Raw genomic sequence first — 114,786 nt, forward strand, 5'->3', positions numbered from 1 at the left:
TTAGACTTCTTGGAAAGTACAGCCTCTGCTAGGACTTCTTGATGATCTGACGTGTGTTGTGAGACCAGGTGAGATCCTCACTGATGTGAATGCCAAGGAATTTGAACATTTTCACCCTGTATAGCTGTGTGTGAAGCTCCCCCCTCTAGCTTGGGTCACCAGAGGTGATGTAAGTCTTTGATCTTGGCATGGAAGGGGCTCAGGAAACCAGGGTTCGGAAAAAATATGATTTATTGGAAGAGCACTCTGTCCATTTCTGTCACCAACACCCAATCTAAACAGATGTTCAGACGCAACACACAGATCTTATACCTTGTCATTGACCCCCCCCCCCCACCACCACCACCAGGGCCCTGGGTACCATCGTAAAAGACCAAAGTCAAGGTTCTCAGCGACAGCGACTTAGATCCTATCATGTAAGAGCAGAGCTGAGGGACTCTCAGGGATTTTGTTGTTAATACCTTAGTATTGTAAATTAAGTGTTCTATCCCAGGAAGGCTAAATTGTTATTGTTCAAACCACAATAACAGAGCATAGATGCCATCCCAATAACTTCAGCATTAACTCTGCTTAATAATGAATTAAAACTATACCAAAGGACAAAGCAAAGAAAACTAGAAAATACAACAATTCCCAACATTGGTCTTGTCAGTATTCAGGGATAGATTGTTGTTATGACACCAGGCCCCCAGATCTGTCACCTTCCTCTTGTAGGCTGCCTTGTCCCCACCAGTGATTGGTCCAATGACTATAGAATCATCAGCAAACTTGATAATGAGGTTCAAGCTCTAAATGAGTTAATATTTTTCATGAAAGGGTAAAATGTCCCACTTTCAATATGTTCTATGTGTTCTATTGTAAATTCGAGATCTGCAAATCATTGCCCTTTGTTTTTATTTACATTTATTCACATTTTACACAGCTTCCCAATTGGGGAGATTTGCAATCCATGCAAGACCAGAGAAGCATAAGCTGATCGAGTAGATGCAGCAGGGCTTACTGACAAAATTATACATATTTTAGAAAGTCATGGTCTTGAATACAGAGACAATCTAGTAGGCCAAACATTTAATGGTGCTTCCATCATGAGCAGGCATGCATTAAAGAGCAAGCAAAGCATGCGTTTTATGTCCACTGCAGTGCACACTGTCTTACTTTAGTTTTAGTAGACACTGTCAAAACTGTTCCTGAGGCAGACCAGTTCTTCTCCTTCCTAGAAAGATTATATGTCTTCACATCTGGACAGTGTATGTGTATCATAAATGGCCTAGTGTACAAAACGAGATGTATGAAGTTGCACCCAGAGAGCTCCAAACATTAAGTGATACTCGCTGGGCTTGTCAGAATAAGTCTCTACGTAACATTATTGATCGATTGCCTGCCATTAAGCGAGTCCTTCAGGAGATAGCCCATGAACACAGTGGTGACAGATCTGTTGAGGCACGAGGTCTGCTTGCGCAAATAGCCTATGGAATGAAGTGTTGACTACTGCTGAGCAGTGTGGTACTGCAGTACAGCCCACGGGAAAATGATTTTAAAAAAAGCTAAGCTCTCAACTTGGCGTACACTGTGTGCTCTCTTCTGTAGGTCAGAAAACGTCAGATTCAGAACTACATAAAGAGAGTTTTCGTACAGGATTTTTCTACCCTGTTTTAGATCAGATACTCGCTGAAAGTAGCAGGTGGTTCTCCAACAGAAACTGTGACATCATGAATGCCATTCAATCTCTGAACCCTAAAAGTGGTGGAATTCTCAAAGAGAATGCTCTGTTTTCATTTGCTAAAATGTATGAGTCAAACATTGAGGACTTGGGACATGAACTACATCAATTCAGGAGAATTTTGGAAAAGAAAATACAAACTGGTGTGCCAAGACCGTCTAGTGTTGTAGAACTGGCATCATTTATTGAGCCTTATAACAAAGTTTTTTGAACTCTTCAAACTGTGCAAAGTAGCTGTTTCAATCCCTGTTACTACTGATTCTTGTCAGCAAAGTTTTCTGCACTAAAGCTGGTGAAAACCTATCTAAGGTCCACTATGACAGATGACAGATTGAATAATTTGGGTGTACTGAGTATTGAGTCAAGGAGGATAAAGGACTTGAATCTGGAGGAATTTGTAGATCTGTGTTGTAAGAAAGCATAACAACTGTACAATACAGTTGATGTAATGGAACTTGAATATGAAAATTCTAATGAGCTGTTTCACTCCCAGGTAATATGTTTCAAGAAGACTTTGAAGCTTTGAGGGGTGATTTTTGTTAATCTGTTTGTATGAGATGTGAGAAAACAACCTGTAAGAGTTCTGTTGGCAAGAAAACATACAAACTATAGAAGACAGCTGATGTAAAAGAAATTTAATAAGAAACTGTACAAAATTAATAACATTTTAAATCATAGAAAAGACATTGAAAGGTGATCATTTGTTAATGTGTTTGTATGAAACATAAATATAGAATTCAGATGATGCAAAATTGTAGATTGTGAAATTGTAACTGAAAACTGCATTAATAAAATGTTGAATGATATTGAATGTATACATTTGTTTTTTAATGCCTGCAAAGCACCATAAGCTATAAAGCATTTGGCCCCTCTAACATAACCACTGGCCCTAGACTGACCCCCAAGTTGAAACTGTCTAGAACCGCCACTGGCAGTATGATGTGTATTAAAGCTGGAAAGTGAGCTATGCACGCAGCAAATAAATGTTATATCATTGCCACACAAGGAAAAAAATATCATTCCATTATCATTCATATCATTCATTATTTACTAACAGAATAATATGCATAGACTGGGATTTTCAGCCTAAAAAATTACAGTTTTATTAAAAAAATTACACTTTATTCATAAAAACTAAATTAACCAGCAGAATAATAAATGAATATGCTGTATTTTTTCTTGCAACACCACATAAACAAGTCCTCAGTGACTCTGGAAAAGAAAGAACTCTTGCATATGATAACATTTGCATAAGAAGTTAAGTTTTTTGAGAAACCATGTTGGATTACTTCAGTCTTTAACCTACTGAACACCGAAATGTTATTATCATAGCTAGATTTCAAAAAGTATGTAGATTTGTATTTCATCCTTGTGTGGTTTGGACTTCAGTGACAGAGGTTACGTAGTAAGTAGTCACACAGCTACGACACAGTAACTTCCTGTATTGTTGTCTTACCTGGAAAAAAAACAGCAGTGTCAGAATTCAAGTACAGTCGGTACAAAATTAGATCAAATAAGCAGTGGTCTTCCTGCAGGATTGTCCATGCTTAACTACAAGAGATCCTGAACTACACAAAAGACACACCTGTGCAGAAGCCGTGAGGATAATGTGTCCAAAAGTGCTATAATAATATCAGACATGCATGTTTTGAATTTAGTCACAGATGTCATGATAGACGTGATCGTTTTCTCTGGTTTCAGTAGTGGTGATTAGTGTGGTGATGGCTAACCTCTTTACTGAGGACACAGTGGACGATAAAGATGAAGGTGCCCTGCTGAGAGTTGAGGATCAAGAAGATAATCTCTAGCGCCTCAGTGTTGGCGGTGAAGACACCAAGTATCCAGGGGCAACCGAAGATGACAAACTGGGCCATGGTTTTAAAGAAAATAGTCCTACAAAGAAAAAGAGAGGATGGACATTCTGCTGATGTTTGTGTCTGTTTGGACTAGAAGTTTAGGGTTTTCTTTTTTTCCCCTTTGTATTTATTTTGGAATATAGTCCAAATGTTTGAATGTCTGTAAGTATCTAAAGATTGCAAAACTTTAAGGTAACATCTCAGTTTAGGTTTGCATTGTAATGCCTTCATAATGATATTAAGACATATCAAGCCAGTTGTTGGTAACTAAACGGAAATTCATTACTAACTGGAATTAATTAAATAATAATAATTAAGTTGCATTTCTTCACAAGATCTTGAGAGAATGATTTCTTTATCCGTGGGGAAACAATGTTTGCTATGTTGTGGTAATGACATGAATAACTCAAGATCTCGAGAAAACAATTATTAAGTCGGTACCATGAGAAAATGCAGTAAGTGAAATTTCCATATTTATGTTTTTAAACTTATTTTCTTATTGTTTAAATGTAATCTTGCAGTCAGAGTTATCAAATATCATATAGCACAACATTCTTTTTTATATAGTCAAAGGTATTTTAGATAAGTCTCAAAGTTATACGCTATAGTATGTTAATAATGCTTTATAGAAATTTTAATTATACCATCAGAAATGGATCAATTTGACCAGTTTCATAATTCTGACTGACACCTGCCTGTAACATCAGACTTTGTAATAATAATAATCTCATACTATTTATGTAAAAAAAATTAACAGACCAAAAAAGACCCTAACATAATTTAAGAAGTATAATAATAATAAATAATAATAATAATAATAATAATAATAATAACAATATTTTTCTTTCGGCTGCTCCCTTTAGGGGTCGTCCCAGCGGATCATCTGCCTCCATCTTGCCCTTTCCATTGCCTCCTCTACTTTCACACCAACCATCTCCATGTCCACCTTCACTACATCCATAAACCTTCTCTGAGGTCTACCTCTTCTCCTTCTACCCGGCAGCTCCATCTCCAAAATTGTTTGCCCAATATATCCACTATTCCTCCTCAACACATTTCCAAACCATCTTAACCTGGCCTCTCTGGCTTTATCTCCAAACTGCTCCACCTTCAATGTCCCTCTGATCTGCTCATTTCTAATCTTGTCCATCCTTGTCACTCCCAACGAAAATCTCAGCATCTTTATCTCCACCACCTCCAGCTCAGCCTCCTGTCTTTTAGACAGAGCCACAGTCTCCAAACCATACATCATAGCAGGACGCACTGCTGTCTTGTAGACCTTCCCTTTCACTCCTGCTGCTATCCTTCTGTCACACATCAGCCCTGACACCCGTCTCCACCCACTCCATCCTGCCTGCACCCTCTTCTTCACCTTTTTTTTGCACTGTCCATTGCTCTGGATGGTTGACCCAAGATATTTGAAGTCATCCACCTTTACGACCTCTACTCCTTGCCTCTTCACCTTTCCACCTGCCTCCCTCTCATTCACACACATGTATTCCGTCTTGTCTCTACTGACCTTCATTCCTCTCCTCTCCAGTGCAAACCTCCACCTCTCCAGATTCTCTTCCACTTGCTCTCTACTCTCACCACAGACTACAATGTCATCTGCAAACATCATGGTCCATGGAGCCTCCTGCCTGACCTCATCTGTCAACCTGTCCATCACCATTGCAAACAAGAAGGGGCTCAAAGCTGATCCCTGATGTAACCCTACCTTCACCTTGAAACCATTTGTCACTCCAACTGCACACCTCACCACTGTCTCACTATCCTCATACATGTCCTGCACCACCCTAACATACTTTTCAGCTACACCTGACTTCATCATACAGTACCACAGTTCCTGTCTTGGCACCCTATCATATGCCTTCTCTAGATCCACAAAGACACAATGTAGCTCCTTCTGACCTTCTCTGTACTTCTCTACCAAAACTCTCAATGCAAAAATTGCATCTGTGGTTCTCTTTCTGGCCATGAAACCAAACTGCTGCTCACTGATCTGAACCTCTCGCCTTAGCCTTGCTTCAACAACTCTTTCCCATACCTTCATGGTGTGGCTCATCAACTTCAACTTTATAGCTCTGTATAATAATAATAATAATAATAATAATTTATATAGCACCTTTCACAAACCCAAGGATGCTTTACATCATCATCATCAAAAAAAAATTATAAATACTACAGAGAGGAAAAAAGGAAGGTTTTTAAAAGGGATTTGAAAGAAGACAGAGAAGAGCAATTACGAAGAGTGAAAGGTAGAGAATTCCAGAGTTTAGGGGCAGCAGCACTGAAAGATCTGCCACCCATAGTAGAAAGTCTAATTGAGGGAAATGTGAGGAGTCCAGAATTGGGAGATTGGAGAGCACGAGAGGGACAGTATAAAGATGTATGGCGTGTGTTACCTGTTTTTATTTATCTGTGAAACTTGATTGTTCAGGCGAGCCAGAGAAGATCGCAGACTGATACTAATGAAACTGAAAAGGATCATGTTGGACTGTAAATGTAAAAAAACTAGGTTATGCTTAGGTTTAACTGTTTCAACAGCTAATTTGTTAGTAATTTCAGCATTTGTAGTGCATCTCCTTGTATATACAAAGAAAATTGGACCAAAAAAATACAATGTTCTACTATTTGACCCTTGTTTAATAAAACAAGGATTTATTGAACACTTTTATAAACTAAGAATAGACCAATCAGTTTGCATTGAAGTCACTTTAGTTACTGAAAAATAAGCATTAGTATGCAATAAGCCTGGCATTTTAAGGGGTTAACTGTGACTGAAATGGGTGGTTCCATGTATACTTACTGCAAGGATGAAAAAAACAGGACCCAAAAAACTCCAGTTGAAACCTTTGCTTGTCACAAGCCAGCACCTAAAGAGAGGAAAGGTTGAACAATGCTTGACTAGTTGCAATGGGAAAATGTTTACTTTGCTTAAATATTATAGAAGTTAATTGCTTGTACTTTTTGCTCAGTTATATTTCCAAAAAGATGATTTTAATGTATTGCTTTGGTAAAACATTCAAGCAAATTCATATTCAGTGTAAAACAAAACATCTATGAAAATTGTCTTCGTGTGAAGGCCAATACCAACAATGTATCACCACTACACCACATCTATAATGCCCAGGCAACCTGCTGGGCCACCTCCAGTTACTAGGAGTTACTCACCGGCCCGGTGAGCCTGGAGTGAGTAATCAGGCCTGAGTGGTAGCAGCTGTGGGCACCCTTTTAAGACTTGATCACACGCTGCTCACCGCTCAGTCTTGAGTTCACATCGCCTGTACTCTGACTCAGCTGGTAATCTTGGTACCTATTTCAAGGCTTTGCTTTCTCTAGTTGTTCTCCAGTGTAATTATATAAAAAGATCTCTTAAACATTTCTTGCTCTCCATGCTTAAGGAGAAATGAAGGTAAGAAGGGAGTTAACATCACACACCACCAAAAAGAAAACTTTGAATCCATTTGTTAAAACATTTGCTATGTGCTTTTACATAGCCGAGTATGTTTAAATGCAGATACCTTTTGACTTTCACTGTACAAGTGTATTCTTGGCTCCACACTTCCACTTTTAACTGAGCAAGACTTTGATAAAGTACTTTGATAAAGTGATAAATTACTCATACTCAAGTACTTAAAAGTAGAATTTCAACTATAATTTCTCTGTACTTTTTATAGCACTGCTGATTATTGAAGTACAACAACCAAACTTCATCTCACAATACCTAATGAAAATAAATGTGAAGATAATAAATTTGTATTATTCTCCACACTCACTCTTCACTGCTGTATCCATTAGGTTCCACTCCAGCAGACACACCCACCACAATCAAAGCCACCATATACCCCACCAAAGTTAAAAGCTTCCAGTTAAGCACCTCCTTGTGCTTTGATTTAGGACGTGATAAGTTCTTTATAGCAAGGAAGAGCATCAGTGCCTCAATGAACATCCACACAAAAGCAGAGAGGAAGAGGAAGTGCATAATGCCTGCCAGCACTGCACACGCCAACTGCAGAAAGAGTGAATTAAGTACAGAAATATTAGTAGTGCTGCAGTTTCCTGCAACTTTACACTATATTATTACAAAATACAACTTATTACTGTTTCCTTAATTCTGATGGTGAACTAGGGATTATTTGTTGGTACTGTGTTGTCCTTATTGTACTACTGTATATACACTATATGGACATTGGTATTGGGACATTACTCCTACAGTTGAGGTCAGGGCTCTGTGAGGGCCAGTCAAGTTCTTCCACATCAAACTCACCCATAACTATGGACCTTGCTTTGTGCACTGAGGCCCAGTCATGCTGGAACAGAAAAGGCTCTTCCCCAAACTGTTCCCAAAAAGTAGGAAACATACAATAGTCCAAAATATCTTGGTTCTGCTGAAGCATTACGATTTTCCTTTCACTGGAACTAAGGGTTCTAGACCAACCCCTGAAAAACATTCCTATATCATTGTCCCTCCTCCACCAAACTTTTCAGCTGGCACAATGTGGTCAGGCAGGTAAGGTTCTCTTTGCATTTACCAAACCCAGACTCATTTATCAGACTGACAGATAGAGAAGCATGATTTGTCAATCCACAGAATATGTTTCCTCTGCTTCAGTGGCAGTGTGCTTTACACCACTCCCCACCAACCCTTGGCATTGTGCAGTTCTTTTGCTGATGTTCCTTCCAGAGGCAATTTGGAACTCCGTAGTGAGTGATTCAACAGAGGATGGGCACTGAGTGCTTCAATTCTCAGCAGCCACACTCTGAGTTTGTGTGGTCTACCACTTCGTGGCTGAGCTGTTGTTTATCCTAAATGCTTTTATTTCACATTAATAGCACTTACAGTTGACAGGAGCAAATCTAAAAGGAAAAAATTTCACAAACTGACTTGTGGCAGAGGCAGCATCGTGTGAAGAGCCATATGTAACGTCACTGAGCTCATCAGTACGACCCTCTACTGCCAGTGTTTGTCTATTGAGACTGCACATTTTGAGATTGTTTGTTTAATTTATTAAAATATTTTGTTGTCCGTGAACAACAACAGACACTAGAGCTCTGGAGGAGCTCAGGTCGATAAAGCCTTCTTCAATGTTTTGGAACAGCAATGCATTTTATTTCACTGTGTAATGTATGGAATGTCCATTCTCTTTCATCTTTTTATCCACCATTGCAACTGAAACTGTGTTTTGCATAATAATACATTTCTTTCAAAGTCAAATGTTTTTGTAGACATGCCTCTGGACCCGCCACCTGCCTCCGTGGACGTCGTTGCAGGCTCCCCTGCCTCTGCGGACGTCGCAGCCCCTTTGTCCCCGCCCATCCCGCCCTCGCCTGTTTCTGCTGTTCCCCGTGGGTCTCCTGTGTCTCCTGTTTCTGTTACTTCGTTTTTGCCTTGCTCTGTTCCTGGTTTTGTCTTGTTCCCTTCTGTGTCTGTGCCCGTTCCTGTTGTGGTTCCCGTTCCTGTCTCTCCTTTTGTTTCTGTCCTGGTTTCTGTCTGTGTGTCTGTTTCTGTGCCTGTGTCTGTCATGGTTCCTGTTCCCCTCTCGTGGTCTGTGCGTGGTCTGTCTTGCGTTCCTTTTTTCCTTGTCCTGTTGTGCCTCCGTTCGTCTCCCGTTCAGTGTCATTTTGTGTTGTGCCTCCTCATCCTCCCTGTTTTTTGTCCTCATTCTGTTCGTGTTTCATCTGTTCCTGTGTCTGGTGTTGTGTCTTCTGTTTCTGTGCCTGTTCCTGCTCCGGCTTCTGTTCCATGTTCTCCGTCTGTGTCTGCTCTTGTTCCATGTTCTTGTGTTTCTGTGCCTGTTTCCGTTCCTGCGCCTCCTTCTGTTCCCATTTTGGTTTCTGCTCCTGTTTCGGTGTCTGTGTCTTTGGCTTCTGCTCCCGTTCCTGCTCCTAGTTCTGTTCCTGGTGCACCTAGGAGTGTGCACCTTTGGGGGGTGGGGGGAGTAGGGTACTGTCACGATTGGCCACTCCCCGGTCCTGTCCATGTGTTCGTGTCTTGTTTTGGTCTAGTCCACGTGTTTTCTTTGTTTTGGTTTCCTAGTCCGGCCCCTTGTTTTGTGACTCTGCCCCTGATTATTCCCACTTGTGTTTCCACCTGATTCCTGTTATCTCTTGTTAGCCCTCTTGTATTTAAGCCCTGTGTTTGCCCCTTGTGTTTCCTGGTCTTTGTTTGATGTTTGATCGTGCTGTTGTTTGATATGTTTGATTTGTTTGTAAGCCTGTTTTGATGTGCTGTTTGTATTTTGTCATGTCTGTCCCTCCTGCTCTTCATATTGGTCACGTGGACCTGGACTGTCTCGACCATGACCCTGGATTTGCCCTTAATAAAAGTCGCTTATCTCCACATATGCGTCCGCCCCCTCGCTCACTGGCGTTACACATGTAAACAATGTAGACATGACCAGATTATTTTTCACATTTGTGAAAAAAGTTATCATAAGTGAAAAACATGGTTATGTAATAAAAAATGTGACCACATTATTCACATAATGTGACGTGTTTGTGTGATCGTGTATTTTTCAGACACTTCACATGTGAAATATGTGACTTTATTGTAAAGACATTCGCAAATAAGTTTGTCTGTAAGGTTAGTATTAAGTTTATGGTACTATATTTCATTTATTCACTAAGTTTAGCTTAAACACAGACTATCCAAACTTGTGAGAATTTTCATATTCATATTCTTTATTCCTGTGTTGCGTTAATTACATTATATCCATCATATTGTTGTTTTTTTTTTCATGTTAAAACCTAAAGCCTAACTCTCATGGAGAAGCTTATTAGCCAATGGTTTTCTGCTGAGCTGGTCATCCCAGGCCTTTGCAAGCCATTTTTAATTCTTCATTTTAAAATACACACTACTGTCACTTTCTGCTGTGAATCTTTATTCATTTATATGGGTGCATTACGTCTGCATGTCTACCATCAGTAGTAGTCTTTGGGCTGTGTGCAAAGGTGTAAACTTTCACAGGAAGCAAGAGGCATTGGTGAGATGATTGGAGGCGAACTTCTGCAGGCTTTAGGCATTAGTTCTTTGACATTGGACTGGCGCATCTGGTCCTTAACCCTTCTTTTGACCTTAACCTATACCCAAAAACTAAACTTATCCTAACACTCATTCTAAACATAGCACTTACTGAAACCCTAGCCTTAAACTAAAATCTTACCTTAACACACACTTTGACTCAAAGCCCAAACCTACTCTTAACAATCAGTGTAAACTCTACATAATATATACTGGCAAAATAAAATGGAACCTAACCTAATATTAGGAAAGAATCACTTCTAAACCGATTTTATCACTAGATGTGAGTATCTCTAAAAAATAAAAACCCTTACATTGACTATACTTCATAGATATTCACCCAATGAAGCTACAAATACACAATAATTTCCTGTGGAGGGTGTGTGTAGGTAAGGACACTCACCTGGTATTTTTTCTTTACCAATGTGTGTGTGAGCAGGAAGAGGAGGTGGCCCAATAACAGGCTTATACACAGGTTGATTCGAGCCGTGTTGATCACTCTGGGGTTCTTCCAACAGAAGGCAAAAGTCAGCAGAGCCAAGCCCAGGAACACCAGCCCAAATGACACGACCACCATGTTGATCACTTTAAAGCGATCTTCACTCTAAAATTAATATTCAGTAGGAAATCTATAGTCAAATTAAGCAACAAGTTACAAAAGATAGCTTTACATGGACTTATAGAGTATCAGACATACATGCCTCACTTCTAGAACAATTATACAGTAAGACTCATTGTCCATCAGCTCTATTTACTGTATAGCTGCACTTTCCAGGTCTTCACTTACAGACTGTAGTCCATCTGTTTCTCTGATACTCTGTTAGCCTCCTTTTACCCTGTTCTTCAGTGGTCAGCACCTCCATGGACCCTCACAGAGCAGGTACTATTTGGGTGCTGGGTCATTCTCAGCACTGTAGTAACACTGATGTGGTGGTGGTGGTGTGTTAGTGTGTCCACTCAATATCCATTATTAGACAATCCTACCTTGTCAGTCCACCTTGTAGATGTAATGTCAGAGATAATAGCTCATCTGCTGCTGAACAGTTTGGTCATCCTGTAGTCCTTCTACAGTGGTTACTTCCCACAGAACACTGTTGACTTGATATTTTTGGTTGGTGGACTATTCTCAGTCCAGCAGCGACATTGAGGCACTGCTGTGTCTGATCCACACAGACCAGCACAACACACTGTACTGTAGTGCTGGGAGTGATCCACCACCCAAAAAGTACCTGCTCTGTGTGGGTCCATGGGGGTCCTGACCACTGAAGAACAGGGTAACAGAGTATCAGAGAAACAGATGGACTACAGTCTGTAACTGCAGAACTACAGAGTGCAGCTCTACAGTAAGTGGAGCTGATAAGATGGACAATGAGCATAAAAACAATGAGGTGGTCAGAACGTTTTGCCTGATCGGCGTAGATTTCCATACCTGAGTTCTACACATACTTGCACATACTACCAACACAGGTTCAAAGTAATGTACCTTGTATTTAACTGGCTATGTGTATTACATATATACACATTATGATTTGTTATTAGACCTGTAGGCTTCTCGCTGTGGTAGCAGTGTTTGAGTAGGTGGGGAACTGGGAAATTTTTTGCTCTCTGTGTTGTCACATGAGGCTAGCTTGTCGTAAACTTGAGAAGTTTTGGTAAGATTTATGGTCCATATCCAGAGTAAATGTCCTCTGATTACCTGACGTGGGTTGATCTGCATAATAAGAGCGAAAGTTGATAGGTGACTACTGGAGCACACAGTATAGCTGTGATTGGTCTTTATACGTGTACAGCCATCTGTGACCCAATCAGTTTCATTCCAGTACACACAGGAATGGACATAATTGGGTCTCAACTCCTGAACAAGACACAAAGGGAAAGAATGATAAAAAATAACATCAACCTTTTTATAAATTAATATGCTAAAAATGCAAAATAATTATATGAAATCAGTTTAAATGTAAAGTTATCAAGCAAGCAGAAAACAACCGATTGTTTAAACCACTGTGACTTCTTTGATGATTAACCCATCATTTTACGTCATTTGTTTTTGAATTTTATCATATTTCTTAGCATAATTTAGATTTCTAGTCTAAAATGCAACACACAAACCAATAAGCTACCATTTGGGTGAGATTAAATGCAGCCCCAAACTTGGATTTTAGATTTTATAAAACCATCTATAATAATAATAATAAAAAAACAAACATTTGTCATCACTTTTTATACTATTTATGTCTTTTGCTTAGTGTAGGCCAACAGGTTTGGAGCTTTGCTGTGCTAAACATCGGACCAGATATACTGAGCCTTTTGCACCAGTTTCAGCCTCAAAAAAAGACACTTAAATGTGACATTTTTCAGCAAATTTGACCGAATTTCAACTTATTTGCTGAGTTTAACATATTGAAAATTTTTTAAAAAATTAACAAAAACATTAATTAATTATAATTGTTTTATAATATTACATCTTAAGTTCAGCAAATAAACTGCGTGTTCTCTGTAGAGAGTGTGTTTTTCTTAAATACATTTGGAGGCGCTCAAATTTTTGAATATGACTATAATAAAAAAAAAATTCATAGATGTTATTTGATATCCTGTAAACATTTGCATGAAAATAGAACAAAATGTAATTTTTTTTACTCTCTAAACTAAATATTCAGTCTGTAGTTACTCAGATGGAGTAAAAAAAGAAAACCATTTTGTATGTTTTTACTATTTCAGAAGAGAATGAGAAGCAGATAGGTCCAAATAAATGTGTTAGGAACTATAAGTAGATGCTGTCAGTTCATCTAAATAGAAAGGAATCACTCACTGCAAGATGCATCAGGGTGAAATTCACTGGTTTGCCAAGGCTTCTGTTTTGGGTTTTTGGGAGCGTCGCTGAAACCACAGCGGACATGAGTTTTGTTGTGTTGGTCATTGTAGTGGCACTGAACAAGCTGGAATTAGACATGTTGGTGTAACTCATGAAGGCTACAGCAGCGTGCCCTGAAACAGATTAAATACCATGCAGTCACTATACAATATCATTTTTTCGTTCTTTGCATTTTTTTTAGGCATTTCTAAAACTGCAGTTGCAATATATGGAAAAAGTGTGGGTACTAACAACCATGCAAGACCTTTATGTATAAAGACTCATGATGCTGCATATTATTAATTTTATTATTAGATTTTTTTAAAATATTGGATTTTTATTTTCTACTGTGATCAGATTTTCATTTGTCACAACAGATAAAGAGTACCAAATAACACAAACCATTATATAGTTATATCTGTTGGCAAAAGTATGTGATCCTCTGTTTTCAGTAACAGTAGTGACCACCTTGGGTAGCAATTAATTGTCTTCTGCTTTGGCCATTATTTCTTGATTAACTGGAGTTTGTAAGGTCTTTTAGGGACTCAGTTCATGGACGGATGCCCAAACAATGTCTTGATACGAATCAAATGATGGCAAGCTGTCACAGTCCAATAGCAGCAGAAAAGCCCCAATCCATGATACTGCCACCACTATGTTTCACAGCTGGGGAGGAGGTGTTTATGCTGGAATGCCCTGTTCAGTTTTTCCAGAACTCTCATGTCAGCCATAAACATAATCTCAATTATCTTATGGCACCAGGTGGGCTAAGTAATTAAATACTGACTTTATCCATGGCATGTCTTACACACACACACACACACACACACACACACTAAGCCACTTCTCCCTCAGGGTCACGGCCATTTCTTATCAATTTTTTATTATTATTGTTATTATTATTATTGTTATTATTATTTCATTTTTTTAGATGACCACTGCTGGGATGAGTAACAGTGGTGATGAAATTTCTCCTATCTGCCTCTCAGTGGACGACTGAAGTTGTTTGGCAATTGTTTTCTGGGGTCCTCAGAAATCTCCTTAACTGATAATAGCATGCATTAACAAATGTGTGTGGTAAAAAACAGACTTTCATAGTGAAGACTCAAGTTGATGTATTTTAAATTGGGTAGGGTCAGCCACACTCACACTTAAATGTCAACCAGTTGACCGAACCTCCTGGTCCTAAGTATCCCCTTTAGCAAAGTGATACTTCTTGCGATTTACATACTTTTGCCAACCAACCAAAATAATATAGCATCACTTTGTTCAGTAAATGAATGGAAAATCTTAAACTTGCTTATTGCTGCTGTCAGAACAAAACCTTGCATCTCCATTTTTCAGTTTTGACACAATCTGGAATTTCTAATGTCCTTTACAGTGTGTGTAAATTTCATGGTGAATGGACCCAAAGACTTGAAAAAATGTCTTTTACATTAAAAGTAAAGTTTTTTTCCTTCTCCTGTAAAGGGGAGCCAGTAGGGGCAGTCGTGGGCTGGAGGTCAGGGAACCGGCCCTGTGAGCCCAACTTGAGTCTGACCAGAAGGTCGCCGGTTCAATCCCCAGGGCCGACAGTCCATGACTGAGGTGTCCTTGAGCAAGACACCTAACCCCCAACTGCTCCCTGGGCGCCATGGATAGGGCTGCCCACCACTCCGGGCAAGTGTGCTCACTGCCCCCTAGTGTGTGTGTGTGTTCACTAGAGTGTATGTGGTGTTTCACTTCACGGATGGGTTAAATGCAGAGGTGGAATTTCCCTGGTTGTGGGATCAAAAAAGTATCTCTTAAAGTTACTATTGTGGAGATGTGAGGTTTTGTTCCAACAGCAACGTTATTTATTTCATTGGGTTCTCTTTTTCTACTCTTATGAGTAAACTGAAGATTTTTTATCCCAAAATTCACATAATTATAAAGGATTCACAAACTTTCAAGCAGCCCTGTACCTGTTTTAAAAGAGGAAGACAATAATACAGGTTGGTACCAATGTCAGTAACACTGATCATACCTTGATTCATGTTATTTGCAGCAATCCCATTCAGATCAATCTCGATGTCAGCATATGGTGTGTGAAGCTGAAGCATTTCCTTCAAGGAATAATTTTGTCCAACTACAAAAACCCGGACCTCTAACAGAAAAAACATAATGCAGGTAAATGGGTTCATATACAAATATGTGCCTTGATGAGAAGCACAGGACAATGCATGTCGATGTGGTTACCTATATTTTCAAGGGAGATGCTAACAGAAGAGTTGGTCTTTACTTTGTTCACCAAAGTAGACACCAGTTTCTCAGTGGCATTCAGCATTCTATTGAAAGAGGAAACTAGTCCATCTTGGTTAGTTTTTCCAGTAATGTGACTGTTCTGTTGAGTGATAAGGAACTTCAGGGTGTCCTCTACATCCTGTTCAACAATAAGAAAGAACCTGAAGTGTATATACAAAAAAAACAAACAAACAAAAAAAAAACAATGCTACTGGCTGAGGCATATAGATCATAAAAGTATTAAAACAGCATTTAGAGAAGCCAGTCAGAAGCATCAGAATAATAGTTTACTTCTAAATCACCTATCAGGTCCAAATTACTACTTACTTTCTTTGGTAACTCTTGATCTGTGATGCTGTCAATCTGACTCAATAGGTTGTTTGTACAGTCTAGGGTGGCAGTAGCCTGGAAAAAAAGCAAGTAATATTACAATTTGAACTTTGTACAGTTTGCTAGGGCTATTGAGAGATTGGCAGAAGTCAATGTGCTTCATAGTAACATGTCTCCAGACCTTGCAAGCTTCAAGAGTCTTGATAATCAGACCTGAAATGAGAGAGGTTGTTATAATGAATGACACTTAAAATATTATCCTGGTATAACCAAGAAAACCATAATTTCATTTAACTGGAGAGCTCTGAGTAAGTGGATTTCTGAATAGGATGTGAAATTATCTGACACCATGGCTTTTGTTATTATTGATGAAACGCATTTACTTAGTCTTGACAACAGTCCATTTCAAATGACCTCCGAACATCTTAAGGGTAGACAATAAATCAAACATGGCCCTAATTTATTAAGCACTCTGACGGAACTGATGGAAAGATTTAAGAAAACATTTCCTGATCAATAATCAATGGACTAAATATTGGCCAACTTGAGCATTTGGAGATCTCCTAAAAAAAGATAACATTGGGAAACAGGCAATAGATTGTATGCATTTGGAATATCACCTCTAAAAGAGGATGAACTCCCAGAAAAGCAACTGTAGCTACAAGTTATGGTTGAAGGGAAGGGATTGTTGGATGAAGTGAAAACTAATAAAAGGGAATTGTGTTAGATCGCTAAGATGACATGGAATTTTGTGAAAGGGGTGGGATGATTACTTCATCACCCCAAAGGCCAATGCAAAAGGGATGCCTTGAGATGATCTTTGCATTGTCGTTGTCCGAGAACAGTAGTGCCACTCAAAGCTCAATAAAGAAAAGGCCTTTTTCTTCCTTCCACAAGAATTGGAAGTCTTTTTATTCTTTATATTTCTTTTTTATTCCTTTCCGCCCTTTTTACTTTGTTGATATTTTAAAATTCTTTTAAATATTTTAAAGAAGCAAGACTATAGACAGTTATTAGGGCTATAGCATACAGTATATTAGAGATGCCATAAATGTCCCTGGGCAGAAGTAGTTAATAAAAAAGTAACTCTTAATGGAGTACCAGTCAACTTTAATAAATGTTCATCAAGCAATACGTCACTAAGTAGAGCATCATTATAACTTGTGTAGTCAGCAGTCACCATGCCAGTATTCACCCTCTGCATTAACCACCCTAATGTATTTTAAACCCTGGTAAAAAAAAAGGCATTCAAAGTACCAGGAGTAGAAGAAGGTGGAGGAGCTGTTGTCCCAGCAGAGGTTTTTTCAGGGATCCCTACAGGAGTTAGGAAAAGTAGTCTGTTAAGTCTTCTCTCTTGTATTAGCAGCCTAAACCAACTATTTCAATGAAAGCTTGTGAAATAACCTGAAATACATTACATTGCCAAAAGTATTCGCTCCCAACCTTCAACCAATTTGTCAACAATTATTTAGTTTGATTAGTGCTTTTAGAACAGATAATCACGGTTCACTGTCATTTATGTTCACTGTGATGTTGAAATTGAATAAGAATTATTTAAATGGGACAATATGTTATCATGTAAATGTTCTGGTTTCTGTGTAACAATTTTACAACTAAAACTATGTAAAGTGCTAAACTAAATTGTGTAAGTACTTGAAGTGCTGTTCAAATAATATATAATATTATTATTATTAGTAGCATTACTAGCAGTAGCAGTAGTAGTAGTAATATTAGTATTAGTGGTAGTAGTACTATTAGTAATATTAGTGGTAGTAGTGATAGTAGTACTTTTGGTAGTAGCGGTATAAGTAATAGTAGTGGTAGTAGTAATACAATGTCACACCTCCCTCCGGCCCCACGGACAAAAGTCCAACTCCCTGAATTCCAAGGGAGATGATGTGACTCATGTGACTGTGGAATTATTGAGGTTCATTCATTGTGTTTAATCTCTATATGCAGAGTCATTAATTAAACATATAATTTAGTGTTTAATTCACCACAGTTTTACTCGCTGATTAAAAAGAAGCCATTTACAGCAACTTATCTATGGTGTGGATGTTTCATCTCTATGGCCTTGAGACCTCTGACCCCAGGTCAAGCTGTCTCCTTTGCAGAGGAAGGTTCTCTCTTGGAATTAAATTATATAGCAAGTAATGCTACATCATACTGGATAAAATGTATTTACTGAGTACTCTGTGGTAAGTACACTGAAATATTTACACCATTGAGACTTGTACATGTGATCTATCCTTCTTCACCACAAAGGCATGTATTCCCTGAAGCAGTTTGGTAATGCTTGCCACTACCATGTAAATGATTGGTACCAGAAGCTGTAATACACCTGCCATTTTTCACATTGTACCTGACAATTACTTGTAAGTAGTACATATTTAGTCATTTTTCTCTTGGTTTTGTCTCTTTTGCATTAAAGCCTTAAAGCTTGTTTTTAAGATTAAGTGACCCTTATTATCCCACAACGGGGAAATTTCACCTCCTCATTTAACCCATATGGGCAGTGAAACACCACATACACACTAGTGAGCACACACACACTAAGGGGCAGTGAGCACACTTGCCCGGAGCGGTGGGCAGCCCAATCCGCAGTGCCCGGGGAGCAGTTGGGGGTTAGGTGTCTTGCTCAAGGACACCTCAGTCATGGACTGTCGGCCCTGGGGATCAAACCGCCGACCTTCCGGTCACGAGGCTGGATCCCTAACCTCATCTGTAGTCTTAGGTAAAAAATTTGGGCATTCCTTGTCAAATGTTTTATTGATTCTCTAGTTAAAAAACACATTTCTCCACATTTTAATGCATAAGCACTGGATTACTTGGGGAATTTAATGTTATGTGTAATGTGTTAGCTCATTTTCATGGAACAAAAAGGTAGGATGTTCAGACTTTTGCACGTGACTGTACAAGACCGAGTTGTAATAGTTTTGCATTACTGTTTTTTTTTAAGTACACTTAATATTATTTAAGCGCCTTAATATTTAGTCATTTGAATGTTATCATATTCTGTGTGAAGATTTTTTGAGATTTTCCAACTAAATTGTCCAGTTTATACATCGTTGTCCAAATCATACAGTCTGACTGCCACTGTACAGTTACTGTTCTCTTCAGTCTTACAGAGAGAAGCTTCTGGAAACAGATTGGGTGCTGAGTCAGTTATGCTGGTGCAGTGCGGTCAGTACTGAAACTGTATAATGATTTGATTGGCTGACCTTTGACCTGTAGCATGATATTTGGCACGTCCTTCTCATCAGCTGCGCAGGTGTAGAGTCCAGAGTCCACTTCAGTCAGATCTGAGATGAGGAGAGAAAAATTTCTGGAATGGTTCTGGTTGAACATCCAGACTCTGCCTCTGTAGGATTCTGTATCATTAGACACTGCGGTCTGATCTTTAGTCCATGTGACTCTGTCAGGGTTGATCCTGTGTTGGTCTGGGGGACAGGAACAGGGCAGCAGAACAGACTCTCCTGGAGACTTGATGAAAGTTCTTTCACTGTCAGACAGCAGGGTGCAGCCTGCAGACCCACAAATACAGATAGAGACATCAAGTTTCACCAATTAACAACACAGTAAACAGTTCTGTCAGTGACCTTGACTGCACTGTTAAGTCCTCTGTTAATATCAGCTGTACATGAACCTATTACATCAGTGATCGAGTGTAATCACAATTTATTCTATATCACATATTATTATTATTATTAATAATATTATTATCACATGAAAAAAAAGTTTGAAAGCAATTAGAAAACTAGCAACATAGTGTTTATTGATGCTTGACTATGTAAAAAAAATTACTTAAAAAGTATTTTTACAAAACTTTCTGTCCTGAAACTTAACCTTAACCCAAAAACCTAGTCTTAACCCTCAGTCTGGCCTTAATCCTACTAACCACCAACCTTAACCCAAAACCTAGTCTTAACCCTCAGTCTGGCCTTAATCCTACTAACCCCAACCTCAATCCAAAACCTAGTCTTAACCCTCAGTCTGGCCTTAATCCTACTAACCCCCAACCTTAACCCAAAACCTAGTCTTAACCCTCAGTCTGGCCTTAATCCTACTAACCCCAACCTCAATCCAAAACCTAGTCTTAACCCTCAGTCTGGCCTTAATCCTACTAACCCCCAACCTTAACCCAAAACCTAGTCTTAACCCTCAGTCTGGCCTTAAACCTACTAACCCCAACCTCAATCCAAAACCTCACATCCTGGCCCTTATCCTAACCATGACCTTAACTTCAAACCCCTCATCCTGGTCCTAATCCTAACCCTAGTCTTAACCAAAACGTAATCCAGCAAAGCTCCAGTTACAAAATGGTGTCAGTGTGTCTATAACAGCTTCTTGAGGATGTTCAGATGGTCTGTTTTAAACCTGTAACACAGTCAGTTCCTCTCAGGTTAAACATCTATAGATATGAACTTGGACACCAAATAAAAGGCAAAAACTAATTAAGCAGATTATAAACACATTTTATTCATGCAATCAATATAGTGAATTTATTTGCTATGCCCACATTATTGATATGTTATTAGTATGTTCCTGAAATTATATTCCTGGATGTTTACTTAATCTAAAAAGTGTCACCAAAATCACTACAGTGGAAAACTGTGAAATGCAAAACACACATAGACATTCCTTTTCCATAGTAATGTGCAGAATTCATGCCAAAATGAAAAGCCAAACTTCTATTACATTTTCAGGATTTGAATTTGCATTTCTTTCTTTATAGGTAAACTCATATGTGCACTGCATTGCACTTTTTATCCTGTTATGGTTCAATTCAAAACAATTTCACCATTTTGTTTTAATTTCGCCATTATTTTGAAGAGTCTACTGGTTTAAGATGTGGAAACACAGACATTGATACTGTGATACATAAGACGAATGTGCTGTTTCTCAGTATATTTATGAATATGTAGGTTACAAAACACAGAACAACACAGGATTGGTTCCTCACTGCAGTCCAGCCAGTATCTACAAAACTGGCTCAACATTGTTTCCAGTGTTGAGCTTCTGATGAAGCGTCTCTGTGACTTGAGAGTGGTTTGAGTCTATAAGAGAGGCCAGAACTGGAGCCTGTATAAATATAAAGCAGCACTGAACGGAACATTTAAAGAACCAGCTTTGATCAGTTTCAGACAAGAACAGTCAATCCAAGAACAGTCAAAAGTAGGCCAGACAGAGAGGAGAGAGAACCAATAAAGACATGATGACAGCATATCTAGAACCTGAACATTTCTTCAGTTCACCATACTTAAGGAGTGAGAAAGTTAAGTAACACAAGGCCATGTGTTAGTGCGATGTTATCTTGGGGAAGCACGTTCTTAGGCAGAGTAAAACCCCTTCTCCATGTTAAAGTTGCAGTAATGAAACTCCAGTGGTTTATTGCTTTTATAAAATGATGAACAACAGAAAAACGGATAAAATACACAATTTTTCAGTAAATAATCTACGTTTTTATTAATAATAATCGATATAAATAAGTATTCGGCTATGAAATATAGTTACTTTAGAGTCCGGTATTGTTGTCAAGCACCCACCTACTGCTGAATGGGGAGAAGAACACTTTGTCACCTATCACTGTACATCGCTGTCATTTCAAGCACTTTTTATTTATTGTCCTATAACAATAAACAAATAATGCAACTTTTTATCCTTCTCTCTGTAAGTACTTTTTTGTCTCAAAAGTCTTATTTAGCACCAAGCTAAGATCAGCCCTCTTCCCAAACTGGAGCTGAGTCTCAAATAGCTCGCTGCTCCCTACATAGTGCACAATGGGATTTAAATACTGGCTCCTGGACCCCACCTGTACAAAATATAGCTAAGAACAGTCATTTAGGATTCAGCTGCATCCCCAACAAACAGTGCGCTGTATTGCTATGGGAGCTATAATTTACTTACATGGCACACTATTTAGGGAGTAACATTTTAAGCGTTTAAGCAATTGAAGCGACATTGTTTAGACTTTTGGTGTCTTACAGGGAATCCTATAGCCTGTGCTTTAATTCATATATACTGTATTTTATAATGGCTTTGAACACAGCTCAGCCGATTTTTATAAATGAAGAAGAACTCACACAGTCGTGTGGACTCACCTGAAGATTCCTGCAGCACAGAGTAGAGCAGAAACACACAGAGCCACATCTTTACTGAGAGAACACTGCTGTTCTTCTCTCTCTGGTTCAACTCTCTGAGAGTGTGAAAGATGACGCAGATGCTTTTACTCTTCAGCTCACTCACCACATCCTGAGAAAACTTCTGCTTCTCTTTCTGCTGAGAGGCTCCAAAAAATTCGATTTTGAAAAAAGTGAAAAGTTTGTGAAAAGTTTGACAATTTCTTACTATTTGGTTCAGTACGTCCCTCTTTTTGCATTGATAACACTTAATCTGCCATTAAGGCCACACGTTTATGTAGAGCCTCTGATCAGGTTAGATCCAATCAGAAGCTGTGTAAGTTGTCTAAAAATGATCGATTTCTTGTCGTCACTCTGATTTAACAGCCTTTAACAGCAGCCATCGGCTATCATTGGTCAATCGAAATGCTTCTGTCCAGTGACAGGCTGTTTTTTTATTCTTTTTTAGTAGTTGGTGCTGTATATTAATTGTAAAATCTCATCCTCTGTTTACATACATGGTAGTGTTTTGCTCTCGGGTGTAGACCAAAGGAGTATGGGTTTACCTTTTGAGTCTTCCTCTCATGTGTTCTTCCTCTTGCTCATAGGTATTTTTGCTTTCCACGGTCACCGTGGACAATGCTCACTGGGTCTTGGGTCCAGATTTTCTGTAAACCTGCTCTACGACAACACCTGTTGTAAACACCTAAATACATAAATTTTGACTTGATTTTTTGATCTATTATTTTTGGCCCGTTTTTCTTTTCCTCCTGTAGTTAACTGCTCATGAACTAACAGACACTTATATATCAAATATCAAAATTATTCTGAATGGACAGGTTCAAGGTTCAGTTTTTTGTCATATCAAAATTTATATCTGAAGCACTTTCCCATTCCGTAGTCAACACAAACAGCATATACCACCAATTCCAGACAAGCAGCAGTGCATCCAGACTACACACAAAATCACAGAAGTATGGACTTAAGTCATATGCCTTGGACTCGAGTCCGACCTGAGTCGCGAATTTGATGACTTTAGACTCATCGCGAGAGAGTCGAGAAAGATTTGGGACTCAACTTTGACATCAACATCAGTGACTCTGACTCAGACTTGAGTGTCATGACTCAGAAAGACTCAAGATCCAAAGTGTAAGAAAAATGGAGACTCTGTCTGCAAACCGGACTCTACATAGTTGATTACTTTTCATATGAATAAATTTGCTTCCTGCAGTAAATTGAATGCACAGCAATGTCATCAGGTGTCTCTTACTTTGCTTAGGCATATTTTATTTCCGAAGACAAGCCAAGCATTAGAGCTCAAGATGCCTCCATAAGCTGGAAACAAGTGAAGCACCAACAGCATCAATGCGCCCTCATCCGGCTGACGGTTATTTTTTATTTGCCAACTTCTTGTTAGTATTTGTGATTCCACCTTAAGCATTGCAGCGGTTCGGTGCTGGAACATAACTCCTGGACCATTTAAGGTGGAATGGAAAATTGAAATAAGAAGCTTCAGCTTCATATATTCACGATCATGTTGCTGTCTTTTCTATAAACTTTGTTCAACTCGGTCATTTTGGTTTCTGTTGTCACCAAAATTCAATTCAAACTAGCGGTTGTGTTTAGTTGGCTGACCTAGTTTTTATTTCAATTCTGTGTGCCCGATGTTCCCAAAAATCATCATTGTTGTAACATATATATTTTTTACAATTAAGTTCTGTAGTATTTTTCATATGTAGTGCAATATTCTTTGTGCATACCGGTATGCCTGTAATGTATCTGCGCACCATGGAATTTGTATTTTAGTTGAAAGAATAATAATCATAAAAAACCGTAGGGGAAATAAAAAAAATTATATACAGTCATACACTGCTAATGTGCTGGGAGTAAAATTCTATAGTATTGTTACCATTATTTAGTGTTATGGCCTTAAATTAACTGAAGAATGCAGGCTGACCTGTTTAAGACTCAAAGGGTCTTGGGACTTGACTCAGGACTTCAGTGTGAAGACTTACTTGTTACCTGCAACTTAGCGACATGTTTCCATCTCAAAATTACAGAGAAAAAGGGTAAAGTCACTAAACGTATGCAGTGGTAAGACAGCAGGGTGTTGCAAGATGTGAACCAGTGTTGCAGGAAGTTAAGTGATATGTTTCTCAATGTTAGGTTGGCAGAGACCGAATTTATTGTAACTACATATACCTCTTTGAAACTCTTCTCTAGACATTAGTGTCTTGGCATGCACTGAATTCGGGTGCACTACCAGTGTTGTTTATTTAATATTGTGCAGCTTATTTAGTCTTTTAGCAGTGCACAATAAGTTCTCTGGACTAAAAATAAGTTGCACTCAGCATTTCTTCCCTAACACTTGTTAAGGAAATTAATTGCCTTAATGGTAGCAGAGTTCTTGTCAAGTATTACACAAGTCTCTAGGGACAGAGTTCCTGTCAATTTCAGCCCACTCCTAAATGAACTTTGAACATGCCTCAATGTTGCAATAACATGGGGCAGTCGCGAAGCTTACGTTATTAATCACAGCTATAAACTGATAAGGTTCTTATATCAGACTGACCTTTGAGATTGCCTGGAGTTTCGGCGACGTTCTCAGCACAACCCATTCTGAACAGGATGTATTATGGGATTATGGAGGAACATAAACTACATTTGGAGAGAAAATAGTGAGTATGTTATTGCACTGTGTAACAAATGTATATTATGCATATATCACTGAATATTATGTGCACTGAATGTCCCTTAGGTGGAGCGATAGCATCCGGGGGCAAGAGCAAGACATCTTTACTGCTAAGAGTAAAGATAAGAATGTAGTGTTTACTGTATTTTTATGTATTAGAGTAAATGTTGTAAAATGAGGACCTGTATAATTGGGAAGGGGGACTTATGTAACAGACATTTATGCACTCTATATGGGTTATGGAAAGGTTATGTGCAGTGAATGTCCCTTTAGTGGTGCCACAGCACTGACAAGAGGTGGCAAAAAGTAAAAAAACATTTTCATCTATCGTTTTGTCCAATTTCTGTTTCTTGGTTTACTAAGAATTATGGTTCAGGTAAGCAAGTCCTCCATGAAGCTGGTTCCACACTGTCTGTAATGGAAACTAGATGTATGTACTGTAAGTGCTGGTTTGTTGTATGGAACAACAATCAATTCTGAAATAGTTAGCTAATAAGTTGAAATAAGAAAGCACATCATTGGTCTTGATGGATAACTGCAAAAGACTTTTCAGGTCTGAGTCTGAGGCAAGACTGAGACTGGGACACTTTGAGTCTGAGTCAAAACCAAGACTTTTAGTACTCAAGTCTGAGTCAAGACCGAGACCAGGAGTGGCCAAGACTGAGATGCCTGGTAGCCACTGAATAAACAGAGAAAGGACTTGTTAAAACTGTTTATTCTGTTTTTTTTATATATTTTATTAAGATTGTATTGATATTCAATAGTAATTTAGCTTCTAGTTACCTTAGACGGAGACATACACATTAGCCAGAGACAAGACTGAGTCCCAGTGAGGTCAAGACCAAGACGAGGCCGAAACTGCTCGATTATGGTCCCAAGACCACAGTATCACAACACTTTTGTAATTCAATCTCACTATATGTTTGTCCGTAGCCAATCCCGAAAAGGACTGAAAATGACTTAATTTAGAGCAGTGTTACTACTGTGATCATTTACTTGAGTACAAGTATTAATAAAGGAAGTTACTGAAGTAAGAGTAAATAAAGAGTATATTTATTGAAAAATTACTGGAAGATTTTTGAGTTACTTGGTTGGTTCTTAACCACAATTTGAAAAATAATGACTTGGCTATACCACTGGAAATGATAATTGGAGTTGGCTTGGCTAGATCACCGAAAATGACCTCATTGAAATGCATTATATTCCATGAGAAAAACAGTTTTGTGTCCTAAGACTGATCACAGTATGCTGTACTAGTGGACAGTATTTAAGGCACGATGTTTGCATTCAATTGCACGCAATTCATGACTAAATACTGTTATAACATTTTCTAATTGATCTGTTTCAAAAAAAGTCATCTGGATTCCCTGAAAACCTATGCTATAATTTATTACTATTTAACTTTTTTGGCCTTTTGGATACTTGATAATTGGCTAAATTATGTAATTAATAATATAACATTTAGCCACAGGCCTAGAGTTCATTAGCTATACTTGCTAACTAACAAGCACTTTCAATAAGACTTATATGCAACATCATTCAGGTTTAATAAATAGCTGTTATACTTTCGTACTATCACTTTACAACAGCAAAGTAAAAGAGGAACATAGATAACCTCTTATAAGGGTAGGTGTTGATTTGTGAAATGTGAAGATCCCAGTTTTCTTTAGTTTATTTGAATATAATTGAAGATGACTAGTTGTATTCCTGATGAAAGTGTGGTAACACTTATGAAGCACTACTTGAACTTGTTTATGAAGCAATACTTGAACATTTATTAAGTGCTTATGTCGGTTCTCGCAACCTGACATAAGATGTTTTATGAAATAAATGACATTGTACTGACATAATATGAATAAACCTTGAACATATGTACAGCACTAAACATATTTAAACCCTATACATAACTATATATGTCAGCATTCTTAAGACGACATTGTATTAATATCAGGTTAAATATGCCTGGAAACCACCCCCTCTTCCTTCCATGGCATAGATAAGATGATTGATGCAATTATGTATAGGGTTAGATTCAACAGGTCTAGCAGTAATCATGCCTGGGTGTGGCCAGAGAAACTGAACCCAATGGTCAATTAAATTTGGTCAACTGGTTGATTTAGTAGCTAAATGGGCAATTACTTTTTCATATAGGGCTAGGTAGGGCTGAACAAAATGTGCCTCCTGTTGTACATTTCCAAGATTAATATACATTGCAAATGCATATTTATACATACATACTGTTGCCAGGTTTAAGTACTGATGAATCCTTCATCTTTGGACTGTCTTCTTCAGTCAAAAGCTTGGAAATATTTAGTGTTTGGGTGTGGATACTGCAGGCATTGTCTCTGTTTGGAGCTCTGTAGTGCTGCTGCGATGTGGCATATAGGTTTAAATTGAGTTTATTCTCAGTTTAAACTAGTTTAAGCTGCTTTATTAAAAACACAGTTCAGGGGAAATTCAAAACAGATTTTACCTTCCATATTAGTGCAGATTTTATTAATCTTTCAGCACAATGAGCAAAGTCCAGCTTTAAAAGATAAGGTTGCTACATTAAGTGATCCACGGCACCCGGGGAGCAGTTGGGGGTTAGGTGTCTTGCTCAAAGACACCTCAGTCATGGACTGTCGGCCCTGGGGATCGAACCGGCAACCTTCTAGTCACAGGGCCAGATCCCTAACCTCCAGCCCACGACTGCCCCGATAAGGCAGACCTTTAAGTTTTAATTATTAATGACCTAAAGTTTCTATAATGTCCTCAGTATAAACAATATGAGTACCTCTGTCTGGAAAAGCTCCATTTTATGCTACATGTGTACTTCAACATGTATAAGTGCAATATAAACACAGCAAGAAACTGAATCTGACCAGTGAGCTGAATCTGTTTAAGAAATAATTAAATGCAAACTTTTTCTTGAGCAATAATATTCTTATTATTATGTTCAATGTTTAGAGGAATGCCTGATTAGAAGATGGAGGCTTCCACTCCAGCACACACCAATGCTGTCCAGACTAGCATCACAGCTCAGCCAGGAGGAACTGTCTGTGCTCCAGTGCTTCATGGAAATCTATTTCAAGGACAAGTTGTATTTAACTTACATGGAGGTATGCGATGCACCATGAAACCAATTAAGAAGTGAATCTGTTTGTACTGTTGTACATGTAAAGTTGTATCTAAGCTGTATGCATATCCTCCCATACCCTGCAGTAAATTAACAATGAACACCTTACCACTCACGACTTTCCTTTTTAATTGCACACAATTTACTGATGTTTAAATATGACCACAGAAATATGTCTGAGCTGCACATCAAATGAACAGCAGTAACATGTTCATAAAACCATGCCCTTTCTTGGGCAATGTGTCCCACTTAATGTCTTTGGGGTCCTTCCTCTTTGACAACTTATCAGCTTATTAGCTTTATGTAACATCTAATATGCATTTAATAACTGTGTTCTAATTAAAACGTGGTTTCCCTACAGCTCATGAAGCTTCCAGTGCTAATACCAGCACAGCTCAAGCTGGGAGCTCTGTTGCTTGTGCTGAACTCAGTGAAGGTAATGTGTGGCATCACTATACTGAACTGTGCATTCTTTTAATAGCAATAAATGTAAGATTTTTCTTTCTTGTCTTTAAATGTGCATGGATTATTCAACAAAATCTGGCATTCTTCACAATAAACAAAAATAAATACAAAATTAGTTGTGTTTCTAGAAGTTAAAGATGATCTAAGGTCTAATGAGATGATCTAAGAAAGAAATACACTATTTGGTGAACCTAATTCATATATATTTTAAAAATTGGTAAATCTTCTACGAATGCTGTATCTCAGCTGCCAGCTTGCACACTGCATACCTGAAATTTCTTGGTAAAAATACAAACAGATTCCAAGAATATTTCGACTTTTTTTCTTTTCTTCTGTTTTCCAGACCTGATCACTAAGCAAAAACAAGAACACAAATCCAAATTGCAAATGAAATTCCAGAAAATTAATGAAGGATTTTTCAAGCAAGGACACACAACACATCTAAATGAGATCTACATAGAACTGTACATCACAGAGGGTGGGAGTGGAGAGGTCAACAATGAACATGAGGTGAGACAGATTGAAATATCCAGGAGACAGCCAACAGAGGAGACACCCATCCAATGTAATGACATCTTCAAATCGTCACCAGAACAAGACAAAGTCATCCGAACTGTGCTCACAAGAGGAGTTGCTGGAATTGGAAAAACAGTCTCTGTGCAGAAGTTCATTCTGGACTGGATTGATGGAATAGCAAATCAGGACATCACCTTCATATTTCCACTTCCTTTTAGGGAGATGAATTTAATGAAGGGGAAGAAGCTCAGTCTGATCAATCTTCTTCAATGCATTTTCCCAGAAATAGAAATACTAACATTAATTGACTATGTTAAAAACAAAGTCATATTCATCTTAGATGGTCTAGATGAATATCGACTTCCTCTAGATTTCCAGAACAATGAAAGCTTGTTTGATGTAAGAGAATCAACGTCAGTAGATGTCCTGCTGACAAATCTCATCAAGGGGAATCTGCTTCCTTCTGCTCTCCTCTGGATAACCACTCGACCAGCAGCAGCTAATCAGATTCCTTCTGAATGTGTTGACCAGGTAACAGAGATTCGAGGTTTCAGTGATCCTCAAAAGGATGAATACTTCAGGAAAAGGATCAGTGATCAGAGCATTGCTGAAAAAATTATTACACACATACAGTCATCAAGAAGCCTCTACATCATGTGCCACATACCGGTCTTCTGCTGGATTTCAGCCACTGTTCTAGAGAAGATGTTAGGTGAAACAGAGAGCAGGGAGATTCCCAAGACTCTGACACAGCTGTTCACACAGTTCATGGTCTTTCAAACTAAGCATGGGAGTCAGAAGTACCAAGGAACATGTGTGATTGATCCTCACCAGACTAGAGAGAGTATTCTGGCACTGGGGAAACTGGCATTCCAGCAGCTACAGAAAGGCAACCTGATCTTTTATGAGGAAGACATCCGAGAATGTGGCATTAATGTCAGAGAAATGTCAGTGCACTCAGGAATGTACACACAAATTTTCAGAGAAGAATTTGAGCTAGATCAAGTGTTTACCTTTGTGCATCTGAGCATTCAGGAATTTTTTGCAGCTTTGTATGCATTTCTCTCCTTCATCCTCAACAACGAAAATATCTTGAAACAAAAAGTCACTGGAATCCACGGTCTTTTCAGCAAATCTAATATGACAACACTTCTCAAGAATGCTGTGGACAAAGCCTTACAGAGTGAGAATGGACACCTGGATCTTTTTCTCCGCTTCCTTCTGGGGCTCTCACTGGAGACCAATCAGACACTCTTACGAGGACTGCTGCCACAGACAGCAACCAGTTCTCACAGGACCAATGAAATAATCAAGTACATCAAGAGGAAGATAAGGGAGAATCCATCTCCAGAGAAATCCATCAACCTTTTTCACTGTCTGAATGAACTGAATGATCACTCTCTAGTACAGGAAGTACAAACATACTTAAATACAAGAGTTTATGGTCGTCTCAGTGGAGCTAAACTCTCTCCTGCTCAGTGGTCAGCTCTGGTGTTTGTGTTACTGAACTCAGAAGAGGAGTTGGATGAGTTTAACCTAAGAAAATATAACAAATCAGATGAATGTCTTCTGAGACTTCTGCCAGTAGTGAAAGCATCCAGAAAAGCAGAGTGAGCATTTTTAGTTATACATTTGACTCCATAATTATTGGTACCTTTGGTAAAGTAGGGTAAAAAAGGACATGAATAAAATATCTTTGTGGTAAATTAGTTCAATCTAACACAGAGCTTTAGAGATGTCTTATGTTTAACCCCTGAAATGGCCAAGGCCTACTGACAGGCCCAATTTTTTATTACACTTTTATAATGTAATGTTTTATAATCTATAAAGTATAGCTCAACCAGTTTGCTGTAAAATCCCTGTAGTTACTGAATAATAAACCTCAATATGTAAATAGCCTCTGATTTTAAGGGGTTAACTGAAGGAAATTTAGTTAAACATATGTCACATTATGGGAAAACTCTACATTTAATATCTTGTTTTGCTAACATAGTAGCAACAAATTCTCACATGATGCTTGTTGAGTCTGAGACCACTCTTTAATATAGAATCTCTCCCTACCCTCCATGGTCTATTAAGCTCTTCTCTTCTCAATCTTGTGTCTCTTGGTCATTGGGACATTTTTTGTGGATTTAAAAGAATTTTAATTAAGACAATATTGATCACAATTGTTTCTCATTACTCGTCAGTGGTTGTCACGCTTACGTCAATAGACGAAATGCATTAATTGAGAAATAGCATTCCTTAAAATTTAGTTTTGCTTTCGTTTTTGTGTATCATTTTTGTAAATGTGTGTATATGTGTACGTGTGTGTTTGATATGGGGGTGTTCTGAATTTCTCTCCCAGGTTGTGTGAGTGTAATCTCACAGAGGAAAGCTGTGTGACTCTGGCCTCAGCTCTCAGTTCAAACTCAAATCTGAGAAAGTTGGACCTGAGTAAGAACAACCTGAAAGACTCAGGAGTGAAGCTGCTCTCTTCTAGCCTCAAGAGTCCAGAGTGTAAACTGCAAATACTGAGGTGAGATAATGATTTGCTTATAGTGGATCAACTGCACAATGTTTGATTGCTTATTTGATTGCCTTTGACCTAAGGTTTTTAATTATATATTTATGGTTGTAACATAATTTATATAAAAAAACTCAACATATCACCCATGACCCATCAAGAGGGGTGACTCCCCCTTAAATGTATTTGTTAAACATATCTGCTTGTACATTTGTAGCTTTCTATGACATTTTTCTTTAAGATTTTGATTTTAATACTGTAAAAAAGATGTATGATGCTTTATTGTTGGATCTACTTATTTGTTTTGTGTCAGCATTAAAGAATTGATGTAGGTCTAACTCTTTCATAGTCCCTTAGTTCGAGGCATCAAGTAAGTAAGAGTGCAAACAACAAAGTACTAGGTAATTTCTTTGGGTTAATATAATATTTTGGTGAGCCCCAGGAGGGTTTAACTAAATTAGTATTAAAATGCCAAATGGCTGCCACTTAGCAATTTTTCTGGTTTTTGCTTACTTTTCACAGAAATGGGAGTTTACTGTGAAATTTGCTGTGTAAATATTTTCCACCTTGTTACTCCAAATAATGTGCCAGTTATATGATATTTTATTACAAACTTCGTATCTACAACCTAGTCATTGCAGTTTAATGTAGTTGGATTTAAAACTTTCTTTGTATTTTCTTGGTGCTTTCCAACACATTCCCCAAAATAATTACCTAGTACTTTAAGGTTTATGCCTGGTTAATAGGTAGAAGTGTACTGAAAAGAAAGCATTCCCTGAATGTGTTTAGGGTGAAGTGTGAAGATTTTTTGTTTTCTTTCTGTAGGGTATAAAACATTTTCATTTGCATTTGTATGCTAATTACTTTGCTTATCTTTTATTTTGCATTTTTATTGTGGTACAATTTTGCATACAAATGCTAAACATGACAGTCAAGGAAGGAATGCTGTTACTCTACAACTATTAAAGATAGAGATGTTCATACAAGGCTACATCCCTTCTAAATGGAATATCATAGAAAAAACACATTTTATGATCTATCCCATAATGTTTCAAATAATATAAAATTATATAAATCATGTGCAATAAGATGCCCTGCGATGGACTGGCGACCTGTCCAGGGTGTATTCTGCCTTCCGCCCAATGACCGCTGGGATAGGCTCCAGCAAACCCCCCCACGACCCTGAGGGAGAAGTGGCTTAGAAAATGTGTGTGTGTATGTGCAATAAGAGATTGTTGATCTTATATTGCACATTATTTAGAAACATATTATTGTTAATATTGAGATGCTTAATATTCGTTGTGTCTTATTAGTTAAATCATGAGTATTATATAATAATTAGTATTATTTATTAATTAGGCTGCTGCTGAATTACTGTTTGAGAGTTTTTGTATAGTTGACTATAAATATGAGGATTTGCGCTCCTTCTGCAGTCTGGAAAGCTGCAGCTTTACATGTGAAGGTTGGATTGCTCTGGTTAAGGCTCTGAAATCAAACCCCTCATCATACCTGAGAGAGCTGAATCTGAGCAACAATAAACCAGAAGAGTCAGGAGTAAAGGAGCTCTCTTATCTACTAGAGGATCCTCAGTGTAAACTGGAGAAACTACAGTGAGTCATGAACATTTAGGATTGATACACTAATTCAGTAATAAACACACTAACATACACAACAACTGTCAAGACACGCAGTTTCATATCAGAGCTACCAAAAAATATTTATCTCCCAAGAAAATTGGGATAACTTAAATGTGTGTTAATCTGTATGTTTGAGAGGATCTTACCTTTCTACAGACTGCAAAACTGCAGTATTACAGGGGAAGCCTTTGCTGCTCTGGTTAAATCTCTGAAGTCAAACCCTTCATACCTGAGAGAACTGAATCTGAACTGGAATAATATAAGTGACTTAGGAGTGAATGAGTTCTCCAATCTACTGAAGAATCCACAATGTCAACTGGAAAAACTTCTGTGAGTTATGCATTTGCATACATATAGTACTATGGCAAAGGTTTAGGCACTTGAAAATTAGAATTTAAAAAGCTTTTCAACAGTTGAGAATCTTTTAATGGGAACTTATCTTTTTAAAGCCTGAACAAGACATCAATGCTCAAAATGCATTACGTTTCAATTTGACCTCACCAAAATTAAAAGCACCATTAGAGTAAGATAAACAAAACCTTCAAGTGTGATCAAGTCTTTCAAAATGGTTAACAGTACTCACAGTATTTCCGGGAGTCAGAGTTTGGTGGGGGAAGAGGAGGGGATAAGCAGTTGCAATGCTACCACAATATTGTGTGATCGAAGCCCTGGAAAAGGTGGGCTCCTATAAAGCCAGAGGAACAATAGGTGTCTCCTGGTAGCCTGTGGTGCTATCCGGTTAGCATTACACCTTCATTGCACTCAGAGGAACCACAAGTGTTTCCCTGATAGCTTGTTCCACTATCTTAGTGGCATGATGGTCCATGACAGCACACACCAAGTTAAACTTGTGTTACAGTACTTAAATTAGCAAATGCTAACCTCTCATGTTAATGTGCTGCTGTTGCTGCTAAAACTACTGAGTGGAGCTCAACATGGATACAAGCTGCATGAGATAACTGTAATGTTAACCCAGTTTTTTTTCTTTTAACTCCTTCACTTGGGCATCAAAATGCTACAGGTATGAATAGAATCTGTCTGCTCACCATATAGTTCCAACAAGGCCGTTAGTAGGTCTTGTTGGATCTAAAACATTAAAAATAAAAGAACTGGCAAAATGCAAAAGTGATGTCGCCTGTAATTCTCTTATCATTTCTTTCCTCCTTCTGCTAGTCCTGTTCCTCTCTTATCCCCTGCCCCAAATCAATAAGAAGAAAGGAGGTATAAATAAACAGTTAATTAGTCCTATAAAATAACCAGAAATAAAACAGCCACAGAGGTTGTTTGACCTACCACATGGTACTAGGTACAATTCACATAAACATGAATAAAAAACTCAATGCCTTATACCAAAGAGGGTACACTTCTCACAGTTTGGCCTATACAGCACCATATGAATCTCTATGAACTTGTATACTTATATTGCTTTTCTTTTCAACATTAATATATGCATATTTTCTGTCTTCATTTTACATTCGGTCTTTTAAGGAGTAATTCTGTGGATTAAACTCTGTTTCTATCCTTTGAATTGTGTTCAAATTTCATGATGAACAGAATTAATTGCAATTCTTGATCCATTAAATTCCATACAAAGTTAAAAATGTTTTTCCTTTTTCTATAAATTTTTGGATAAACAAAAAAAAAACAATGATATGTAAGTTTTGACCTGTAAGAGTATTTTTTCATCTTCTCTCTACAGGCTGGAATTCTGCAATATTACAGAGGCAGGCTGTTGGGCTCTGGTCAAAGCTCTAAAATCAAACCCTTCAAACCTTAGAGAGCTGAATCTAAAGTACAATAAACTAGGAGAGGAAGGAATAAAGAAGCTCACTGATCTGCTGGAGGATCCCCACTATAAACTAAAGAAGCTACTGTGTGTGACTGAATAACTGTCTGTTTGCACATAATACATGATGAAGCACAGGAGAATACACAGATTCAAATGTTTTACTGTATTTATCAACAGCCTATGTAACCCACTGCACCTGCAAGAACTAGATCTGGGTGGCAATAAACTAGGACACTCAGGAGTGAAGCAGTTGTCTCACCTACTGGAGGATCCACAATGCAAACTTGAAAAACTACAGTGAGTTGTTAGCTACTTGTTTTTTATATTTTATTTATATTTTTTGCCAAACAAAGTAAGTAACACAGACTATGCCAGTAAAGTTATTTAAGAAAGAACATCTGAAGAAACTAAAGGAAGGCAAAAGAAAAAGAAAAAAACCCTTAATATCCTTAAGACATCATGAACCTCTGTGTAAATTGGCAGAATCTGATTAAGATTAAACACTAGTAAATATCCCTTAAATTTAAATACTTTACTATGGTTGAGTATCTTTGGCAATATTGCACAACTCACTTTTGGTACCACTGCAAAACATCAGAATGCATTTCTATCCAAAAGCCCTGAGCATCAACCTTATCCCCTCATCAGGATTTTCTTTATCCTTTTTTGTTATGTCACTCAAATTTTTGAGTAATATGACAGCAATGTTCCAGTCTCTTTACAACAAAAAACAATCTGCAAGTGTTTCTGGGTCACCTCAAGTTCACTATCCAGACCAATTAATTTCTTAATTACTGTTGTACCTTTCTGCCCTCCATTGCTTACTATGATAAATGTGTTGACCTAACCTGCTCTTCCTTAAGCTGTGGAATGAGTTTTCTTTTTCTATGCTTGCATGTTTACCCTAGCTTATCATCAACACAAACATCATTCTTTTGTGTTTATACAACTGTGTGCCTATGTGTGAGATTGTATTTTCTTTGATCTATGATCATTTCTCTCCAAGGTTGGTTAATTGTGATCTCACAGAGGAAAGCTGTGCAGCTCTGGCCTCAGTTCTTGGCTCAGAGTCCTCAAATCTGAAACATCTGATTCTGAGTTTCAATCAACTGGAGGATTCCGGAGTAAAGCTGCTCTCTGCTGGACTTGAGAATCCACACTGTAAACTGGAAACACTGCGGTGGGTTCATTACTTTCTCACCACTGATGCAAATCTCCCTCACAGGAATGCACATAAAAGAGTTGTATTTGTGGAAAACATTTTAACAAGGCTTGTGCATTGTGTTAACACAGTCATAATTTGGGGCTTAACAATTATGGTTGGGGCAAAGCTTGGACCTAGTTTAAAAATCTCTTACCATGTATTATAACACAACCAGGTTAGCCTGCTTCTTTGCTTCTAAATGTAAATATTGTCACAACCATTTGAAATATGAATAAACTTCAAAATATATGCTAATCTAGTGAAGCTAAGCTTCATACAATATGGCAAATGCAATACAATGTGTCATACATCTCAGTGAAATACTGGGTCTGATCTCTTATATCCCCATTACATTTTACTTCATCAGTCCACAGTATTTCCAAAATGTATCTGGCTCATCTAGTTGTTGTTTTACATATTTCACATGTTGTGTTTTGTAATGAAGTAAAAAAATAGACATGGAGATCATATTGACACAAGGTATACTACAAAGTAGAACAGTGCATCTGTGTCATCTAACCTTCATGCCAGTATTTTGTTGTCATAAGAATTTGTCTTTCTGGCCAGTGTATGGGGGCAGTCGTGGGCTGGAGGTTAGGGATCTGGCCCTGTAACCAAAAGGTTGCCGGTTCGATCCCCAGGGCCGACAGTCCATGACTGTGGTGTCCTTGAGCAAGACACCTAACCCCCAACTGCTCCCCAGGCACCGTGGATAGGGCTGCCCACCGCTCGGGCAAGTGTGCTCACTGCCCCCTAGTGTGTGTGTTCACTAGTGTGTATGTGGTGTTTCACTTCATGGATGGGTTAAATGTGGAGGTGGAATTTCCCCAGTTGTGGGATCAAAAAAGTATCACTTATATAAGCAGTTCTATCCGAGGGTTCTCTTCATCTTCCATTTCTTGTCTTGACTTCCACAGTTTCTGTTACCCTTTTCTTAATGATATTTCAGATTTTTTTCATTTTCATTTTCATTCATTTTCAAATTTTCTAGTCTGTAGTATATAACATTTTAAACAAGACAACAAAACTGTGTGCATGTGTGTGTGTCTGTTTGTGTGTGTGTGTGTGTGTGTGTGTGAGAGAGAGAGAGAGAGAGAGAGAGAGAGAGAGAGAGATTACATGGTTTCTAGTATATTACAATTTCTCTTGCAGGCTATTTCACTGTAATCTGAGAGAGAAAAGCTGTGCAGTTCTGGCCTCAGTTCTCAGCTCAAACACCTCAAGGTTGAAAACGCTGATTCTGAGTTACAATAAACTGCAGAATTCAGGAGTGAAACTACTTTCTGCTGGACTGGAGAATCCACACTGTAAACTGGTGTGCCTTGAGTAAGATCATCTCACTATACAGATGCATACAGTAATCTTTAAAATACATCTGTGTTTATGTGTGTGTGTGTGTGTGTGTGTGTGTATAAGAAATATCACTACACATCAAGTGTCATTAATTGGATATTATGTTTTTAATAAGTCACTAACAGCTCTTTATTTATGTATGAATACAATTAATTAAGCATTAGGCATCATTTACTTACTGATTGTGTAATTTAAAATTAGTGATTGACTACACTTTTAATTAACAGTTGTGTTTGTTACCGTGTACTAACCGGTGCTCATTACACTGATATGGACTGACACACCTGTTTACTCAAGTAAATAATTAATCTGGGAACTAGCTAGTGATTATGAGTGAGTCTGGTTATTTTATCTATTAAGTCATCTACTGATTTATCAACCCCATCCTTCATCTCCACATATTCAGTTGCGTCACTGTGCTCAGAGCTGTCTTTGCATTTTGACCATTAATGAAGGTTTATATTACTTAACCATGTGTGGCCCTCCAAGTGAAGTGATGGTCTTCACTACTATATTACAACCCCAAATCCAATGAAGTTGGTACGTTGTGTAAATCATAACTAAAAACAGAATACGATGATCTGCAAATCCTTTTCAACCTATATTCAATTGAATTCACTACAAAGACAAGATATTTAATGTTCAAACGGATAAACTTTATTGTTTTTTGCAAATATTCACTCATTTTGAATTTGATGCCTGCAACACGTTCCAAAGAAGTTGGGACAGGGGCGTGTTTCCCACTGTGTTACATCACCTTTCCTTTTAACAACACTCAATAAGCATTGGGGAACTAAGGACACTAATTGTTGAAGCTTTGTAGGTGGAATTCTTTCCCATTCTTGCTTGATGTACAACTTCAGTTACTCAACATTCTGGGGTCTTCGTTGTCATTCATATTGCGCCACACATTTTCAATAGGAGACAGGTCTGGACTGCAGGCAGTACCCGCACTCTTTTACTACGAAGCCACACTGTTCTAACACGTGCAGAATGTGGCTTGGCATTGTCTTGCTGAAATAAGCAGGATGTCCCTGAAAAAGACGTTGCTTGGATGGCAGCAGATGTTGCTCCAAAACCTGTATGTACCTTTCAGCATTAATGGTGCCTTCACAGATGTGCAAGTTACCCCTGCCATGGGCACTAACACACCCCCATACCATCAGAGATGCTGGCTTTTGAACTTTGCGCTGATAAAAATCCAGACAGTCCTTTTCCTCTTTGGCCTGGAGGACATGACGTCCATCATTTCCAAAAAACAGTTTGAAATGTGGACTCGTCAGACCACAGGACACTTTTCCACTTTGCGTCAGTCCATCTCAGATGAGCTCGGCCCAGAGAAGCCGGCGGCGTTTCTGGGTGCTGTTGATATGTGGCTTTCGCTTTGCATAGCAGAGATTTAACTTGCACTTGTAGACGGAGCGACGAACTGAGTTCACTGACAGTGGTTTTCTGAAGTGTTCCTGAGCCCATGTGGGAATATGCGTTACAGAATGATGTCGGTTTTTAATGCAGTGCTGCCTGAGGGGTCGAAGGTCACGGGCATTCAATGTTGGTTTTCTGCCTTGCTGCTTACTTGCAGAGATTTCTCCAGATTCTCTGAATCTTTTGATGATATTATGGACTGTATGAAATCCCTAAATTTCTTGCAATTGCACATTGAGAAATGTTGTTCTTAAACTGTTGGACACGCAGTTGTTCAAAAAGTGGTGAACCTCGCCCCATCCTTACTTGTGAACGACTGAGCCTTTTAGGGATGCTCCCTTTATAACCAATCATGATACTGACCTGTTTCCAATTAATGCCTAGTTCACACTACACAACTGTTTTTTGTAGATCGCCGACAGAAACCTGTGGTCGGAGGCAAATCGGTGATCACTTGGCGCTTGCTCAGTTGTGTAGTGTGAACGGTGTGAAAGACACTCGCCAAGCCGTCGCTGAATGGTCTCCGACTAATCGCAGACGCCTGGCAAATATCTAGCATGTTTAATATCTAGCCCAGTCAGCGACTGTGAGTCAACAGCAGCATCTAGCTACAGCCAATGGGAACGCGTAAAGAGAGAACCACGTCACTGTTGAAGATCTCTCTGCGCGACAGTTGAGGAGTACACAAACAGAATAATCGCTCTTCTTGGACACAATAAATGGAGGAACAGTTGATAGAGCTTTGACAAGAGCACCAGTGCCTTTTTGATGTGTCTAGTGGCCTGTACCACAACACATGGTATTCTACGTGGTATTGCTAGTTCTCACGAGAGTTTAGTTTTTGTGTGTTCTCGTGTTTTTGGACAGGAGCCAGATGAGTTGGCGATTCAGATGAGTCGGCGAACTAAGAAATACGAGAAGACTCTTCAGAATTCAGAAGTGCAGGTCCTTTATTTCTTGAGCATGGAGAATGTTTTCCAAAGGCCGTTGGATGACACACCCAAATATACAGAATTTGTACACGTTTTATACCCTCGGTGAAGGTGGGGTGACATCGCCCCACCTCTTTTTTGTCATCTCCTGATTTCACAAAACAACCATTATATCCAAATTAATTACTTTTATACCTAAATTGCTGACTTATCATATTCAATAGTAGAACCATTATCTCCAAACCCGCTCTAAGTTATTTTTTTAAAAAACGTTGTTTGATAAAACTGTCAGTACTTTTCCACTCTGGCCACTTTGGCCTTGAAAAGTTCAATCTCTCCCTAACAAGTGTTACTTACTTGGCACTGAGAAGTGCATGAGTTCATTCACTTCCTAACAAATGTCTCTTGCTCCAATATGCTAGGCCATGTTGAAGTTTACATATGCTTTTATTCTGTATTATATGAGATATTTTAGTTTAGGGATTTAGAGAAGTGTTTTTAATTTACATCACCACAACAACTGAAAGACTCGCGATTACAGCACAACCAGTCATGTAGTGTGAACGGCACAAAAACCTGACGACTGAAAAAGTCATGTAGTGTGAACCAGGCATAACCTGTTCATCTATGGAACATTCCAAACAGTTGTTTTTTGAGCATTCCTCAACTTTCCCAGTCTTTTGTTGACCCTGTCCCAAATTCTTTGGAACGTGTTGCAGGCATCAAATTCAAAATGAGTGAATATTTGCAAAAAACAATAAAGTTTATCCATTTGAACATTAAATATCTTGTCTTTGTAGTGTATTCAATCGAATATAGGTTGAAAAGGATTTGCAAATCATCGTATTCTGCTTTGATTTATGTTTTACACAATGTCCCAACTTCACTGGAATTGGGGTTGTAATTCTTTTATGAAATAATGATTAAAAATGGCCAACAGCCTTTACTCACTGTAAATCACAGTAAAATCTTCCATAAACAAGCTGGCTAAGCTAAAAAGAAAGCTGGTCGCGTAAAGATTTTCTTTCATTAGCAACAGTATGGAATTTGCACATATTGAACATTTCTGTGATGTTTTATTTTGCTACTATTAATTATTGTATGACTTTATATAACCCTTCCAGTAAAGTGATCCTTTTTAATACAAATTAGACCACAAACATGATTAAGACTTATAATACCTTGTCTTTGTGTGTCTATGAGTAAAGTGGAAAATATGCACACATTAACAATTAACATTTCAATTAAATGATCCTACACAATAAACTAAACACAAATCAAGAACACTTCCTGTACCAGGGGAACCAGCCTGATGTCTGGAGAAGGGAAGTTCATTTCTTGCGCACAGGTACCAGATACCTAGCCAGCCTGTAAGATAATGTGCTCATGCAGTTTTACAGCTGGACTGATGCCAAGATTAGGCCCAGCCTATACATGACAAGTGACAGGTGTTACAGGCATGTCCATGTAAGGATTAACAAGAATAGGTGGAAAAGAATGTTCTAAATACAGTCACAGTACAGGCACACACAGTACTGAACACAATGACATAAAACACATTAGAAAGCAATGCATTTCTACACTAATTAAACTTAGAACTAAAAATCAACAAAGCTATCAATTAAAGTGTAGTAAATAACTAATTACCAAGTAGCTAATTAATAACGAATGCTAATTGAATACTAAACTAATATATAAACAGTATGTATTTAATTATTTATTAACATATAATTATTAATTATTTTGGAACCATTAATGTAAATTGTCACCCATTTAAGTTCAATAACTCAAGTCATTTGACCATAAGCCTGGACAAAATCACACTCTGCTCACAAACACGCACACAAAATCTACCAAAATACAGAATATAAGCAAATGTCCAAGGCAAGGAAGACCGAAGGTAATAATAATAAACAAAAAAACTGACGGAAGGTTAAGAATGACATATAAGAATAGACAAATATATATTACAAATTAAATTATAAATTATAATATAAATTATGAGCTACAGGGAAAGATGTATTTTATACAGCAGGTTTGCTTTGTTCAAATAAACATTATAAGTGAATTTATAAATCACTGTATTTTATAAAAACAGCACATTTAGTTTCACTCAGTTATGCACATTTATTAACATCAATGAGAAAGAAATCTCTGAATCTAACAACAATGATATTTTCTGTGGTGCTTTTGAAGCTCTTTGTGCCATCCAAAACATAAATATGAATGCAATCTATCTAGAGAGCGATAGTATGGAAAGAGATGAGATGTTCTTATATATTATTACTCTTCCAGTCTGTGTGAGTGTAATCTCACCCAGAAAAGCTGTGCAGTTCTGGCATCTGCTCTCAGCTCAAAATTCTCAAGTTTGAGATCACTGGATCTGGATTTCAATGAACTTGAGGATTCAGGAGTGAAGCTGCTCTCTGCTGCACTGGTGAATCCACAATGTAAACTAGAGACACTGAGGTGAGATTACTTGCCAACATACTTATGTGTTTTGTGTTTGTGATTCATTACTTTCTTATTATGGCTATGAATTACCCCCATACATAATAAGGTTCTAAAATATAATTTCTCTCCAAGGCTGTGTAACTGTAGTCTTACAGAGGAAAGCTGCGCAGTTCTGGCTGCAGTTCTTGTATCAAAATCTTCAAGTCTGAGAAAACTTAACTTGAGTGCTAATTACCTGGAAGATTCAGGAATTAAACTGCTTTCTGCTGCACTGGAGCATCAAAACTGTAAACTGGAAGAACTGTGGTAAAATTAACCTTTTCTCACTAATGAAGCAGTTTACACACACACACACCCACACACACACACCCACACTTTATCAGCCAGCTAACATGAAGCAGATTTATTTTTATTACCCATGCTAGTAATATTTATAAAAGCTTTCGATGTTTTAAACAGCACAGCTCTTATTTGTCATGTTAAATTGATATTTTGAAAGTTTATTTCAGAAAACTAGGTGGCTAATGGAAGACTATATATATATATATATATATATATATATATGCAGTTATTTATCTTAGCAAAAGGTTGCAAATGTAATAAAGTTGATATTTTGACTTTAATCTGTATCTGCACATTTCCACAGGCTGTCATACTGTTTTTATACAAAGAACGGCTGTGCTGATCTAGTTTTAGCGCTGAAACTAAACCCCTCACATGTAAGAGAGCTAAATCTGGGCAACAATAATATAACAGACTTAGGAGTGAAGCTGCTTTCTGTTTTGCTGGAGGATCAACACTGTAAACTGGAGCAACTGATGTGAGTAAGACTTACAGTCTCTTTACACTCTCTCTCACACACATACACACAAACACACACACACTCAGATATCCCATACTTGTAATAACAGGACATGTTTTTCTGGAAGTTTTTTTTTGGAGAATGTATTTATAGTTTTATCTAGCGTTTGGTTTTCTCCATAAATGAATATTTGTCATAGTGAACACTTTTAGGAATTTGATATTAAAGAGAACAATATGAAACACAAAACATAACATTAAAATTATTATTGCATTACAAGTCACCTATGTAAAAAGGTAGTGTCTCCCTTAATTACTCAAGCAACAGATGAGCCCAAATTTAACGGAAAATGAGCTTCAACCATGCTGAATACAGACTCACTAAAATTAAAGTTTACAATCAGAAACCTGATGTTTTGCTGCATCAGAACTTGGATATCTTGATTGTACTGAAGGAATCATAAATTCTGTTCCGTATCCAAGAATTCCTTATGAGAATGGTTGTGCATCTGATCATGAGCTAAAACTAAAATGTAATAGGTTTATGATGCTAGACAAATTCAATGAGTTTATGCACACACATATCTAAGCTGCTTATCCTTCTGCATTGTGGGGGGGTGCTGGAACCTATCCCAGCTGTCATCTGTTGGAAGGTATGATGCACCCTGGACAGGTCGCCAGTCCATTACAGGGCTATGCTAAAACACCTATCACTATGTGTTTGTATGTGTTCTAGCATATAACTATGTTCATTGAATACCATACAATTTATTTGAGCATCTAAACATTTTCATAGTGACAAATATGCAATAATGGAGAAAATGAAGAATGGGAAAAGACATTTTCATGGCATTCTGGCTGTTCTCAAGTATTTAATGTGTAATTTAATGTGTCAGTGATCATTTGTCACAGTAGTTTATTTTATAGTTATAACTTTGTAAGGGTTTATTTGTGTGTTGGAGGTGCTATTCTGATATCGGTATATACTTCCCAGCCTGTGCAATTCTAAACTCACTGAGAAAAGCTGTGCAGTTCTAGCCTCAGCTCTCAGCTCAAACTTCACATGCCTGAGAGGTTTGGACCTGAGTAGCAATGTACTACAGGATTCAGGAGTGAAGCTGCTTTCTTCTGGACTGGAGAATCCATGCTGTAAACTGATGTCACTGAGGTATGGTCATAGAATGTGTTCTGTATTTGTGATTGTGGGTGTATGTTCAAAAATCATTTCTGTCCTAGGCTGTGCAAGTGTAGTCTGACAGCAGAAAGCTGTGCTGTTCTGGCCTCAGTTCTCAGTTCAAACTTAGGCATCAGAGAGCTGGACCTGAGTAAGAATGCACTGCAGGATTCAGGAGTGAAGCTGCTTTGTGCTGGACTGGAGAATCCACATTGTAAACTGGAGAAGCTAGAGTAAGATAATCACACTCTCTCTCACACAGCTACACAAACATACTATATATAGCCAAGTGAGTGTGTTTTGAATAACTTCAGAAATGTGGAATCAGCTGTTTCAATGATATAGAATCATGTTCAAAAACATATATATTAGAAGGTTACATGGTTACAAATCAACTGTAGGAAAAGTGAAGGAATTAAGAAATTTTAGATAGACTGATCAGAGCCTTACATTAAAAATTAATGAAGCCCTGGGTTTTTCTCTTCTTATTCTGTAGGTTGGAAAGGTGCAGTATCACAGATGAAGGCTGTGCTGCTCTGGCTTCAGCTTTGAAATTAAACCCCTCATATATGAGAGAGCTGAATCTGGAAAGGAATGTACTAGGAGAATCAGGAGTGAAGGAGCTCTCTGATCTACTAGATGATCCACATTGTAAACTGGAGAAATTAAAGTGAGTTGCTGAGTTACTGTCTTGTTACACACATTGAGTAAATCAATTTTCTAAATTATTGATTTGGGGCACATGAACACTATTTTAACATTTAGCATCAAGTGAAACCAGTTTTTAACTATTTACTCTTAATGCACACTGCTACTGGTATAAAAGATAGGACTGTAGTTAAACCATCTTTACTCACTGTAGTATGCTGTCAGTTCTTATAAGCTAACATTAAGGTAAATATGAGGTAAGCAATCATGTGTATTGTTTAATGTTCAAAAATGTTTCACCCCCTGTTTATAGTAATGGAATGGGTCATGTCCTAACAATTTAGCTATGAACTTGACTAATTGGTGGTCATCATGCTTACTATAGTGGTGCCTGTGAGAGATAATGTTTCCTAGCTGCCCCCCACACCCATCATCAGGTCCCCTCAAAATATAATTCTGACTACTTCTCTGATACACACACATATGCACATATACATGCACACACACACACACACACACACACACACACACACAAATTGATGTGCTAATCAACTAATCAGCATGCTCAGTGAAAAATAAAAGGTTTGTGTGAGAGTTCAAACTGAAGCCAAGAAAGAGTGTAAATCATTTTCATTTTCATTTCATTTCAAATAAATCCACAAGCAAAATAATAAGTATCAAAATGTCCAACATACATTACAAATACAAATAATAGCATTTAAATCTAAATTAATTTTTCAAAAAGACCACTCATTTTCTATCATTCTGATATAAACATATTACTTCTTTTACCAGTTTCTGCACTATTGCATCTGGAGTCTTTCTTTTGCTTCTGACATTTGGCACTTTTTAACATGGGAGGATGCGAGGAATAATTGGTATGTCATGATTGGCTATGAAAAGACATGGGGATTATGATATATTACGATATATGATAGATTTTTTTTTGCATTTACACAAAGAATCCCTCCATGTCAATCACTGAAACAGGCTTTCTATTTCAGCAAGCCAGTTGACAGAATGTGCTGCTTCAAATCATTGCCTTACAGTAATACAGCAAATTAACTTTAGGTATTTAAGCAGGAATGTATGTGTCTATCTATCTGCCCTGTGATAGACTGGTGACCTGTCCAGGGTGTACCCTGCCTTCCACCCAATGACTGCTGGGATAGGCTCCAGCTCCCCCCGCAACCTGGCGGGGGATAGGCGACTTAGATGTTTATGTGTGTGTGTGTGTGTGTGTGTGTGTGTGTGTGTGTGTGTGTGTATTTAAGCAGGTAGTTTCATTATGAGTATGGCTTACCTAGTCAGCCCTAGTGGACACTGCTAGGCTAGCTAGCACTAGCATCTGAAAACTTAAAAAGTTCATTAACAAACAACTATGTTTGTTAGTTAATACCCAAAATAACAGTTATATCATACTGTGCAGCTTGTCACAGAACCCATAAACATGTTATATTAAGATGTTAAAGGGGAAAACACATTGATCTTAACATAAGAAATGCCAGTGCAGTGCTGCACCCAAGGCAGCAGTCAGTATGACATGATCCACCATGCTGTCGGCAGTTCATGCTGAGTATTTATGTGTCAGAAGACCTGTCACTACAAATCAGTTGACCAATAGAACGTGCAGGTGAACATGGTGGTGATTGGTACAGTGCAGTGGGTAACACCTCTGCCTTCTTCCCTGTGGACTGGGGTGCAATCCCCTGCCTGGGCAAGCACCCTACACTTTACGAACAAGAATCCTAGAGCAAGACTCCTAACACTACCTTTGCCTACCTGTGTAAAAATGATCAAATTGTAAGTTGCTCTATAAGAGTATCTGCCAAATGCCATAAATGCAAATGTGACTTCAAAAGTCCACCAAATGTCAGAAGTAAAAGAAGCAATTCCAGAAGCAAAAAACAAGAAAAATCAGGAAATAAAGCAACTAGTAACAGGAGTTATATGTTTTTTTAAATGAATAGTAATCTTTTTGAAAAAAATAAACTTGTATTTGGACATTTTTGTACTCAATATTTTGCTTATGGATGCAAGTGCAAGTCCCTAGATTTACTGAAATCTATGACAAACTAAAGATCCACAAAGATAACAGAACAAAGAAAGAATACCATAGAACAAAGTCCTTAAACAGAAAGAAAGCAAAAGTCTAAAATACAACAAAACTACAGTGAAGGAACCATGAAACAGGGCCTGAGGAACAAAATCCTGGGCACAAGACAAACAACCACGAGTATAAATGCACATGGAACAATCCAAAAACATTTGGGGATAATGAAATGGGCTACAGATTTTGCACAGGTGCGACAGATGGCAAGGAGGCAGGACAAATGAGGAGACAGAGACCAAAACAATAATAAAAAACACCTGGCAAGACAGACAAGGAAAGGTAAAGAAAGGCAGACAGAGGCAAAAACAAAGACAAGGCAAGACAAGATGTTACACATACCTACTTCTTTGCTCCTGAGATCTTTAAGAAGCCTTTTATTGTTGTTGTTGTTTGGTTTGTGTGTGTGTGTGTGTGTTTAATTTTATTTTGCATAATATCTGGTTGCACTATTTTAAGGTTACCAACATACAGACTTCAAAATTCATGCATGAGCACTGAATAACACATTAACCCATTTCTAAAGCAATACTAGGGATGTTTACGAACAGCGAATGTGCATTTTCACAATAACACATGATATGTTTTAAGCAAAAATCACATTGCATTGACATAAGGACTCTTGAGCCAAAGACAGCGTTCCATTGATGCCACTGCTCTGAAACATATTTCCCAAGTAATGTAGTTTATAAGCCAGAGGTCTTGTGTTACTGTATATTTAAATATTGACCTTTCTCTTGTGACTATATGTCTATGTCTAAATATTCTGTTTTGTTTTGGGTTTTTTTCTTTTTTCTCCCAGAAATTGATTTTTGATGTCATCTTACTGGACAGGACAAGTGCAGTGGCTTCCAGCAGAAGCTGCCTGAATGTGTGCTGCTCAAGAAGACTTTGGCAGATTTTAAAGTGAAATCACTGCACACATTCCCAGAGGGAATTGACAATATGGATCATTCCAACTATGCAAATTCTGTGTTTTGTTTGTATTTGTACGATCTTAGTATTTTGTGTAGGTTGTAACTGATTGGCAATAAAATCAATCTCACACCTTTGAAGACTATGCACAAATTTAAGACTGCTGGCCCCACATTTACTGCGATTGGCTACCAGGATTATTAGGAGACAACATCTGTTCCATAAACTTGTCTCTGGAACTGAAATGTATTTTTATGGATGCTCATAGAACCACTAGGCACCTGAGAATATTTTGCTGTACCTGGTGTGTCTAGCCCCTTCTTAGGGAGTGCTCAAGGCTGGGCCTCATTAGGGTTGTAGGCTGGCCTCATTGGGTGCCCCTAAAGCTCTGATCCTAGGACCGCTCCTCCACAGTACTGTATCGCTGGTAAACAGGAGTTCCAAATTAACCTTTCATTTCCACCTAGTTCCAATTCAATCAATGTATTTCATTACATTATTTATTTCCTTAAACTAGAAACCAAAATAAATTAATTGTATTTTTATGGATCTTCATATGCATGAATTACATAATGTGAATAATGCGGATTGTAGATTGTGAACTGCGTTGTTCTGTCTTGGTAATGTTTTCATTTTGTGTATGCAGTAAATGTGAAGTTGTGTGATGGTCTGCATTAAGTACTCATTCATATTTCTCTCTGTATAAATAGGGAACCAACACAGAATATATCAACACACACTACTGCAGAATAAAAGTAGCTTTGTTTCTAAAGCCCATCAAAGCTTGTGGCCAAACCAGCTCAGCTGGTGCTTCATGATGGCTGTGGTGATGCCACTTAAATGGCTTCTTGGCACTCTGCAACTGCCATAACACAATACATGATTAAATCAACTAAGTCCAACGCCACACAAAAAGTACATCACTACTGTTGGAACAAAACCTTCTATCTCCATTTTTATCATTTTCAGCTTTTGACATCATTTGAAAATGTCCCTTGACATTGTGTGTAGATTTCATGATAAATGGAGCAAAATAAACAAGCCAAATTTAAAACATCCCAAAATTACTTGGGAAAAAGTCTGGTTCCAATGACTTACCTTAATAGTAAATAGAAGTTTTTCTTCTCCTGTAAAGTTATCATTTTGGAGACATAAGATTTTGCTCTAAGAGCAGGACTATGTCAGAAATAAGTCACAAGATAAATGTAGTTTTTGCTGTAACATAATTTAATTTGTTTTGACCTGCAGTTGGAGAGTGAAGGTGGAGTGCGCAGGGGATAGTCAATGCTATAAACATTGTATGTGGAATTATAAAACATTAGTCAAACAGTGATCTTAGTAATGTACATTAACCCCATGAATGGCTATGGGCCCACCACTTCTTCGACCTAAGAAAATCTTAATCAGTTTTCACTGAAGGCCCTGTAGCTACTGAATAATAAGCCTTAGTGTGTAATAATCCTGGGATTTTAAGAGGTGAATGTTACTTAGTTGACTGTTTCTTAAAGTTAGCTTATGACTATACATTACAACAACTGGCTAGCTAATATTATCAGCAAAGAAGTTAAGAAGCTAAACACTTTAGTTCTCAAATTTTCTGCTCCACATTTAATGACTATGGTAATAACACGATCTTGTTATGTTAATTAAAGCATAAACGATCACGGGGCAGTTGTGGGCTGGAGGTTAGGGAACCAGCCTTGCAAACAGAAGGCCGCTGATTGATCCCCTGAGCTGACAGTACGTGGCAGAAGTGCCCTTGAGCAAAGCACCTAACCCCCAACTGCTCCCCCAGGTGCTGTGGATAGGGCTGCTCACTGCTCTGGGCAAGTGCGCTCACTGCCCCCCTAGTGTGTGTCTTCACTAGTGTATTTCACTGCATGGATGGTTTAGATTGTAGAGGTGAAATTTACCCATTGTGGGACTAATAAGGGTCACTTAATATCGATCGTAACTGGTGTGACTGGGGTAAACTTGCAGTACTGCAAGTGATTTTAGCTATTCCAAACATGACCTTTTATTTTTAGTGTTGTCTGTCCTTAAATAAGACAGACACAAAGCTGGCCTCCTGGTTCTTCTTCTGATTCTTCAACTGATGAAGGGGGGTCCAAAATTCTTCAGGAAAAAGTGCATTTTGAAAGAGCTAATGTTGCTTTGAAATTCAGAGTTGTTATTCTGAGCTGAGGTAAGGATAATGGGAGTATGATTATGAGGAACTGATAAGACATTGTGTATACACAGGGGTGTAAGTTAGTCTGAGAAAGGCCATTCTCACTTGCTTTAGATTGTGAAAAACACAGGTTATGACACTGAAGGCCCTTTTTGGCAGCCAGAAGCACACTCTAGTGGTATAAATGTCATTTGATAGTTTGTTGCTCAGCTGCATTTTTTTCCTATTTGCACAACTCCAGTTTCAAGCACAGGTTGGAGGTTTCCCTATTCAAACACACCCACTAAAGCTGGCAATTAAAAGTGCAATAATGTGTGTTTAAGTAGGTAATTCATCAAGTTGTGCTGGGCACTGGCCCTCCACAACTGGAGTTATGCACCCCTGCTTTAAAGCATGATTTTGCATACATTTAGTTTATTAGCTCAATTTGTGCTTTGGGTTAAAGTACATAGTAGCATAATCCTTATAATTCATTTATTTTAGTTCTAACTAATTGGGTAGATTGGTCCATTTAGTATGACTTTTTCAGCATCACATAGTTACTGAAACATCCTGCTGAGAGTTGACATTTCATGTCCAATATGTTAAATTCAGTGTCAAATAAACAGTAATTCTTCATTCAAATCTTAAAATGTGAAGATGTTTGTTCTCTGTAGAGGATTTGTTAACTTATTTCCACTCATCAAAACATGTAATTTGAGCAGATGCACCCAAGCTTTGGCAGAAAACTGTACACTTTATTAATTCAATGGAACAGACTTATATAACCAGGTAGAAAGGCTACCTATACGTGAAAGCCAACATATTCTAAACAAACTCCTGATTATCTCAGAATATTAAAGGCTTATCTTGAATTTAAAAATGAAAATATATGTCTAACTTCAGACAGATATAACCAGCAGATGTTGCCACAATGTTATTCCCAGTGTTGCAAAACACTTTCAAAACATTTTCTGAAACTAACAGCAGTTTTACTAATAGGCTCAGAAATACATATAACAGAAAGAGGAAGTCAACAGGTTCATTCTTTGTACGCAGTGCATTTTCTCATGTAAATGTAAATATGTAATTTTTTTACTGCTTTCAAGGGGTTTATTTCTATGTTTTGCTTAATTTACTATATAAAAACAGATATATGAATGGGAAAAAATATTTCATGCATTTAACCACTTTTTTTGACCATTTTTGTTTCATTACATTTACTGTGTGTTTCCCCAAGTGATAAACCCAGTCTCTTTCTTCAGCCCTATTTAGTAGATTCTTTTTAAAGAATAATTTTAATTTTGAAGAATAATTTTTTTAAAATCAGTATTTAACATTTTTTACCTTTTTGTCTTCAATATTACTTTTCATTTCTGCATTTCTGCTGTTTAAGGAATTTACTTAGCCCACAATGACACCACTTGCATGAAGTGATTTCACATTTGGTGGGAATGGCATACTTGGTAAACTTGATAAATTCTCACACTCTTCTTCATTTTTGATGTTCTTGATATTTTACCATTAGAATACACTTTTTAAATATGTGTGTGAGATATAGTTTCAAATATATTCCAGATAAAAAAAAACATACTTACACCCTGGCATTACAGAGGATATAGAAGGGTAACCAAAAATAATTTATTAAATATTATTTAAATAATTATTTCAACCATTTTATGCATTTTGTAACGATTTCCTTATATTTTTGTGCCAGTACCAAAAACAGACGCAACTGGAATTTCTTCTTAATTAATGTGGCTTGACATTACCTAGATGTTGTCATGCTTGCACTAGAGCTCCTCCCTTCCACTGGAAATGATGTGTTATCATAAAAAAACCAAATGCTGCAACTTTGAAAAATCCCTCCAGCACTTCCTCCTTATTATGTACGAACTGGTTTAAAGTGGAACTGAAGGTTGTTACAGTGCTCATTTTGTAAACAGAACATCACAAATGGTATTCAAAGAAAAGATGTTTTAGTCACAAGATGGAAAGTTACAGTCCAGCTCATTCAACTTCAATCGAAAATCTTATCACAGCTCAGACAGGAGGAAATGTCTGTGCTCCTGTGATTGATCGAAATACTATTCAAGGCTCACTGACTATTATAACTAACATACATGGGGGTAAGTCACAGTCTGAGACTTTTCAAAGCTCTTACATTTTGTGTCTGATGCATATCTTGTATATTCAGCTCCAAGACCCATGAGGTGGTCTTCACAGCAGTTACTACTGTTCCTCATAGATAGTTAAATAGTGGTCATGCCTTTGTAGTCACTGCACCAAGACTTTGTCTATTTAAAACATGCTTTTAAAACATGCTTTTAAAACATGCTTTTATCCATTAGCATTAGGAATCAGGTGACATGAGTCAAATTAAGTGTGGTTGTATGTTTGGTAGATTTTGTTTATGTCTGTATTTGATTAACTTTTGATTTTTAGACATTTTCATTCCATTTAGATTAACAGCAACATAATGTGCTTTACAAATAATGTTCTATTTATATCCCATCAAGCTCAGGAAGCTTCAACTTGCAGCAGCAGCACAGTTCAGGATGTTAACTCTGCTCTCACTGAAGGTACTGTCTGTATGTAGATATCATTGTTTATGTACTAGTCACTGCAAGGTTTTGAAAATGGAACATATGTTACTGCTCTTGTGTTGACAGGGGTTTTATGTTTCACCTTTTGCGCTATGTTATGACTGCAGTGTGCCATGTTGCCCACACTAGCTCATGTCATAAGAAATTAAAATATGACATACTGTAAAATGTAACAATTGCATTACCTTCATTTTTTGGGCTTACTTAACTCATCTGTTACACTAACTAATGCAAATCTATTAACCCACTCTATTTCTTGTATAATCCTTAGGTAAAGTGGTAAAGTGGGTAGGTAAAGTGTGTTGAGATCAATTAGTTTACATAAATCGTCCAGACGTGACAAATTCAAACCAACTCAAAATGAATTGTTGAGATAGTACCTCAGTCATTCTGAGTAAAATCATTTGTTAGCATATTTTGAGTTTAACTTTATTCAAGCGTTTTATGCGCACCATTTTTATTTAAGTTGACTTTACAGGTGGGTACAAACAGGGTTGGGTTAGCATTCAAATGATTTGGACTTCTTATGCTTTTCATGTAACTTTGTCCAACCTTGGACATTCAATTGGTATCTTTGAGTTAAATCAACTTCTTGCAGTTTAGTTTAGTGTGTTAAGACTTCTAAGCTTTACTTGATGAAAGCTTATTCAATGCAACCTCAAGTAAAAGTTGCATCATTCCTATTGGCTCTTAGTGGCATGCGTGTAAGTGTGTCTTTCCACCTTGTTTAAACTGCCGTCTCTGTGAAGTCATTACTTTCGGTCATTACTCACGGTCAAATGATATGAGTAACCTAAACTGAAATGGTTTTACAGTACATGAATGAAAGCCAGTACAAGATGCAGTGTAAAAGAACAGTCATGTCAACAAAAGTGATATTTTCAGGCTTTGGAAGGGGTGTGAGTGAGATCAGAGTGCTCCCTCCTATCAGGTGACCGTAGGAAAAGAAAGAAGGGAATTGAACAAAATGTTCAGCGTGTCCTGGGTCTTCCCTGGGGTCTCCTCCCAGGTGGACTTGCCTGTGACACCTCCCAAGGGAGGCATCCAGGAGGCATCCTAACCAGATGCCCGAACCACCTCAGCTGGCTCCTCTCGACGTGAAGAAGCAGCGGCTCTACTCCAAGTCCCTCCCGGATGACCAAACTTCTCACCCTATCTCTAAGGGAGAATCCAGACACCCTGCGGTGGAAACTCATCTCGGCCGCTTGTATTCGTGATCTCATTCTTTCATTCATTACCCAAAGCTCATGACCATAGGTGAGGGTGGGAACGTAGACCGACCGGTAAATCGAGAGCCTTGCCTTATGGCTCAGCTCTTTCTTTACCACAACAGACCAGTAAAGACATCACTGCTGACCCAGCACCAATCTGCCTGTAAATCTCCCACTCCGTTGTACCATCACTCGTGAACAAGACCCCGAGATACTTAACTCCTCCACTTGAGGCAAGAGCCTATCTCCGACCCAGAGATGGCTGTCCACCCTTTCCCGTCTGAGAACCATGGTCTCGGTCTTTCACACACATGCAAAACAAAAAGCAAACAATGGCGCAACATTGTAACTGCCTGATCTTCAGGAGACCATGTGCCTAACACCAAAGCCATTTGCAATCAAAAGCCTCAGAGGAGGAAAGCACTCCACCCCTACCGCAGCCTGGGGCCTGTGATTAGAGAAGTGGGAAAATGAGTTAAAATCCTTCAAATAGTTGAGCAATCCCAGCCTTCAAGAAGGGCCATATTCAACCATATTCAGTGTTGTTTTTAGAAGGCTAAATGTAAATTGTACTGTTGACCTGAGATGCAAATCTAAAGTATTAGTTAGGAGAACTTTTATTGAGCTCTGAAAAAAAGATATGCATCTGGTTCCTTTAAAATGTCTTAATGTCTTAATTTTAACTTAGCCTGACCTTTAATTATTTACAATGTAGAACGAGGCTATGGATAATAAAGTATAATATCTACCAACCAAAGAACTGACTGATAATATAAAAATTATATGTTTGCATATAGGTTTGGTGATTTCTTTGTTAATCCTACTGTTTAATGATTTTTTTTGTGGAAATAACTATGAAATCCACTACCAAAAACTTCCAAACATTAAAATATTTCTTTGTTGTCTCTTTTTATTTAGAATTGATCACTGCATGTAAACAGCACCACAAATCCAAACTGAAGAAGAAATACAGCAATTTTACAGAAAGACTCTCATATCATGGAATCTCAACACCTCTGAATGAGATCTACACAGAGATCTACATTACAGAGGGTGGGAGTGGAGAGGTCAACAATGAACATGAGGTAAGACAGATTGAAACAACATCCAGGAGAAAAACAACACAAGAGAGACCCATAAAATGCAACGACATCTTCAAACGTTTACCAGGACAAGACAAACCCATCAGAACTGTGCTGACAAGAGGAATTGCTGGAATTGGAAAAACAGTCTCTGTGCAGAAGTTCATTCTGGACTGGGCTGAAGGGAAAGCAAATCAGGATATTACTTTCATATTTCCACTTACTTTTAGGAAGCTGAATTTAATAAAGGAGAGAAAACTTAGTCTGCTGCAGCTTCTTCATCTCTTTTTTCCAACAACTAAGGAATTTCCATTAATAGACAGTGATGCCTACAAGATCCTGTTAATCTTTGATGGTCTGGATGAATGTCAACTTCCTCTACATTTCCAAGACAATGAGATTGTGTCTGATGTAACAGAATCAACTTCAGTAGATGTCCTGCTGACAAACCTCATCAATGAGAATCTGATTCCTTCTGCTCTCCTCTGGATAACATCTCGACCAGCAGCAGCCAACCAGATCCCTCCTGAGTGGGTTGACCAGGTAACTGAGGTACGAGGATTCAGTGACCCTCAGAAAGAGGAATATTTCAGGAAAAGGATCAGGGATCGGAGCCATGCTGAAAAAATCATTACACACATAAAGTCATCAAGAAGCCTCTATATCATGTGCCACATACCGGTCTTCTGTTGGATTTCAGCCATTGTTCTGGAGAGGATGTGGAATGAAAATGAAAACATCCCTACGACTCTGACTCAAATGTTCATATATTTTCTAAATTTTCAGATAAAACACAAAGCCAAAAAGTACCATAAAAGATGTAACACTGATCTAACTAGGGAGAAAATTTTGGCATTAGGAAAATTGGCTTTTCAACAGCTGGAAAGAGGAAACCTAATCTTTTATGAGGATGACTTGAGAGAGTGTGGCATTGATGTCAATGAAGCATCAGTGTACTCAGGAGTCTGCACCCAGATCTTCAGAGAGGAGTTTGAGCTCCACCTGGGGAAGGTGTTCAGTTTTGTGCATCTGAGTGTTCAGGAGTTTCTGGCTGCTTTGTTTGCATTCCTTTCCTTCATCTCTGATGACAGAAATGTGCTCCTGGAGCAAGCCACTGGATATCTTGATTTTGGACGATTGGTTAGAAGGTCACAAATATCAGACTTCCTCAACTATGCAGTGGACAAGGCTTTAAGATGTGAGAATGGACACCTGGACCTTTTTCTCCGGTTCCTCCTGGGCCTCTCATTGGAGTCCAATCAGATTCTCTTACGAGGCCTACTGCCACAGACAGCATCTGACTCTCACAGCAAAGATGAAACAGTGAAGTACATCAAGGAAAAAATCAGAGAGAATGACTCTCCAGAGAAATCCATCAACCTGTTCCACTGTCTGAATGAACTGAATGAACATTCTCTTGTGCAGGAAGTACAAATGTACCTGAACAGAAGAGGTAGTGGTCGTCTAAGTGGAGCTAAACTCTCTCCTGCTCAGTGGTCAGCTCTAGTGTTTGTCTTATTGAACTCAGAAGAAGAGTTGGATGAATTTGACTTGAATAAATATGACAAATCAGATGAATGTCTTCTGAGACTGCTGCCAGTGGTCAAAGCATCCAGAAAAGCCATGTGAGTACTTTCATCTTTAAATGAGGCGCTGTTTGCTATTTTAATGGAAAAATCAGAGTAAGGCATTATGTTTGTTAAGAAAAGTGGATTTCCTGAAGAAAATGCACAGTGATTGTGCAGCTTAAGTGATTCCCAGATATTTGCTAGGGTGTACCTTTGATATTTTATCTGGTTTCTAAGATTTTGCTATGGAGTTACTATTGTATCCCAGATGGTTGCTTGGGTGTTGTTAACTCATTAGTATGTTACCCCAGATAGTTGCTTAGGTGTTGCTAGATAGTTGTTATGGTGTTACAGATGGTTGCTAGGTTGTTGATAGATGGTTGCTAGGTGGTTGCTATGGTCTTCAAGGTGGTTGCCAGGGTGTTGTCAGCTCATTGTGATCGTACTCCAGGCGGTTGCAAGGGTGTTGACTATTATTTATTGTCATTGGGCCTCATTCACAAGCATTCTTCAGAAGAAATTTCTTCTTAAAACCCAGTTTACACAAAGATCCAAACAATGATGATATTGGTGAATGAGGCCTCTTGTGAATTTAAATAATTCTTACCTGACATTACAATTATGCTTGCAATAGAAAGATAACAATAACATTTACCTCACAAGTCAACAAACAGCTAATAACTAATTTATATAAGACTGGTAATGTCTTATGAAAACATAGCACCTCATTCTAAAGCCTGCTATGAGATTATACTGTAGTGTTGATAGAGGACAAAACTCAGAGAAGGTCATGCTTCTGCTGCGAAAATTGCTCTTTATTACACACACCACAAACCAGTGGTAAGTCACCATTAGCCACACACTTCACCCCAATGGTGACCCAATGGTGGCCATCCAGAGTCTCTCTAAGCCAGTGCCAGCCTGTAGCAGGATGGTGCAATATGATTTTATTGATCAAGGCATTATTTATTGCTTGCATAATAGTTAATTAATTAGAAGCAGGTCTTAAGATGAATTGTTACACCATCATTTGATCACTTGTTATATTCTTAATAACTTATACATTATGGATTAAAATTTTATCATTCACTAAAATGTGTTATTAGATATTTTATTCAGTAGTAGAGTTATTATACACTGTATATTCCTTTCTGTAATTATCTATTGACAATTTTTTGTCAAGTTACTTTTCTCAATGATGAACATGCCATAGAACGTATCTTCTCTTCATTCTAGCTCTGTGAAGCTTGGGTGTAGATTATATTTCTTACTTCTTATGATTTCCCCTAGCTGTTTATCATCTGTGTTCCATGTATTTATTTCCCTCTGTTCTCTATCTGGCATTGTAAATGTCATTCATGGGTTGCTAATTTTGTGTTGGCTTAACTTAGTTAGTTCCTCTGCTTGTTTTCTTGTATTTGTTCAGATAATTCCTGGTCATGTACCTGCTCTGCATAATTCCTTTACTAGGTTATGTGAGTGTAATCTCACCGAGAAAAGCTGTTCAGCTCTGGCCGAAGCTCTCAGCTCAAACTCCTCAGTTCTGAGAAAACTGAACCTCAGTAACAATAAATTGAAGGATACAGGAGTGGAGCTGCTCTCTGCTGGACTGGGGAATCCACACTGTAAATTGGAGACATTGAGGTTAGTCTGTTGATTTCTCAATGTGGACAACATTCAGAGTTCAGTTATGCATGCTTACTAAGGAGAAATATGCAATTGGTGCAATCATGGAGTTTTCCATAGCAAATTAAGTGTGAGCAGCCCAGCCTTGACACATCAACACAGATAATTTGCAAGGTCAAACTAGAAAAACATGATGTGAACAAAAATATTGATGTCAACAAAATTTATTACTCATTTAGGAAAAGCTAACATTTTATTTATTCAATCATTTATTTCCTATGATCAGGGTTTAATAGGGAGGTTCAGAGTGAGTAGGTTCAAAGAGTAGGTTCATAGGTCGGCTGTAGTGTGAATTTTAGACTCTCACATATTGTGATAAATGTCTGTCAGTTGTGGACCAGATGAATGGTAGAATTGGACAGGCCCTATGAACTTTCTCAGTAAGGAGGATTAGTGGTGTAACTCATGGTCATTATCATGCTGTTCTTTGTGGCTAGGGGACAGAAATGAGTCTCTCCATAGGCTCTAAGTGTAGAAATCTTTCTTTTTGAGGAGAAAGCAAGAGTAATCAGAAACCACATGGATGTATGGAATGATGCTAAATCTTCACAACAGAAGTTGCTAGTATATCTAAGGGGATTTTCCTGGACTGAACATAATGCTTCTGATAAGGGGGAATATAAGATTAAAATGTTTGCTTTTCTGTAAAGAGATAGAAAGGAACCAGCGTCTGTGATGCTGAGCTGACTCTTATTCTGGTTCAGAGCAGGTAAATGCAAGTATGACAGATGATTATCTACATATCACCTGAAGTAGCAAAGACACAAAAGCAGAAATAATTATAAGTATTGCTTCGGTAGTAATAGGTTATACTGACTTTTATTATGTACTATTTTCCCTTAATATATAATTAAATGAGAGTTTGTTACAGCAAACAATCAACTAACAACAGATGTTCACCAATATGCAGTCATTTGTAAACGTTTACACTCCCCTGGTCACATTACATTTTGTTGATTTATTAAGTGAAAATAATTGAATAAATCCTTTACAAAGAACAGATTTTTTTTACGTTTGCACATAATGCACAATTGCTGTTTATTTGATACATTTAAAGTAAAACATAAAATATGGTCTGTGCAAAAGTTATGATAAATCCTATATTTTTTGTTTTATTTTTTCCAAGATGTTAAACCAAAAACCACAAACTAATAAAAGCCCAGTATTCAGTATGCTTAAGTGAAAGGCACAATTAATCTAAGTACAATCTAGGTTGAATTTTGCAATGCATTTAACAGTGCATGAATATATAATATGTATGCCAGCATTTCTCAACCCAGGTCCTGGAGGCCCAGAGTCCTGCACAGATCAGTGAAAACATTAAAATGTGCAGGGCAGTGGGCCTCCAGGACCCAGGTTGAGAAACACTGCACGATGTTATAAATTTATTGTTTATTGTGTGCAGGACAATACAGAACCTTAAACTACCTTATAGGCTTATAGGCTACTAGACCTACTAACATCACAGTAAATTCATACAAATGTTTTGCCTGCTTAATTTATATCAATGGCTTACTTATTCTTATGTGGCAGTGAATAAAATCAGTCAAGTGACCCAATGAGTCTGGTGTGCCCCACCTAGAACAAGTATATTTCATAGACCATAAGAGAAGCATGATGTCTGAATATATGTAGCTGTTTATTATTACTGTGTCTTCTGTATTTTGTATGCATGTCTCTGTGTTTTCTAGGTATGTTGAACTGTAAGTTTGAAGAGTTTTTTCTCTCTGCAGGCTGCAGCGCTGCAGGATTAGAGAAGAAGGTTGTGCTGCTCTGGCTAAAGCTCTGAAATCAAACCCCTCACACCTGAGGGAGTTGGAGCTGAGCTATAATTATCTAGGAGACTTGGGAGTGAAGGAGCTCTCTGCTCTACTGGAGGATCCACACTGTAAACTAGAGAAACTGCAGTGAGTTATTGAACTACTAGAGTAATAATAACTGAACTGATGTGCCTGATGTGTAGGTATCTCAAAGTGCACTATGACTGGTAGTGGTGTAACTATGGCAACCAAAACAAAGACAGTTACCTGGTTTAGGTTTTATTTTCTAACAAAAGCCATTAAATGACATTAAAGTTAGGGAGTTGGTGTACATACTTATATAAAATAAGGTTGTAGACGTTTTTAATAATCAATATTGCATCAGATGTTTCAAATGTATATTTAAAGACACACATGCAAAATGTATAAATGTATAAAAGTATGAATGTAAAACTTCAAGGACTGGTCCAGCTGTTAGCATTGTGTTATAGCCAATTAAAACCCTTTCCAATTCTGAGCCATTTTGTGGTTTCTGCCAAAATTCACAGGTATACCTAACCTAGCTATCTCCCATTCTTAACAGAACTGTATGAAATAAGCTACTCAGTATTACTCAATGCATGCAATACTAAAGAATTGTATTGGTGTGTATATGTTAATACCCAGCATTTTATTCTCCTCAATAATATTTCTTATTATTGCTAGCCAATAAGAGTATTTCTTACTTTTATTTCTTATCATTGACAATATTTGTATGAAAATTAGTATGCATGTAAGTGTTTCAGCATAAAAAAAGAATAATTGTGCTTTGACATCAGTGAAGCAGAACAGCTTTGACCTTTAGAATATTCAGTGTTTGTGTGTAAATGAAAGGCTGAAATTTATACAGAGGATGAAGTTAGATTCCTTCTTATTCTACTATAACTAAAGTAGTTCATTTCTAATTTTCTCCATCTCTCACGCACATCTATGCTCATAAGTATATTCAAAGGGAACAACTATACTGTAGTAGCAAAACAAAATACTCATACATCAAAAATGAAAGTACATTAACTACATTCACATTTTGAATATTTTTATTCTTTCTCTCTTCAATAAACACACAAAGACAGTCCCCTCTTTATAAACACAGAGAGCCCGTCCCACGTGCTTGCAGGCAGCCAGGAAGGGCCCGACCACATTCTAACATATGTCGTAACCTGCTTGTCCATACATGGAGTTGTTTTTCTCCATCTCTGGATGTGCTCAGTTCAACATCAAAATCCAGTAAGTCAAAAGTGCAAGTGGTTTGCAGAATGAAAGAGGAACAATAGTTATTAACAGCCTGTAAGTATGCACAAAGGGCAGACACCCTCAGCACCGGGGAAGAGACAGGCCAAAGGAAAGTTAACCCTTTCACAGAGAAAGCATACAATGGAATCTGTGAAATCTACAAATGTATGTTGGTTTTGTTTACAATCTTTTATGTGTGAGGGACAGAAAGGAGCTTGGGTGCGTCTTTTTAATGATTATGTAGTTGTGTATTCCTCGTGTTTTGCCTTGTTTGTGTGCTGATCTGAAAGTATAAGAACTTTTCTCTCTCTAGGCTGTCTGACTGCAATATTACAGAGGAAGGTTCTGTAGTTTTGATTCAAGCTTTGAAATCAAACCCTTCGCATCTGAGAGAGCTGAACCTGAGTGACAATGCAGTAGGAGATTCAGGAGCAAAGGAGCTCTCTGATCTACTAAAAGATCCAGACTCTAAACTCAAGAAACTAGAGTGAGTCATTGACGCTTTACATACACACAATCAGCTAAGTATTGCCCGACTATGTAAAAATCTTTTAAAAAACAAGATAATAAAAAATGTTATTGTGATTATCTGGTTAAATCAATCTTGCTCTGAAAATATGTGAAAAATGTAACCCTTAATTGAAGTAAATTTAGCCTAAGGACACAAAATCCTTGACCAAAATTAGGGTTTGCACAAAATTCATTTAAAATTGTAAATGTTCAGAGTAGAAGTTATATTCTGAGCTGTAACACAATTCTTAACAATGTGTGTGTATGTATGTTTTAAACAGATGGCAGTGATTGATATTTCACCATTTTCCCACCAGGCTATGTTACTGTAATCTCAAAGAGAAAAACTGCACACTTCTGGCCTCAGCTATCAGATCAAATCTGATTGAGTTGGACCTGAGTAACAATGAACTGCAGGATTCAGGGGTGAAGCTGCTCTCTGATGCTCTGAAGAATCCACAATGTAAAATAGAGATGCTGGGGTGAGATCATCATTTAACCACAAATATGGTGTGGTGTTTGTTTGTGAGTGGAAGAGATGATAATGATAAGGATGATGATGACATTGAGCTGTAAATCTCAGGATTTTTTTCTCATTTTCACTTCAGGCTGGAAGTTTGCAGTATTACAGAGGAAGGCTGTGTTGCTCTGGCTACAGCTCTGAAATCAAACCCTTCCCACCTAAAAGAGTTGAATCTGAACTATAATAAACCAGGAGATTCAGGAGTCAAGGAGCTCTGTGGTCTACTAAAGGATCCACACTGCAAACTGGAGAAACTACAGTGAGTTGCAGACTTACTCTCTGTTAGGTTACGTTCACAGTGTAGGTTAAAGTAGCCAAATCCAGTTTGTTGCCCAGAGACAATAGTTTGTATGGCTGTTCAAGGTATCTTTTTTACGTGGCCTATTTTCAACATTAATCTGCATATGTTCTGAGTCCTCAACAATCTCAAACCAGTCCACATGAATAACGGACCACCCGGAATACTGGAATTGAACACAGTTGTGAAAGCAGCCATCAAATGCAGACAACAAAAGCAGCTGATTAAATCACCTTGAGTTGTAATTATGAGAAGCTTCTCTCTTTTTCTCTCTGCAGGCTGGACATTTGTTGTATCACAGAGGAAGGTTGTGTTGCTCTGATTAAAGCTTTGAAATCAAACCCTTTATCACACCTGAGAGAATTGAATCTGAACTACAATAAACTAGGAGATTCAGGAGTGAAGGAACTGTTTTATTTTCTGGGGCATCCATATTGCAAACTGGAGAAACTTCTGTGAGTTACTTACTTACTGTTTTTTGGCTAAAATCACATTGTAGATCAAGGTGCCCAAAGACATTTTAAGTTTGGCTGTTGTCTTCTATGTTTCCTGGCCCTATTTTATGTCAAAATTGGCCGATTGAACCATTCCTTTAAACTTAGGGAGACGCTTTAGTGTCCAAAATGTTTTAAGTAAACCTGATTTTAAGTAGCTGGTTGGTTAAAGTTTTCCATTAGACAGCAACATGAATATTTGTTTAGACTTTAGTGAATGTCTTGCTCATATTCCAAAATGAAATAACAAAGGGAGTGGTTTCAATATAAATCAATATAAAATTTTATTGAAAATTGAGCTTGATTGCTGTAAAAGAAATATCATACTTTAAAGTTTATTAGCAAACATACAAGCAAGTTAATAGGACACTAGCAGCAATAATGGCAGAAATAAATAAGGTTGCTCAAATGTAATTAAGAGTTTATCATCTTGAATAGCAGTACATATCAAAGCATGCAATGATTACTCAGAAGCAAATAGGAAATTATATACTATTTCAAGTAATACTTTGCATAGTGCATACTTTGCAAGTGTAGTATGTTAAAACAGCATAAGTATTATAAGAAATATAAGTATGTTTCAGAACGTATAGCATAGTGGTAAAAGCAGTGGTATAGAATGTGCTTTTGTAAATACATGCATAACTGACAGAGAATTAATGGTGTGTATAGTTGACAAACATGCAAAAATTGGTGTGGTACCTATCACAGATTTGCTCAGTAAGTACCAGCCAGTCCATTTCAATTCATTTAATGTCATTTAGAAATTTTTTTACTAAGTTCTCCATAATACAGTAATAAGTGCATTGTTGTATATAGTTGTTTAAAACATAGTAGCCAGAACATACTAGTATGAACTCTGTAACATGGAGCCAGGTATTGTTGGACATAGTAATTCATAATAAATTAACTTTCTTCTTGTCTTTGTCATGTGCAGGGCATTACCATACGTAATGTTCATAATAATAAAGTGTTATGACCTCTGCCATGTTAAATCACAACAACATGGCAAGTGAGAAACAGCATATATACATATATATATATATATATATATATATATATATATATATATATATATATACTGTTATATGGGTTGTCATACAAGTCATTTTCTGGTACATCCTTTGCAAGTACATATATAATATAATATAATAAATACTTTGTCATTTTTTTATATCTAACTTCCGTAACTTCTATAAGAAAATGAGGTATATTTCAGCTTTTAATACATAAAACATCCATTGTAATGGCAAGTACTTCCAACCTGCTTTAGGAAGTACATGCATATGCAACACAGATGAGTAGAATAAAAGCACAGTACAGTAATTAATTCCATATTAATTGGCATGTTTACTAGTAAGTTCTGCGTAATATGATGAAAATAAAACTGTAAAATAAAATGTAACACTGTACACAGTATTTCCATATAACTATGTGTTGTCTTGTGTTTGTGGTATGCAGAGTATAACCATACATAGTGTTCATAACCATGCACAATGTTTATAACCATACATGGTGTTCATAGCCATAATTTGGTAGAATAATATTTAATAGTATCTCAGCCGTTGCACTATAAAGCAGTACACACACTGTGTGAAGGTAGCATGTGTGCTGGTATATGGGATCTCAGCAAACTGTTTAACTGGAGATAAACCACACCTTCTTTGAGTTCAAGTCAAAGTGGAAGACAAATGACTTCAATCTGCTTACTAATCCATGTAGCAGTTGCTAAAGTTTTTCTGTTGTCTGTTTGTTTGAGGAGCAGTGGCCTGAATTATTATGATTTCTATCCCAGGCTCAATGGCTGTAATCTCACTCAGAAAGGCTGTGCAGCTCTGGTCTCAGCACTGAGCTTAAACTCCTCAACTCTGAGAGAGCTGGACCTGAGTAACAATAAACTGCAGGATTCAGGAGTACAGCTGCTCTCTACTGGACTGGAGAATCCACAGTGTAAAATGGAGATACTGAGGTGAGATCACAGGTGCATGTCACAGATATATATATATGCATGCATTTTTGTTTGTGTGTCTCAGGTACTGAAAGACTGATACACAAAACAAACATAATCATTGATACTTAATTTTGTAACAACCCAGTCTAGTGTCAGGCCGTAACAGAAAATGAGAGTGGGCTCTCTCCCCAAACATGTGGGTTCTGGAACCAGCATTTGCCAAAATAATAAACAAAGCAACTAATCTAAATCTAAAAAAACTACCCAAATGCCCTACTTTTTAAAAATTGAAGCAAAACATTCACAAATTTAACAATGCAAACCCATAAAAGCGAAGCAACGACTGCTGGGCTGGTCTTGACAGGTGTACTTTCGAGTGATGTCACAGAGGTTGAATCCTGAATATCTTCCAGGCAGTAGCTCAGTGACTTCTTTTATGTGCTTACATGTGGTCAACTGCATAACACAACAGAAACATGCAGGATGGCAGCAACAGACACACAGAAGAAAAATTATAACCGGAGTGTTGTAAAAAATTCTGGTTATGTCTCTTCTCTCAAGCTGTAGTCATCTACAAAGGTTTGGGCAACCCTGGTCAAGTTTAAACAAGTCAACACATCCTCTGCAATGAACACTCTTCTGCACATTTTAATACACAATTGTTGTCTGTTTGCTGAATTTAACATATTGAGAAACAAAATTAAACATAAAATGTGGCCTTTGCAAAAGTTATGTCACTTTGTTTTTTATGTTTTATTTTATACATTATGTTAAAATTACAAAATAAAGAAAAAATGTTCTTATAATAATACTACTACTTCTACTACTACTGCTAATAATAATAATAATCATCATCATCATTATCATTTTTATAGCACCTTTTACAAATCCTGCAATGCTTTACAGAAGTAACAAAATAAATACTCAAGTGCTTCAGTACTTCTGAACTTGGACTTTTGGACAGTTGATGCCATGTGCATTTCGGGAAGGTGCTATAATGTTCCTAAATCCTAGATCAGGTGTATATACCAAATTTCTAGCTGAACATAAACTGTATGATTAAACACAACTACAGTACTAATGCCAATGTACATTCCACATATTTAGTTTTATTTGTATATTATTTTTGTATTATATATTTTGCATTTTTATATTTAGTTTCTGTATTTTGGTTACTGGAATGTTTGACACCTGCACCAACAAGAAAGCACTTCCACAATCAGAACTTGTGATTGTTACTCTTCTTCATTGTGTTTGGCAGACAGAGATGATGATAATGAAACTGGTACATATTGAGTCTGTAGTTGTGTATTACTCTGAGTGTGTATGTGTGTTGAGCTGTAAGTGTAAGTAGTGTTTCTTCTCTCTGCAGGCTAGTTAATTGTAATATTACAGAGAAAGGCTTCTATTCTCTGCTTAAAGCTCTGAAATCAAATCCCATACACCTGAGACAGCTGGACCTGAACCACAATGAGATAAGAGAGTCAGGAATGACACTGCTCTCTGATCTACTGAAGGACCCACACTGTTACCTGGAGAAACTACTGTGAGTTATTGACTTACAAAAAATCTGTTATACATTGTTTATCTGCTAAGTGAGTGATATAAATACACAGTATACACACATACGTGTACATACATTGAATAAACCTCTGTTTTTTCACGGAAGAGTTTCATTCCAAAATGTAAATTCTTTTGTAACAATTTTGAAAAAAATATTATAAAAAGGAGGAACAGCTGATAAAATGCATTCTGTTACAAAACCCTTCAACTGTATTTGTGTTATTAGATTTGCCAATCTTATAATATGTAATATTTGTGTGCATAGTGCTCTTTATTTCCATCTTGATGCGCCCTTGCCTTCTGTTATATATCTGCCCATGCATAAGCCGTAGCTTACAGACAACATTAGCCAAGTTATTTGGTAAACAGACTATATGAATGGTCTGGAGTGGAAGCAAAGCGGGCACCAGAGTGGCAGTGTTCTGTCTGTGACAGCACAAAGTTTGCATTGCGCAATGATTTGGTAGAAGCCGTTTGGCATTGCCCAATTAGTCCTGTGTTGTCCATGCTGTGAAAATGGTAAATCAGACTCGGGCAAACTGGGCACTGATTTTTTATTTAATAACAAACATGAAATATATAGTTCCTAAGTGTTATGTCTGGACAGCCAAGATATATAAATTAAATATATAATAAGAATGAATATCATCTCTCTCTATAATAAGAATGTTATATCATCTCTAGTTAAGTTAACTCTCACTGGATCCTGTATTAATATTAGTTAACTAACTGTCTCGCTAACTGTCATTACGCCTGAATAAAATACTATGTATTGTTATTGCGGAATGTGTTTAAATCAGTAAATCTCTGTATTAGAGACAAAGACTGTGAATCTCAGGCCTCACCTCCGGAACAACTGAGAGACCTAAACCAGTGCTACAAAAAAACAGAAGCAGCAGGAGAGAAGATGAACTCTGATCTACTGGAGGATCTGAACTGCAAACTGAGAAAACAGTGAGTTACTCATTATTTATCAACAAGCATACATGAATGACTAACATATATGATTTTATCAACCCTTAAATTCTCTCATAGATTCTGTGTCCCTTCAAACTCGAGAGAGCTAAATTTAAATTTTAAAAAAGTAAGAGATTCTGGAATGAACCTACTGTCTGGTCACCTGGAGGATCCAAAATGCAAAGTGGAGAAGCTACTGTGAGTTACCAACTTACTCCACACACACATACAAGCACATAGTAGTTGTACTATACTAGCTATTTATACATTTTTTTTATTTTAAGCTGTCTTTTGATTGTGGGAAAACCCCTCTCCTTAATAAATAACCAAAAGTAGGAACTAAACAAGCATTAATTAGCAGTTATAATGTATAAGATTTCTGTTTAATGTAACGTACTTTGCAGAAGTTCTGTCTTATTTAATGGGGCTGGCATTTCTTAAGCACTCTGGAGCATGCGTGTGATTCCAGTGTAGGTGATACACTATATTGCCTAAAGTATTCACTCACCCCTCAAAATCATTGAATTCAAGTGTTCCAGTCACTTCTATGGCCACAGGTGTATAAAACCAAGACTGTGTAGGGTTGTGTTTCAGGAGTTGGGCTTGGCCCCTTAGTTCCAGTGAAGGGAACTCTTAATGCTTCAGCAGACCCAGAGATTTTGGACAATTTCATGCTCAGTTTGGGGATGTTCCTGTTCCAACATGACTGCACACCAGTGCACAAAAAACAAGGTCCATAAAGTTATAGATGACTGAGTTTGGTGTGGAAGTCCTGACCTCAACCCGATAGAACACCTTTGGGATGAATTAGAGCAGAGCCAGAAGTATGGAAAAATGGTCATAAATTCCCATAAACACAGTCCTAAACCTTGTGGAAAGCCTGTTATAGTTGCAAAGGGTGGCTCAGCATCATACTAAACTCTATGGATTAAGAATGGAATGTAACTCAAGTTCATTTGTGTGTGAAGGTAGACGAGTGAATGCTTTTGGTGATATAGTGTGTGTCTTTATTTCTCTGTCAGTTTACGTTGGTGTAGTCTCAGTGGGGAAAGCTGTGCAATTCTGGCTTCAGTTCTCAGCACAAATTCTTCATGTCTGAGGGAATTGGACCTGAGTAACAATAGACTGCAGGATTCAGGAGTACAGCTGCTCTGTGTTGGACTGGAGAATCCACAATGTCTGCTGGAGATACTGAGGTGAGATCATCACTTTCTCACAGATGTGTACTTGGGCTAACTAGCTATCCATGTAAACTCTGCAGTGCAAAACTTTTTTTTCACAAGTGTGAACATGGTAATAAAGGTAATAAAGTTGCATCTACAGTCATGTATAATGGTTGTATTAAACTACTATAACTACTAAATAACTGGCTGCTTGTTTCTAAGCATCTTGGTAATAAATGGTAAAAAATAGTAATAAATAAAGGAGGCCTTCATGGATAATGCTTAATAATGCAGTAATGAGCAGCTATTTAAGAACTTTTGACTGGTTAAGGTGTAATAATCACTTTCACTTAAAGACATTATAATGCCCCCTATGCTGAAATGTCACCTTAATTCTTGTATTTATTCTAGCTTTTGTTAACATTCTTTACTTTAGATAAAACAGTTTACCCTAGATATATACCCTAGATCAATATTTTTTAATAAACCCTTCTACATCCTCAGCATTTTAACTTAAAGAAGCATTATGTGAGAATTGGTGTTTTGCTCTTGGGCTTAGCCACTGACATAAAAGGTATTACAGGTAAGTATTACAGGATGTTGCAAACTTTCAAGGCATATTTGGCATGAGACTGACAAAAATAACACTGACCACACTTTCTGTTGTGAGAAGAATTCATTTCTTTGCATGGTAGAGTGAAACAGGACTTGGCCTAAGTGACTTTTGACATCCAGACACACTACAAAACTCTGACAAAGTTACAGTCTCATTGCAATATTTCATAATTAACATCAGGAATATACAATCTGCTTTCAGATACATTCTGCTGTAAAATATGAGTACATATGAGTAAAAGCCAGTCCAAGATTTTTTACTTTTAATATTCCTATAAAAGCCTGTTACTCCATAGCTATCCACTGAGTTGGTCAGCCTAGACCTTTCTAGTTTAACTAATGTGTGCATGTTTGTTTGGATTTTGGCAGTGATCTGTCCTTTTCTCTTCCAGTATGTCTGGTTGTAATCTCACAGAAAAATGCTGTGCAATTCTGGCCTCAGTTCTCAGCTCAGACTCCTCACGTCTGAGAGAGCTGAACTTGAGTAACAATAAGCTGCAGGATTCGGGAGTGAAGCTTATCTGTGCTGGACTGGAGAATCCACAATGTAAACTGATGACACTGAAGTGAGATATTTCACTTTCTCACTGTGATGGCACATCACAGATCTTCTCTTTTTAAAGTATATATGTTATTTCTAGTAAAGAAAGTTATTGAAAGTATAGAAGATACACAAACACATGAACAACGTCTCACATTCTTTTTGTCTGTGAATATCTTGGTCATACACATTGTAACACATCCCTTGTTTTTGCATGTGTGTATGGGTCATATATATATCCTCACACATGTGAATAGTTTGAATATTCCTTTCTTTATTCTGCCTTCTGAATGTGTGTTTGACGAGACATATATGTGAGCATTTTGTTCCTTTTTTTCCTCTTTGCAGGCTAAAATATTGCAGTATTACAGAGGAAGGCTGTTCTGATCTGTTTCAAGCTCTGAAATCAAACTCTTCTTCACAACTAAGAGAGCTGAATCTGAGCCTGAATAAAACAGGAGAGTCAGGAGTGAAGCTGCTCTCTTTTCTAGTGGAGAATCCACATTACAAACTGGCAAAACTAGAGTGAGTTTCTTGCTTAGTGGTATAAAATTTACTCAATAAGTCTTATTTATAGGCTGATAATTCTGTCCTGTTTTCTGTCTTACAGCATATGAAAACCACATGCACACTCTGAGGATAATAAGCAGAGGATGACACTGCATAGAACACAGACCATATCTGATTTTGCAGGGTAACCTGTTTAGATCCTTATTAGTCAAATTTGTCAAGGCAACTGCAGCCCAGGCCTTTGTGATCTACCTATGACATCTCTTGCTGTACACGAGTACCTGCAACTGCAGCAACTTATCAGCAGCCCCATGTTCTAGAGATGTCCCACATTGGTGTGTAGTAGGAAATTGATAAAATCAGTGTAAATGTTGCTAGAATTTAATTAACACTAACTCTTGATGTCTCCACTGTAGCATTGAAACTGGAAAATTAATACAATTCATTATGTGTTGATCACAGTCTCTAACATAAACATGCGCCCAGCAGACCTGAGACTGCATTCCTTGTCAGTACAAAGATCCTTATGAAGAACAGACAATTGCACTAAAAGTCTTAAGATCTTGTTCTCTAATAGCCATTAGAATATGGGTTTAGTCTTGCAGAAACAGAGTTCATCTCATAATGAGAATATACATCTGGAGACAACTTAAAATTTTGTAAGTGGATGGAAGTAAACAGACACACCGCACAGACCCCTCTAGGGGAGTTTAAGCCACTGCCCTTTATTGCTTCAGGCTCTAATGGTGCCCTCTTGATTTTAGAGACTGTTGTTCAGCCAATACATGACAAACAAATGAGGAAGGTGGCAAGTGGAGGTTGTAGTAAGTACTTTATTATAAATATGTATTAAATATGTTTTGATCAAGCTATTGTATGACCTATATCAAGCTGTCATGTAACAGCATGTCAGTGCCCAGGAAGGATCTGCCCAATGCACTCAAATATCTCCCATCCGAAAGGAGAACCAATATGCCATATGTGACAGGGACTCTAGTCTAGTTACAGTCACCAACTTCTGAGTTGAATCTTTGGCTCCAGCCTTTCTACTGATCGCAGTTTGAATTCAGTCTGATTCTTACTCTGTAGAAGATGAGATTATGCATTCCAACTTCTGGGAGCTTTACTCTGCTTTGCTCACCAATGTTGATTTGCCTGTACTGTAAATACTATAGATAAGGTTGATTTTATTGTATTTCATGTTCCATTGTGTGCTAACTAGTACTATTCTTGTTCCTTTGGTGTTTTTCTTTTTCTATATACACCCTGCATTACTCTGGTCTTGTTATACCAATTGCTTTATTATAAAATATTTGTTATTATTAAAATATGCATGTTTTACCCATGTATCTTTTGTCAAATGAATGTAAAACCTAAGAAAACTAGACCCTGTGATCTTTAGAAATTATTATTCTCTCTTTAGAGTTAACCAGGTCTCAGGTTGGCACATTAACTGATTGTATTTAGTGAGTGAGTCTGACTCACTGAGTTATTTCATCACCAGCAGGAATTCACATGACTCAAGAGTCTCTCTAAGTGCAGTGAGACCTTCTGGTATGTGCAAAAATTTTGAGAGTGGAAGTACAAAGAGGTGGTTCCTAACATAACCAGTCAAATGCAGATTTTGACCTTAAGGCTTATGCTCAAATGTAAATTTACTTTCACAAGACAAACAGAAACAGTGAATTTGATGCCTAAGTAAAATTTGTTTCTGAAACAAACATTGAATTTATTATGGAGTTCCACTACTGGTTTGGAGCCCCATGGAAAAGCGTTGCAAGCACTGTGGAAGAGATTTTAATTTGTAAATGGTTGTTGGCAGTGTTAGTGTCTACTGTGTATGGGAAATGTGAGGCTGTTGATGATCTGTCTGCTTCATGGCTGTTTGAGCTAGTGCTTGGTGGCAGTGCTTCACTGCTGCTGGTTAAATAAAAGAGCTTTTCTTGAAAAAATTGGTTCTTGCATCTGCTTCTTTGCTAGACATCACATCATTGTCATATGGTGTCAGAAGTGGGATTGCCCCCTAGCAGTTTGGAAGGAAATGGCGATACTATGAACTCAAACACTATCAGTGAGGTAGGGATCTGGCTGAAGACTGCAGAAGAAGGTGCAGCACAGCAAGGAGGGGTGACGAAGACTAAAGTACCATGATGAGGACCAGGAGCAGATCCCACTGGAGGATAGTGACGAACCATGGTGGAAAAGGAAGCAGTGAGGAGTCCTGGATGAGGGCTGGCAGGACAACAGCAGCCACGAAGACTTGCCAGCAGAGCAGCATGTTGACCTGGTAGTGTTAGCAACCGCTTGCTGGTGACACTGAGTTGACAGTGGAGCTGAGTGCAATGGTTCATCAGGCATTTATGGCACTGGGACTGTGGACATTACATTATTGATTTGTTCAGCCATGGACTTGATTTTTTTTGTTTTCTTTGGGAACAGTTTCATAATAATGTAAAAACTTTTAACATCTTTATTATTACTACATTTACGCAACAAACTTTTAGTGGGGGGTTAGTGGTATTAAAACTATCTAGAGAAGTTATCAAAAACTGACCAGTGATGAGGGGCTAGAGCAGACGTGCACAACTTCAGTTCTGGAGGGTTGGTGTTCAGCACAGTTTGGTAGTTTTCCTGTTTAAGCACAGCTACTAAACCAGACAATTAACAGATGTGTTGAAATAGGTATGTTTGAGGAGCAAGTTAACCACACTGTGCTGGACACCAACCTTCCAGAACCAGAATTGTGCATCCCTGGGATGGAGGAATAGCTAAAACAAACTGTGCATGGAAATAAAAATGCAGATGACATGACTTTGTGATGTCCCTGAAGTCAGAGATGTACAGGTTGATCAGGAATGGAGCTAACAGTCCCCTGGACAGCCTTGTCTGAGACACAGCCCTGCAGTCACACATACTGGGGTTGTCCAGTCAGATAGTCTATTACCCATGAGATGATGGATTCCTCCACCTGCATCAGCCGTAGCTTCTCCCCTAACAGCGCAGGCTGTATGGCGCTGAATGCACTGGAGAAATCGAAGAACATGATCCTCACAGTGCTGCCTGATGTGTCCAGGTGAGAGTACGTTCTGTCCAGCAGGTAGATAAATGCATCATCCACTCCAATGCTGTCCTGGTATGCAACCTGCAGAGGGTCAAGAGCTGTTTTGACCAGAGGTCTCAGATGAGCATCAGCCTTTCAAGAGTCTTCATTAAGTGGGAGGTCAGTGCAACCAGTCGGGAATCATTCAGTGCTGTCGGTTGCTTTTTCTGGGGGAACCACACAAGATGTTTTCCAGATAACTGGGACTCTTTTCAGGCTGCAGCTCAGATTGACGACGTGCTGAGAAATTCCATACAGCACCCTAGCTTCAATGCCAATGTCTTGCTGCTTTCTCTGCTTGAGTTTTTTCAGTTCAACCTTCAACCTGATTAGCAGTAAATGTGTCATCACTGGACAATCAGGTGATGAAGGAACTGAAAAATACTTGAGCAGAGCAAAGCGGTTGAATTTGTGTCTTTAGGGTATGTATACCTGATAATATGGTCAGTAAGTGTAGATACATAGTCAAGTCTGAAGACCCTTGGTCAAATTACATGCATTGTTGATTTTGAGAATAAGGTAACACAATGTACAGAGGACACACTAATATGGCATCCTTCTGTTTTGTTTTTTGTTTGTTTGTTTGTTTGTTTGTTTTTCACAGTTCCTGTTTATTTGAAATGTACATATTGTGGAAAAAATCAAATCAAATTTGTAAAAAGTGATTTTTGCCCCAGCCATATTTTATGCTAGATTTTTTCTCACTAGGTTAAAAGTAATAAATAAACAGAAATTGTGCATTAAAATGTGCACAAGTGTGTTCTCTGTAGAAGGGGTGTCAACTTATTTTCACTTAGACAATCAACAAATCATGGAATTTGAATGAGGTGTGCAAACGTTTGCATACAAGTATAGGTATACACACAGATATTTGTAAATAATCCAAATGGGCTCATATGACAGTAAATAATCATATATTAAGTGTCTAAGAAATAGAGAGTGTCTGTGTATGGGGGTTAGAGAGACAGAGAGAGTAATGCAGAAGAGTAACTTGCAGTGTTTTGGTAGGAATGTTTGCTTTTGTGCCATGAAAGGGTTATTTTGGCCTGAAAGTCTTTGTTCAGTATCACACATTAACTGTTTTAAGAATGATGGAAGAAGCTGGAATAAACTAGGAGAGTCAGGAGTGAAGAAGCTCTATGATCTACTGCAGGATCCACACTGTAAACGGGAGAAACTAGAGGGAGTTACTCACTTACACACAAACACACACACTAAATATTATTAGTCACTGATGTTATAATAATCTGGAAATTATCATCTCTTCTAATTACACTATTGACACATCTTTATTAATAATCTAAAAGTGTGGTTATTCAGTTCCCTTGGTCTTGACCAAAGCAGGAAATGATCGCTACGGCTCCATCCACATGTTTTTATGCAAATTCTGGAATGTCTAATAGGAATGTTTGATGTAAATGGAAAATTTCATAGAGGTAGGCAGAGGAAGAAATTAAAGCTTAAAAAAAATACAACTTCAATATTAGACTCATATGGAAAATGGAAATGGAATAGAAAATATCCACATTTTCGCTTTGGTCAAAATCTTTGGCCAAGCTTGGGCATAATATGAGCTTTAAATGCCATAAAGCTTCATATGAGACTCTCAAAGTGCACTGTCCTAATATTAGTATCATTCTGCATATACATTATAAGCATTTCATTATGACACATATTGACAAAATAGTGTGAAATTTAAACTAACGTTACTGCGTGTTGTGAAGTTGGTACTGATGCTGATGTACCCACCTCTAGCAAAATGAACTCTTCTGAATGATACATACACCGGTCAGGCATAACATCCTGACCATCTTCTTGTTTCTACACCCACTGTCCACTTTATCAGCTCCACTTACTGTATAGCTGCACTCTGTAGTTCTACAGTTACAGACTGTAGTCCATCTGTTTCTCTGATACTCTGTTACCCTGTTCTTCAGTGGTCAGGACCCCCATGGACCCTCACAGAGCAGGTACTATTTGAACAGAAAGAGACTTGGCCACTGTAAATGTGAAGTGTGTTCACTTGAATATTATACATAATTCGTTTCACTAATTCATCATAAAATTCATTATCAAATGAATTTCATTCATCATAAAATTTTAATCCAATGCAAAGAGAAACTGGAGTTTTCAAATTATGCAAAAAATGATATGCAGTTAAAATGTATATTTTTTTTAATAACAACTTGTTACTGCTACTACAATCACCAACTTTTTATTTATTAACCATCAGAAAAATATTTTTCAGTTACTATAACTTGTGACCATAGTACAGGGTGATTCACAAAGTTAAATTAATCAACAAATTAATCTGATTTTAAAGTGCCATATTTTTACAACCATGATGCGTCTAGGAACCAATCACATACCAGTTGTAAGAGGGGGTCATAGAGTTTATGACTGTCAGTGGAAGATGGTTTCCTTCAGTCTGAGAGGAGCTGAGACCCCTGAGCAGAGCGTTCTGCGTTCTCCACGCCAATAAGTGTGAATGCGTCAGAACTGAGCAGCGGGATTTTCATCAGCAGTGAAGCTCCAGCAGCTCAGAGCGTTCGGCGCTGGTTCCACAGCACTGGATGATCTCCGAAATCCCACTGAAAGAGTCGTGAGAGCAGCGACGCCCGACACGCTCAATCCAGTCTGGGATGAGTTTGACTGCGGTATTGATGTCGTCCGTACAGCTGGAGGAGGTTCAGACTGAGACCTTGTAGACCTACATAATAAACTTTATGCTCATTTAAACCGTTTACAGTTCACTGCACTGATCTGTAATGATTTACAGATTTATTTATAAGTAAAAAACTTGTTATAAAATTGGGTGAATCTTTTTGAATCACCCTGTATTACTTAGTGGAGCCCAGCGAAGCCCACGCTGCTCTTGAAAAAGCTCTATTGGGTTAATGTTATTATATATTATAGCCATGCTATATACTATATGAATAGTAGTAGAATAGTGCTAAGTTTTAGTCAGTCTGTTAGTGACCCACTTGTCCTTTTTCAATTGGAGAAAAGTCATCGGCCAGTCAGATGCTGTCCACTAGCACACTTTACCCAATAACTTGCAAGCCTCTAATTTGGAAGAGAATTTAAAATCTCCTAACAGACTTTTATTATAGAGAGTCACTGCTCTGTACATGGTGCTGGTGCTTTTACATCTAAAGAAGCTCTCCTCCATCCTCTACCCCTTCTAATTTATGATAAAGGTAGACCTATTAATACTAAAAAATGTTAAAGCTTATGTATATATGACACCTAATGTTAATAATGTAAGATATTGATTAATAATGCAAACTAGGTTAGAAATAAAACTGATTTGAACGATATTTCACAACCACCATTCACAGCTGCTCATTACAGTTGTAATAGTCAGGATGTGGCACCACCTTGTGTGTAAATAGGGCATTACAGTAAGTATGCTGCTAAAAGGCACACCATAAATTTTCTATTTAATGACTCTTATGCATATTTATGTATGAAAAACAGCTGTGATTCATTTTACATGACCAGCATCTCTCTATTCTAAGGGATAAAGAGGCTGCCCGTTTAAGTCTTAAAGGCACAAACAATCTTTGTTCTGACTGACCTGAGTTGTTTGAGCCCTCCCTCACTCAGAAAGCAGTCAGTGCTGAAACACTCTTTACAAGTTAGGTCTGAATAGGTGATGCTAAACTGTAGTAAGTTAAAAGGTTTTAAAATGGGCTGTTTTTGCAGAACAGTTAGTACATATGGATTGATGAGAAAACACATCAGACCCTTTTTTTTTTTTTAAAAAGTTTGCAGGTTGGCATCAGCGCGGGACGGCGCGTATCTGAAAGGGTTTGGGGGCCGTGGTGATGCCCACAATGCCCTCTAACGCCACAGTCTGGCCCTCGGGGGCGTGGAAGCTGAAGCTTTGCATCATGCAGGTGAGGAAGAGGAAGAACTCCATATGCACCATCTGTTCACCTGGACACGTACGCTTACCTGCAAAAACATGCCGTCAGTCAGTGAACTCACAGAGCAACCGTAACAGGCCTGATTAGGCCTAATACTGTGGTTTTCTGTATGCAGACCTGAGTTGAATTACACAACCAATCTATATTCAAATCCAGTTTTCATGTCACAAGAACCAAGACTGGACCTAATCTTAGTAAATGTCCTATTAAATAACTACAATCACACGCACACACACTTCCTAAGCTGATTATCCTTCTGGGTAATCGGGGGGTGGAGCCTATCCCAGCTATCATTCGGCGGAAGGCAGGAAACACTCTGGACACTCTGGACAGGCTGCCAGTCCAGAGCCGGGCGGACAGGCAGAGACACACATTCACACCTAGCATCTCCAGTTGGCCTGACTACAAGTGTTTGGGCTGGGAGGAAACCCACATAGACTCATAGACTACGATTGCAATGAAATATTAACTTATCATAGCCAATATATAAAATTATTATGATTTATTTATTATCTTATTTGATTATTTATTATTTATTATTTATTATCATCATCATCATCATCATCATCCAGGAACCAAAAACTATGCACTCTATGCAATCTGTGTGGTTTTTGAGGACAGCTTGTAAAAGGGGCAGCTCAACTGTAAAAATTTACTATTAAAAAAATTCACTTCTCTGACTGATCAAGACTATGTGTTTCCGACCACAGGGTGGCAACAAACAACAACCAGACTTTTTTTCCTGATATTATCATCACACTCCTTGGCTCCTATAACGTTGATTCATTGTCATGCAGCTCACAGTCTGGCGTGCTATGATGTGGAAGTGCAAACTGGAGCAGAGAAACAGAAGCACTGTGGGATCCGGTTCAAGGTTTCAAGCCATTTTATAGAAACGTTCGACGTAACCAACTGTGTCAGACTTCCTTGGAGTTTTTACCCAGATTTTGCAAGTTAAACACCTAGCGCTTATCAAGAAGAGCGCTGAAACAAAAGAGGCAGGGGCTCAAGCCAGCAGTCATGACTGGTTGACCCCACAGGTATTCTCAGTGGTCATAAACTGTCTCGTCAGATCTACTTAAAAAAATTTGCTTCATGTGGTAACGAGTGGTTGAACTAGTTTTATTCAACCTAAACTACATTGATGGAAAGAACATTCAAAGTGTTTATTAATGTCACGATTGGCCCCTCCCAGTCCTGTCCATGTGCGTTTGTTTCGGTATCTGTAGTCCTGCCCCTCGTTTCGTGACTCCGCCCCGGATTGTTTTAAGCCCTGTGTTTGCACTTTGTCTTTGCTGGTCTTTGTATCGGTCTTTGTTGGATGTATCGGTCTGTTCTTTGATGTGTTTGCTTTGTTTGATCCGTTTGAACCAGTTATTATTTGTCATCATGTCTGGAAATCGATCTGTCCATATTGGCTCTATGACCCTGGACTGTTCTTTCCATGACCCTGGATTTGCCCTCAATAAAAGTCGCTTGCCTCCGCACATGCGTCCGCCACCTGGCTCCGCATTACAATTAAGGTTGAATAAAACTGGTTAAGTCACCCGTTAGCACATGAGTGAGTAGGATGTATTTGTTCAAAGAACACCGGATGAATGAAAACATCAAAATAATATTACATTCCTGAATTGGGTCAAACCAACAAGGCCGAGGGATACAAATCTGTGCTTTTAGAAAACAGTGAGCAGTAGAACAGCTTGAGTTTGCAGTACATGCACGGTTTCGTATGGAAAAACGTTCGGTATCGTAAAATGTTGAACATTGATGGTTACCTATAGAAAAGGGGATAAAACTTTCTTTCTTCAGAAATTTGCCATTCTCGTCCAGGAAGTGTCCAGGGTTGAACTGGTCTGGTGTGCTGAACTCATTCTTGTCCTGCATGATTGGCCTCAGCATGGGGAACACGGTCACTCCCTGGAACACATCAGAAAGGAGCATGAAAGTGTCACACATTAGTATAATCTCTCTCTCTCACTCACACAAACACATATACACACATACATGACAGCAGCTATAATTATGGACATGGAAGACGACCCTTTGATAAACTGACCCGTAACATTGTTTATGTTAATTTCTTGGGCTGAAGTATTTGTTTTCCTCTGTACAGCACTTTTCTCCACAACATCAAATATACATAACTAAATACAGAATAATTACAAGAAATAGTAATAAAGTATTAAAAGCAAAAGGAAAAACTATGTACACATACACACACAGTAAAAATATAAACATTAACATAAAATCAGAAAAAAAAACTTTCTAATATTAAAAATAATGAAAGAGAATAAAAATCTCAGAAAGTCAAAAATCTGCCATAAACAACGAGTATGCCAGCGTTTAAGAGCTTTGATAGTAAAAGCCTAGTCTACTTTTGATTTTAACTTTGTTTTTAAAGTAACAGCACACTTCTGTAATTCAGGCATGACATAAAAGTATGATTTTTTCCAGTTTTTTCCAAAGACAGGCCTCTTTTCACTTTAGTAGTGTTTCTTAAATGAAAAAAGAAGGACTGAACAAGTTTCTAGATATGCAATAAAAAGTTCAGACAAGGGGTAAAAAAAAAGATTCCTAGAAAACGTTTGACCGCCAGGGGACAAAACACGCTGCAACTCCCCCAAAACACCAAGATAAATAACAAGAGTCAATGTTTTGTCTTTATTCAGTTCAAGAAAGTTGACAGACATGCATGTTTTTTAATAGCTGCCAAGCCTTTAAATGGATTGACTAACCAACTAAAATCACTGCATCTTACAGACAAGTATAACTGCAACCTTCAACGCCAAGAGAATCATATTTGATCCAGGAGTTTGAGACCACCACATCATTGGGGTTTTTTTTTCCTGAAAAACCTGATGAATAAAACATCGGTTATTGTTTACAGTAGATAGTCACTTGTTCATTCACTGAAGGGGACATGCACCATTGTATTTATGCGGTCTCCTTACTCCTTATTCTTGTACTGCACATTATTTTTATTGATTGTCTAAAAGCAGATACATGTCTTCTTATGAGTGCATTGCAGACCTTCAATTGAATAGAATTTTAGAGTTTCCAACCATTTGTCACTGTCTTTGCACACTGTGGAATTAGACCTCTGCATTTAACCCACCCATGCAGTGAAACACCACATACATGCACACTAGTGAACACGCACACTAGGGGGCAGTGAGCACACTTGCCCGGAGCGGTGGGCAGCCCTATCCACAGCGCCCGGGGAGCAATTGGGGGTTAGGTGCTTTGCTCAAGGGCACTTCAGTCACGGACTGTCAGCCGAGGGGATCGAACCGGCAACCTTCTGGTCACAGGGCTGGTTCCCTAACCTCCAGCCCACGACTGCCCCCATTTGAGAATCCATTCAAAATGTTTGTTGTCAGTTAGTGACCCACCTGAGGTTTTGCATGGATCTTTTTATCGATTTTGTAAAGATTAAGGTAAGAAAAACTTTCAAAATTCCTATTGAAGTATCAATAACAATTTGACTGAATTGATGCAATATTAATGACTTACTAATAAATTAGTCTTTTGCTAATTGATTTTCACTAAAAACTGACTAAGAAATACATGCAGTGTTTTTGGTGTCAATTTTTTTTAGATGGCAAAAAAGCAAGACGTCCTGAAGATGATTTTGGACGGTGATTTAAGTGACATGGAGCAGTTATAGGAAGATGATGATGACGCATGGGCTCCTACTGCAATGTGTGCAGAGGGAACCTCAGAAGTAACGAAGAAGACCTGCAAAATGAAAGTGTCGACCAGATAAGCGGCAAAATCGAGGGCCCAACATCATCCAACCATCCATCCATTTTCTAAGCCACTTCTCCCACAGTGGGGGGGGGGGTGCTGGAGCCTATCCCTATCTCAGGTGGAAGGCAGGATACACCCTGGACAGGTTGCCGGTCCATCGCAGGGCAGGGCCCAACATCAACACACAACAAAACAAAGCAGTCCGCAAAGTGAAAAGGAAGAAGTACAAGTGCGGAAAAAAAAAACAAAAAAAAAACAAGATGGACCTCCAATTGTTGGTTTTGATGAAGAAGACAGGCTTGACTAGGCACCATGCATGTATTTAAAAATTGTGACTAACAAAATGCTCCAGGAAATTGCAGAATAAACCAACTTGTTCAGTGTACAGAAAGAATGGATGTCAGTGAACACAACTGCCAGAGATTTTACGCAAATACTGGGAATTTCCATGAACATGGGGTTACAGATGCACGAGCCTATTGGGAGATGAAGACAAAGCACCCCACAGTCTGTGATGTCATGTCTCGAGATCGATTTCCGAAACTGCTGACATGGATTCACTTCCAGGACAACCTCACAATGAAAGAAACTTTGGAAACTCAGGCCACAGTTACAAAACGTACGTGAGCAGTTTCGTTGCAGATCTCTTTTAGAAGATCATACTGTTGATGAAATCACTGTGCCATGCGAGGGCAAATTGCATCTATGCGTCTACTTGCCACCAAAACCTCACAAGGGAGCATGCTGGACAAAGTGGCTTTCTTTATGACTGTGACATTTGTGAAAAGGCAGAAAAATCAGCCCAAAAGAATCTGCTGTTGGTGCCACTGGAGGCATCATCTCGAAAAGACCTCACACAGAATCCACTACATATGCACAGTCTGAATGAACAGGTTAAAAGACTGCAACATGATGGATGAGAAAGAATTGAAGACAAAGGGAAGAGAGTCTCTGGATTTCAGAGTAGACCAGGACAACTTTACTTTAACATGGTGTGGCAACAAAGCGGTGAACCAACTTCTTTTGTTGGCATCAAACCACTGGGCAACGTGAAACGTTAGGATTGAAACCCCGAAACCTACATAATGGTCCCCAGACCAGCCATTTTTGAAATATATAACAAGTTCTTGGAAGGAGTTGACCTTGGCCTCTTTTCTGTTGCAGGGCCGAACAGTTCTGAGCATAGAGGGTAACCACTACAGTGGCTTTTCTACACAGTCTCTTAAAAACCAGCCCATTTTTTTCCGGCACAGTTAGCTAACTGTACTCAGAGCCACAGAACCGTCCAGAACCGCATCCTGCTGCGTCATTTCAAACCAGGAAACATTCAAATAAGTTCAGCTTGCGCACACAGACACCAAACACATGAAAGCTGTGCGGAATTTTAAACCCACCATGCAAAAAAGGTCAAAGCTTCAGTCTAACACCAATTTCTAATTGTCAAATGGCACTGCGAACCAGGAGAGAGCAACTGGTGAGTGTTAGTTTAGCTAGCATGCTTCCAGCTCTGCTCACCAAAGAACAGGTTCAGTTCCGACTAGCAAAACCTTTACTGACACACATTTAGATGGTAATGACTCAGCTGTGAGGAAGTGAAGTCGAGTGGCTGATGTTAGAAATTAAAAATTGAAATTAGCCTCTTCTATGGTATCTATAGCTGGAGCCTCCTAGCTAAGCTAATGCTACCCAGCTCCTCTCTCCTAGCTAACTTAGCTTAGCAAAAAAGATCCAAACACCACAGTGCAGCTTTGACTTGACTAACTGCTGCTTTAGTATAGACACATAAGTATAGACAACAAAAAAATTTAACAGTGAGACTGTGAACTCTGGTGGTTGAGCTTTTTTCTATAAGAATATATATATATATATATATGTGTGTGTGTGTGTGTGTGTGTGTGCAGTGCCCTTGAGTATCTTGAATGATGCTTATGGATATAATAATGACATATTAATGGAACCAGAATTTTTTTAGTAGTTTAAGTAGTTTGGGGCCGTTTCTTGTAGCCCTTTGATTAGGTGTATACTGTATGTGTGTGTGTATATATATATATATATATATATATATATATATATATATATATATAGACAGATAGATAGATAAACAGGTGTGTGTGTGTGTGTGTGTGTGTGTGTGTGTGTGTGTGTGTGTGTGTGTGTGTGTGTGTGTGATCATTTTTGGACTATGGTTTGGCGCTCTGGTTCCTCCTTTATCAGTTTTCTCAGGAGGCTCCTGGATTCTGGCGGGTTTCTGGCTACACTGCATCATGGGAGATGGGGAGGTTGAATATCTGGCTGAAGCAAAGTGCCTCCTCTTTTTCTTCTCATTTAGTGCCAGCTGTGTGTGTGTGTGTGTGTGTGTGTGTGTATATATATATATATATAGCCAAAGAAGTTCTACAAACATTAGCCAGCTAACAACACATGACTGGTTAATTAGCTTAAAGTACAACTTGTAAACAGCCACTCGTCCTAACACCTTGAAGACTTTCTGAAGGAGCACTGAAGAGAGGGTTGTTTGTTTTGCTGTTGGGTTTAGATACCAACAGTCCTTCTAGAGAATCGTACAGCGCTGCTTTAAGCTGATAAACGCCTGCAACTGTTTGGGCTACGTGGACAACTGGTCTTCGTTTTGGGAGCAGCCAGCGCTCTACCGGAGGGATGGGCTTCACCCTAGTCCTCTGGGGTCCGTTGTCCTCTCACGGAACATCGAGAGGGCCATCCGCTGACTTCAAAGCGGCCACGTAAGTAGCGGCAAAAATAGAAATGTTACTGCTCACCATGCTAGTGTTACTGCTAGAAATAAGCCAATTGCTAGCACTTCTACAAATGCTTATTGTATAAATACAATTGAGACTGTGTCTGTTCCCCGAATAAAACAACACATCAAAAAGCCTCGAAACGTTTGCCTTAGTAACCTCATTCATATCAGACCAGTTACACCGGTTTACAACGACCGCACCTTTGGTCTAAAACTAGGACTGCTTAACATTAGATCCCTGGCATCTAAAGCCATTATTATAAACAAAATTATTACAGATCATGGTTTTGATGCTCTGTGCCTCACAGAAACGTGGATTAGACCCGATGAGTACCTTAGTCTAAATGAAGCCACTCCCGCAGGCTACAGCTATGCACACAGCCCTCGTTTAAGCGGTCAGGGTGGAGGTATAGCAACCATCCATGCTAAAGCTTTAGGCGTGAACCAGAAAGCAGGACCTACATTTTCTTCTTTTGAAGTTCTTGTACTTAATATACTTGAGCAAGGAACAAATAAACATTCATTTCTATTAATCACAATTTACAGGCCACCCGGTCCGTATTCTCAGTTCTTACAGGAATTCTCTGAGTTTCTATCAAGCCTAATAACGTTTTCAAGTAAAATATTAATTGTCGGAGATTTTAATATCCACATCGACAACCCTCACGACACACTAAGTAAGGCATTCATATCTATCATAGACTCCATGGGATTCACCCAAATTATAAAAGGGCCCACACACTACCTCAACCACACTCTAGACTTAATACTGACCTTTGGTGTAGACATAGATAACTTAGCCATTCTCCCCCAGAGCACAGCCGTCTCTGACCATTACTTAATCTCATACAAAATCCAGTTTAGTGGTAATATGCGCTCATCACCATGCTATCAGGTTAAGAGGACTATAACTTCCTCCACAGCTGGCAGCTTTATCAGAAACCTCCCGCAGTTATTAACTTCAGTCAGCTGTCCATCCGATCCTACTGAGTTAGATACTATGACCAAATTCCTAGAGGATACTCTTCGATCTACGTTAGACAGTGTAGCTCCATTAAAAAGCAAAATAGTACGGCAGAAAAAACTCGCCCCGTGGTATAATGATCACACTCGAACTCTAAAACAGACTGCCAGGCAACTAGAGCGAAAATGGCGTCTGACTAAATTAGAAGTGTTCCAGTCCGCCTGGAAGGAGAGCCTTATAGACTATAGAAGAGCCCTTACTGCAGCTCAGCCTATCTCTCCTCTCTCATAGAAAACAATAAGAACAATCCCAGACTACTATTTAGCACAATTTCTAAACTAACAGAGAACAAAAGAGTCACTGAACCCCAGATGCCATCAGCCTATAGCAGCAATGATTTTCTGAATTTCTTTAGTGATAAAATTGAAAAAATTAGACCGAAAATTCTGAACACACAGTTAAATTCCACAAACCTGGTGGCTTATAATTCCAGTCTAGACCCTGAGAATATTAGAGTCACTCCAGAGGCTGGAATCGTTTACATTACTCCAAGAAAATGAACTAATCAAAATAGTCTCTTCTGCAAAACCATCGACCTGTATTCTGGACCCGATCCCTACAGGTCTACTCAAGGAAATCTTACCAGAAATAACTAAGCCTATTCTGTCAATAATAAACTCCTCTCTTAGCCTCGGATATATCCCAAAAACTTTTAAACTTGCAGTAATTAGACCGCTGATTAAGAAAGCTAACCTCGATCCCTGTGAACTATCAAATTATAGACCCATCTCAAATCTCCCCTTCATATCTAAGATCCTGGAAAAAGTGGTAGCAAAACAATTAAGCCCTTATTTGCATAGGAATAATCTACACGAAAAATTTCAGTCTGGTTTTAGGCCACATCATAGTACAGAAACAGCATTAGTAAAAATTATAAATGATCTTCTATTATTCACGGACCAAGGAAATGTGTCGTTGTTAGTCCTCCTTGACCTTAGTGCAGCATTCGACACAATAGACCACGCTATCCTACTAGATAGACTAGAAAACCTTGTAGGGGTAACAGGAACAGCTCTTTCCTGGTTCAGGTCCTACCTCACCGATCGATATCAGTTTGTTAATGTAAAGGGTGAATCATCTGTTCGTGCAAAAGTAATGTATGGTGTTCCACAAGGCTCTGTTTTAGGACCTATATTATTCACAATATATATGCTACCATTAGGCACCATTATCAGTAAACACGGCATAAATTTCCACTGTTATGCAGATGACACCCAGTTATATATATCAAGTAAACCGAATGATAAAATTAAACTTGGCAAGATTGAGGACTGTATAAAAGACATAAAAGACTGGATGTCAAATAATTTTCTGTTACTTAACTCAGATAAAACAGAGGTCCTGCTTCTTGGTTCAAAATTAGCCAGAAACAGACTGTCTAACTCAACACTAAAACTTAATCTCTCAGTTTCATCAAGCTTATCTGTTAAAAATCTTGGTGTCATGATAGACGCTGATCTCTCCTTCGACACACATATATCTAATATCACTAGAACAGCCTTCCTGCATCTCCGCAATATCGCTAAATTAAGAAATTCATGATCTCTACAGGACGCAGAAAAGCTAGTTCATGCATTTATCACTTCAAGGCTAGATTATTGTAATGCCCTGCTGTCTGGATGTCCCAGCAAAAGCCTTAACAAGCTTCAGCTGGTCCAGAACGCTGCAGCCAGAGTCTCACAAGAACTAGGAAGTTTGACCATATTAGTCCAGTTTTATCAGCCCTGCACTGGTTACCAGTTAAATTTCGCATTGATTATAAAATTCTATTACTGACTTATAAAGCTCTAAACGGACTCGCCCCTCAGTACCTGAGTGACCTTCTCTCCCACTATGAACCATCACGCCTACTTAGATCACAAGGTGCTGCTCACTACTGGTACCTAGAACTAATAAAGCTCCATCAGGGGGCGGAGCTTCTCATACAAAGCCCCCCAGCTCTGGAATAATCTTCCTGACAATGTTCGGGAATCAGACACAGCCCCAATCTTTAAGTCTAGGCTAAAAACTTATTTGTACAGTCAAGCATTTGGTGACTAGTCTTCCCTGTGAGGTCTAGACCTGCTGGAGTCTCTGCTGCTCTGTTTTACTGTAATCTGTGGTCAGCCACTCTTTACAGTATTAACTCAGTTTTTTTTCTTCTCCTTTCTCTGCCGAGCTGATCAGCTGCCCATCCTGTGCGTCTGATGCTGTTGCCTCTTCTGCCTTGATTGGTGCCGCTGCTCACCAGCCTTCTGGACCGGTTTGACCACCACTGAGCTTCTTGCTGTACAGCGCTGTGCAGTCCTCACCCTCAGATCTTCTCTTTCTTTTCCCACTTTACTATAATACTTCATACTAATAATGTTTGCTGTCCGGTGTCGACCATAGGAGGATGGGTTCCCCTTCTGAGTCTTGGTTCCTCTCAAGGTTTCTTCCTCTTTTAGGGAGTTTTTCCTGGCCACCGTCGCCGCTGGCGACGCTCATGGGGGCTCGGACCCGGATTTTCTTTCTTCTTTTCTCTTCTCTCTGTAATACTGATTGTTCTGTAAAGCTGCTTTGTGACAACACCTGTTGTAAAAAGCGCTATATAAATAAATTTTGCTTGCTTCCTTGCTTGCTTGCTTAAACTCAATGTGAAATTCTCAAATATTATAATCAAATATCAAATATTTGCTTTCTGCAGCCCTATTGATATCTAGGATATGTCTGCTGCTGCACAGTCAGTTATTATGGATGATACCTTTGACACCTTTCCCTGTATTTAAAAAAAATCTTTTTTATCTAGAACACTTTCCTGAATTATTTAAAGGAATTTGTAAATCTATCTCTAAGTCTGTATATTAACGTTTTCAGATACAGGGGGGTAAAATGTGTGGGTAATTACCAGTGTAGTGATGTGGACGGAGTTGTCACTAGCCCCACTGAAAGCAAAAATACCAGGAAAAAAAAAAACAGAACTGCTTTTTCTTAATGCTGTTGCTCCAACGTCAGAACATGTTTAGTCATCTCATGTCTGACTCAAGACCTGTATCACTGAAGCATAACGGATGCAAGTTGCGTTATTCGGTCATGAATTTTATTCATTTATTTGCAGAATCCAGCAGCCATGCAGTGGCCTTTAATAAAATTGAGTTTTGAGTCAATGGGTTTTCTGTTCTTTTCCGAGTACAGGGAAACAATCCTAAATTATGGGAACAGACCGTGGCAGTATGATGCAGAATAGTGATTAGGTTTCTGGAAAGTGCTGGAACATTCCTGAAAAGTGTTTGTGTCAGATGTCAGCAAAGGAATGAAAGAACTCTCTACAGTAGGTTCCACTAAGTTCCCGCAGTGGGATCCCAAGCTTAGTAATGAGACTGCCTGCTGCTGTAGTGACTCAGCGAAAGATTAAGATACGGTAGACTTCTTCCCCAGTGTCTGACCTTAGGAATGAGATAGCCTGCTACTGTAGTGTCTCTGTTGGCCACTCTGGGAGGAGTGATGTTGAGGGCGTTAGCAGCACGTAGAACCTCATGGATAACCGCGTAGGTGTAGGGCATCAGATTCCTGTCAGTCATCGCGGGCTGGCGAGCCCGTCCTATCACCTGATCAACCTCAGCGTGGACTTTCTCTGCAGGTGTAAAAGAACGAAAACACAGATGGGGATACCCACAGTATGTTAGGACGCAATTTAGAACAATAAAATATCGTCATGTTGCCCATCACCAGCTCAACTCGTCATTGACATTTTTTATGTTGACAAAACACGGTGCAGGGGATTACAGTCCTACCTTGCACCTCAGGATATTTGGCCATGTAGAGTAAGGCCCATAAAAGTGTGTTGGAAGTTGTTTCTGTGCCGGCTGCAAACAGATCCACCACACAGAACACCAGGTTCTCCTCAGTGAACTGGGCTCTGCTGTCTTTACACTGGAGAAACCAAGCAGTGCAGAGATTTCCTTCATTGAGAGAGTAAAAGTTCCTAGGACACTCCAGTTTCTTCATAATAAAACTATTGTGGAAACAGTCACTCATAGTAGTTTGACGTGGAACTTGCCAAGATAAAATTGTTCACAGTGGTGGTGATGGGAACCAGACGTCTGAAGAGTTTAATGCCTCTAAAAGCGCCCTCATAGAAAGTTATTACAAGAAATGGTAATAAATAAACTGACTAATGTCTGAGACACCGAGTGTGTTTACATGCAGTCGATAATCGGATCGTAATCGGCTATCTGCAGTTATCCAGTTATTCAAATGGTCACGTCAACACCATACTCCAATGTAGAAACACCATTAAGAAATCTGAAAAAGAGGCTGGAATTTAGCTCAGTAATCAGATTTCTCAGTGCATGTGAACTTTCAGGTTTCTCAGTCTGCACTTGTGTGAAAACAGACTGTGGTACCATAAGTAAGCGAGCAGCGTTCTCCAGGTAAAGTAGTGATTTATTTAATTCATTAATTTATTTATTTATTTTTATTTTTTCTAAAGCTGCGGCATGAAGTTTGAATGTTACATTATGTGTACGTCACATTTTCTGTGAGGCTGGCTCTAAAGCAGAAATCCAATCTGACTGCCAGACTCATGTAGACCTGCAGTATTCTGATAACTCAAGTGCACGTAAATGCGTTGATCAGCTTACTGACAAAATTTGATTTTATGCCGTTATCAGATTATTAAGTGCATCTAAATGCACTCACTGTTTTTGTAAATTCACTAATGGTGGAGTGGTGCATGCAGGCAAAATAGTACAGATTTCAAGTTTACTACTATTTTACCTTTATGAAATAAAAAAAATTAGGTACATCTCAGTGACTGAAGTATGCAGACATTTGAAAATTGGCAGAATTCTCATTTGAAGGCTCTCAGAAGCAACCCAAATCTAGACTAAATAGAATTTTTAAAAAGGTGAAATATTATTGGCACTGCAATTTAGCCCAACACTAGGTTCAATCCAGAGGAACGGTTATATGTTATATTACTTGCACAGAGAAGGAATGTTGCCATCATCTATTAATATAATTATTTGAATGTACACAAATGGGCAAGACTATTCTATAAAAAAGATTTGTCATGATTGGGTAGAGGGAGGATAATACTACCAATCCAGACAGAGTAAGGAAAAGTAGGCTCTTTTGGGCTCTCAGCCATGGATGGCTAATAATTTATCCCCTCAGTTGTTTTAAGACTGAGACCAACTGCTTCAACAAGTAGAATCAGGCATGCTTCAGGCTTGATTGTAATGAACACCTGCAGCCACACCAGTCCTTGGAAAGGTAAGGTCGGTGACCCATGCCTTAAATCTATAAATGACTTCTAATATGTGGGCCTTCCTAAGTTTAGCCACTTTTAATGCATGTTTCTTTTTGTGAAACTTTTTTAGTAATTTTATTAAGCTGCTCAAAGGTCAGTTGTATATGATGACTTCAGTACCTTCTCGATTTCTTCCAGGTAGCAGTCGATGTAGTCTCTGGGGTTGCTGGGGTTTCGGTCTTGCTTATGTCTCTGGATCTCCTCCTGGATGAAGTGTTTAATCTTTGCGAGGCTGGAGAAGGCAGTCTGGTGTTTACCTGGCAACCAGGACATGAGGGTGGGGAAGCGGTTGTACAACTGTGCAAGTAGAAAGAGAAACACTTATCTTTATTTTCTCTGTACCATTTGACTGTTGTTATGTTGCAACTGGGGTAGAGGGTCAACATAATACAGCCTTACATACTGATAAAGCAATTAGACAAGGCAGTTATCTCCACGCCTGTTCATGTAGAAAACATGATAAACAAATGCATAGGATAGATAACGTTACAGCATTTCAAGCATGTATCCTTGGGCCTCTTACCTGACCCCAGGCATTTGCAGGCAGCTGAACTACGTCATCGAAATACATCAGTACCTGATGTAACTTTTGGTCATCATAATCAAACCTGCGGCCGAACACCAGGCTACAGATTATATTGGCCACTGCGTTGGTGAGGATACGGTCGGGGTCAAAGGACAAACCTGAGAGAAATGAGCACCAAAGAACAAGTACCAAATCTTATTGGTGACCTTGCAAAGAGAGCACTAGCATCAGGCTGCAGTTACGACCCATGATTGTGACTACAGGAACTTAGGATTATAGACTTGTATTTTACGACCCATAAGACCTCGTTGTGCTTGCAGAGCTTCACACAGGTAGTGGCTCTCCTGCAGGATGGATTCCTCCATGGTTTTCTTCCCTGCCCCGAAGTGCTTCAGCACAGCTATAGCAAAGCGCCTCTGCTGGCTCCATGCATGCCCACTGGAGGAAATCAAGCCTGCAAACAAAAATTCAATTGCAAACGACCATAAAAACTCATGGGTAGATTCTATTATCTCATGACAAATGAAGCAGGAGAACTTCTTTCATAAGATCTTGCTGCTGCCCTCTAGAGGCGCCACAGCACCTCTAAGAAGTTAGAACTTTGCTTGGTTTTGTAAGACATAAGGCAATAAATGCATTGCCTGCATTTCTTTTCCTCTCAACATTAAAATTTTCCACTCAACATGGTCTGATTGCTGTGCTTTAAAATATAGCACAGTGCAAACTAACAGTAGTGGAAAATAAAAGCTTAAGCAAATGCAGCAGGCTCAAATATCTGCGATCAGACTGTTACATAATAGTTATGACAGACTTAGTGATCCATGTCCATCTGGGTAGATAAAAGCAGATCAATTTCAACACTGCATTCTTGAAAATGTTATGTAAATAACAACACTTTCTCATCATCAACACATTTTGTTGGCCAAGCAAACACACCAGCACAAACACACACTTGTTTGCCTTCATTTCTCAGGTGTAACATCACTGAAGGTTTGTGGAGGGTCCAGATTTTATCCTTATTATTGCCAAATTTGAAAGAATTTCCCGACAATTACACAGTGTTGACTCCACATATAAAAAACAAAGTCAATTTCACGTGGCCCTAGCCTGGCATGTTCCTCCTTATGAGGAACCCAGATGCATTAGATGAATCCAGGTGCCCTTACCCAGTCCTCTGGACAGCCTGTTGTTCAACGGGTAGTACGCCCGATCAGCAAAGATATCCGCTTGTTCCACAAACGCCTCTTTGAAACTCTTATAGCCAGAGAGCAGAATACAGGCCTCACTCAAGAGGTAAATCGTGCTTACATCTCCATACTTCTCATGCATCTGGGGACAAGCAGTGGCCGTCATCGTCACACAAGAACAAAATAAAGAGGTGCTCAGGAATGTTTAAAACCAGCTAGCATCATAGATTCCTTCTGACTAGAGCAACTGTATGGTTTGTGAAAGCTGGTTTATATATAAATATAGTGTTTATAATATAATGCTGACCTTTGAAAAAGACCCAACTGGATTGCGAATGTCGATGTTGAGCACGTTCCCTATAAGAGGCAGAGGAAAGGGACCGGGAGGGAAGTTCCTGGGCCGAACGTCGCTCAGGTATTTCACCAGCACCAAAACCACCAGGAAGACCAGAATTCCCTCCACGGAGAACTGCTTTGCAGTCGCATTGAACAGCATACTGATAATGGACGCCATGCCTTCCCCTGCTGACTGTCAAAAGAAAATCTTATCATCAATTAACCTTTACAGCCAGTGCAGATAACCTATCAGCGTTAACAATTAACCAACAATCTATACAGAGGAAGAGGAAAAAATCAAGTGATAGCGCCATTTGATCTGCAGACCGTTCTACAGCGACTTGTGCTTACAGTTTAATAGGCATCTGTTTTATACTTATATATACACAACATATATATACACTTTTTTGGTGCATTTCTATTATTAAACTTCATATTTTATCACAAACTAGTAGTAGTAGGAGGTGTTCTATGCAGTTATGTGAAACCATTCAAATGAACCTTCTTCCACTACACTGCAAAACGGCTCTTTAATCGCCCAAAAAGCCAAATCTGGCACGGATTTCACAAATGAAGAATGACCTCTTTATATTAGACAAGCTTGACTCATGGTTTACATCGCCTGACAAGCTACAGTGTTGTGAGATCTGATGTGATCTCAAAACCACAATTCCTGTGTTAAACGTTGGTGGGAACCTAGATTTTTTAGGGTTTGAACAATCTGACTGTGACACATCTAAACCAATGTGAAGCTCAAAGTGGGGGGCGATGGTGGTCAGTCTTAGAAACAATGTTGTCTGTGGTGCCAACACAGATTTCCAGACTCCATAGGCTTCCCTTCAGGCACTGATGCTGGTTGATGAAGTTGTGGGCTTAACATTGAGAAAAGTGCTATCAGTGGTGCTTCAGATCATAAAAATCCAGGGATTATGGGGTGGATCATTGAGCAGTTCTCATGCTCTCAGATGACGGCTGGCCCCACTAGGCTAAGTGTTGAACGACCCTGCACCAACAATGCATCTGGAGAAATACTTACAGGAGATATACTCAAAGACCTTAACTCTGGGGTGTCCAGGCTTATGCACAAAGAGCCGGTGTGGCTGCAGCTCATCATTCCAACAACACTGGAGCTCACGTGATCAGTAGTTGAAGACTACGAGTGGAGTCAGGTGTGCTCCTGCTTATTTGTAGTGAACTGCTACCACATTGGCTCTTGGTAGATAAGACTGGACACCCCTTCCTTCAACACTCCTGACCTTTTGTTTTATAATGTCTGTTGTTTTTATTTTAAAGACAAAATAGCCGTAGTTCATTTATGTGTCAGCCTTAAAGCCTCAGTAACCAAAACAGCCTGTTTCATTCAGAAAGCAGTGCAGGTTGAAGCTGCTTTCAGCATGAATGGGTGCAGCTAAAGTGCTGTAGGCTGAAAAGCTGGGAGTATGAGAATGTGTTGGTATTTGTGTTGGGCTGTTGTTGCAGCTTAGTTTCCAAAGTCATATAAATACACAAGTATAGGCATTTTATTTATTATCCAAAATTACCAGGGAACCCACATGTGTCTGAGCTTTCATAAGTAATGTTGATGAAAAACGGAAAATGGGAAAAAGTAAGTTTTCCTTGGGGACCATTTTGCCTCACAACACCCTGCATGTACCACCTTAGACCTCTGCCAAGAATAGATAAAACATGCATTTTCATCAAAAACTACTGAAAAACACCATTTCAGGTACCTGACAGTGAATTCATAACCATTTCATGTAGGACCTTTCTGTGAGGCAGCTTTTAAAGGTGGACGTCTGGTTCCTATCACCACCACTGTGAACAGTTTGGACTCGTTAATTTTTCCTAGAACTGAGCGTTTCACACCAAACCACTCTGAGCGACTCAGATCACATCTTAACCTGTTAACTATGCCGAGATTTTGAAAAATCACTGGAAAGGTAGAGTGAGCATCACACTGAACATCCTACCATCTACCGGTTAAGATGATCAACACTAAGATCCTTTTAGGAAACTGGGCCCTGTAGGTTATGAAACCTTTACAAACTCACTACATCAAACTCCTAATTCAAGAAAGTTTTCCATGATATGGAAACTTTAAAGATTCAACTACACTCTCAAAAATAAGCTGTCACTGGGTCAGTGCCCCCTTGTCACTGGGGTGGGACCCTCAAGGGTCCATCTCAGTACCTTTAGTCAGGGAACATAACTGAACCATAATCCACTGAAATGATCTGTTCTAAGCTGGACTGACTCCACACACCCCGCCTCGCCTCGCCTCGCCTCCAGGCTTTTACTCTACTGCTCTGTTTTAAAACATTCGGTTATGAAAAGGAACAAATACCAACTTTTCACCTGGAGGAACTGATTTAAGGCTCTCAACCAGATCTTAGAACCACTGATAAAACAAAAAATCCGCACAGAGCCTTTATTTCTAACAGTGTATCAGCTGATCAATGTCTTGTCTTAATAGATGTGCCAGCCTTTCCACCTCAAAGGTGCAACATTTTGGCAAAATTTAGGCATTTTTGAAAACAAACTTCCATTTCCATTTCAGAATTCCTTCAACTCGTTCAAAAAAACATGACACAGACTTCCTATTGATTGCATCTCTTATATTTACTGCTGAAGAAGGCTGTGTGGCACAGTATTGCAACATGGCATTACATGTATGTATATATACATATAAATGTATATATATATATATATATATATATATATATATATATATATATACAGGCAAAAGTGCTACAATCACACAAGCAATAACTACAAGTATGTCAGTCACAGTGATCTCACCCTCACAGTGATCTTACTGCTGCGTTTACTCTCCCACCTGAACAGCTGGTCAACTGGTGGCTACTCCACTCTGCTGTAGTCTATTGAAGCTCATTAACCTGCAGCCTAATGATGAATATGTTGAATATCCCAGTGAGCTGGAGTCTTACCCGAGAGTGCAGGTGGAGGTGGAACTAGACTGGAGTTTACCTTCTGTGGAAGTGAGGCAGGGCTACCTTCTGGACCTTTTATTGCTTGGACGATGTTAACATATGATTGGTCCGTCGGGCCGTGACGTCATGCCGTGGAATCTGCTTTTTTTCTTCCAGCAGCTCTGGTGCTCCTGTGGTCCACTTGCAGTTTATTTTCTGCTCGGATCATTATCATTCAGCCCCAGGAAGACTTGATCATTAATGACTGGTTTTCAGGTGCTGGGAAGCTCATGCATGTATTTACAGCTTTTATTCAGAGAGACTTCTCTGGCTTGTGCAATAATATTTCGTGCATTCACTAAAGCCAGACTGCCTGACTGGTGGTTAAGCAGTCTGGAAGTGAATGAATTGAATGCATGGTTAATGTGCCAAGCAGGGACCGTTGCGACCAGCAGGCCACATTGGTGTTGGCTGTCTCATGATAACAAAAGGGCTTTTATGTAATCTCGTATTACCCCAAGAACCCAGCCTTTAATGTAAACCATCGTGATTATTATTGCGATTGGAGAGCTGAAGTAACTGAACAGTGCTGTTCCGCCCGTTTTATCATGTTGAAATTCAGGGAATGTGTCCTGTTCCATTTCCCAGGAAAACCTCAGCTATGCAGTTCCAGACGCACCCACACGACGGCGCAGCAGAGTCTCAAAGTCCACATTTCACCTCAAGGTCACATTTAACCTCAGACGTGTCCGTTACACAGGATGACCAATGCACAGTTATGCTTGGAGTTATATCTCCAAAACCGTAAGTGAGGAAGAACATCAGTAAAAAAGAAAACCTCCAAAGTAACTGGGATAGCGGTGTTAGCATTTACCCCAAGAAAGTTAAACTGAGCTTACGTAACATTTTCCACAACTATGTATAGACTGTTGTGTTAACGGTACATTTTAAAAAAAGAATTAGAGTAAAAGTAAAAAGAATAGCATAGTGCAAAACACAAATGCTTGAGAAAAAAATTAATTAAAAAATGTAAAAAAGGCAAAAGTCTAGGCAAAAAGTGGGAAAACACTTTCTGTCCAAAGGGATATTTTTATTCTGGCAGTCCAGAAATGAGGAGTTTCCACTGAAAATAAGAAAATTATTCAAAATAAAAAACGAAGACTTTTATTTTGTAATTATTTTTTTTTTGAAAAACATTAAACATTCATGAGCGTGTTATGAAGTGTTTATGTAAGGTGATATGAATGTGTTATGTAGACACCCTTCAAATAAACTGTAACCAGTATTGATCTGATAATAATAATAATAATCTGATCTATTTGTAACTCTGTAACTCCAAAAGGCACGACTTTCTGTGTTTTTGGAGGAAGAAAATGCAGCATTAAAATTCCTTGGATCCAGTGTTCAAGGTTCCTCTCAAACTCTTGACGGAACGCTGGAGGTTGTGTGTTGTGAACAGCAGTGAATTCGTATTCGGCACTGGTTTAAAGACGCTCTACACCAGGCGTGTCAAAGCGGGGACCTTCCGGCCAAAGTGCTGCGGAGATCAGCACTTATCCTCACCCGACGCTCTGAATTCAGTCCATGAAGGCCTTGATACTTAGCAGATGAGCCGAATCAGGTGTGTTCAATGAGGCAGTGAGCTGACGTCTGCAGTGCTGTGGTCCGTGAGGACTCGAGCTTAACACAGGTGCACACAACACACAATGAAGGTATAAGAGAAATATGATTAACCACTGATGCCTAAAACCAGGAATAATGGTCACGCTCATACTCACCACAGTGCACAGACACACAACCACGAGATAAATGTACACACGGGAATTGATTAACGATGGAAATCATTTACACCAAAACGTACTAAGAATTGTAATGGAATGTAAGATTTCCTTCTTCTGAACCTGGACTATTGAGTGAAGATGGATTTTGCGGCTTTATAGTTGGATTTATCTCTTATGATCTTACTTAAGACCCGCAGCCTTTTACTACACTCCATGATACCACCTTAAATGCCAGGACACACTTGATCAATCCTCACCACACTATGAGTATGCCAGTTAGTGTTGCAGCTGAGAGTCACATTTTCCTGAATATTAACCTAATTATCAGTTTCTATTCCTAAATATTGGACGTAAATGACTTGATCTGCTTGATCATGAAATGACTTGATCTGTCTGTGTCTGTCTGTCTGCCCTGCGATGGACTGGCGACCTGTCCAGGGCGTATCCTGCCTTTCGCCCGAGGACTGCTGGGATAGGCTCCAGCACCCCCCCGCGACCCTGACGGAGAAGCGGCTTAGAAAATGGATGGATGGATGGATGGACTTGATCTACCTCCTGGCCCTATATACTGACTGCCTCTGTGCTGGCTCTTTAATCACTAGTGTAACTGACTATAAGACACTCATTCTTCTGTTTTATTGCTTAAACCGATGTAGTTCCAGAATAGGACCACAAGATGTCAGTGATGTTGCACAGCATACAGTGACCATCTCTTGATTACATATGTTCTGTATACTGTCGCTATCAGGAGAAAACTTCACTTTGTCCTTTTTTAAATAATTAGAAAGTTCCAGCTGCTCTGCATGTGTTCAATTTCAAGGCGAATGGGCAACAGAAATCTTTTGGAGATATGAGGCTGCACTAATGATGCACTAATACACTGTCAAAATGAACTTTTAGCCAGATCTGTGACGGTGAAATCCTGCCCCAGCAATGCTTAGAAGAGAGCAGCACACACACACACACACACACACACACACACACACACACACACACACATTTAGAGCTGTAGAGTTTTACACACACACTCCACTCTCAGACAGTCTCAGCCTTCAGACTGACCCTCTGTTGGACTCTGACCAGCATGCCCATGGCGATGGCTGAGAGCTGCACACTGGCTCTGTTGTGCTAGCAGTGGAAAACCCCCGTGGCTCACAGTGAGGCAGTGTTAGGACAATTTTGCTGAAAAAAAACAGAAAAAAAGATCAATAGGCATATTTTAATATATTTTTGTTAAGGGTCAGTTTGGGCCCCTGGTTTTGGTGCAGGTTAATGTACAGAGATGGTAAACATGAAGAGGTTAAAATCCAAGAGTGGAACTGCAGAGATTTAATTACAGTGAAGTGATGATCATCACGCGTAAAGTAGTGCAGCTATGTGTGTGTCTGTGAGTTTATTCTCAGATTATTCATTTCAAAATCACAGACGCCACAAAAATATGTGGATTAAAGCAGGGCAGTGTGAAGGCCAGTGAACTGTAGACGGCCCAGACACGACGGTACGACGATTTTCAGACAGTGAGAAAGCGGTCAGCAGCACGTTTTATTGCAGCCGGTCAGTCGAGTTGGAATAAAGCTAACATGTAATTTCAACAAATTAACTCAGATAGCCTGGACTTAAAAGTCATGGCCTGGATATTAACATCAGTGTTGAAATACACACTCAGATTCATACTGGATTAAAATCACTCCACAATTATTACAGTCAGACTGTAAAACTACACACACTGCAGATTCATACTGGATTAAAATCACTCCACAATTATTACAGTCAGACTGTAAAACTACACACACTGCAGATTCATACTGGATTAAAATCACTCCATAATTATTACCGTCAGACTGTAAAACTACACGCTGCAGATTCATACTGGATTAAAATCACTCCACAATTATTACAGTCAGACTGTAAAACTACACACTGCAGATTCATACTGGATTAAAATCACTCCACAATTATTACAGTCAGACTGTAAAACTACACGCTGCAGATTCATACTGGATTAAAATCACTCCACAATTATTACAGTCAGACTGTAAAACTACACACTGCAGATTCATACTGGATTAAAATCACTCCACAATCATTACAGTCAGACTGTAAAACTACACACTGCAGATTCATACTGGATTAAAATCTCTCCACAATTATTACAGTCAGACTGTAAAACTACACACTGCCGATTCATACTGGATTAAAATCACTCCACAATTATTACAGTCAGACTGTAAAACTACACGCTGCAGATTCATACTGGATTAAAATCACTCCACAATTATTACAGTCAGACTGTAAAACTACACACTGCAGATTCATACTGGATTAAAATCACTCCACAATCATTACAGTCAGACTGTAAAACTACACACTGCAGATTCATACTGGATTAAAATCACTCCACAATTATTACAGTCAGACTGTAAAACTACACACTGCAGATTCATACTGGATTAAAATCACTCCACAATTATTACAGTCAGACTGTAAAACTACACACTGCAGATTCATACTGGATTAAAATCACTCCACAATTATTACAGTCAGACTGTAAAACTACACACTGCAGATTCATACTGGATTAAAATCACTCCACAATTATTACCGTCAGACTGTAAAACTACACACTGCAGATTCATACTGGATTAAAATCACTCCACAATTATTACAGTCAGACTGTAAAACTACACACTGCAGATTCATACTGGATTAAAATCTCTCCACAATTATTACAGTCAGACTGTAAAACTACACACTGCAGATTCATACTGGATTAAAATCACTCCACAATTATTACAGTCAGACTGTAAAACTACACACACTGCAGATTCATACTGGATTAAAATCACTCCACAATTATTACAGTCAGACTGTAAAACTACACGCTGCAGATTCATACTGGATTAAAATCACTCCACAATTATTACAGTCAGACTGTAAAACTACACACGCTGCAGATTCATACTGGATTAAAATCACTCCACAATTATTACTGTCAGACTGTAAAACTACACACTGCAGATTCATACTGGATTAAAATCCCTCCACAATTATTACAGTCAGACTGTAAAACTACACGCTGCAGATTCATACTGGATTAAAATCACTCCACAATTATTACCGTCAGACTGTAAAACAACACACTGCAGATTCATACTGGATTAAAACCACTCCACAATTATTACAGTCAGACTGTAAAACTACACGCTGCAGATTCATACTGGATTAAAACCACTCCACAATTATTACAGTCAGACTGTAAAACTACACGCTGCAGATTCATACTGGATTAAAATCACTCCACAATTATTACAGTCAGACTGTAAAACTACACGCTGCAGATTCATACTGCCTCTGCAGGAGTCTGAGAAGTTCTGACCAGAGCCTGTCTGCTGGCCAGTAAATCACTGCAGTCTTTATGAGCCTCCACACTCAGCTCTTTTCTGTAGATTTATGACGCTCCATCTGTTCGTGAACATTCAACCAGAGAGAGGCACTTTTCATTTCTGCCTTTTCATTTTTCCCTGCTTTCACTGGAAAGACTCTGTTGAGCTTTGACAAAGATCCCAGAGGTTAAATGTTCAGCAAAAATCAGATTTACCAAGTTTCCCAAGTTTCCCGATCAGCCGAGATTAATATTTTCTCTTAAACTTCCAGTTAAATGTGCTTTGGTGTGCTTGTATGTGTGTGTATGTGTGCAGTGCCCTTGAGTATCTTGAATGATGCTTATGGATATAATCATGACATATTAATGGAACCAGAATTTTTTCCAAGTAGTTTTGGGCCGTTTCTTTTAGCCCATTGATTAGGTGTATACTGTATGTGTGTATACATATATATATAGACAGATAGATAGATAAACAGAGGTGTGTGGGTGGGTGGGTGGGTGGGTGGGTGTGTGTGTGTGTGTGTGTGTGTGTGTGTGTGTGTGTGATCATTTTTGGACTATGGTTTGGCGCTCTGGTTCCTCCTTTATCAGTTTTCTCAGGAGGCTCCTGGATTCTGGTAAACAGGCGGGTTTCTGGCTACACTGCATCATGGGAGATGGGGAGGTTGAATATCTGGCTGAAGCAAAGTGCCTCCTCTTTTTCTTCTCATTTAGTGCCAGGTGTGTGTGTGTGTGTGTGTGTGTGTGTGTGCGTGTGTGTGTGAGTGGTGTTTTTGGGAAAGTTTCCTTCTGGCTGTAGATTTAAAACTTTTATATTCTAATATATAATATTTATATTCTTTACTCCATTCTTTCCAGGACACAGGCATAACTCCAAAGTTCAGTCTTAGAAGTTGGTTGCATCTCTCAAAGAAGAAAGCTTTAAGTGCTGTTTATCTGATGGGGGCAGGTGTTCCAGGTGATTGTTATGAGCCCCATTTTCTGCATGTCTACATAATGTACGTCTAAAAACTCACTTTTTTCCTTATATACACAGTAACTGTGAGTGGTAGGTCCAAGTTTCATCTGGGTTAGCAACGTAGCAGTGTTTAGAATGAGGCTGTGAGGTGTGTTTGTGTGTAGTGTGTGTGTGTGAGTGTGTGTGTGTGTAGTGTTGTACTCATAGAAAGCTCTATTGTGAAGCTGAATAGAGGTTTGGTTGCACCTGAGTTTCAGGCAGCGGTTTGGCCAACAGAGCTCTGTTTGATTTCTGTTTTTTCTCTCTGAATTCTTGGGCTTAATCACCCCCTCCACAACACACACACACACACACACACACACACACACACACTCACAAAGCCCAAGCATTTCTGCTCCAACTTCCTTCAGAAACTGAGCTCTGAGAGAACCTATAACATTCTGAATGAATAGAGAGGAAGGGCTGAGCGTATAGAAGAACAATAGAAAGGGAAAGAGCGATGAAATGAGAAAGAAAGGAAGAGAGAGAGAGAGAGAGAGAGAGAGAGAGAGAGAGAGAGAGCAGGGTGTGTGTGCTGAGTATGAAATGTGTTGTGCTGGTTAAATGAGGTCAGTGCTGATGGAAATAGCTCTAATATCACTTCACTCCCGCAAAGGTTCCTTACTGATTTATGTCTCAGGCCACATCATTACAGTCGTGTCAAAAGTTTGAACTACATGGCCAAAAGTGTGTGGACACCCCTCCTAATTGCTGTATTCAGGTGTTTCAGCCACACCCATTACTAATAAGAGTATGAAATCATAACCATGTAGTACCCATAGACAAACTTTGGCAGCTCACTGTGAACACGGCAATTTCATGCCAAGTGTCAACTTGGAGTGATGCAAAACATCACGCTTCATCTGGCAGTCTGATGGATTAATCTGGGTTTGGTGGATGTCAGGAGACACACTACCTGCCGGAATGCATAGTGCCAACAGAAAAGTTTGGTGGAGGAGGGATAATGAGCTGGGGCTGGTTTTCAGGGTTTGGGTCCCTTAGTTCCAGTGAAGAGAGATGTTAATGCTACAGCTCACAAAGACATTTTAGATAAATGATGTGTTTCCAATTCTGTGGGAACAGTTTGTTCCAGCATGACTAAACCCCAGTGCACAAGGCAAGGTCCATAAAGGCGTGGCTTGACGAATTTGGTGTGAAGAAACTCCAGTGGCCTGCAGATTCCTGACTTTGACCTTAATGAACACCTTTGGGATGAACTGAAATGTTGATTGCAAGCCAGGCACTTTCGTCCAACATCACTGTCTGATCCCACAATGCTCTTTTGACTGAATGGGCAAAAAATTCCCACAGACACTCTCCAAAAACCTGTGGAACGCTTCCCATGGAGGCTGTTACAGTCAGAAAGGGAGGAAACGGCATAATAATGCCTAGAGATTTTTTAAATAGGATGTCCAACAAGCACATAATTTTGGCCGTATAGTGTATGGAGGGTCTGTTATGAGTCTCTGGCCTTTGGTGATGACGAGACCCACCGAGTTATACTGTCAGCTGTAATAGTGAGCCTGTGGTTCAGTGCGATCGGAGCCTGTGGTTCAGTGCGATCGTGTGCCATGTTCACACTGTTATTGTTGTGGTTTGGTAATTGGGGTAGTTCTGTAAAGGCACAGCTACAGTGAAGTAGGCTAGTTGGTTGTCATCATCACTACAGCAAGACCTCCTCAACCTGCAACCAGCCCCCCAAAACGAAATTCTGGCTCCACCACTTTTGTGTGTGTTTGATTCTCTGCGGGGTTTGTGATTGTCTCTGGGCTAATTAGCCGCTGTGCTAATTAGATGGCTAACTTTAGCGGAGCAGAAACGGGACAGGCCGTCCCCCAGAGGGAGGAACACGCTCGCCTAGTTTGGAAAGTTCTAGATCTGTCATCAGGAGACACACACACACACACACACACACACTGCTGCTGCTGAGAGCCAGTGAGAGATGAGTGATAACAGATGCACAAGGAAAAAAAGGTGAAGAGGAACAAAAGACACAGGTTGCTAATTCGCTCACCCGTGTGCGTGTGTGTGTGTGTGTGTTGTTTGAGTTGAACTGAAATCTGAATCTCATCACAGTTCTCCCACCGGGTAGGGAGGGGCTCACGTGTAACCAATCCAACCTGCACAGAGAGAGAGAGAGAGAGAGAGAGAGAGAGAGAGAGAGAGAGAGAGAGAGAGAGAGAGAGAGAGAGAGATAGAGAGATAAAGAGAGAGAGAGAGAGAGAGAGAGAGAGAGAGAGAGAGAGACTGACTAACAGTGCTAGTCTGCAGTTTCAGGGATGTCAGCACAGAGAGACTGCACTTTAGACTGGTACATGGTTTGATCTAAATATTAGGAATGTGTGTGTGTGTGTGTGTGTGTGTGTGTGTGTGTGTGTGCATGTGCCAAACTTCAGGGATTGTCTTTCAGGTTTAGACCAAGAAATTGACTCTCATTCCAGAGTCGGCTTCTATCTGGGAAAATCCCACATGTAATCGGTTAAGTAGCTTGTGATTGGCTAGCCTACAGTGAATCAGCCTATGATTGGTTATTCTATGACTGGGTTTGTTCCATTTACCTTCCCCACTCACCACTTTGCCGTGCCAAGGCCAGAGAAACCCGTGTAAATGGAGTGTCTACAGTGCTCAGACCAGCTAAATGCAAATCATCGCGTAGTTTTTCTACAATTAAAACAACGTCTCTGGGCACTGAGGCAGCTGCCGTTAGTGAGCATAGATTGGCACTTGTGGCACTTCAGTTCTACCACTCTGCCAGGGTTTGCCTTGATTTCCCACATGGCATTTGTGATTATCCGCCGCTTATACATGCGCGGGGTAGACCAACTGTTCAGACTATGATTGTTAATCATGTGACTGGTTTGCTTATGATCAAGTGCGGTCCAGTACTTGTACTTGTACTCAGCACGTGTACTGGTTGTGCGTGAGGGTGTGGTTTCCGGCGTATTTACAGACAAAAACTCTGACTTAGTCAGCAAACTTGCATCATAACAACCTAGTCTAGATATGACTACTTAGCCTGTGATTGGTCTAGATATGACCACTTAGCCTGTAATTGGTTAGCCTATGATTGGTCTAGATATGACTACTTAGCCTGTGATTGGTTAGCCTATGATTGGTCTAGATATGACTACTTAGTCTGTGATTGGTTAGCCTATGATTGGCCTAGATATGACTACTTAGTCTGTGATTGGTTAGCCTATGATTGGCCTAGATATGACTGCTTAGCCTATGATTGGTTAGCCTATGATTGGTCTAGATATGACTACTTAGCCTGTGATTGGTTAGTCTATGATTGGCCTAGATATGACTACTTAGCCTGTGATTGGTTAGCCTATGATTGGTCTAGATATGACTACTTAGCCTATGATTGGTTAGCCTATGATTGGTCTAGATATGACTACTTAGCCTGTGATTGGTTAGTCTATGATTGGTCTAGATATGATAACTTAGCCTGTGATTGGTTAGCCTATGATTGGTCTAGATATGACTGCTTAGCCTGTGATTGGTTAGCCTATGATTGGTCTAGATATGACTGCTTAGCCTGTGATTGGTTAGCCTATGGTTGGCCTAGATATGACTAATTAGCCTGTGATTGGTTAGTCTATGATTGGTCTAGATATGACTACTTAGCCTATGATTAGTTAGTCTATGATTGGTCTAGATATGACTACTTAGCCTATGATTGGTTAGTCTATGATTGGTCTAGATATGACTACTTAGCCTGTGATTGGTTAGTCTATGATTGGTCTAGATATGACTACTTAGCCTATGATTAGTTAGTCTATGATTGGTCTAGATATGACTACTTAGCCTATGATTAGTTAGTCTATGATTGGTCTAGATATGACTACTTAGTCTGTGATTGGTTAGTCTATGATTGGTCTAGATATGACTACTTAGCCTATGATTGGTCTAGATATGACTACTTAGCCTATGATTGGTTAGTCTATGATTGGTCTAGATATGACTACTTAGCCTATGATTGGTCTAGATATGACTACTTAGCCTATGATTAGTTAGTCTATGATTGGTCTAGATATGACTACTTAGCCTATGATTAGTTAGTCTATGATTGGTCTAGATATGACTACTTAGCCTATGATTAGTTAGTCTATGATTGGTCTAGATATGACTACTTAGCCTGTGATTGGTTAGTCTATGATTGGTCTAGATATGACTACTTAGTCTGTGATTGGTTAGTCTATGATTGGTCTAGATATGACTACTTAGCCTATGATTGGTCTAGATATGACTACTTAGCCTATGATTGGTTAGCCTATGATCGGTCTAGATATGACTGCTTAGCCTGTGATTGGTTAGTCTATGATTGGTCTAGATATGACTACTTAGCCTATGATTAGTTAGTCTATGATTGGTCTAGATATGACTACTTAGCCTATGATTAGTTAGTCTATGATTGGTCTAGATATGACTACTTAGTCTGTGATTGGTTAGTCTATGATTGGTCTAGATATGACTACTTAGCCTATGATTGGTCTAGATATGACTACTTAGCCTATGATTGGTTAGCCTATGATCGGTCTAGATATGACTGCTTAGCCTGTGATTGGTTAGTCTATGATTGGTCTAGATATGACTACTTAGCCTATGATTAGTTAGTCTATGATTGGTCTAGATATGACTACTTAGCCTATGATTAGTTAGTCTATGATTGGTCTAGATATGACTACTTAGCCTGTGATTGGTTAACAGCTACATACGTAGGGCCAATATAGCCTCCCTAAAAAGTGAGGGGAGAAAATGCTCCACCTTGTTTTCAGATGGAGTTGGCAACTCTAGTGTCCATGTGTGTACAATGAGGCAAAGACAGGAGGAAGCAGGAAAATCCCCGTCACCCCAGCACCATGTTCCTCTGGACTGACCATCATCTGCAATGTCTTGGCTGGGCAACTCAATAGAATCAGATAAGCAGCCATAATTGGTTGCTTCATATTAATGTCAGTCAGAAGGTCATATAGTTTAGGAATATAGTAGTATATAGTAGCTCTTAATGTAATTTTTTTACCCTTAATTTCCTCGACATGTAGATTATGACTACCAGATATTTCATGTCATTTTAAAAAAAAAATTTATTTCTACCAAGGGAACATGCCCTGGGACCATCTAGTAAAGGCAGTATGTACCATTATACTGCATAACCTAAAATGTAACATGCTAATATGTGACCTAAAGTTATGTTACAGTTAATATGTGACATTCTAATATCTAACCTTAAAATCTAACCTAAAACTCCTTTAAAACTACGTTAAAACGTACAGAAAATGCCATATTTAAGTGTGTTCTCTGTAGTAGATGTGTCAACCTGTAATCTGAGCAGGGGCACACAAAGCCCTGCAAATGACTGTATCTATAAAAATAAATAAAACAAGTGGAAATGGATAAAAAATGGAAATGTTGTGTGATGAGTCTTGGAAAGAAACTCTTAAACACGTGTGTGTTTGCTGGTCAGTTCACACACACACAGATTTCTTTCTTTCTCGTTTTGGTCATTTAGGCTGATTACTGGTCTTATCACTGCCATCGGTGACCCGACTGTGAGAAATCCTTCAGATGGTAATGAAGCCTTAGGCTCTCTCTCTCTCTCTCGTTCTCTCTCGCTCTCTCTCTCATACACACAGGAAATGGAGGAAATGCCACAGAGGGTGTGTAATGCCATCTCTAATGGCTGTTCAGGCTCCCTCTGTATGTTGATAGGGGTCTAAAGACGGTACAGCAGGGAATTCACGAGAAATGATGAGAGAAATGAGAATCGTGTTATGATTGAGCACTTTTTCCCATGACGCTGTAACACAGCGAGAAATGAAATGTAGAAAATGATCGTCATGATGCCGCTACTCTGCAGCTTCATAGCGGTCAAATCATGAAGCTGTGAAATTTAAGAATAGCTGAAGCAAAACAACTTGAACGGTTAGTCTGTGTAGTTTATATGTAGCGCTCATGTTAACCAGTGCAAAAGCTAATCCATCTGAAGCTTTAGGACGTACTACAACTCAAGCTGGACTAACTGTCAACGTTGGCTTTAATGGCTATTAAAGGCTAGCTAGCATATTTACTGACCAAACTGCCTCACCCAGCACGGCCGGTCACCGATAGGACCAGTATATGCTGTGTTTTGAAAGCTGGTATGGTGGTCGTCCAACATAACCCTGCTGGATGACCAGCTAAACCAGTATTACACTGGCATAAAACAGCTCAAACCAGCATGGAACTCATGTGCTGGGTGCTGGAGCGTCAGCAGAGTAACCGTTCTTTAACCTTTTCCTTCACAGCGACTTCTGAGTCACTTATGGGTGAGTCATCTCTGCTACGGCCCGAGTCCCCGTCTCTGCTACAACCTGAGTCCCCGTCTCTGCTACGGCCCGAGTTCCCGTCTCTGCTACGGCCCGAGTCCCCGTCTCTGCTACGGCACGAGTCCCCGTCTCTGCTACGGCCCGAGTCCCCGTCTCTGCTACGGCCCGAGTCCCCGTCTCTGCTACGGCTCGAGTCCCCGTCTCTGCTACGGCTCGAGTCCCCTCTGATCGCTGTCTGGGTTTAGTTACAGGTGTGCCACTGACAGACACACAGCTCAGCTTCATGGCCTATGGCTCTGTGTGGTCGGCGCTCTGTTCATTAGCCGTCTATTGTGTGGCACGGCATAAAAAGTGCCTTTCACCACAGCCTGCGTGTTTATGTGCGTAAGCGTCGGTAACAGCAAAGAGTGAAAGATGAAGCTGAATAGGAAACAAAAGGCACAGAGCAAATCCTTTATTATGGGGCTTTTAGAGGAGAACCACAATGGCTGCAATTATCCTGCCGTGGTTCTGAAATAGCATGACGTCCTGGGACACCGTTAAACACCACAGTGTGTCCAGGTTATGTATATAATAACGGTAATAGTGGTCTAAAGAAGCTCTGCCTCACAGTTAGAGTCTACACACATACTAAACAGTCATTTTTGCAAATTTCTTAATAATTTAGTCCATTAAGTCATTAGAGTTTGAACATATCAGTCCATCGCAGGGCAGAGAAAAATCGCCAGCCTCCTAAGCCTGTTCGATCCTGTCACTCCATATTTTCTGGTAGCTAACGTTCGCTAGCTCTACAACACAGCAGCCCAGCCCACCCGGCTTCCCTCGCAGCCCCACCTCCAAACCCGTAGATCATTGTATTGCCCCTCCCACCCTATGAGCAAGACGAGTCAGAGGTGGAGTAGCTGAGAGCAGTGGGCTGTAGTTACTCTTTAAAAACATAAATAATCTCTGTAGAATGAAGAATCTTATCAGGGTAATAAAGAAGATTTATCGCCGTGATATGAGACGATTTCACTTTCACAGGATTGTTCTGTTCAGTTTCACAATATCCTGATTATTTTCAGCGCTTCGTCCACCGTCATACATCATACATCATACTGAAACACTGGGAGAACTGAAAACGAAAGATCTCCACACACACATACATACACACACTAAACACACACACACTCATACACACACATTCATACATCATACTGAAACACTGGGAGAACTGAAAACGAAAGATCTCCACACACACATACATACACACACTACACACACGCAAACACACACACTCACACACTCATACATACACACACATCATACTGAAACACTGGGAGAACTGAAGACGAAAGATCTCCACACACACACACACACACACACACACACACACACACACATATACATCCATCATACTGAAACACTGGGAGAACTGAAAACGAAAGATCTTCACACACACATACATACACACACTAAACACACACACACACTTTCATACATCATACTGAAACACTGGGAGAACAGAAAAGGAAAGATCTCCACACACACACATACACACACACACGCACAGTAGAGGGCCTGGATGCTGTTTGTCACAGACAGGAGGTCGGGGTCTCCTGTGTCGGGGTCCGCCCTGACTAATAAACATGGCTTTGAACTAATGACTCAGTAAGTAAGTTATGTAAGTTTTTACATGAATTGTGTGAACTACATGAAACAGTAATGAATACGACGCCTGAAGTCGGACTCATTGTTTCATGATGACTTTGAGGTTGAGTTTTGGCTTAGAAAGTCTTTTACTCCATTCATGGCAGAGTGGTACATAGAAGTGGTCTTATAAGACAAATCAGCCCCCAAAAACTTAATGTTTCAGATTTTCCACTGTTTTCCATCATCAACATTCCATATAGACTCAGAAGACTCGTGTAGGTTCTCTGGTGGTTCTGGATGGTAAATAAAGTGTCTATATCTGTGTTGTAGTCATGGCGACGCCTTGTTCCTATCACCTCCACTGTAAAGACGTCTGAACCATTTCACACCAAACCCTCAGAATCTCGGTTTACATTTATTTATGCAGAAATTTTAAAAATCACATTTTTTGAAATAACAGTTTGATGTTTCGACGTATACCATTCACTCTCCGGTCTATTCAGCCCTTTAATAGAAAAAATGCTATAAAATAGCCTGTTTTGAATTCTTTGCTTTTGTGATGTCACAAGAACCAACCAATTTACACATCCACCTAATTTAGCCTACAGCATTTAACCCTGCAAACGAACACTTCAGCTATAAGGAGTGTTCCAGCCTGGACTGTCTGTTGAATGAGGCACAGCCAATCACAGCAAACCTCATTTAGGTATATCGGTCTTAAAGGTGCAGCAACAAAAACAGCCTGTTTAATTCTAAGGCCTAAAGACAGGTTGGAAGATGGTCTTTTAAAATGAATTATGGCGGTTTTTTGGTACATAAAACCCACACAAACGTCACAAGTGGAACGATAAAAAAAAACAATAAAAATTTAGGATATGGGCCCTTTAATGTAGGTCATCAGGTTCCACCCACCTTACAGCTAGACATATTGGCCATTTTATCAGAAACACCTTCCACAGTGCACTTTAGCCCATCTGCTGCTGTGCGGTTTATCAGTCCCCCTCTACCCCATCCATCAATGGAAATGTACCTCCATAGGACCACCACTGACCAAATATTTGAGCGGTGGTCCTCTAGCGGTCCATTTACTCTCTTATAGCAGAACGTCAACGGTCCAGGCATCCCCACTGTTGCAGTGCAGCGCCAGCCAAGCAGTCAGCCCAGGCAGCCATGTAACGGCTAAATACCATCGTTTAAGACGTCTTTGAATCAGAAGGACAAGTCACTGTAGGCCACTATCTCAGTGGACGCCATGGTAAACACCTCAGCCAGTGGAAAACATCAAAAACGTACACCCAGACAGCACAAAACACACAAAAATAACATGTAAAGCGTAAAATGAGTTAAATTCCTATGATCTACCTGAAGCGTATCACACTACCACACACAAGCACTCTTCCAGAGTGATGTCCCAGGAGTTGTACTGGATTTCCTGCAGATCTGGGATTTCGACTAAGGCTTGTATTGACACTCATCCCTTCCCAGCCAATTCCTGTGTAAAAGTTCATATTAAAGGAGCTTCAGCCTCGTCTGAAGAACTTCTGCAACACACAAGCACATCAGCTTCTAATTAGTGCTCACAGGAACTCTGATACTGGCTCTGGTCGTTTAATCTCAGTGAGCTATAAGATGATTCGGATGGAAGCCGTTAACTCGTTTAGGTGTATCTGATATTTGTTCGGTGCTAAAGGCCAGACGGCGGCAGTTGCATACAGTCTCCTGGACTTCCAGACTGCATCCATAAGCTCTGCTCTGTCATCAGCTCCACTCTCTGTAAACCGCAAGACGCTCCCTAAGGAGGAGCTACTTCTGTTTTGACTCTCTCTCTCTCTCAGATTACCGACTGGCATGCCCGGTGTGGTTCCTGATTGCCCATGATGTCACCACTAGGCCAAGAGTGCGTCTCAAAGGGGAATTCCACCAGCGTTTCTAAATTTCGGCCTAATTCAGTGGCTGAGACGTAAACAGTCATTTAGGGTGGGGTGGTGTGGTGTGAAAGGGTTGATCGTAGCGACTCAGACTCCTTTACAGTGGTGGTGACAGGAACCAGCTTAAAAAGCAAACAATGCACTAACGGGAAGCAGTCAGGGAGCAGTTACGATGGGATGTGCTGGATCAGCATGGATCCAGTGCCAATTCAGCGGTGAGGTGAAGTGGCTCTGAATATAGGTCACTCCTACACCGCGGTCTCTCTAACCCTGACCCGGAGCTCTAATGACCTGCTCCTCTCGGGGAGTAGCTCGTCTCTGGCAGAATCAGGCCTGTCTGCCAACAGGTTAACAGACCAGAGCCTCAGCTGAGATAAGAAAATGGTTCTACTCGGTCACATGCAGCATCTCTAAATTACAGTATTTTAACATTTGATTTTTTTCCTGTCTTTATTTTCTTTATCAAGTTAAATGTGCCAGTTTTAGGCAACTGGCTACCCTGACTATAGGCTAGAAACAAGTCAAACAAAACAAGGAAGGAAGGAAGGAATATTTGAAGGATATATAATATTCATGAGGTTAATGTGTTACAGTGAAAACTAGCAGGACTAAGACAAACTGCAGCAATATACTCCACTGATATCTCAAACTGAAGTAAAACGGCGAAGAAGAAAAACTGAATTAAATTTTTACCTGGAATTTTAGATTTAGAATCCGATTTCAGTTCCCAGCAGTTAAAAGTTCATGGCTTTTCATTTTAATAGGACAACATGCTCAAACGGATGTCTTATGTGCTCCATATCGCTGCTGTCGGAGCAAAACTTTGTATGTTCATTTTTGTCGCTTTCCGGTTTTCGACATAATTTGAAAATGCTTGTTGCTCTTTATATCGTGTGGAGATTTCATGAGGAATGGACAAACAGAAATGGCCAAAAATGACTTGGAAAAACGTCTGGTTCCATTGACTTACATTCACAGTTCAGCAGGTTTTTCCCTTCTCCTGTGAAGTTGCTACTCTGGAGACACGGGGTTTCGTTCCGACAGCAGCGAAACGCAAATTTAATCCTCGCATGTAAACAAATGAAGTTTAAATTTTAGATGTAAGCTTTTTTTGTTAAACCTATGTTGGAAATTCATTCACAAACTGTAAATCCCAACAAATGGAAAAGGGAAAAGCCTCGAATTCCCACAAGAACAGAAACAAGATTATTCCCACTACTAAAAGTCGAATTTTGAACGCTCAGAATTTGATTTTTCACGTCGAATCTCACTCCTCACCTGCTGTTAACAGCACTTCTACGCATTAAAACCGAACTTCTGTTGTAAAAACTGTGAAAAAGTGGTTTGTCAGTAAAAAAGCCTTCATTAGCCTAATTAAGCTACAGCCGCGCCACGTGTATTTGCGTCCGTCCTGCACGCGGAGCGCAGCGCCACAGAGGTTCCGTAAACCGATTTAATGAGATGATCTCAGAGCTGCGCTTCAGATCTTACTGAAGTCAGACCCTCGTTATAGTCACCAGCCTGCTCGACCACCCAACTCAACCAGACACACCGTGAGAAAAGCCCTTACCATAAACGAGGTGAGCAGCTGCGGTGGTTTGGTCAGATCCCTCTTGACGTATCACCACATGGGCAGGATCAAAACAAATTCCAGTGGTAGATACTTCAAAAGTGAATGACAATGCTTCACTACCACCAACTATCTAATGTCCTTCTAATGAGTGAATCTGACCATTTTAAGGTGCACCTATTAATGACAATGGTGTTGAGCTTCTGTTAACTCCATAGAAAAGCATTGCCAATAGAATGGAATGCCCTGGATCAGCTGGACACCATGACCAGTGGCAAGTGTGGGCAGCAAGCCTTGCATTTGAGCTGTGGAACTGAGTTCTCTGGAGTGTTGGAGCTCTGTCCTACACCTTTGGCATGGCTTGGAGATCCAGAACTGATCATCCAACATCAGAACCTGACCTCACTAAAGCTCTGCAGGTGTCTACAGACCTTTGGACAAACTCTGTATCTTTGTAGTTTTGTGTTTTGGCGTCAATGGTATATTTTACATTAATGTTGCTGAGCAGTGTTCAGTAGGAAAACTGGATATAGTAGAATAAAAAGGGGTGGTTTAGGTTGGAGATCATTGGTGGAGTGATTCCTAGAGCATGACTGATGATCATGATGCCAAAGCAATGCCTGACACTAATAGTGATGTTACTCTTTGGTTACCAGCCCTGGAGTCTGTCTGGCTCCAACCACAATCAACCACACCTGCCTCAGCTAATTGGCTTCATCAGGAGGCCTTGGGTGGCTGGGTCAGATAAGTGTAGTGGTGCCCAATCCTGGTCCTGTAGGTCCTCCCTGGAGAGCTCTGATCACACCTGGCTCTAAGATTCTAGTATTAAGCTGAAGGCCTTCATTATCTGGATCAGGTTAGGTTTGGGTAGAGGCTGTTTACTGTAGTCCATCTCCCTGCATAATTTGGTGCTCCCACTTTACTCTGTAGTGGGTTTTGGTTCTTATTGGTTTGTGTTTCTGTTAAAGGACACCTTTTCACATGTTGCCTGTTTTAAGTAATAGTTTGATGCAATATTTAACCCTTTGGGCTCATCATTGGATGAGGCTTGAGCTGATGACTGCATCATGATTGCTGTTAAGGTGGACATTTTTAATATCAGAAAATGAACCAGGATTTTAAGGGCACCAGGAAAGCAAATGTATCTTGTGAACTGTTTTTCAGCATGTAGTGTATGTCTTATGTTGGCGCTTATAAGTTGTCTGTCTTCAGAACGTTCTACAGCAGTGCCAGGCAACTCTTTTACTGTGGTCGTCTGGTGAAACCAGTGATCTCCAAGCTTGGTCCTGGGGAGCTGCCTTCCTCCAGAGCCTAGTTCCAACCACACCTGCTCCAGCTAATCAACCTCTTCCCAAGTCCCTGATTGGCTGGATCAGATGCACTAGAGTCAAGTAAGGGGCAACGCAGTTTATTGGTTGCAGTTTGCAGCTAAACTCTGCAGGAAGGTAGATTCTTAATGACCAGGGCTGGAGAACACTGGGCTGAACGAATGACTTCTGGGCTGTACTGTGAGGTCTAATGGTGCTGTGGGACAGGGTTGCCTGATTGTTTCTTTAGTTTTCAGCCAAACACTTTGCATGAAAAACACCAACATTGACATTAAAACAGTCTATGATAATTTCACCCATAATATTCACACTATTAACACAACATTTAGCCAACATGACAGTAATGATAAGGATCTGGATACATTGACTGCTGAAGTCTTGCCTTCAAAAATTTGCTGACAACATATTTTAGGGCAATAACCAACAGTCATTGAAGTATTTTGCTCTTCTGGAGAACAATAATTAGGTTATCAACTCTGGCAATTTTTTTTAGGATTTTTTTTTTTTTTAATTGTATACACTTTTTTTTTTTTTTTTTTTTTAAAGCAAATATCTGCTGATACTGATATTATTCCAACATTATTTTGTATCCCTGATTTTATCACTGCTACAAAGAGCCAAAAGAACCACTAAGAAACTCTACATAATCTCAGAAAATAATTTCATTACTTGGTTTGTG

At 39.1% G+C, this 114,786-nt stretch overlaps 3 protein-coding genes across 6 annotated transcripts; 1 reads left to right on the plus strand and 2 right to left on the minus strand.

The window, feature by feature from the left end:
- Positions 1-2,340: 2,340 nt before the first annotated feature.
- Positions 2,341-22,227, minus strand: LOC108443467 (adhesion G protein-coupled receptor E3-like). 2 transcript variants are annotated; one of them, XM_017724174.2, is made up of 15 exons: positions 22,145-22,227; positions 19,265-19,567; positions 17,301-17,357; positions 16,225-16,256; positions 16,041-16,118; positions 15,669-15,852; positions 15,457-15,576; positions 13,410-13,585; positions 12,297-12,455; positions 11,004-11,204; positions 7,356-7,588; positions 6,386-6,452; positions 5,982-6,073; positions 3,451-3,613; positions 2,341-3,176 (listed from the first exon to the last, which is right to left on the minus strand). In XM_017724174.2, exons 1-15 carry the CDS (start codon positions 22,191-22,193, stop codon positions 3,084-3,086), a joined length of 2,007 nt encoding a protein of 668 aa, XP_017579663.1. In that variant the 5' UTR covers positions 22,194-22,227; the 3' UTR covers positions 2,341-3,083. The 2 variants fall into 2 exon arrangements, with proteins under 2 accessions (XP_017579663.1, XP_017579664.1); XM_017724175.2 differs by lacking the exon at positions 17,301-17,357.
- A 2,510-nt stretch (positions 22,228-24,737) lies between these two features.
- On the plus strand, positions 24,738-73,171 carry LOC108443466. The gene is made up of 35 exons (XM_037541230.1): positions 24,738-24,840; positions 27,804-27,955; positions 28,334-28,408; positions 28,781-30,563; positions 31,301-31,471; positions 32,893-33,069; positions 33,253-33,426; positions 34,796-34,969; positions 35,063-35,182; positions 35,892-36,065; positions 37,242-37,415; positions 42,095-42,268; positions 42,386-42,559; positions 42,900-43,073; positions 44,049-44,222; positions 44,291-44,461; positions 44,725-44,898; positions 50,143-50,150; positions 51,997-52,179; positions 52,570-52,632; positions 54,786-56,574; positions 57,988-58,161; positions 59,937-60,110; positions 61,549-61,722; positions 62,063-62,227; positions 62,354-62,527; positions 62,845-63,021; positions 64,856-65,029; positions 66,384-66,557; positions 67,391-67,528; positions 67,610-67,729; positions 68,554-68,727; positions 69,702-69,875; positions 70,199-70,375; positions 70,461-73,171. The coding sequence occupies exons 2-35, from the start codon at positions 27,823-27,825 to the stop codon at positions 70,465-70,467; spliced, it is 8,415 nt and encodes a 2,804-aa protein (XP_037397127.1). The 5' UTR covers positions 24,738-24,840; positions 27,804-27,822; the 3' UTR covers positions 70,468-73,171.
- A 2,947-nt stretch (positions 73,172-76,118) lies between these two features.
- Positions 76,119-95,239, minus strand: LOC108443465 (cytochrome P450 2J2-like). 3 transcript variants are annotated; one of them, XM_017724170.2, is made up of 10 exons: positions 95,194-95,239; positions 92,217-92,438; positions 91,889-92,051; positions 91,027-91,176; positions 90,720-90,880; positions 90,317-90,493; positions 88,677-88,815; positions 88,329-88,516; positions 79,168-79,309; positions 77,245-77,420 (listed from the first exon to the last, which is right to left on the minus strand). In XM_017724170.2, exons 2-10 carry the CDS (start codon positions 92,421-92,423, stop codon positions 77,245-77,247), a joined length of 1,503 nt encoding a protein of 500 aa, XP_017579659.1. In that variant the 5' UTR covers positions 92,424-92,438; positions 95,194-95,239. The 3 variants fall into 3 exon arrangements, with proteins under 3 accessions (XP_037396915.1, XP_017579659.1, XP_037396914.1); XM_037541017.1 differs by having other exon boundaries at positions 92,217-92,434; positions 95,194-95,228; XM_037541018.1 differs by lacking the exon at positions 95,194-95,239 and having other exon boundaries at positions 76,119-77,420; positions 92,217-92,423.
- Positions 95,240-114,786: the final 19,547 nt, after the last annotated feature.

This window comes from Pygocentrus nattereri, chromosome 9 (genome assembly GCF_015220715.1).
Source record: "Pygocentrus nattereri isolate fPygNat1 chromosome 9, fPygNat1.pri, whole genome shotgun sequence".
In the NCBI taxonomy this organism is placed as follows: domain Eukaryota; kingdom Metazoa; phylum Chordata; class Actinopteri; order Characiformes; family Serrasalmidae; genus Pygocentrus; species Pygocentrus nattereri.

Bases quoted from the DNA above. Each gene is read 5' to 3' on its own strand.
- LOC108443467 (XM_017724174.2), bottom strand. From the start codon at position 22,193: ATGTGGCTCTGTGTGTTTCTGCTCTACTCTGTGCTGCAGGAATCTTCA. The intron at 16,119-16,224 runs GTCTGGAGACAT...CTTTTTTTCCAG, and splicing joins AGACTCTTGAAGCTTGCAAG to GCTACTGCCACCCTAGACTG. The intron at 3,614-5,981 runs GTAACACACGCC...TTTTCTTTGTAG, and splicing joins TCACAGATAAATAAAAACAG to GACTATTTTCTTTAAAACCA.
- LOC108443466 (XM_037541230.1), top strand. From the start codon at position 27,823: ATGGAGGCTTCCACTCCAGCACACACCAATGCTGTCCAGACTAGCATC. The intron at 31,472-32,892 runs GTGAGATAATGA...CTCCTTCTGCAG, and splicing joins TGTAAACTGCAAATACTGAG to TCTGGAAAGCTGCAGCTTTA. The intron at 56,575-57,987 runs GTGAGTACTTTC...TTCCTTTACTAG, and splicing joins AAAGCATCCAGAAAAGCCAT to GTTATGTGAGTGTAATCTCA.
- LOC108443465 (XM_037541018.1), bottom strand. From the start codon at position 92,423: ATGGCGTCCATTATCAGTATGCTGTTCAATGCGACTGCAAAGCAGTTC. The intron at 90,494-90,719 runs GTAAGAGGCCCA...CTACTTGCACAG, and splicing joins CTGCAAATGCCTGGGGTCAG to TTGTACAACCGCTTCCCCAC. The intron at 77,421-79,167 runs GTAACCATCAAT...ATGTTTTTGCAG, and splicing joins TTTTATCCCCTTTTCTATAG to GTAAGCGTACGTGTCCAGGT.